Source organism: Megascapheus bottae, chromosome 16 (assembly GCF_031878675.1).
Source record: "Megascapheus bottae isolate mThoBot1 chromosome 16, mThoBot2.hap1, whole genome shotgun sequence".
NCBI classification, from domain to species: domain Eukaryota; kingdom Metazoa; phylum Chordata; class Mammalia; order Rodentia; family Geomyidae; genus Megascapheus; species Megascapheus bottae.
Genome location: NC_143524.1, coordinates 34,155,635 through 34,299,813, shown reverse-complemented (window position 1 = coordinate 34,299,813; position 144,179 = coordinate 34,155,635). Strand labels below are relative to the sequence as shown.

Genomic DNA, 144,179 nt, shown 5'->3' with positions numbered 1-144,179 from the left:
GTATCTACTAGGAAGGGTACAGATTAAAGTTCAAGGCTTGTGTGAGGATTTCTTATCACTCAGCTCCCAGAACTGTGAACCAAGGGCCTACACTTTTTTTCAGGGATTCATGAAAATGTTTGAGCTTATAAAACATGGTTTATTGGTTACAAAATACGAATATGGTAAAACAGATACTTTATTTCCATATCCTTTGGTACTATGTAGCTGCATTCAAAAGTAAGTGAGGTGTAGATGCATTTAAAAATGATGTGCAGTGAGCATTTAAGAAGTTCTGGGACTTGACAGCTCCTTCAAAGAAATCCTTCCCCACCCGTTCTGGTTGGTTGTTGAGCAGCACTTTGTCCACCAGGTGGCACAACCAGAGCTTCAGCAAGCTTTACCAGGAATCCTTTCCCCATAGGGTTACCAGGCAGGTCTCTCACATTCAATTCTGTCTTTTCCCTGTACCTTGGTTTTATGGTTTGTATATTAGGAATAATCTTCCCTCTATCACAGAGGTGAGGCGGTTTCTTCCCCCAAAGCACTCGGGATTTGAGAATGGGACTGGGGTAGATGGTAATCCTTAGGACAAAAGGCTTATCTGAAAGGCCTTGGCTGAGATGGCCAGGGACTGAAAAAAGAAAGGGCAGCCACAATGAGATCCATTTATGTTTCAGCCTTGATTTCCCTCAAAGGATAAAGGCTAGGGCAAAGAGAGTGGAGCATGAAGAGCATGAATGAATACCTGTATTTTAATACAAGATTCCTCTTCTTCCTGTTTTTCTTAAGACTTATTATTTCAAAGTGCTGTCCGAACTCAGGAAAATCTTATAGACCTCATGACTGGAGTTGGGGGATGAGTAAAGACAAAAAGAATGTTCGCTATTATTGGTGGAAATGTAGATGACTCCAGCCACTGAGCTTATCAGTATGGGTGTTCTTAAAGACTCAAAATAGAATCTTTATATGATCTTATGGCACTATGAATTAGAGATGCCTACACGACCATGTTCATTGTGGAATTATACAGTAGTAAAGTTATGGAATCAACCTACGTGCCAATCTATTAGGAGTAAAGAAAATGTGATGATTATATATCATATTAAGCAATGTAAAATAACAAAGTTATGTCCTTTGTGGGCAAGTGGACAGAACTAGAGATCATATGTTAAATATAATAAGCCAGACTCACAAAGATAAGAATGACATTTTTTTCCATGTGTAGACTTTAGATTAAAAATATATGAAAGTGGGGCTGGGAGTTTGGCCTAGCAATAGAGTGCTTGCCCAGCATGCGTGAAGACCCAGGTTCGATTCCTTGGTACCATATATGTAGAAAAGCCGGAAGTGGTGCTGTGGCTCAAATGTGAGTAGCAAAATACATCACACCAAAATTACTTCTTTGAAATCTACATTCTCAGTGTACATTTTTCTATTCCATTCCTTGTATTTCTATTGTGTTATTTTTCACATCCCATTGAATTAATGTACCAAAATTTATTTAATCAATCCCATACATGCATGCAAGTTGTTTCTAGATTTTATCACCACAAAATACTGCAATAATTATATTTGGATCCAAATTCTATAAAATATTCATATTTACTTCCTTAGGTGAAATTAAAATGAGCCCAATCAGTGATCATCTTAATTTTGTCACATGTGGTAATACTTTTTAACCTTTCTGGGAATGGGTTTGTGTAGCCAAAGGGTAAATAGCAAATGTTTCAGATTTTGCATTTCTATCTGCCTAATATAAGAGTCTATTTCTTGAAACATTATTGTCAAATTTCTGGAGAACTTTCTGGATGAGCAGGTGTAGAAGGAAATAAGGCAACATACACAACAAATAACAGAAACAGACCCTCGGGTTCAAATTACAGGCAGCACCAGTAGAAAGGAATGTCAGCTCATCATAAACACTTTCCCAGTCATGTCTACTTAGAGGTAGCATGGGGTCGTTTTACTTTTTAGATCTGAAACCATGACTCACATGTGGTATCTGCTGTTTTTGCTCATTGGCTTGTTCTCTACCAGCTGAACTATTCCTGTAACCTTAACATGGGGTCTTAGTGGTGATAGTCTGGCTGTCACTGGAAGTGTCCCAAGAGAACATAAGTGACTGCTTTCAGGATATAGGAGAGAATGTTTTAACACTAGTTTGGCATCTGCATCAGACACCTTCAAGACTGAGACAAACACATAATCATATTGATTGTCTCATTTAAAAAAAAATTCTGGATCCATGACTATGGACTATAATTAGGCTTTTATTGCTGCTGGGAAATCATGTTTTCATATTTTATCACCCCTTTCATTCATTCTCCCATTTACTTGCAGACTGTTAATCATTCTTTCCTTGGATGACCACCCTACCTCTGTCAACATCAGTATTCTTAGTTTTTACTTCATTGAGACAATGGTGTCCGTTAGGAGGGAGTCACGTCAAATTTTCTCTAAACATCACTATTTTTTCTGGCATATGAATACTGCTTTTTCTCTCACTGGTGGGCATTATTGATTTCCCATGCTTTGGGCTACAGCCATTGCTTTCATTTCTGCACCAGATTCCATTCCCTTCCACTCAGAGACATGGTTCCAGCTATCTTTCTCTGTCTTCATCTCCTCCCTCTCCCTTCACTGCCTTATTCTCTCTGCTGCACCTTATTGATCTTTCTGCCCTTGCTCACAAAGCCAGAGAGCCTTTACTTTCTTTCACTGCTTGCCTGTATGAGGGTGGTAGTGGAGTACTTTAATCACATACAACTGTTGCATAAACATAATTCTCTCATGTCCAATTATTTGGATTGAGTTTTTAAAATTTCTTTGATGTAGACTTTTCAAAATCTATATAAAACACAGAAATACAGATAGGACAACAAATAAAGAATGCAAATCAATGTAACATGAAAACAACAACCAGATGGTAATATAATTAAAGTCAATTTTATTTAAAATTAATGTAAGCAAAAAGCGAAAATGAAACATTGTGATCACATTTTAAGAATTCCAAATGTATTTGCACCTAATAACACAGCTTCATAATACGTACAGCAGAAATTCAGAACTGTAGTGTTAACCTCTCTTGTTGGGTGCTCTTTATGTGGAGTGGAGTGTGTTTTGTTTCTCTCCACTTCTAGGCAGTGAGCATCCCAAGGAATACTATCTTAATTATAGTTGTATCCTAAGTGATGTGCATGACAGATATGGGATGACCTTCATTTATTAATGTTTGCTGAACTGAACTTCCTCTAGTAATGGTGAGGTCATCACTTTCTGCCATGGTACATTCTTTGGACATGGTCTTACTCATAGGTTTAAGTGTTTATTCTGTATTTAAACGTATCCCTCTCCACCTTATATCCCTTACCCTCCATCCTAATGGAGTTTGGGCATGAATGCATTCTGGAAGCCAGAACTTTAAAACAATGGTAGTGTTAGTAGCAGGGAATTTAAAACAAATCAATATCTTTTTTTCATACCATGTCCTCAATTAGATATGGTTTCTGTTACAAAGATCTGTTCTAAACAATTGCCCATCCATTCTCAATAGTGTATTCTGGGGTAGCATTAAAGCTTTTCAATTGTTCAGATTGTAAGAGTTCTCTGTCTTTCAGTGAAACTTTTCTGGGTATTCATACTGTACCTGTTATGAATGTTTGATAGAGCCAAAGCTCTTGTTTCCATCTTGGGCAAACCCTTAACCAAGGACTGGAAGTCTAGGTCTATCATTATGGAAATCTGAGAGCTTTCTAAAGAGTTCAGTGATTCTGTAGGCAGATTAAAGTGGGAAGAAGCCTTTGGGAATTTAATTAGTAGCTCTTGCACTTTCTCTGGGTACTGCTTATTATCCACTTGCACACCTGTCCTTGTAGTTTCTCTGCATACTGCAGAGACCACATCACCTGAACTCCCTGGTTTCTGATTAGGTTCAGATTCCCTTGTTCAGATTAGATTTGGAGTTCAATGGCTGGAGAACAAAGAGAGAAACAGCACATTTAGGGAATTTCTTCCCCAATTCCTTCCTTTAGGGCAGGAAAGTCTGAGAGACTTATCACTGGAAGTGGAGCTGTGGCTCAAGTGGTAGAGTGGTAGGCTTGAGCAAAAGAGCTCATGGACAGCACCCAGGCCCACAGCCCAGAGTCCAATCTCAGCACCACAAAAAACAAAACAAAAACAAAAAAAAAAGAAAAAGAAAGAAAGAAAGAAAGGAAAAAAGGAAAGAATAAGGAAGAAAGAAGTGAATAGTCTTGGGAGGGGAGGGCAGGCCCTCTGCCTTGAGTTTATCAGTCAGGTGACCCAGATTCTAAATGCTGATGAGAGATCATGTGACTTGCCCACAAGATTGTTCTCCAGTTAGCACAGCCCTGGTGTAATGGAGTGGATACAGGAAAGGGTCATGTAAGCAGTCATGTCTGCACCCACCCACTATAGCCCTGAATTGAGCATCCTCCATTGCTCCAGAGGGCCCACTGAAGTGACCTTAACCAGAGAAACAACAAGGAGAGGTATGTAAGTGGATAATATCTAGCACCCAGAGAAAACTCAAGAGCTACTAACTCTCTAAATGAAGAGTCTTAACCAAGACTCTTCAGCTTGCTGAGCCTTAATTGTCTTATCAGTAAAATAAAGAGCTTGAGTTAAAACTTCATTATGAGGGCTGAGAGTTTGACCTAGTGGTGCTTGCCTAGCATTCACAAAGACCCAGGTTTGATTCCTCGGTACCACATACAGAGAAAAAGCCAGAAATGCTACTGTGGCTCAAGTGGTAGAGCTCTAGCTTTAGAAAGCCCAAGGATAGTGCTCAGAGCCTGAGCCCCAGGACTGACAAAAAAAAAAAAAAACAGAAAAAAAACCACCCTTTACAAGATTAGCCTTTTTATTTTTTATGTTATTAGGGTGATGTACAGAGGGGTTACAGTTACATTCATCAAGTAGTGGGTATATTACTATTTGAACATTGTTACCCCTTCTCATGTTTTTCTCCCACTTCCCCCCCCCCACTCCTTTCTATTCATCTGGTTTTTCCCTTACCTTCTCATTTTCAAGTGTATTCTCTCTTAAGGTAGGCTTGGCTCAGAATTGTTTGGGATGCTTGACAGTAGAGAACCATATGTCTCTAGCTGTGCTATTAACTGGTTAATAACAGAAAAGAACTGAGTGAAACAAATCCTCTGATAAATAGTGTTTGCCCAGTATAAACAAATCCTCCCATCCTGGCTTAATGAGAAGCTACTGAATTTTGCCTTGGAAAAAGAGGTGCCCATGGAATCCAGTAAATCACCCACTTGCTGATTCCTAGCCTCTGGGGAGGGGGGTAGCCTGGGACTCTGCATTTCCCCCTAAGTGATTCTATTCAGTAATCCAATAACATTTCAGAATGTCAGCACCCTGCAATCTCTGAGAGACTTTTCATTTATCCATTCTAATTTTATTACAGGTTTTCTTACAGGATCTGGGAATTGCAGAAAATTTCTGCTCTTAAGAGAATTACAGAACAAGACTCAAATGCAAGGACTATGGTCCAAGTGAGTCAATGATGTGCCTATATTAGCATGTGGATAGATTCACATCTTTGTATCCTCCCCAGGACCCTCTCCCTCCATCACTCCTAGAGGCAGGGCAGCATCTCAATGCACTTATCTCTGGGATACAGGATAGATGAGGACATGAAGTTGCAGCTCAGGGCCTGGGATTCTTGCCCATCTCGCATCATTCTGGGTGGGGCTGGCATTATGGCTTCAATTATCATGACTTTATGATCTGTTATCTCTACCCTTAGAACTGAGTCTGTGTGGTCCCCAGCTATTTTGTGCAGGTCTCTTATCTTGCTCATTTTCTCTGTATAAGTGAAAGGAAGATGTTACTTCTACTTTGAGGTCTGCTGGGGCAGAAGTCACTACGGAGGTTATAGGAGACCCATGGGCACACAGTAAAGATCAGTGGGTAGGTAGCATAAGGCTAAGAAGATGGCTGGGCAAAGGAAATCTGAGATTGCTAACATGACTAGAATTTCTTATTTTATTTTTTTGCCAGACCTGGGCTTGAGCTCAGGGCCTGAGCACTGTTCTTGGACTTTCTCAAGGCTGGAGCTCTAACACTTGAGCCTCAGCACCACTTCTGGCTTTTTTCTCTATGTATGTGGTACTGAGGAATTGTGCATGCTAGGCAAGCACTCTACCACTGAGCCAAACTCCTGGCCCTAGAATTTCTTTCTTTATTGAACTTTTAGGAGAAACTATTTCTATTGGAAAGTTAGATTGGAAAGTTTGTTTTGAACTGGACTGACTCTTGACATTTCCTTATTCTTGAAGGTGGTAAATCTCCAGTATATGATCTCCAGATCACTGGTATCATGTGGAGACTTCTTAGAAACGTAATTTACCAGGCTGAACGGGCTGTTTCAGGTTTCTACCACTTCCAGCCATTGTTGGAACCGTCAAGATTCCAGGTTCAACTGGGAGAAAAGAGGATGGGGGGTTATGTACTTCTCTCCCAAACTTCTTTTCCATGTTGGTGCCTTCCTGGCTGCCATGCTGAGCTGTCCTCGGGCTTTCCTGAGCAGTATTCTTTTGGAAGGTGAATGGAAGGATGTCTGGAATACAGTGTATTGACTATCACTGCTTGGAGATGCTTAATGTAGTGTGGACACTTTAAGCCTAAGTTTCTAAACTGCTAATCCCTCCTGATCTTGCCTTATGTGTGTCACTTCTCTCAAATTCATATGTGTTTATTTATGTATTTATTTATTGTGGTATTAGGGCTTGAATTCAGAACTTTATACTTTTTGTTTTTGCCAGTCCTGGACTTGAGCTCAGGGCCTGAGCACTGTCCTTGGACTTTCTCAAGGCTAGAGCTCTACCTCTTGAGCCTCAGCACCACTTCCAGCTTTTTTCTAGGTATGTGATACTGAGGAATTGAACCTGAGTCTTCATGCATGCTAGGCAAGCACTCCACCACTAGGCTAAACTCCTGGCCCCCAGAACTTTATACTTTTCATGTGAATGCTCTACTTAGGTGTCTATGCCTTGTTCACTCTTCTGATGTATATTTTAGATAAGATCTCATGTTCTCCGCCCCCCCCCCAGGGTTGCCTTTGAGTGTAATATTCCTACCTACACCTCTTGCAAAATTGGGATTGTAGACATGACCTTACATCGTGGCTTATTCTTTGAAATAGATATAGACTCTTGGTACTTTTTCTCCTTAGCTGATCCTCCAACTGAGTTCTTCCCATCCCTGCCCATGATAGAACTGGCATGTTCTATCATGCCTTGTTTCTCTCCATATTTCCAGGTCAGCTTATGCTATGTTATTAGAAGAATCCAGAAGCTACTGGCCCCAAAGTGCTCATTACTATATGACTAGAATGTTGATTATCTTTCATTGTCTGGGTACACGAGCATGGATGTGTGATTATATGGCCAGGCAGGCATCTTCTGTCTGCATGGAGTTTGTTGTTGGCCCATGCCTGGACTTCCTGAGCCAGCTAGGCCCTGTGCTGAGGATGGAATTTCCATTAAGAATTAAGCAGGACAACACTAGGGAAACCAGGCAGGGGGGCGGGGTGGGAGCAGCATGAGGGGATGATGCTTCAACTCTGAGCAACTTGGGTTGCCTCAGTTCTGAACTGTCTTGAAAGACTGGCAGCTTTGCCCTGAATTACAGGCTTTTCTGAAGCCATGGCCCAGAAGGATGGGCAGGGAGAGAGGAGCTGCTCACAACAGTCTCTGTAAGGAGACCTGGAATTGTCCTAAGCAAGACAGGAGCCATGAGGCAGTACCCAGGAGAGGATGCCAGTGATGGTCCATGTGGCTGGGACCTATGGAGGGTCCAGGAGTCCAGGAGGCTATGCTGTGCTGTAGGTATCTGTAGGTGTGTGTGTGTGTGTGTGTGTGTGTGTGTGTGTGTGTGTGTGTGTAAGTATGTCTGGGAAGGTGTGTGGGCATGTGTTTATTGTGTATGTGTATATTGAGAGAAGGGAATTAATGATGAGAGCTTCAAGGGAACATGCAGTACACCAAGTAGTTCTCTTATACTGAAATCCACACACAGAATTTTGACCTAGACATAAAAAACCCTTGGACATTCTTTTGCTAATATTGGTACTGTTTATGACCTAAGCCTCATTCATTCCATTTCTGGCACACTAAAAAGTTCCTTGGCTTTTCTGTTAAAATTTTATATTCCTGATTTGATTTCATATTTTCTTTTCCTGTCTTGGGGTTTTGGAGCTCTGAATCTGGGTACTGTCTCTGTGCCTTTGTGATTAAGGTTAGTTTCATACCACTTGAGTCACAGCTCCACTTCCAGCTTTTTTTTTTTTTTTTTTTTTGCCTAGGCTGGGTTCCAGTCTTCAGGTCTCAATCCTCAGATCTCAGCCTTTGAGTAGCTAGGGGTTATAGATATGAGCCACTAGCACTCAGCTATTTCATACTTTTAAAGCCTTATGAGCAGGCAAAGATTAGTATGATAGTTGTTGTATATGGGGGACCCTGAAGCTCAGAGAGATTAAGTAACTTGTCCAGGTTGCACAGCTTTCAAGTTCTAGAGGTAGGATATAAAACCAGGTCCCTTGGAGGACATAATCTAGACTATTTTTAATTAGACCATTGGACTAACAGGAAACAGACTAAGAGAAGGTTCTACAAACTTTGTTCCTTTGAGAAAGGTGATGGCTCCAGTTTTTAACACCTATTACTAGTCCCTGTGGCAGCCCAGTCAACACAGGACTTGAGCCCTGTTTCAATTGCCTGGGGGAAGAAGAATATAAAATCCAGCTGTCTGGATGGATGGAAGCGGAAGTCAAAGGTGTCAGGGAATGACTTAGCTGCCAGCACCTGGGAAAAGGAATCAGGAACTGTATCATCAAGGAAGAGAATGCTTGCAGTGGACATAGTACCATAGCAATGACATTGATCTATCTCCTGAGCACGTAATGAGAACAAATGGACATATTTTGCCTATAAGGGCTTTAGGTTAGATGCTAGAGAGTTGTTGGCCACTGAGTGGGTTCAGGTTTTGGAGCAGAGTCTGAAGGAGTCCAGGGCTGTTTTTTCTTGGAAATCTCCATGAGTAGGTTCCATCCTGCAGAGGTTGGTACAGCTTTGGAGGGTTTGGAGGGAGTAGACTCCAAGCTTCCTTTCAGTTAAAGAATGCAACATTCCTTAGCTTTTGGGTGGAAATCTGGCTTCTCTAGACTTAACTATTTGACATACAGTCTGAGGCTGGGGATGAGTGTGTCTGTTGTGCCTGTGACTAGAGTTGGTGACACCAGCCCCCTGTCTGTTTGGCAGGTCTGTGATGTGGAGAGTGACTTCAATGGGTAACTTGGATTCTAAAGGAAAGCACCTGCAGCCAGTGAGCCCAGTTACATTCCTGGCATTTGGGGGCAGCTACTTCCTTCTGCAGAGCCTGTGAACTGCACCCACATCCCTCCTTGTTTTGTTTTTGCTCCAAGTGAAAGGATCATAGTACATTCCCTGCCCCTCTCCAGATGCTGGCACACAAGGCCACATGTGGGGGCGCCCCGGGCCGGCTGGCTGGCTCCAGGGATCCTGGCGACTGCCAGCCCTGCCTGACTCTTGCGCAGCCCAGGGGTGAGCCAGGTCTCTAATTCGGCCTGACCAAGTAACCATTCCAGCTCTCCCACAGATGACAGCGCGCTGTTTCCAGGGCCAGACGCACACGAAAATAGTTCTCTGGGCCCAGCTGAGATTCAGGCAGCCGTGCCTGACGCGGGACAGCGGTTTGGCCAGGAACTGCTGTGGGACTCTGCAGCAGGCGGGAGGGGGGGAGGACGGGCCGGGGCGGGGGAGGGGCAGGGGCTGTGCCGGCCTCAAAGGCCACTTTGCGCCCAGCCTCTGGAGCTCCAGCTGCGCTGCCCTGCCACAGCTGGCACATCAGCTCATTCCTTCACAGAGTAGGTAAGCAGACTCGCTCCCTCCTCTGCCTGGACCCATGGGCGGGTGCTGGATCTACTAGCCTACATGAGGCCACGACAGGTTTGTGCCTACTTGGATAGTATAGTGTCAGTATGTCAGTGTGTGTGCTTGTGAGTGACAGTGTGAGCCTGTGGCAGGAAGAGTGTCCATCCTGGGACAGGGTGGTTATAGAATGTTCTAACATGTACTCCAGGGTAGATGAGTGTATCTGTGTGAGCACGCCCACAGGTGGCTGTATCTGTGTGACACCTAATCGAATTGCCTTTGTGTTTGTCTCAGCCTGCGAGTGAGCCCTAGAGCACAGAAGCTGGGAGACACTGTGATACCTGAATTTATGCTGTCTCTCAGAGTATGACCTGACTTGTCCCCAGCTGGGGTGTCTTGTCTGTGGGTCAGACAGCTTTGGTTTCTCAGGGCTTGGAGCAAAAGAAGAGCTCAGGTTCTCAGCCAACCCTGGGGCAAATGGCGTTCTGACTGACTGCATATGGTTGGACCACAGTGTTGGGGACAGCTTGAGAAAGTCCACTTTGTAGCCAGGAAAAGAGGCAAGAGGAGAGGGCACTCATATACCCTCAAAATACTCCTATCCCTGGGCTTGCAGCTGCTCTGGTGTATATCCTCCTGCCACATGTGTCTGTCTTGCATACATGTCCTCATAGGCAAGCCATTTCACATGCCACGCTTGCCCTGTACTATAGGGATAGGAAATGACATGTCCACAGAGATATCACCTAGAGTACAAAATGTGTATGCAAAAACCACATAGCCTTGGCTTATTCTTAACTTCAGCCTCTAATTGCTTTCTAACCCCTTAAAACTCCCTGTAGCCTATATATGGCTCTTCTAACAATGGGTCCAAGAAAGTAACCTCAGTAGGGGGTAAGTGAGGGGCTATAGCTAGGGGTCAGGTGGTAGAAGTGGTGGCTTGAAGGCTTTGGGATGTCTCATTTTATCTACATTGAGGCAGTTCACAGAGCCCAACAATACAGCATTCTTTTGGTCCTTAAAATCTGGGTCTTGGAAGCAGTGTATTCTCTTTTAGGGATACAAGGTTGGCTCATAAGGCTAGTTAGTTTAGAAAAGGATGTGGAGCAGATTCTATAATTTATTCCAGGGTGTAGTTTATACCTTAGACTCTCCCTGTTGCACAGAATCAGTGAGCCCTGGAACAGGGAGCATCAGTGAATGTTACTTTTCTTCTTTGGTTTCCATGGACCCTGTCTGAGTCTTCTATCTGCAGCAGATGGAGGGTCAGCCTGCCATCCATTCCTCTTTCTCTCTCAGTGGTTTGAGGTCTTCTTCTTTATGACTTTCTTCTCCAGGAGACTGCTGGAGACACTGCAAAGAGTGTTTTGAAGATTAGGTACCCCAAGATATCAATTGTTGATGATTATTATTTTGTTGTTCCTATTTTATTATGATTTCCAGATCTCTCCAATCCTGGCCACTCTTTTTTTTTTTTTTTTTTTTGCCAGTCCTGGGCTTGAGCTCAGGGCCTGAGCACTGTCCTTGGACTTTCTCAAGGCTAGAGCTCTACCACTTGAGCCTCAGCACCACTTCCGGCTTTTTTCTATGTATGTGGTACCGAGGAATCGAACCCGGGTCTTCATGCATGCTAGGCAAGCACTTTAACCACTAGGCCAAACTCCCGGCCCTCCTGGCCACTCTTTTCTGGACAGATTTATGTGAGCTTCCTGCAGGGTGAAGGTGAAGGGGACGAAAGTATTTCTTATTGTGTTTTATTTCTCATTCTGGCTGCTAGGAATTTTAGTGTATCAAAGTTCTCCATTGTAGTAATTTTCGGAACCATGACTTTGACCTTTAATTTCTGCTGAAACAACTTTATAGACTATACATTTTTCATTGCAGGTCCCCTCATCCCTTATTGAGGGAGATCAGAGCAAAGAAATGAGCAACCAGTAGGTAGGCATTCTCTTAGCCTTTGAGCATAGTAACTACATTGGATGGATTTTTTTTGTTGTTTAGGCATCCCCAATTTCAAACATTTCATCTAATTTTCAAACCATATGTCACCATTGTAACTCTTGTATGTTTGGTGACCCTGCTTGGTGACCATGTCTTGGAGCTTTTCTTCTTAGTGGTCTGACAGATAATGTCTATCTGTGCTAACTAGACAATAGCGATTGTTGAGAATGAATGGGGCCTTTGATCAACAACCCCAGCTCTGAATGCTTCAGCTGCTAGCTGTCCTCTGTCTCAAAAGCTCATGTGTCTGGATACCCAAAAGAGCTTGACCCCTGCCCTAAAACTTGCCTCACCCCCAGTGCCACCCTTTGCTCATGTGACCCCAGCCTAGCCAAGGGCCCTGTTTATAGGTCTGTGTCTCTTGGGCCTGAGCCCTGTCTCCTTTAACATGGACAACATTGTCTCTGGTTAGGACCTTGAGATATCAAGCGTGGAATGAGGAGCTTGGAGTTTGGGCCCATGAGGGGGTGGTTCTGACTCCCTCTAATGATGATGAGTCACAATTCCATTTGTCAGTTCTTTGAAGGAGAGGTGCATGGCAGGATTCTAGCCATATTGCAAAGTTGGTGAAACTTGTAACTAATTCATTCCAAAATGTTATTCTACCTTACCAAAATCTGCCAGTGCTTGAAAAGAGGTTTGTAGGAGAACAATGCTTAGCACTAAGAGTGATTAGAAGGCACTCAGGAGAGACTCCCAGGCGTTGTATTGGAAGTCTGCTTCTCAGTATGTGCTAAGTCAACCCTAGCTGGTGGCTGTCAATTACCATCAAGACTAATCCTTCCAGAATCATTTGACCACAAGAGGAAATACCTGGGGCTTGTTATAGGCAATGTGGTGTCTTGGTGTGAGTTAGGAGTTAGTTTGGTCCTTCCTAGATAAATGTCATCTCAAAAAGGGGACTCTATAAGATTTGAGTCAGTACTGCTGAGAATTCATTCTGTTTTCAGTCTGGTTGTTTCCTGAACTTCTGATCTCATCACAGTGAAAATAGGCTTAATGTCTAGTAAGAAATTTGCTAGTAAAAGCATCTACTGGATATTGGAATCCCACAGGGGAAAAGGCAGCTAATACTCTTCACATTTATTTTTGTATCTGCTAATGTCTCCCTCCACATTGTCCTTTGTTCTATCTTTTTCTCATGAAACATCTATAATGACTCCCTGAAATGGGTAATTATTTTAAACTCAAGGAAACTGAAGCACAGTAAGGCCAAATATTAAATGCAATGTCAGCCCTGGTGACCTTCTTTCCCAGGTCTGACCCCAGCATTCATGGTGGATGATGGTCTTTGGCACTGAAGGGAACTGGGGACTTCTCCAGTTTGAAGGCCTAAGAAGCAGGTTAAACCTACTCCTTTAGCAAACCAGGGACAAGGCTGAGAGCTCAACTTCTCTATCTGATTCCAGAACTTTAACCTTTTGGGCCTCATTGGCTGGAAAGGCCACATTGGCCTGGCCACTGTCTTATGGGGATCATTGTTCAACAGAAAATAGGGATGGGCTGGGGGCTGGAGGATAGGGCAAGGAATGCCTACTGGGCAGGGTAGGGATCCTTCACCCAGCAATATAAGCTGGGCAGCATTGCACTTCTGTGGCTTCACACTTCCCTGCAGCAATCTCTGTTCTAGAAACCCAGTTTCCACCATCCAGGTTCTGTGATCCAGCCAGGATAGGCTCTCCTCCCCCTGCTTGAGCGGTCCCCTCAGTGCCAAGCTTTGGGGGAGTCCTGGATCCTTTGAGGACATCTCTGGGCAGACCAGACTCTGTTCAGCATGATGCAGTGTCTGTGGGTGTCAGCAGTTTGGCTAGATAATTGTGTATAGTATTCAGTCAGTGCTGGAAGAGTGGAGGTTTTCTCTTACAAACCAAATATACTGGTTTGGAAACCATGTGAAATGTGGCCTGTGGTCTGAGAGAGTGAGTTGCATTGTGGGCTGGTGTGTTATGTCGGTTTAAAGGACACTGTTGTGGGATGGAACATTCCATAAGACCTCCTACTTCTAATGGAGGGTCACTGCATTCTGGTCCTGTGCAGAGGACTGACATGGGCATTGCAAATGGACAGATGTAACTTGGAAACCTCCGCTTCCTCATTTACAAATGACAATACAGTGATAATGCTAGACACAGGCAATTTATTAAAAGTACAGTTTCTGGCACAGAACAGACAAATCATGAAAGGACACATCTTTCCTTCCTTTCCCACTCACTTTCTTTGTATGTAAGTTTTCTTTCCAAGTTTCTTTCTTTTTCCTTCATTCTCCTTTCTTCTTACTAAAGCCTGATATGTCTAATTAGTTGAGTTATATCAATTAATCTCCTTATTTTATTTGATGTTTATGCTGTCCTAGATTCAGTCAGTAGGAAGCTTTGCTGCTTGGCTTCTGTGGCTTTAAGCTGACTTGTCTTCATGACTCTCTGAGTTTGTCCTTCTTAGCTGTTAGAGCAAGAGGTTACAGGCTCACTTTATTCTTTCCTTGCTGGAGCAAGGAAAGCTCTGGATGTTCTGAGGAGAATGGCATTTTGAAACCAAGATCTACAGGCTTTTTGTTATTGATCTGCCTTATATCTATGTCCCTTTAGCAAAGCTAGGACACATTGTTATTTTTTTAAGAAGAAACAGCCCAAATATCTGAAGGGAGAGGGGCAGGATATGTCATATGGGAGTAAAGTGTTAGGATCTATTTCAGGAGATGATATTTAGACAGATTTGAAGTGGGAGATTATTTTAGTTTCACACGTAATAATTAAAAAGACCCAAACTGAGCCAGGATGGAGAAGGGGGTAGAGTCAATGAGACACAGTGACTGAACAGTGCAGAAAACTGGGGTAGCAGGGTTAAGTCAACTCCCAGGCTGATATCTCAGAGGCCTGTCTAACTTAACTTATTAACAAGAGGATTCTTGGCTCTCTTTCTTTGCACTTTCCAACTCCATAGCTGGTTCTCATCAGAGATATCAGATTTCACTGGGTGGCTTTTCATCTGGGCACAAGTCAGAGAGGTCTGGTAATCATCCTCAGGATCTCTATCCTCAATGCCCAGGTCCAACTATCTCCATGTCTTGTGGTTGGATGTTAGTGTGTGCTCTTAGGTCCTCCACTTCTCTCCATTTTTGTCCTCCTAGTCCCAGGCACCATTTTCTCCTTCTAGAATATATAGGTCTTCTAGGTGGACCCATATGTCCATAATGGATGCTCTCTAGTTTGTGCTCCATTTATCAGCCAGGGTACATTCTAAAATCTCACTCTGTTTATGTTGTTTTCCTCCTTGAAAATACTTTAGTGGCTCCCAATTGATCTTATTTAAATAATTCAACAATTTCAAATAATTATCATTAAATAGTTGTACAAAGGAGTTTCCATTTTAAAAAGCCATTTGTGAACACAGTGTATCTTGATCAATGTCAACTCCTTTCAACATTTTCACTCATCAACTTTCCCTTCCCGTCCCTGCCCTCACTCATCTTAATTTTGTAGGCTATACTTTGGATCCTTGTCTGCATTTCCCCCTCTTATTATCTGTCAACCCCTTTCCTCTTGAGCTCACCCTATGCCTTTTGAGTACCTGCTTCCTGGTGTTTTATTGTACTAAGAAATTACTCTCCCTGGAGTTTACTTAATGTATTTCAGTTAATACATTTCTAAACACCATCCAATGTATTTACTTACGAGTTTATAAGCTAAATCTAGCTTCCACATATAAGGGGAAACATCAACATGAATCCTTCATTTCTCTCTGCCTTACTTCACATGACACAATTTTTCCCCAAGGAACTGCAAAACCAAAACAACATTGAGATTCCACCTCACCCTAATTAGAATGGCCACTATCAAGAAAACAAAACAATAACAGCTGCTGGCATGGATGTGGTCAAAAGGGAATCCTAATATACTACACTGTTGGCGACAATGTAAGCTTGTTGACCACTCTGGAAAGCAGTTTGGAGGTCCCCTCCCAAATTAAACATACAGCTATCCTGTGATTCAGTGACTTCATTCCTGGGCATTTAATAACAACAACAAAAATACAAACCAGAATGTAGTAAAGCTACCAGTACAACCATGTTTATTACAGCCAATCAATACCAGATGCCCCTCAATGCCCATGGATAAAAATGATATTGTACCATTTGTAACGAAATAGAAAGATTTCTAATTGATTTTAAGATAAAGATCACACTTTTGAATAAGTCCTGTGAGGTCTTGCTTGTCTGCCATGTCATTCCACCTTCTATCTTCCCATGCAGCTTTCCCTCTTCCATCCCTCAGGCTTATTAGACTGCGTGCTACCACAGGCCTTTGCATCCCTCTTTCCTATGGTCTTTACAGATTAGATGCCTGGATGAGGAACCACCAAAGCTGGGGAGGTGCTCCTGTTCTGGTTAAGGCCTGGGCCATATGTGATTGTAGAGTTTTAAGAGGAAAATTGTTCAGCCACAAGTGGCCACATTGATCACCCAATTGTCCTCTCTTCTTTCTCAGTCTTTTTTCGTTGAGAAAAGCATTTGACTCCCCAGTCAGACAGGCAGAAGGTGGTAGCTGGAGGGGAAGCATCGAGGAGCGTGGGGGGTGGGGGGGAGAGGGAGAGATTGAGAGAGATTCTGCTCCCTTTGGAGAATAAGATGCTTTCTTCTTCGGTTTTGGCCACAATTACCTTTTAACCTTGTGGAATTTGCAGAGAGGCTGGAGGGAGGATGGGAGAGCAAGGTTTCTAAATGTGGCATTTAGAAAGCATGCAGTAGGCTACTCTATCCCCACCCTGCAAAAGCTGCCCTTTAGTTTTCTGAGAGCTGTCATTTACAAAGAGCTTCAGAAGTTGTGCTGTCCATCTGCTGTGGCAGCAGACAGGGCTGGAACTGAGCAGACACAAGACAATGGCAGCCACATCAGATAAGCGCATCTTGGAAAAATGCCGGAAGGTGCTAAGGGCCTCTGTTATATAGACTTATTTGTGCACTTGACAAGTATCTCCTCAGCACCTACTAAGTGCTGTGTATTCATACTTTGCCTACATCAGTAGGCAAAGCTGAACTCTATGTTTCTTGTGGCATTTGGTTTTTGATTTGAGAAGACAAGAAAAGCAGTATCATGTACAGTATGCAAAACTATGCTGAGTGCTTTGGAAGAATATAAAGAATCCTAAGGAGGCTTCAAGAGGAAGAGGGGTTTGCCTGCTTACACAGGAATCTCTCAGATATGTAGGTATGTAGGAGAGGCCAGGAGGGAGTGAAGCAGCAAGCTACGTGGGCATTTGGAGAAAGAGAAGTTAACTAGAAGGAGTCAAGGCCCTGGTATGTGTTTGAATCTTATGATTGGAATGAAGGGAGAGATGGGAAAAGCTAAATGAGTTGAAGTCAACACAGGAGAAAAATCCTGAGGGCTCTGGTATGTTATTTGAAGACCTTTGGCCTTAAATCCGAATGATATGGGTGGATATTGAAAGATTTTTTTAAAAGTAGTATTGTGATTTGAACTCAGGGCCTCACGCTTGTTACGTAGTCACTCAACCATTTGAACAATGGACTAAAGTCTGGTTCTAAAGCCAGACTTGTATATGCTGAAAGTGCCCTCCAGCTGCTGGGAAATGAAGGAACAGAAAAGTAGTTCTAGGGAAGTCCCCAGGGGCCCAGCCTCTCCAGCTCTCCCTTTAGCTGGTCAAAGGCTATTGTCTGTTTTCCTGGCCTGGGGTGCAGGATATACCAGCCCTTCATGGCTGCCTTCTGCCATTCATGACTTCATGCCATTGTCTTCTTCCTCTTTCCCAGAAGTATCTTCCTGGCAGCAGGAAGCCACCTGAGTTCATGATCATTACTAAGATCTTGCCAAAGGCTGTGAGTATAACCGAGGTGGACTTGGTCACAGGTGACCATGAGTGCATAAGGACCCATATCCATGTGTAGTCTCCATCCACAGATGTCTTTTCTCATCTTACATCCTACCTCAATCAAGATCAAGAGGAAGAATAGCATAGCCTTGTGGGTTAGCCAAAGCAACTGCTCTGCTTCAAGCCAGATGATCAAGAGGGAGATGGGTAAAACAGTTCTCTGTATAGTTTCCCTTCCAGAGACAGAGATGTGTAAATGTGTAATTAAATAAAGCATAGTGATTCCTCAGCATGAGTTCACTAAAATGCTTGACCTTCCTCTGCTACAAGCAATTGTTCTATATGGTCTTAGGGAATTTATCCCTCGCTTGGGCCTCCAATTTCCCATCTGGCTGGATTAAGCGGAGCTCCTGTCCTGGATACCATGTTCCTACAATCCGATGAGCCCCTCCTCTATAGGCTTCTGAAAGAATCAGTCATGACCAGTGACCAGACCTAAACCTTTCTCCAGCCTGGTTTTCCAGAACCCAGGCTGCCCTGTGTCTTTTGCTCAATGGCAGCCTTGAGTTGCAGGAGACATCTGGGTCTTGTATCAGTGACAACCCCTTACATCTGCTAACAGTGGCAGCTTCCCTCCTGTATCACTGCATCCTTGGCTACCATGCATCTAAAGGTCACCCCAACTGTATTCTTGTCTCAAGTCCAGGAGGGCTCTCCATTTCTATCCTTCTTCTAGTTTATGTCAGTTTCAGCCTTTTAAAGCAAAATTCTCATTGAGACATCCTTTTAGAAACCTGTCTAGTCTCACTACCAGTCCAAGCAACTCAGCTTTAGAGTGATCCTCTGTACTCTTTTTCCCAGCACATGGGTCTCTTCTGCTCACGAGCATGCTCTGCTATCCTCATAACTCACTTGTCCTCCTCTCCTCTTCATCTTTCTCCTCACAGTGTTTTATCTCATAGTAAGCAGAACATTCTGTGTTTCTGCTCAAAATCTTCTAATAAAGCCAGCCACACATTAGCTAATACCTGTAATCATAGCTACTTAGATGGCAGACATTGGGAAAATTTCAGTTCAAGGCCAGCCCAATCAAAAAGCAAGTTTTCACCTCAATAAGATTTCACTGCTGTAATCCCAGCTACATGGAAGGTATACCTGGGAAGACTGTATCTGAGGCTAGTGAGGCTAGTCTCAGGCAAAATATGAGAACCTACATGGAAAAAGAAAAAATACGAACCAACAGCAGATAAAGGGCTGAGAACATTGTTCAAGTGGTAGTGTGCCTACCTAGCAAGAATGAGGCCCTGAGTTCAAATTTCAATTCCACCTATAAAACATTTCAAAGCCTTCTCAAGATTCACACATATTACTTAGCTTAAAGGCAAGATCCTAAATTTTATTCCAGATGTTGATGCACTAGTTTTGCACTTGAGTTGGATTTATTCATTTTTAGTCAACTTTCTAAGCTTTATTATTAAAATAATTTATTTGTAAATATTTCCGGCTTTTCTTTTTTCATATATTTTTATTATAATTAATAGAAGAGTTACATTATATTTACCAGATAGAAGGTGCATTACTTCACATACATTGATACCTTTTCTCATGTCTTGGTCCCCATTTCCCTCTCCCTACCCCCACCCCTCATCTTATTTTCCTCCCTTCCCTATCCAACTTCAAAGGGGTGAATTTCTTGTTTATACTGAATTCTTGTCTGGATTAGGGAAAGGTACCATACCAGGGAGGATCAAACGCATGGACACTTAATGTAATCAATGGAGGATAGGCCTGTACCTGGCAGACCCAGCCCTGCGCAGGTATGTGGCTGAGTGAACTTAGCAGAGACTGCTTTCAGCCTTTACCCATTCCCTTAACCATATGCTAGCTTGCATAGCTAGAAGAATAATGACAATTTAGATTATTCCATTCTGACATAGTTTTTCTCTCTACTCTATCCAGAATGTCTAATTGAATAATGTATAGAAAGAAATTGATAAAAATAAGGCATGGTGTTCTGATCTCCCAGGAAATACTTTAAATATTTCATTGAGTATGTTGTCTATGGTAATTGTATAGTAGATTTTGTATACTTGTATAGTAGATTGTATACTTGTTTAGTATAGTAGATTTTGTATACTTGTTTAATACATTTAAGTAGTTCTTTAATTGGTCTGTTCCACTCCTAGTTTTCTCAAAGGTTTTATTGTGAATAACTAGAATTTTATTGAATTTTTATTGATACAGTAATAATACTTTTCTAGTTATTAGTTGTTAATGTTGTGGGTTTAATTAATTTACTTACTAATGTTAATATAAAATTATATGTTTTTAGTTCAAACCCAATAAGGCCACGCTGTATTATATTGATTGATTGATTGCTGGTTCTGGGGCTTGAATTCAGGAGCTCTCCTTCTTTGCCTCTTTGTGCTGAAGACTAGTGCTCTTCCACTTGAGTCACAGCTCCACTTCTGGCTTTTTCTGAGTAGTTTATTGGAGATAAGAGTCTCTTGGACTTTCCTGCTCAGACTACCTTTGAACTATGATTCTCAGGTCTCAGACTCCTGAATAGCTAGGATTATAGTCGTGAGCCACTGGTACCCAACTACCAAGCTATATTATTATCCCTTCCATATGTAGCTGGGTTTTGTTGCTCATATTTTGCATAATGTATTTTCCTTTATGTTCATATATATGATCAGTCTATATATTTCTGCTCTTGTGTTTTTCTTGTCTGGTTTGAATATTGAAGTTATGATAGCCTCATAAAAGTTAAAGTAGACTTTTTTCCCTTATTCCCTGGAAGAATTTGGGTAACTCTATAATATCTTTGAATAACATAAATTCCTCTATGAACTTCTCTTGGCCTGGCAGTTCCCTTATAGGAAAATTTCCAGTACTGATTAGTGAGTCATCTTTGTTAAATTGTAATTTTCTGGGAACTTACTGAGTTCATTTATGTTTTCAATGACATTCTCCTATTTGTTTTTTCAATAATATTCTTATCTACCTCATCTATAGCAATAAACTTCTTTCTTTGTGAATATTGTTTGTGTTTTCTCTGTTTTTTTCTTAATCTTACAAATGCATATCTGACTTATTTGTATTTTCAGAACCCAGCTTTAACTCTGTTGATGATTTTTGTGGGTTTGTATCTTGTTCTGTTTATTTCTCTCATAATTATCTTTCTTTGTTGTATGGAAATTATTTTCTTCTTTTTAAACTTTCTTTTATTAGATGTTAGAAATACTTGTAATTTTCAGAAGCTATAGAAGTATAGCTTTTGCTCCAAATTCTACTTTATTGTGATATTTTACATATATATTATTTAATAATTTATAGTCAGTTCATTTCGCTCTCATTTCTGATATGATTTCTTCTTTGACCTATGACTTGTATGTGTAAAAATATCTCAATGTATGGAAATGTTTATGTGGAGATTACAATCTGTAGAATCTATAGAATGTCTGTTTTTTTTTCCTTTCTTTTTGTTCTTTAGTAGTTTGCACTCAGGACTTGGTCATTTTTAGGCTATTTGATTTATTTCTTTATAACTCATTTACTTTCCCTTTGGAGCAGGCATTTCTTTCTCTATACTTATGCTTTTACTTAATTGTCTTAGATATTATAACATAAATAAAAACCCAATGAAGCTTAAAGTTAATTCACATCTCTGTTTTTCTCCCCATACAATACAATAAACTTTTCACAGTTACATTTGTTTTAATCATGCCCCTCTGGATTTATATGCAATATTTTAAATTATCTTTTTATCACAAATGAAATACTATAATTGTTTCTCATAGTCTAAATTTATTTTAATTTATAGTTTTGCTTCAAATAAGTGATTTGTTCGTGTGTGTGTGTGTGTGTGTGTGTGTGTGTGTGTGTGTGTGTGTGCCAGTCCTAGGGATTGAACTCAGGGCCCAGGAGCTGTCCCTGCTATTTTTGCCCAAGGCTAGTGCTATATTATGTGAGCTACAGCTTCATTTCTAGTTTTCTGGTGGTTCATTGGAGCTAAGAGTCTCATAGAGTCTTCTGCCCTGTCAAGCCTTGTACCTTAATCCTCAGATCTCAGACTCCTGAGTAGCAAGGATTATAGGTATGAGCCACAAGTACCTGACTATTATAGGCATGAGCCACCAGTACCTGACTATTATTTATTTTTCTGTATCAAATATTTTGCTTAATATTACATTCTTTTCTACTTAATTTTTCCAGAATTGCTTCTAGTATGATACTTTTGTCTTTCTAAAAATGTCTTATTTCATCTGTATCCTCACAAGAGACGTTCTCTGGAAACAGAATTTCAGGACAATTATTTACAGCAATCAGTTTTTTTCCAGCTATTTGCTGAATTTCACAATTGTTATTTGGTAGTTATTACTCAATTTAGTTTGCTTTATATTTTGGATGGTTTAAATTTTTCTGTTGTCTTCAGTATTCTTCAGTCTTAGGAATTGTCTAGTATGTGTATGTGTTTTGTCCTTATCTTGATGGGACTCATTGATTTCTGAATTTTAAAGGTGTTCGGATTGAATCTCATTTTCTCTACTATATTTTCTATCTCCATTGGAAATATAATATTTATTAGATTAATACTATTCTATATTTGTTGGTATTAATTTTTTTCATATATTTTTATTGTAATTAATAGAAGGGTTACATTATATTCACCAGATAGAGGGTGCATTACTTCACATACATTGATACCCTTTCTCATGTCTTGGTCCCCATTTCCTTTCCCCCCACCCCCACCCCTCGTCTTGTTTCCCCCCGTCCCTATCTAATTTCAAATAACCAAATACGTATTTATCCAATATATCAGATAACAAAGTGAAATACTATAACAATATGAGATATTGGTATTAATTTTTTCCACGTTTTGTCTCTTTGTCAGAGGGAAGGCTAAATTTTAGGTGATTGCTTTTGTTCTGTCTTATACCAATCCATCTTTGAACTGTGATTAATTTGCCCAATGAGTTTTTCTAAATTTTAATTATTGTATTTTGATTTATAGAAATTCTATTTAGTCCTTTCTCAAATTTTACAGTGTGGCTATATTTTACAGTCTTTGTTCAGTGACAGCATTTCCAAGACTCTCTTGAATTTCTTGACACTTAATTCTGTAACTGAGCCCCTCCAACAGAAAGTATAAATTCAAGCCAGGGCTTCTATGAGAGTAATGATCAATTCTCAGCTTTCCTTGGTGATACTTCAGATACAAAGGTTCATTTGCTATTCACTTTACACTGAGTTTCTGGTCTTCTGGAGTCCTATTTGATTCATTACTTTTGGAGGCCCCTAAGTTTTATCTCTGGTTTCCTTTCATTTAAAATTTCAATAAAAGCACATTCTACTTGTTTCATACTCTAAAATAATACTGAACTTCTCTGGGAAACTATTTCCACGTGTTTAAAATGAGGATTTGTTAGAACTTATTGTTTTAAACTTTTTTTTAAATATATTTTTTATTGTAATTAATAGAAGGGTTACATGATATTTGCCAGATAAATGGTGCCTTAATTCCCACACAATGATACCCTTTCACATGTCATGGTCCCCATTTCCCTTCCCCCCTCCCCCACCCCTCATCTTGTTCCCCCCCCCCCGTTCCCTATCCAATTTCAGATAACCCAATACAAATATATCTGATATTGTTTTAAACTTTTAGAAAGAGAACTTCATTCAGGTATGTGAAATGTTGCACATAATTAAGTGACTAATACTTTATTTCAATGACTTAAAGATGCAATATATTGTAAGATGCCTTGCTACTTCATAGAAAGAAAATGTTATTCTGTTTAAGCTAACACACAATGCCAAGATGTCATTGGTTGAAACACAATCCATGTTCAAATATACAACACACATCTTAGAATGAGATGACTATGGCAATTTTTATGAATTATTTCCTAACAGTAAATAAGGTAGTGGCATAGAAACAGAATCTTAATCTCCAAAGTAATAGGACTTTAAGTCCTTATAGGTATTTATGCCAGCCCACAATCATATTTATTAAGCTCCTATATTGAATTTCTGATTTTATTGAACTATTTTATTCCTTTCCTGGACTTCATGTTCTGTCTTCCCTGTTTATGATACAGAACTCACAAATTACAATTCTGTGATACTCTTAGGGAGGGAATCTAGTCTGTGGTAGGCACTGTTCACATGCTACTATAACACACTGACATACTAGATAAAGATAAGTTTTAGTATTGCGGTATTCTGTGAATGGACTATTATTCATGTATGATCCATTCCCAAATAGCTCATCAACAGCAAGATGTAGACCATGTAGTCTGACATCATTTCTGTGTCAACTTAAAGAATTCTTTAGCTGAGTGTGTTATGACAATTATAATATTTGTTGAGAATTATTGTGCTGTGCTTCTATTCTGGATTACCCTGTGTATAATTCCAGAATGATGGGGTCCCAGCTTGTGTGCTGGCTTTGGTTCTTTTCACTAGTAAGCTGAGAGCCCATCTGTGCTATAACTGAGATGAGATTCTGATTCCATTTGGATATTCTTTTGTATGCCCCAAATTCTTTGCCACACAGAACTTGTGCTCGAATTTCAGTTATTTTTTGATATTGTTACTAATCATAGGAAATGTATTAGCTTTTTGGTCTCGAGTTATTCAAAGCATGCTTTTAGTCTTCATGTGTTTTGTGCTGATATAACAATATTCTATAGTGTCTATAATGAATAGAAAGTTTACTGTTAGGAAGCCCAATATCAAGGTACCAGCAAGTTTTGTGTTTGGGAAGGTCCTTCCCTTCTTCTAAGTTGATGTCTATATGCCGAATCCTCTGATGGGCAAGAACACTGGATCCTCTCATGGTAGGGAAAGTGAAAAGGGAAAATGTAAACCTTATATCCATCCTTTGTATGATGGAATTCATCATAGTCTCTAAGTTCAGAGTTCTATTTTTAAAATTGTATATCATATATGGAAGACATTGCCTCTTTTTAGTTTATTCAATCTATTCTGCTTTATTTCTTTCCAATATATTCTACTTTTTTTTCTCTGATGACCAACAGCTCTTTGAACCTGATATCTGTGTAAGAAATAGATCCCCTATTGGATACAAAGAGGAATATCATGAAACTTATGTAGCATCGTTAACTCACTTCCTGAGCTTCACATATAATTATTTGACTGCTTTGAAGATTTATAAGACTACATGGCCTTAGATGATTCTCACAATGCAAAATAAATTCTATTCCAATTTTACCAAGAAGCTGAAGGTCAGAGATGTCTAGTAAGAGGTGGAATTGTGACTGACCATGGGTTTTGGTGACCTCATTTGCTGAGCTACCTTCTGAATGTTACTGAGTATACTCTAGTTTGGAGAATCTAGAGAGGAAATAAAATCAGAAAAGTTTAGATTGTCATGGTTGTTGATGTAGCACTGTCATCTGCTCTTGGCTTTAGAAGTAAAAAAAATTATACTTGTGAAATATAAGATATTTTATATTCTCTCTCCTGTGTTCTTCAGCCTGGGTTCTTGTCATGACTTAGAAGGAAATAGCTTGCTCAGAGTGACCTCTGGGTGTGATTTATGAAATAAGATGTATCCAAATTCTCACCACATTGGAGCTATTCAATTTTCTCTAATGGCCTTTATCTGAGAGTTATGTCTATTCAAGGCAGTCACAACCAGTAAGTCATTAGCTTAAAGTATAATGATTGTTAATTTTAGCCCTGTGGGACCTGGGCCCAGTAAGAAAAGTTTCTTGCTTTTGCAAATTGAAACTATGGAACATTCCAGCAATTGGATAACATTTCCATCAGAGAAATTTAGAAAGTAAGAAGAGATTAAATTTAAAGAGGAAAAATTAGTTGAAGAATTGGCATTGAGAAATACGCAGACTATCCTTTCCCTGGTTCCTCTGCAGAGCTGGATGCCAGCCCTTACCTAAAGAGAAATGGAACCAGTCTATACCATCTACCCAGGGTACAGGCCTCAACATATATGATCTCAGTGATATACACGGAATTCTCAGTTTATTATTATTACATTTATTATATACTCTATTTACAAAGAAACATATGACTAAGTTCACATATTGTAGTAACATATTTGAACCTGGGCAACTTGACTCCTGAATCTATACACCTTTTTTGTCAGTTGGGCTTGAACTCAGAGCCTGGGCACTATCCCTGAGCTCTGTAACACAAGGCTCTACCATTTTGCGTCGCAGCTCCCCTTCAATTTATCTGATGGTTAATTGGAGATAAGAGTCTCACAGATTTTTCTGCCCAGACTGGGTTTAAACTGTGATTCTCAGCTCTCAGCCTCCCAAGTAGGTAGGATTATAGGCGTGAGCCACAAGTGCCTGGTCTGAATCTATACTCTTAAGAAACAGAGTTCTAGTTAAGGGTAATAAAAGAGCCAGCCAGGTTCCTTTTGTAAGGCTATTCAGTCTACCTGTGGTCTTAGAAGTATCTATTACCTACCTTTGGCCTTTAGGTGCCCTTTAGCTCTGGGCTAGCTTCCAGGATGTCAAGGACTACAGCTTCCTGTGTAACTTCCCATGCCCAGGGCATAGGTCCTCTTATAAGCATCTGGACAGTGCACATCTCCTTGTTATGGTGGCCTCCTAAGACACACCAAGGAGGTGGATGAGCATTCTCTGCAAGCCTCCTGAGATAGCTGCTTGGTAGCATAATTGGAGAAGTTGGAGGCTTTTAGAAGACATGTTTCTATAAATCAGGTACTGGGGTGCATGGCCCCAGTAGGAAGAGCCTGATGCTACCTTTTCCCCTCCCCCTGGAGCGTCATAAGCAGTGTTAGTCAACTTGCCCATTTCATTCCTGGGCTGAGTATATCTAACCAGGACTCTGAATTTCCCCATCCTCTCTTTACTTGCATGTACTTTATGAGAACAGTGAAGGAGGAAGAATTTGGCAAGAAATCCCATCTTTACAACTGGAGAAAGAGGTTCCATTGATCCATGAGAAACCACTGGGAGACCCTGATCTGTATTTCTAGGCTTCTCCCAAGCAAAGCTGCCTTGGGCTTTCATGGAGGATAATGAGGAGTTTATGGAAGTAGACAAAGCATGCATGCACATCCCAAGTGTAGCTCAGCTTTCTGTGAGACCTTGGGCAGTCTGTTTGCTTTGAATGTGCATGTTCAAAGTCATTAGTGCATTTTAACTTTCTGGGTTCCACTTCTTCATGTGAGAAATGGGGACAACAATATACCCTACCTTATAGGGTGATTTTGATGACTAAATGTAAAGCATTTAGAACAGTGCCTTATATACAGTAAACATCCAAATACATATTTGTTTTCCTCTTCCTCCTCCTTGTTGCTGCTGATGTTGTTATAAGAAAGATAATCTTCAAGCCTCTTGAAAGTTGAATGCTCTAAAAAGAGGATGTGCGCTCCTGCAAGGAAGCTGTCTGAATTACCCTGGGCACTACAGTATAACCTATGTTAAGGTTGGTGTGCATTTTTATACCTGAGATTTCTATACCTGTCTTCCAGGGCAGGTACAGAAGGTAGATGTACCCAGACACTCAGGCACAGGCTTGAGACCTTATCTGAGCTTTGCTGAGACTAGTTTGGCAAGTGTTTTCACAATACCTTCAATGCCTGAGAGTATTGTGAGCCCTGAGGTCTCTTCTGCCTGTTACCTGGACTCTATCGCTTGGCAGCTGTGAGGGGCTGTCGGGAGGCCTCCTCCAGGGAGCTAGGCCTCTCTATATTTCATGAGGCTCAGTCTATTGGGCAGGGCTTTGTGGCAGCTTGCTTGGTTTCTTGCACCTCCCCTGGGAATGAGAATTCTTAAACGATCTGATTGCCACAGAATGCTAGCTGTCTTGGCTAGCTAGCAACATGGGATATCTCTCTGATGTCTGTTGCCACCTGTATTACACAGGTCAAACAGGCCCAGGTTTATGGATTGGGAGGGAAACTTGGTGTTATTACCTCCAAGAGCTCTTTATGTTCCTTCTTTATCCCACCCCCGCTCCCTGACACACCGTCCTTTACTGCTTCTTCCCCTCAAAGCTCTCATTTACTTTTAAAATCAATTTAACACAATTGTAAACAAACATTATAACATCAGTATTAAGCTCCAAAGGGAGAAATATGGAGGAGGATAGTATAATGAAGGCCTTAATCCATAGGTTAAGAAAAACTGCCCCCACCCCCAAAGAGTGACTTTGTGAAAGCGTTGAAGGATTATAGGGATATTTGGTGAGAAGAGATGGAGGTGAGGATATTATGGAAGAAAGGACCACCGCTGTGAAGATGGTTGTCAGTTAGAGGCGATGATGCTGAGTGAATGTCTGGAGGGCTGAGGGTGATGAGAATAACAGCTAGCAAGGAAGGCAGGGGCCAGACCCCTGTGAATCATGTAGACCATACAGAGTTTTCTCTTTGCCTGGCAATAGGAAGCCTTTGATTGGTTTCGAGCAAGGGAGTATTGTGATTTTCTTTTATTTCTGATCATACTGGTATATTTTCTGGAGAATACTTTGGAGGGGATTAAGTGTTAAAGGGAAGAGATCATGAGGAGGCTCTTGCAGAAAAGGGAGAGATAGCACCATTGACCAGGGAGATGGCAATGAAGATGAAGGAATAGGAGAATGAGGGAGATGGATGACTGGTATACGTCTCAGGACCCACATCCAGAATCAAGCCTTCTAGACCTCATATCCCTGGGTAGTTTGCACACACTGGAAAAGAAAAATGCATCAGAATAGAATGCATAGGAAAAGGCATACATTGTAGGGCTATGCCAAAATGAAGTCTGCATGTGAGGTAAAGAAAAACTAATTGTCCTATAGTCACTTCAGGTCCTAGAAAGAATCTCCATTTTCAAGCCCTAAGCCCTTCGTACCTGATTGGTAAAACCTTGGTCATCTATTTTCATGTCCTGTGTCTGATTAATATTTTGTTACAACTGCATAGCATACAGAGAAGCAAGTATCCAGCCTTCTGTGTTCCAACTGTGGGAGACCAATTTTCCCTTCACTCGGACTCATAAGTACAAGAGTATTTCTTAAATGTAGGAAATAGATTCATATTTTTAAAGGTCAGAAACAAAGATTTAACACATGAATTACCTTAATGCCCATTATAATATTATAAGGTTGTCTGTTCCCCCCCAACCCCCATTTTTGCAGATGAGGAAAAATCCTACATTTTCTCCGGGAAAGCATCACCCCCTAGAGCCCTTTTAGCTCTGAAAGTGGAGTGGAGATTCACAATGATGACTGGATGTCCCTGTCACTCCTAGCACTTACACTCTCTGAAACCTTGGAGAAGATAATTAGAACCATGCCCCTTTGGTTCACTTCCCTCCTCCCAGCTCCTCCTCCTCCTCTAGCACTGCTGTTGTTGCTGAACTACTTTCTACAAAATTTACTGTATCTCCTGTGTTGATAGCCCTAATGGACTCTGAAAATTAAACAATCTCAGACAAGCCTTGAGTGGAACTCATATTGGCCCATTAAACGATAGCAGAGGAGTCCATTGCTGCTAGTTCTAATGGGGAAAAATGGCTGTAAATAGCCTGCATTTCCTGCACATGGCTTGTGTCTTTTGCCAAATGGGAGTGAGCAAGGACTGCCTTTAATAGGATGTGGGAGCAGAACAGAGTTGTTCAAATGGAACTGTTGTTACAACAGGTGTTGAATTAAATATGAAACAGTCAAGGCTTTAAGTCAGTCATAAACTAACAGCTCCTGGTGGAGATACTGCTTACTGTTCTAAAGAGCAAGGCTAAGCATCCATGATGGCATTTTCAATAAATCAAGTCTTCCAGAAAGTAATGAAAGGTTTTTCTCTTTCTTGTTCATTTCTCCCTGTATCCCTTTTTACCTCTCCTACTGAGCAGAACAGCAGCTCTGCTCTAAAATATATTTCCCAATTCCTCCCAAAAGGAGGCAAATGCCGTTTTAGAAATGTCTTTGAGTACTGTTGTCTAATTCTTGTGAAATTCCTGTATGGTAAACAAAATTTAGGGAGACACTTTCACAGAGAGATGGTGATTTCCCTATGGTTGTATGCTAATCAGACAGTTAGGATTTCAATGTCTTATACTCTCAAGTTTAAGCTTATTTGCCCATCAGTGAGGACACAGGGTATAGTCTTGAATGAATTCTTGGCTTCCTGACATGCTGTGTAGCTTTGGAAGGGTTTCTCTCTCTGCTCAACTTAGTCAGTTAGACTGAGAAGTGGGTGGGGAGGCTGCAAGGGCATCAAAAGGAAGATGGAGCTTTGCTATAAAACTCCTCTGTGGGTTGTATGTATATAAAAACTGCTGACTCCGAGACTCCAGCTGGGGCTGTGAGTTGCCACTACGGAATGAGATTGAGCTGCTTGTTAGCAAGTGCTGGGAATATCTTGGTCATTCATTGCTTTCATTATGTGTATTTGGTGCTCTCTAATCATAAAATCTGAATCCTTGTGCTCTATCACTAGTACATTTATTTATGTATTTGTTATACATTTCATACTGAATTTTGCAGGTGTCATGTGTATGATCATATTAAATAAGGAGTGATGATCATATTAAATAAGTTAATACTATAAAAAGCATTTAGAACAGTGTCTGACAAATAATACATGCTCCATGAACATTAGCTGATGTCTATCTAGTATATCCTTTGCGGTCTTTGCTGGCCTGTGTAGCGTAATATTTGGTGCATACCAGAGCAAGTAAATATTTGGCAATGGAGTGAAAGGGAGAGATTGCAAGGGGTTAGAGTGTTAGGGATTTAGAACAAAGGTCAAATCTATCTTACCTTATTTGTGTGAGGACAGCAGAGTATACATTGGTTCAAAAAGGAAAACATTGGAGACGTTTCCTGCACATCTGCCTTGGCTCCTTCTGGCCAAAATCTGAGAGCGAAAGCAATGTACCTTCTCTCTCAAGGTCCTCATTGACCCATCTTACCTTGTGCTTTCAGGGTCCTGACCGCTGTGGGCAGGCCTTGCTGCAGATTGGGATCAACATGATGGCATTGCCTGGAGGCCGCCACCTGGACCCCACTCCCCTGCCAGGACAACGGTAAGTCCTACAGCTGTTCTCAAGGATGGCAGAGAATTGAGCACAGAGCTGATACCCAAGTGGCACTTATTGCTCTGAATTTGACAGAGTGGGCAGAGAGAGAGAAGGGAGCTTATATAGTGAACAGAAGGCAACACCCAGAGGATGTCAGGAGAAAGAAGAGAGAGACTTGAGGCTACTAGACATGGCTTCATACAGCTGAAGGTTCACATGGAGAACCACATGCAGATCTGACCCACTGGGTCCTAGAGGCCTGACCAGAGCCAGGGTGGAAGCCCAGGTGCCAGATCCATGTTGTTAGAAACTGTCCTGATTTGACATGAAGATTCTGAACCTTCCTGAGAGCTTCACTGTCATGGGCAAACCTAAACAGTGGGTCACTTTGAGCTGGCTTAATCCTGAGAAGAACTTTGCACGATGAATGCTCAGGCCATTTTCTCTGTTTGGGCTGCGACATTTGGGTGGGGTTTCTTCCAAGTAACCTTTGTTAGATTGTTGTTTCATACATTATCTACATCACTGCTGTTTTGCCTTTATTCTGTTCCTAACCCCTCATCTGAGTTGACATATAAACTTAACTCCATTCGTTTACATACTTTTTTTGTGGTATTGGTGTATGAACTCCAGGTCTTGTATTTGCCAGGTAGGTGTTCTACCACTAGAGCCACCTTTAGCCCTTTTAGATAATTTTTCTTTTTATTCCTAGGCTGGCCTGGACCCTAATCCTCCTATTTAAGACTCATTTATACCCATCTTCTTTATTGGCTGAGATGAGTCTCATGAACTTTCTTTTGCCAGGGTTATCCTTGTACTGTGATACTCCCAATCTCTGCCTTCTGAGTAGCAAGAATTACCGATGTAGATGATGTATCTGGCCTTGTTTTTACTTTTTCTTTTTTTTGGTGTGTGCTTCTTTGCATTTAGATTCAAAAAAATTAGTTATTAGCTACAACTTTACTGAAGGGGGGCTTAAGTTATATGAATGTACCAGTATGTTCCCACAAAGCTATACTTAGAAAGAGGTTTGGGAATGAGACCTATGCTCCTGGATGTTCCTGAGGACTTAACACGCTGTTAGGAATGTGATAAAGAAAGGGGGACAGCATGGGTGGGACCCATTGTCTTTGTACACATTGTGCCTAGGGTAAAACTCAGGGATGATGTGAGATGAGCCTGTCAGGACAGATGTGCCTTCTCAGATAGGGCTTGCCTTGGCCTGTTCTGGCTGGTGGTGACCATTCCTGAGAGGAGCAGGAGTGGTCAGCTTTGGACTCTGCCTGGCTTCCAAGCATTCTACTCCTAGCTGTGTGACGAGTGCAAGTTCCTGAGTTACATGCCCTTATATCTCATGTCTGTGGCTGATGCCAGCTCCTGAGTTCTTGTCCTCCTGTCTAGAACAGGGCTAAAGGTAACACCTGCTACAAAGGGCTTCTGTGAAGTTACATATGCAGAGTCACACCTTGAGAACAAGTGCCTGCTGCATGACAGGATCATTTTATGTAGCTGATCCTAGGGAACTAGGTTCCCTAAGAACATTTCAAGAAGCCCCTTTTCTAGTCATCTCAGCAGTGGCATCACCAAGAGAGTAAGTAATCACAGGCAGACACTTCCAGCCTAATGTTTTAAACTGAGAACAAGTGGAACTGTCTGCACGAGGGTGGAGCCAGCCTGCCTGCCCTTGCCCTGCTCAGGCACTAGTTGGGCAGAACAGCTAGATGGGCATTTGTTCTGGCAGTGGGGTCTAGGGCTGTTTAGACCACAGCCTATTCTAGGCATGAAGAACCAGTTTAGAATAGTGGGCAGGAGTCCATTTTTGTCTCAGTTTGATTCGTGGCTCTGCTACTAGCTGTAACTGGAGGCTTCAATTTCTTTTTTTGTATGAAATGAGAATAATTCAAACTGTTGATGATTATATAGTCATCCCTTGCTATAACCTCAGTTTACTTATTGCTACTTCACAGATTTTCACCTACCTCAGGGATCTCTGGAATATAATTCCTGCGATAGGTGAGGGATTACTCACTATTAATGTAATTTTAAAAAAAGAAAATGCAATACAGTGAAGCTGTAATCTGTGAACTGCAATTCAGCAAGGAACGACTGTAACGAGACCATAGGATGATATGTACAAACCACCTGCCTCACACATAGGGACTGCTTATTGCTAACCTGTTCTCCAGATGGAAGGTTGGAGCTCTGAGTAGAGGGGGTGGATGAAGATTAGATCCTGGCAGTATCGTAGGCTCTCTTGGGAGCTCCTGATCACTTTTCCTCTTCAAGTTCCAATGTTCTTGGAAGTTAGTTTTAAGGGTAGAAGGAAACTAAATGACATGCAAATGATACCAAGGAATTAAAAGATGATTTGGCAGGGAGGGCAGTACTGGGGTTTTAACTCAGGACCTTCCATTTCCTAGGCAGTCATTCAAGCATTTAAGCCAAGCCCTAGTCCTTTTTGCCTTTGTTATTTTTTTCCAAATATTTTTTTTTACCCTGGATACTTCTGGTTTATGTCCTCCTACTTATACTTCCTGAATAGTTAGGATAAGGGATGTGTGCCACCTCACTCAGACTTTTATGGTTGAGACGGATGAGATTTTTGACTGGGCTACCCTGGAACTGTGATCTTCTTAAACTTAGCCTTTCTGGGTATCTAGAATTACAAACATAAGCCATAGTACCTGGCTTTCAAATGATAATTCTTTAAAGGCAGGATAGAATGTTTAATTTATCTTGTCTAGCAAATACCTTGGAAAGGAGAACTTCCAAGGAGATTCTGGCTGACCATAAAAGTTTGCAGTCCATGATAGATGAGACATAAAATGTCTCAGTCTTCCAATTCTGGTGGATCAAGTGGGCTTCTGAGAAAGGAAGAGTTTGTCTTTCTTATGGAAACTAAGCTATAAGGTCTAATCAGAATGCTGGGTAAGTATAAGATCTGGGCCTACTGACCTGTCCATTATATGCATTCTAAATCATGTATACAGATAATGTTCTCAGAATTGTCTAATAGGTATTTACAAGTTAGCAAATTTACAGAAAAGTTAAGTTGAACAGTTCATTACCAGACTGTAGCAGCCCCCTCTTCTTTCCTTTGTTCCATATTTCAGAAGCTTTTCAAGGGAGAATAACACAACAGTTATTGTCCACACATAAATGATTAATGCTGTGTAATTCACTTATTTCTGTTGTGTCCATTTGAAATGAAATTTTATTTGCAATGCCATTCATCATGTCATTATATAAAATAAATACTATCCATTTACATGGGATCTTATCAAGCAGCCTAGGTAGACCACATAGGATAGACCATTGGTATTTGAATTCCTTAATTAAATTTTTTAAAAAAGGACCATTCTAGGGGCCGGGAGTTTGGCCCAGTGTTAGACTGCTTGCCTAGCATGCATGAAGACCCAGGTTCGATCCCTTGGTACCACATACATAGAAAAAAAAACCAGAAATGGTGCTGAGACTCAAGTGGTAGAGTTCTAGCCTTGAGAAAGTTCAAGGACAGTGCTCAAGCACTGAGCTCAAGCTCAGGATTGGCAAAAAAAGAGAAAGGACTATTCTAGGTGCATTCTCTTGGAACAGAGGAGGACAGGGAGTAGGCCAGGGACTGTGCTAAACTGGCATGGTCCATGACAGATAGTAAGACCTGGTTCTCAATTTCAATTATATATAAATTTCCTGAGATGGTTTTTATCAGTAAAAACAATAAAAAAAAACCCTTTGCCTAGTATCTTTAAGTGGGGCTAAATGGCTGAAAATACCTAGGCCTTAAAATCTGACTTGAATTCAAATTTCAGGTCTGCTTTTTACCAGATGTATGATGCTACTTACCCTATTTGAGCAACTGGATTGCCTTATACACTGCAGTGGCTGTGGTAACAATTTAAAAGTTGTGTAAGCGATTGTATCCAGAAAGGAAAGGCCTCAGTGCTTTTTGGAGCGTCCAGCTCTTCCTTTCCTCAGCCATACCTACAAAATAGCAGTAAAGACAGAAGCACAGACATGTTGGGAGGAAGGGTTTCAGCAGGGAAGCCCACTAGATACTGACGTTGGAAATAAATTATACAACTTGATGGGGATAGACATCAGGAGGGAGAAAACTGGGAGAGAATGAGGGAGGGGGTGACACATTTCATAGGAAATATATTTATTACCTGGCTTATATAACTGTAATCCCCTCTGTACATCACTTTTACAATAATTTTTTTTTTAAGTTCAGGTCTAAGTACTACCCTGGGGGATCAAGGATGAACTGGAGAGAGCAAACAGGGCTGCAGGAGACTGTAGCTGTCATGTTTCTAGTTGATCTTCACATGCTGCTTTGTCTCTGGGCACCCATCCTTGTGTTTAGGGCACTGACTGTCCTGTGAGATCTGAGTATGGTGGTGGGATGGCTGGGGCCAAGCATGGGGTCGTCCATGCTGACCACTGTGCAGGCACCTCATTGTTTTGAAGGACCCTGATGGTCCCAGTTCTTTGATTTAGCCATCTCTGTGGGAAGGTTTGTGGGGGAGTGAATTGGAAGTAAGGGTCCACATAGGGCCAGTTCTACAGGTCTCCTTGCCTCCCACTCCTTTGTAGTTCTTCTCCTGCCCACAGTCAAGCTAGGACATCGTCTTATTTACTTGTCTGGGTTCCTGCTCTTGTGAAGAAACACCCTCTACTACTACCAGAGGGCTGGCCTTTACTATCCCCCAGGATAAAGTTGGCTGATGCTCACGAGCACTTCCTGTGACGTTGGTACTTGGAGACACAGTACTTATGTAGTCTTCACTGTGGCTCATGTATATAATTATCTCTGCCTTGCAAATGAGAGAGTCACAGGGCCGATTCTCTGAGAAGCAGCCTTGGAAGTGGAGTTCAGTATTTAGGGTGGTGATTTGGAGAACCTCTTTGAGATAGTAAGTGGAAGCAGGAAGAAGGAGAATTGCCCAGCAACAACTCAGCTGACCTCACAGGGAAATTTGCAATCAGAGTTGTTATTCATCAGCCAAAATGTTGACAGCTTTTAGGTCTCACTTTCATCCGTTATTGGAAGGTGTTAAAATCATTTTCTAGAAGCCAGTGGGCTGGTGCTGCAGCAACATAAACACACAATGTTAATAAAATGCAAATGGAGACTTTCCCAGTCAAACCCCCAACTACCTTCAAGCTTGAGTCTTTCCACTTTAAGCTGTGAAGAATGATTTTTGTCATCTTCCTGTGTCCCTACAGCACAGTTCTTTGAACCCCTATTTCTTCTCCATGTGGCTAGACTCAGGAGTAGATCTTCACTCACATAAACACATTTATCTATTGATAGTTGGACAGCTCTTGGCAGGGCATGGCTCTAGGCAAAGTAGCTTTGAGACCATATCTGGAGGGCCTGAGATCTGCAGACTATCAGCCAATGAAGGTTCCAGAAGTTGAGTGACAAGTGCTTCTGATACAAGGAATGATCAGAAGTACCTGGAGGACAGTGAAGTGAGTTGCCCAAGAATAGAGGCCAGCTGCTTTCTGTCTTTCCTGTCGTTTTCCTAGGGGCACTACACAGACAAATCATTTCTTCTTTTATTCTTTAGGCCTCACCAAAAGTACTGTACAAGGCCACACATCTTAAATGATATTGTATGCTTGAGGACATGCTGGCCACCTGTTTGGAAATGGGTCTCATCTTCATGGAACTCACGTTGTAGCTGGGTCACTTCTTTCTTGGCCTGAGGAGATCTGGATTGGTGGCAAGCACACAGTTTGGGACTTTAATCTCTGACCTTGTGCTGTGAGTTACTCCCTCTGTCACATGATTTCTGTTTAGCCAGGCTGAGATGAGCCAGAGCTGGGTGCTGTGGTACAGTATGATGAGAGGCCTCCTGGGTTTCCTGGCGTGCCTGGGAGACATCCAGCTTCCCTTAGCTAGTTAGGGGCCATGGCCGGCGAGCCTGTCTCCAAGTCAATAATGACTTACATGTGTGCACCCCTGGTCTGTGGCTGGTTTTCTGCTGCTGGGTCATTTTCTATGTCTGTGGTGAAATGCTCAGACTATAATTGTCAATGGGATAATTGACCATTTTTCTGTTGTTTAAGCCAAAATGCAGGCCAATCAAAGCTAGAATTATACTCCTTCCCTTCTCCTCTTTCCCAGGAGAAATCCACACAAACTGAGTATGACCTTGAGAAGGCAGTTGATGAGTCAATAGCTATTTTTAAGAAGAGAGGTTGAATTTAATTTTCCCTACTGTGCTGAGACCTGGGACGGTAGGGGCATGGAATGCTGCTGCTGGAAGATTCCTCAGAGCTCACCTGTATCAACCCTTCAATTTTAAAGTGGGAAAACTGAGGCCCAGAGAAGAGGATGGAACTGTCACAGTACCCTTCAGGCCCTGTTCCTGCTTTATGGATTTCTCCTACTTGGAGCTGTTTCTTGGGCTCATTCTCTCACTCATCCTCCAGGAATCTTCTGAAGCTAGTGCTCTGTAATAGACAAACAATTTCATTCATTCATTCATTCATTCAAGTAAGATTTATTTTGGACTGAGATTTTACTTTTGACCTAGGCCCCAGGCAGTCCATACTGACTCAATTGTATATGTTATCTTCTCTATTCCATAATGTCCCAAGGACTGAATTTGTATCCGATCCATAGCAGTGTTCCAGTGATTATAATGCACATTATAGGAGCTCAATATGTGATTGTTAAATGAATAAATGTTTAACAAATGTTCGATGAATAAAGACTAGGATCTAGGGAATCTCAGGGAAGTAAGGAAGATTAAAATAGCTTGGAGTTTTGTTTCTTTTATTGAGATATTCTTTTAACTCCAGAAAGCTGTCCCTTCCCTATACTTTCTGACAGAAAACTTCCGTTTAGAGAGAAAAGGTAAGCCAGAAATTTATTTTGATTAAGATTTATCTTGAATGGGTACCAAACATTTAATAGCTTGAAGGAGTAATAGTTGGAGAAACATTTTGTCCTTGAAAAGAGGAGTAAATCAGAAATATTTCTGGTCTTTGCCTTTAAGTTCATTGGGGGAATAAAAGGAAGTATGAAGTTTCATCATGTCTTTTGTGGGAGAGCATAATACAGTGGGGAGCATGGATTAGAAATCAAAGGCTAGCCATCTTCCAACCTGCAATGCATCCTTGGCCAACCCTTCTCCCTCTCTGAGTTTCAATTTTATCATTTGAGGGAGAGGAGGTGAATCAGAGTCCCCAATTACTATTCTAACGAGCATTCTGGGAGTCTGTGAATGAGTTTTGGATGGTCTTGCCCCCTTGCTGAACAAAAATATCCTACTTGAATGCTGTGGTTCTGAGAAAGCAACCCCATTGCCTAGAAGAAGGTCTTCTCATTCCTTATTGTGGGATGCACAAAACCTGTCTAATGCTTGTTCTATCACTTGTACAATAGTATAAGCTGTATGAATTTTGGAGTCCTACCCTCTGGTGTGAGCCTGTTTAGGTCTTATGGATGCCCTGTGGTACAGTTAGAAGTGCTCTAGGATGGGGGTCCTGATTTGATGAAGTACCGTGCAGATAAGTCCATGGAACCCGCATTGCTTCAGGATTTGACTTTGCCAATTTCAACTTCACCTCTACTCACTCTGGATACTATTTCTTCCGTTCCTGATTCCCTGTCTCCACTTTCCTGCGCGTGGTGCTTCTTCCATGTGAAAGTGTCCTCTTCTAAAATTGAAGCCATCCTTTAAAAATCAGGCTTACAAGTTTTCTGAGGCTCCTTGGTGTGGGCTGAGAATGCCCTGTTTCTGTGTTCCTGTCATACTCACTGGAAGCTAGGGAGTACCATGAGTAGCACAGTGAGCCACATTTACTTCTTCACTGAATTATTACTCTGTAAATATTTATTGAGTGAGCTACTATAGGTGGAAGGAATTTGTCAATTGTCAGTGAAAGGTCTCTCCTATATGGAAATAGTATCTCAGCACCTCCATTGTATATCAGTATCTCAGCACTTAGACTATTGCCTGACCCATTCGAGTTGTATGTTAAAATGGAAAGGCCATCTCTCAGTGTTTTGGGTACAGCACAGCATTGTTTTACACAAAGTGTATTTCACATGGAAGATGGCAATAAAGTAGTAGAGAAATCCTTATTCCAGAATTTCAATGAAAATCAACCCAAACCATAGTGGGTATAGATTTCTACAAACTGTCAATTGTAGAGTTTATCGGGAAGAGGTGCTGGATGCCTGATCACCAGCAGAAGCTGGGAATGAGGAACTAGTACCACTACCTGGGGGCCAGGCCGATTCCACCGAGCTGAGAAAAGCATTTCCTTTGGCATTTTAAGGGTCATCCATAGTGATCCTTCTCCAGAGGCAGGCTTTGAAGAATGAAGGCGGCAACCCAACAGGCAAGGGAAGAGGCAGAGCAAGGCTAGCAAGGGGATAGGAAGTCCTTCCTAAGTCCCCAGAGAGTTCACTTTCCTCATGTCATTGTCACACGTCTCATTGGTTTCCCTGCTCTGGCAATAGATTTGCTGCAAATTCATCAGCGATCTGTGATGATGACACTAGGTTCAGCAATTCTGCCCTGAGTTTAGCAATGTGCATTCTTTGTTGGACAGAAAACAAGGCAAGGCTTTGAGAATTTACTAGACATACCTGAACTTTAAACAATCACAAGATTCACAGAGGCGGTAATATGCCCCATAGTAGAAATAGCTCCAACTTTGATTTGAGGGTTTGAATATCAATGGAACTTCTGAAGACCAAACATTGAGCATAATAGTTAAGGACAAGACTCTGGAGCTCCACGGTTGTTCATACTTGTAATCCCAGCACCAGGAGGGTGAGATAGGAGAATTGTAAATTGGAGGCTAGCCTGTCCTATGTAGAAAGACTGTGTTTCCCAAAAGCAAAATATGAAAACAAAACAGAGAAGTAAACTAAAATGCTTTTCATTACACAGCACCTGGATTTTTGTTTCTATTATCCACTGTGTGATGTTGGTCAAGTCTCTTAATCTAGCCATTTGCAACTACCTTCTTAGGACTGTTTTGAGGGGGGTCACTGAACAATTAAGATTGAACTAAGGACTTAGCATTGGACTCCGAATGTCTTAAGCACTCAATCAGTTTTAGCTTTCTTCTTCTTATTCCCAGTGAGATATTGGACAAGCTCTGCAATGATACTAAGCCTCAGTTTCTACATCTCTAAAATGGCCAATCACTGACCATAAACCATCAGGAGAGCTGAAGTGGAGAGGGGTTAGGTACACAAAGATTGGTAATCTTTCCCTTTTGATGTGGGCAATTAATTCCCTCTGACTTCAGAGCAGTCCATTGTACACTGTGATTCCTTGTAAAGAGACTGTGTTACTCCTTTCCCCTTTTCCAACTCCACCCTGGATAATTCTAGTTCAAACAAATAAAAGCCAGCCCTTAGTTTAGAGTGCAGAGATAATTGTGGTTACCCCTGGATTCGTGTTTACAGTCTGCCAGATTCCAGAATGCCTGGATCTGAAGGATTGACCATCTCATTCCAGATCTCTAGGAAAGTCTCCACAGGAGGGTAACTAAGCAGGGAAACTTGGAGAGCAGGCTTCTGCTGGAACCTGGCTGCATTCTGGAGGCCCCCATCACTGTGGAATCCTCTCCTTCTTCTTCAGGTACAGGGTCACTTTTCTAACAACAGGTTTCTGTCCTAGATCACCATGGAGAATGGGTAAGCAAACCCTAGTCCTGTCCTGGTGCTCCTAGCTCCTTAGCCAGAGATCCTATAGGATCTTCTTGGTGATGGTCCAGCATGAAGGGACTGTGATTCATTGCCATTCCATCAATCTTGACCTCAATTTTCAATTCCCCTCCTCCTCTGTGTGAGTAATAATATCTGCTGTCTGTACTTGCAAAGGACAGATCTCATGCTTAGTAAGATGGCAGCTCCAAGTTCAAGGCTGGGGACAGTTGAATTCCTAGGAGTTGGGCAGGGCAGGGACAACAAGAGCCCCTGCCACATAGTTCAAGCTGCACTGTTTAATTAGACTTTTTTTATGTTGGGGTCAGTCAGCAAATCCAATAGGGTGGAGCTCAGAGAAGCAGAGAGCTAATGACAGAGAGTCAGGCGAACTATGCAATTATGGGAAGTTTAGTACTAACACAGTCCAAACCTTAATGAGCCACACTCCCTAGACTCCAAAACTGAGAAGAGCAGTTCATTATGTGGTAACATAGTGACCAAGGGTGGGCCTATTGTGGGGCCTCATGAGGCCCACCAGCTTTCTCTTCTTCTTGGGAAATCCTAGAACTACTTTGATGTTCCTCTCAGCAGAGCCTGGACTTCATTTCTTTGGTGGCCTGGATACCTCATGTGTCATAGTGCATCACTCAAACAAAATGAAGACAAGCTCCTCCCTGGATGTCTTTCTTATCTCAGCAAGAGCAATTGCAATCTTTCAGACCTGATACACAGAGGTTAATTTGCATTTTTCTTTCTCAGTACACCTTTCCCTTCCTCCAAGTGCTTTATTTCTTTCCTTCCCATCTCACTTCCTTATCTCTCTATTTGATCATTATCATCTTCCAAGAAGCCCCCTTTGACTGGTATTTAAACCCTGCTTAGCATTTCTCTCTCCCTACTGACTCACTGTACCATTATGTCACTGCTGATCTTGAAAATGCTTTCAGTGGCTCCAAATTGACTTCAGGATTTACTCCAAGTTCCCCTACGTGGAATCAAGATTTATGATCAGCCAACCTGTCTGTCTTTTCAGACCCCTACCTTTTCATCATCTCCTGTGCCCCTGATGTTTCAGTCTATGTTGAAATATGAAACTTCCTGTCATATTACTATGTGCATCACAGGAGCGGGGCACTTCTGGCCCACTGGTTAGAAAGACCTGCAAAAATCATATGGAATATGAGAAATGTGTAATGTATTTATTGGTTGTCTGCTGCTCTTCTGCCTGTATGGATAATTTTGGATGGCCCTCATGAAGAAAGATTTCTTCTTCCTGACAAAGTTTGTACATGGTGTCCATTCTATGAAATTTTCTTGTCCTTGTCATCTGGTCTAGCTCTTTTCTTCTGAGAAGCAGGGCAAATGTCATTTACTTTATGTAAATATTCCCAGGCAGTCAGGCTTCATCTTCTGTGATCCTGCACTTCCTCACTTACAGCTTCTTGATGGCAGTGTGGTATTTGGTAAACTCAGCCTTTGGACTTCTTGAGACCTGCGTTTGACTGGTAGATTAACCATGTACCCACCAGGAGACTCTTTTAGGCAGAAGTTTCCTTGTCTATAAATGGACATAATAACAGCAATTCTTTTCCAGCTCTGGGGAGCCAATGAATATAGAGGGCTTAGAACCTTACTTGGCTTTCTGCTAAAGCTCAGCACAGTAGCTACTTTTTAAATTCTTACCTGACTGGATTGTTGATGCTTTCTGGCCTCTTTGGGGGTCTTGATGAACTTTGTAAGGAATGATATTATCTCCTGTTCAACGTTGTAACCTCAACTCCTAGAACGTAGTTGGGGTTGGGCAGACCCACAGAAAACACCAGTTTTACTTGTCCCAGCCATGGTGGGGCAACAACTTGTGGTAGCTGTACCTCGTAGACCTTTTGGAGAAGAGAGATGGCCGAGTAGCCCACTGTGGAGGGTATTTTCTATCTCTGGAGTCTACCTACACCCGAAGAGAGAGAGAGATTGTCTGTGGCTGGCACCTGAAGCTTTTACCATAGAGGAAAAGAGTGTATATGGGTGTATATGGTAGACTGGAATCTGATGAGGTTTCTGGATTCTGCAGATAGTGCCATGATGGGCTTGGGCAGCCACTCTACTGATGATTTCTATACTGTAAGTCCCCATAAATGTTCCATGCTGACAAGTAGAAAGCCAGGGGGAGGAACAGGGCAGGAAAGACTCAGCTAATCCCTTTTTAGTATGCACATCAAGTTGCATGCGCTATCATGAAGGCTGAGCACAAACTCAGGAATGGCTAAATTTGTACATGTGAAAACACAAGTAGTTTTACCTGACAGTGCTAAACTTGATCTTGGACAGACTATAGCCTTTCATAATGTAGTCTAGGCAGCATTTAAGAACAGAGTATAAAGTCTGAAGAAATGGTCTCAGAGACAAACTAGACCATTTATAAGTTGTACAGTGGGCTATTTAACCTGGCTAAAATTTCAATTTCTTCATCTGTACAAGTAAGAACTGAGATACATTTGGATCAGTCTATGTGATCATTGACACAGGGCCTCCCCTCAGGAAATGTTTCTATAATGAATATGGATGGTTCTTTCTGGACTCTGACACTTCAAGGAGACCCACTGTACAACAGCACACAGGCTATTGTCATTCCCATCTGGAATACTTTAAAATGTAATTCCATTTCATTGGGTATTTCAGCATGTCACCTCTAGTATTTGAGGTGCATGTCAGAGACACAAAGCAGGTCCTGCAGATGGTCTAATGGATAAAACAGAGGTTATGGGTGGTTATATCACTGAGTCCAGGACATGACAGTGAACGTAGAAGATGCTTCGGGCACACAGGATATATGAGACATAACTAGAGCTAGAGATGATTCCTTTAGAGGTGACCTTTAGGTCAAGACTTGAAGTGTGTGTGGCAGTCAGCTAGATGAGGAGGAAGTGGGTGAGAGAGGGATCAGTGTCTCTCACTGGGAGGCTGAGTCTCACAGTGGAGGAACTAAAAGAATTCAGTACAGTTGAGTCAGGGTTGAAAATGAGGAGCTGGTGAAGGGGGCAAAGCTCAGAGAGGGCAAGTGTCATATGCGAGGACACATAGCTATTGGGAAGAGGGAGAGGAAAGTGCGCACAGATGATGGTGTCTAATCAGACAGTTGTGCTGCTGGCATTCATGGTTAGTCTGACAGTGCCTATACTTATGTTCTGTTATAACAGGTTAAGAAATAAGTTGCACATGAGTTAATGAAAGGCCATGAAAGTGTTATGTTATGTCTTCTTTATGTCAGAGGGCAACAAAAATGCCAGAGTTTGACAGAGTCAACAAGATGGGGTTCTTTGTGACCAAAAGAAGGCAGCTGTCAGGTGTCTGTATTATCTCATTAGATTTGAAATAGATATCTGAAGCCAGACTCAGGCTCCTTGGCTTTCTGAACCACAAAACTGCAAGGCTCCAGGTGGGTGCTGGACCAACTGGAGAGGAAGGTGGTGGTAAGAGAGTTCAGGCTTTTGAGTCAGATAGACCTGGACTTACATGTTGGCATTATCATGGAGCAGCCATAGAAGCCTCTCTGAGCCTGGTTGTTTTCTTTTCTATGAAGCAACAATAAATAGCTACTGTAGCTTGGAGCAGAGGATCAATACATGGGACAAGGAGACAACATAGGAGTGCAAAGGATGTGAAGCCATTTACCCCATAATAGGTACATGAGGAGGCCTTGTGCCCAGTCCATGGAAATAGAGTCTCCACATTTCTGCTCCTGCACAGTTACATCCACAACATATCAGAAGCAAAGCTGCTCTAGCATTTCAGTATTTGTTTACTGGAAAATGCTCTCTTTATGCTAATGAACTTGTAGTTGCTAGAAATGCAGAGATGGGGAGTTGTTTGCCATTCACACAAAGGCCTCAGTGCAGCTCAGCCTAGGATTCAGAAGCAGATCAGAAGTAGGACTATGGAAACACTGGAAAACCTGAATAAGATTAAGTACTATTATTTGTTATAAGGTCACTTGGCTTGGACTTTCCCAGTGCTTTAGAGTGGAAGAGTTAAGAATTATAGCCCTGACCACACTGTAAATTATTTATAGCTTGCTACATAAATAGTTATACCTACATACATGGCTTAGTAAACAGAATATAGCTCCCTGCACCACAGAGGTCATGTCATTCCAAATTAATCTATGTGTTGTTTTTATAAAACCCTGAGAAAGAGGCTTCCATGATGGGTTATAGAGAGGTTATAGACATCCATGACAAAATTCCTTGGACGACTAGGGCTTTCTCCCATTTACTTAGAGAAATCCAAATTGCTTAAAGTGTCTGCCAAGGTCTCCTGTGATCTGGCTCAATCCATTTTTCTATGGTCCATTGTGGGAGTTGTTGATGTTCCTAAGATTTTTGTGCTTGAGACTAGTGCTTTACCACTTTGAACCACAGGGACACTTCTGGTTTTCTGGTGGCCATTTGGCGATAAGAATCTCATGAGTTTTCCTGCCCTGGCTGGCTTCAATCCTTGATCCTTATTTCTCAGCCTCTGGAGTAACTAGGATTATAGGTATGAGCCACCAGCTCTCTGTTCTATCTTGCTTTTTAAAACATTTTTGTATCTTTTATTTTCATTTTTAAGCAGTTGTAAAAAGATGTTGTCATTGGGCAAAGCAGTGCATGAATACAATCTTTTTTCTTTTCTTTTCTTTTCTTTTCTCCTCTTTCTTTTTCTTTGGTGGGTTGTGGGGCTTGAACACTGGGCCTACACGGCCCCTGAGCTCTTACACTCAAGGCTAGCAATCTACCACTTGGGCCATAGAATCACTTCCAGTTTTCTGGTGGTTAATTGGAGATAATAGTCTCCCAGACATTCATGCACTGGCTGGCTTTGAAATGTGATCCTTAGATTTCAGCCTCCTGAGTAGCTGGGATTATAGGATTCATAGCCACCACCTGGTTATGAATAGAATCTTGATCAGTGTCACCCCTTTCATCATTCACCCTTTTGCCTCCCAACCTCACCCCTTCCCTCAGTTTTCTTAATTTTGTATAGTATGTGTGCCCCCAGTTCTCTCTTCATTCACCTGCCTTTCTCCCCTTCATCCCACTTCCTTATGTTTGAGTATCTGATTCTTTTTTATTGTAATTAAGAGGGGCTACAGTTATATTCACCCGATAGAAGGTTAATTACTTCACACACATTGATACCCCTTAGTTTGGGTTTACCTCATCATGTGATTGAGAGTCTGCATTTTTGAAGCAGGAAGTTGCTCTTCTTCTTATATCATATCAGCAGCACATGCTGTCAACATAACTTACCATTGTTAATGTTAACTTTGATCACTTGGTTAAGGTAGTGCCAGCTTTCTCTTCTCCAAGGTTGCTTTTTCTTCACCTTTCTCTGTCTTTTCATTGGCATTGAGTTACTGACACTCCACACCCAAGATCCACCTCTTCCTTTTTTAATTGTTAAGTTGATGTAATGTCATACCTGTAAACATGCACTGGCTCATCTGAGTATTTATGCTGGCAGGGAAGCAAACCCACAACCAGACAACACACAGATGCAAGTGTCTAGATAATATAGAGTTCATCTCCACAAACACAGACACTCATAGGCCCAAACACGCAGATCCTGGAGAAATCAATAGTTTTGTTATTCTATTTTTCCTCCTAGCATAGCATGAATAGATCAGGATTTAATTAATACTCCCTGAAATCTCACTCTCTAATTCATACAAATCTTTAAGAGCAAGAACTGAGTATGATTCTTGAGGAAAATGAGAGTGAAGAACTAGATTAAATAAGTGATAGCATGTCAGCAGGCCTCCCAGGGTGGGCCTGAGCCATTTGGTGGCCTTGAAAACCATTTTTTCCTTTCTTGGCTCTTTCATGAAGGCTGGGTTGGGTGGCCTTTATCTCTTGTTATGGATTGGAGGTTAAATATCCTCTGAAGGCTCAGAGGTTGAAGGCTTGGTTCTGAGCTTGTGCTGCTAGAATGTGGTAGAATCTTTAGGAAATCGGTGCCTAGTAGTAAAAAGATAGCTCTTCGGGGCTGTGCCCTTCAAGGGGATATTTGGACGATGACCCTGTTCTCACACTTTTCTTTCCTGGTTATCATGAGATGCACATGTTTCTCCTGCCATTGGTACTGTGGTCTGCTGCTTCACCGTAGGCTCCAAAGCCACAAGACCAAGCAGCCATGGACAAATACCATGAACCAAAATAAACCTCCCCTCATAAGTTGATTATCTCAGATTTTTTGTTTACAAGCACAGAAAACTCCTCTAGGCCAAACGTAAGGAATATGAACGTATTTACTTGCAAACTCCTATACCTTGTCTTCAGGAAGATGTGCTGAGGGCTTTCCCCAGCACATGGTTTCCTTTGTGCTAGATACTGTCATTCAGCTGTCTTACACACCTATCAGTCCTTACTCCTATTGTATTGCTCTGTTCCCCTTAAATAGCTTCTTGAAGCATTTACTCTAAGTATCAGACTCCAGTTTGATGCTCTTGACTTTTCATGAGTAGGAACACTGGTCATCACTCTGCTGTTTCTCCTTACTGCTGTCTCCTTCAGGTTGTATAGCTCAACTTCAGAAACGGATTTAGTAAATCATTATCCCTTTGATGTGCACCATCTTTCCATGACATGTCTAAATGGTAGCTGGCTCCTACAAACACCTTCTCGACCTCTGTTGGATGGAACCATTCCCTCTCATGAATTTTCAGAAGATCTATACTAGAAAGGGGTGGCACCAACTAATGCTACAGACCTATTTGTGTGCTTGTGTTTTAGAACAAGTCATTTGTGTCTACAATGAATAGATACTAACTCTTGGATTATTTCTCTCTCCTTCAAATGATCCTCGAGTTTCTTTCTTATGGAGCAACAGAATTTGCCATCATTAACATGGCCTATGGAGAGCAACTCCAGTCTCTATGAATCTTGCTTCTAAGTTTTGTTGTTGGGGGAGGAAATAAGATTCCTGTAGTTTGATCCATGAGTTTTCCTCTGAAACAACCTCCACTGTGGCCGTGGTTACTTTCATTGAGCCCAGAAATGATTCTTGGCAGATCACCGTTAAATCTGGCTGAAGGATCTTGTCCTAAAAAGAGAGAGAAGCAGAAATAGTATGCAGCCACCACAAGAGGTCACTAATAAAAGAAGGAAGAAAGAATGCTAGAAGATAAAGCAACAGATGTCTATTGCAAAGTGTTTATGGCATAAATGAGTCATTGCATGAGTGATTAATTCATTTTGTTGACTCTTAAAAGCCCCTACATTAGTTTGTCTCCCTGTTCTATATGTCTAGACCGCAATGATTGTGTTTTTCCATGCTCTATGTCTCTTTCCTTATCATTTCAGTCGTGGGGCACTCTGGGATTCCTATGTGGGGGAGGCACAGTAAGTCCTCTGCCTCAGTAGCATGTATTGGTAATAAGTGCCTGACCTTCTGCCACTGAGTTGTTACCATACATGAACTGAGTAACTGGTATAGTCTGGGTACTAGTAATAAATCAGATGCAAGGGGTTGTCCCTTTCATGACCTGGAGAGTTTAGACAGACAACAATGATAGTAGATTGTCATTTGTGCTCCGGTGGAGGATTCGGCAGCACTGGGGAGGGACCCATTATGAGCTCTGGCTGAGAGTTGGTTTTTCTTTTTCTCTTTCTTTCTCTCTTTCTCTCTTTCTTTCTTTCCTTCTTTCTTTCTTTCTTTCTTTCTTTCTTTCTTTCTTTCTTTCTTTCTTTCTTTCTTTCTTTCTTATTTTAAGGAAATAACATTAGAGGTATGTCTTGTGGGATGAATAGGACTTTACCAAGTAGGGAAGAAGGAAAGGGGAGATAACTGTATATTTAAGAGTGGGGGGTTAAAATAGAGGATGTGTAGGGGAAATAGGGAGAACACGCATGCTGATGGTATGTCTATGTGAGGAGTACCAGGAGCTGAGGGAAGTTGGTAAAGGAAGATGAGAATGAGGAGGGAAGTGAGTGGGGGAGACCCTGGAAGGCTCTTTTCCTATCCACACAAGTTTTGAATCACTAGAGAGCATGAGTCTGGGGCACAAAAAGGATTTAAGTACAGAGTAACACATCTTAACATATATGCAGAAAGATTTAATACATTGTTGAGAGAACATGAAGCACTGTGACTTTGGACACAATGATAATATCTATTGAATATAATTCTGCTTCCTGGACCTTGTTCCTTAAAAATTAGAGCATATAAATGCAGATATTTATATTGTTTATGGCAGTTAGGAACTAGAAATAAAGTGAGTGTCCAGAGTTAGTGTACAACATAGAAGAATTTTCAGACTTTGAAAAGAATGTTTCCAGACTGAATTGAAACACTTGAGGGAATTTCAATGCTAAATAAAATAACAGTGCAGTAAGAGGCATATATTTATAGTCATATTTAGAAAACAAACCATGTCAATAAACTGGATGATATAGGTAGATATATACTGGTGTAGATATAGATATAGATCTGGGTAGGATGTATGAATGTTATGAATGTGACGACAAATATGGAATGCTCCCTATGAGGTCGTCTTGTATTGGCCAAGATGGGAGTGAGACAGGTTTAATAAAGTGTAGATTAGACATGTCTATAAATAATATATGAGACATGTCTATAATATATATAATATATGTCTATAATATATAATCTATATAATATATGTCTATAACATATATAATATATAGACATATCTATAGATAATATATAAATTAAAGGAGTTTAAGAAACAGAATAGAGCACTTTGACTTCAAATACTGGGACAGTCACATACATATACATATATGCAATTAGGTGCATATTCATATTCTTGGCAAAATATGTCTATTTTCATGAAGAGAAGGGGAGAAAGAAAGGTCATCGCATTTGTGATTTATGTTTGTTTCTGCAATTTGAAAGGTAATTTCCTATAGAAAACCACAAGTATGATTTCTCTGGTTTCACATGATAAGCTTGTGGTTTTAAAAGTACATTTAAAAGCTTTAAGTCAAACAAATGCATCTCTCATCTTGCTCTTCTCATGAAAGAACTGTAAATATAAAAATGATTTTAACTTTGATACCTGGAATGTGTCCTTGTTGTCCTATTGTGTCATCTGATATCTTTGCATGCACAATCTGACTCTACTGGTGTTTTTTATTTCCTAATATGAAAAAAATCAAAAGCCAGGAACTTACCGACCCCCCCAATGATATTTCATCCCTCACCTCCTCATTACTGTCACTCCATCCTCACTGACTCTTCTCTGCTACTCTGACATTCTTGCTACTCCTCACGCATCTCAAGGTATTTCTAATCCAGAACCTTTTTCCTTACTATTCTCTTGCTTTTGAACTATTTGTTTTCAGATGTCCATATGGCTTTCTCCCTTACGACCTTCAAGTCATTGACCAAATGTGTCTTGTCTGATCCACTTATTTTAATACCAGTCCTCTACCCGCTAGCCCCCTCAGCACTCTCAAATGTCTTTTCTCCTCTTTCCCTCCTAGCATCTACTACCTCCAACATAATTTATACATTATCCATTTATTTTGCAAATAGACTGTCCTGTTACTTAGATAAGAAAATTGATTATTATTTGTAGTTATAGTCCTATCATTTGCAGTTATAGCCCCATTCTTACCACATTGCTTGCCACACTGAAGCACCCAAATACGTATTTGTAGAATGGGTTAGTGGATTCAGGCAAGTAGAGAATGGTCTCAGAGACCAACAGAAGACTTTTAGAAGGCAGAGGGCTTTGAGCTCAGTGTTGGTGCTCAAATGTGCACGTCTCTGTGCACTGATGGTGAAACTGGTCATTGTTTCATTCCCCTTGCTTCTTAGGGTACATCCAAAGCTCCTTGAGCATGGAGTCTTAGGTATCTTCACGTTAACTCCCACCACATAGGGCCTAGAGTTAAATATAGAACACATATTTAATGTTTCATTAATTATCTTATATTACTGACTTTATGACTAGGTAAATTCTAGTGAGAATTATATTTGATTAAGGTCTTAGGATGCTGTTGTACTAGAGTGTAATTTGTTTCATCACAAGAATGAGACTCAGGCTCACCACATAAAATTTAGAAATTGCCTAGACACAATCCTGTAATTCTGTCTACTTGGAAGATGGAGTCAGGAAGATCTCTGTTCAAGGGCAGCGTAGGCCCCCTCCAAAAGAGTTCCAAGACTCCATGTCCACTAATGGCTTGATATGGAGGCCAGGAATTCCTGTCCATCTCCCAGTGACCCAGGGGAAAACCAAAGAGGGGTTACAGTCCAGGCCTGCCTGGGGAAAAAGCAAGACCTTATCTTGAAAATAACCAATGCAAAATTGGGCTGGTGGAGCCGCTCAAAAGGTAGAGCATCTGCCTAGTAAGTATGAGTGCTGAGTTCAAACCCTAGGGCAACAACAATGAAAAAAATAGAAAAAAAGTGGAATAAAGGAGAAAAAAGAAACTTTTTAGTTTCCTAACCCATAAAGCTCTTTCAGTTAAAAATTTTCCCTTAGGTATATTTTCTAGATATATTATTTTAACATTATTGTGAGGCTTTTAGATGTATTTGCATCTTTGCATGTTGTCTTCCCTATTTTATAAGTTCATAGTTTTCCTTGTCACGGAGTCTCAGCACGACATGAAGTGCATACTACATTGCCTTATGAATTAGTACCCTGGCTCACTTAACATCACAGTATTTGACATTAAGACTAACTACATCATCCCTTTCCTTGATTGGAAAGATCATCAGGCATCATTGCTTGTTGCTTGTTAGTCTGGTCACTTGCCATCACACTTCACGTCTTGGTCCATTAGCTGGAGATAGTGAAGAATAACAGAGGAATTAGAAAAGACATTGCTAAGCATCTAGTAGTTGTTTAGTAAATGTCCAGTAGCCTAGGGTTAAACTCTGTGTTTCCGGGTTGCAGGCTGTGCCTAATGCAGGTAGACTCAGTCCAGCGCTGGATGGAGGACCTGAAGCTCATGACCGAGTGTGAATGCATGTGTATCCTGCAGGCTAAGCCCATCAGCCTGGAGGAGGATGCGCAGAGTGATCTCATTCTGGCAGGGGGTCCACGCCCTGGGGACCCTCTGCAGCTGCTGCTCAAGCGGGGCTGGGTCATCAGCACAGAGCTACGCCGGATGGGGCAGAAGCTGGCACAGGACCGCTGGGCACGTGTGCACAGCATGAGTGTGCGGCTCACTTGTCATGCCCGCTCCATGGTCAGCGAGTACAGCGCCCTGAGCAGGAGCTCCTCGCAGGAAATGGGCCAGGTCAGTTGAGCTGGGGTGGAGATGAGTGGGAGTTGGGAGTGGGTCTTTCTAAAGAATACGTCTGAATGGTGTGGAGTCTGAAATTTTGGGTCAGCAGTGTCCCTCCTCTTCTAATACAGCAGGGGAGGATAAGAAAGAGCTTAATGTATAGGTAGTGTATAATAGATCAAGCATATTGTTTAACCTGCACAACTGTTGAGGTAGACACACATGGTGAACAGTACAGTACACTGTACAGTAGTTTATGTATCAATTTTAATGCCAGGCTGCCTGAATTCAAATGTTCACTTTGCTCTGACCTAACTTCTTGGTGTACCATTCCTGCATGCAACTAGGCATAGAAACATTTATTTCACAGACTTCCTAAGAGTTATTACACATAAAACAGTTAAGTATTTAGTTGAAATATTAGAATTACTATCTTCACTTTATAGTTGAGGGAACTGAAAATCTAAAAGTTAAGCCATGGGCGTAGTAAATGGTGCTCAACCCCAGCTTTTCTGATTTCATAGCCCATTTGCAACTTCTTCCCACAGCCCAAAGGGAACCACTGAAAAGTCCCCAAAGTGACTTCTCTCTTTCCTCACACTACTTAGGCTAGTGCTTTACTCTTTGTCTCAAACCTTTCCTTTCTCCACTGTGTAGACAGCAGGCTTCCATTCATCCCCTGATGAATAGAACTATGCCCCTTCCTCTTGTGCTTCTAGAGCTCCCAGCGTAACTAGCCACTCAGTTGTACTTTCTTGTGCTCTCAAAGCAGCAGCAGGCATGATCACCTTTGGCACATACAGTACAGTGTATTGAGGTTTATGGGATGGATTCCTTCAGTCTTTACCTTTGTGCCTCTGAATGCGTGATAGAGGAGCGGGTCTTCAATCATTGCTGGTTGAATCCAGTAGCGTTCTCTTTTCTCTAGGTGGAGAAGTTGCTAATGGAGAAGTGCTCAGAGCTCTCTGCAGTCACTGAGAGGTTAGTCTGCTCTGGACTGGGTGGAAGGGGAGGAGGGGAGGGAGCGGAGGGGAGGGGGGAGAGGGGAGGGAAGGGAAGGGAAGGGTCTGGTGGGAAAGAGGACTGCAGAACCCTGAGGTCTAGATGAGTTCTTTTTCTGGCTTACATCAGAAATTTCAAAAAGAGTTCCTTGGATTTTTCTACCCTTAGGAACAGAGAGCAGGTAGAAAAGAGACCTTGACATTGGAATAAAATTGATTATCAAAGTGCCAGGAACAAGGAAAAGCTCCTCTTGATGCTCCCCGAAGTGAAAGCAGACATGCACACTATACACACACACACACACACACACACACAATCACTTGCTATCTATAGAAATAAACACACTTGCACAATTATTGTGCAAAACCACATGCATACCCTCTTGCCTCCATTTCACATTCCTAAATATGTGTCCATTCTTAGAAGTCCACGCACACTCAGCCTCATCAGCACACACTTCTGAGTGTGTTGACAGTCCTTTCCCTGCGCAGCCTAGCGTTTCCTGGCTCTTGGCACCCTGGGACTCAGTGAAATTTTTTACTCTCTCTGGGTGAACAGGAACTGGATTCTGTTCTGCTCTTCCTGGTCTAGAAGAAAATCCTCCAGGCTGCTTTCTGCATGCTACAGGAAGCCATTTCTGCTGGCGCCACAGGCATTGCCTCATGCCCTCAGATGGCTTTTGGCATGCCGGTGACACTCTTCACAGCTTCCTACCCTCCATCATCACCCTGGATATCACTGAGACCCTAGACTTTGGTTGTAGTGATAACTTGCTCTCTACAAGACAAGCCCCAAGAGCTGGGTTTGCCCAGATCTGATGGCCTTACTTCCTAGTGACAAGAGCTTTTGATGAATCCAGCTATTGAAATTTCATCTCTGACTTCCTTGAGTTTAATGTCTTCCCTTCCTCTTTTCTTATCATGTACCTGGCCTCATGCAGGCCATATCGGACTCCAGTAATGGTTCTGGGGAACCCTGGGCTCCATTTCACAGTGTTTTCCATGATTATTCTTCTCAGGTGCCTGCAAGTGGAGAATGAGCATGTTTTGAAGTCAATGAAGGCCTGTGTGAGCGAGACTCTGAGCACACTAGGGCAGCACTTTGGCCAGCTGCTGGAGCTGGCACTGACACGGGAGGTACAGGTTAGTGCACACTGGTCTGTGGAGGATGCCTCTGAGTGACGGGAAGAAAGGCTGAAGCAGACTGGGGAAAGCTGCCACACATTCCTCTCTTGGGAGACATACTCTTCCTATCACTAAAGTTAACTTCATCATCGGTGAGACAGGACTGTCTGAGCTTCACAGAGCCTTCCAGAGCACTTAACCCAATTTTCCACTTATGCAAACTAGAATCCAGAGAGAGGAGACTTATCCTGGGTTGCATAACAGGATGATGGCAAAACCTGGCGTCTCCCAATTACGCTTTCAGCTTCATTTCCTCCACTCTGTACCTATTGAGTTAGTCTTCATGGGTCACGTAAAGGAGCTTTCCTATCATGACAGGCTGAAGCACCTTCTAGGATTAAGGCAATCTGGAAGTCTTGGTCATAAAGAAGACTTGAGAAAGTCTAGCAATGTAGTCTAGCCCACCCCTCCCCCCGCACCACCACTTTAAGGCACACTCATGCTTGGTTCTAGAAAGAGGGAGGGCTCTTGGAGTCTGACAGATCTCCTTCAAAAGGGTGGTTCACCATAAGATATATTTGTCAAGTTCCTTAACCTCTCCCAGCTTTCATTTCCTCACCTGTGAGGTGAGAAGCCTTTCTCAGAAGAAACATGAGAGGACTAGGCATAAGACCGGTGGAAACCTAACACAGGGGCTAAAGATATGTGACTTCCCTTACTTTGGTATTTTAAAAGACTCCAAATCCAGCAGATTCCATGAGGTTTTCATTATGAAAGGTATTTACATGTTATTTATAGTTACAGAAATATTATGTTACATATTTGTCATTCTTTTCCCACCACCAAATAAATGCTTCCTATAAATAACGAATCTCTTTCCAGGTGCCCCTTCTCTTTATACCCGGCTTCTCTCCTGAGCCCAGAGCTCAGAGTTCCTCTTTATTTCTTTACTATTCTGTGTGGGGCCCAGGCTCCTCTGGCGTCAGTCACCTGCTGGTCTTGCCTAAGCCCATACTTCTTGGTCTCACCAGGCCCACACTCTTATCAATGTGGCTGGTCCCCTATATCTTTGAATTCTTGAGTCAGATCTATGTGCATAGATGTTACATTTATTCATTAAATCATTTAGTTTAAAATATTACCTTTTCTTTAATAAAACTGATTGGGGAACTTAGCTCTGACACTGAGAATGACTCGTTAAAACTCTATATCCCAACTAAATGTCCCCTTTCTTGTCCCAGTGCAGAGGTAGAAAGACCTCAACTGAGGAACCAGTCCTATGACCAAGGTCAGACCAGGGGATCTTTCTAAAGGGAAGAGGGGTGAATGCTAAGCTGAACATACTCAGTTCTTTCTTCCGTACTCATCAATCAGGTGACACATCCCTTCCCCCTCAGCAAAGTAACTTGGAGATGGTAGGAAGCCAGGTAGAAGTGGTATTGCCTAGAGGAGAGGGGAAAGAGGAGAAGGGAAGGGAGGGTGTTGGGGGCCAAGTAACGCCATGTCTAATAACCTTCTGCTGAGACAAGGCAAGGCACAAGAGGCAGGGTGCAAGACTTAATTACCATTGGTTACAAATGTGTTATTGTTTATCACTCTCTGCTGGGACCTAGAGTGAGGGTATATTAGCTGGAGGGACTTCCTCAGGAAGGGGTTTTTATTGGAGAGAGAGATTTTCCTGCCTTGATGAAGCCGCATGCCATCTCTGTTCGTGCTCCAGGGAAGGAAGGCTGAGTGCAGGAGGACAGTGGGCCCTCTCCTCTCGCGGCTTGGACTGGGCAGGGTGTATTTTTCCCCATCCCTCCTAATAGTTGAGAGGGACCGGGGACAAAGGACCCCGACAGAGGGGAGGGGAAAGGAAGGGAGAAGTAGAAAGAAGGTAACTGCTGTCCAAACAACCCACATCACCCATTTGTGCTTCAGCTTTAGAATTTCTGCAAGAGGCTTGTTTCCTTGTAGCAAGAAAAGGAATCAAGACCTCAATGTTCTTGTCACACACCAGGAAGCCAAGTCCAATCTATACCACAGGCTGTTCTTAGTCTGGTGTTTAGTGTTTGAAGTTTTGTTTTGCTTTCTATCACTTACTGAATGCTACCTGAGAGGGTAGCAAGCTTTTCTAGCCGGGCTGCTCTTGAACTGAGACCTTCCACATCTCAGCCTCTTGAGTAGACTATAGGTGACATGAGTGCAGATAGACGGATGTGATGCAGAACACTTGGAGATGTTGGGATTGTTCTTGCCCACTGTCATGAAGCTGTTACTGCTGACTAAAATAATATTTCTCCTTTGTGGCTCCTTTCAGAATCATGGCAGTCATATAGATTTTGCTCCAGAAGTTTAGAAATAGTCCCTAATTAACTCTAAGGTTGCCCTGAAACTCAAGCTCAGTCATTCATCTTGTTCAGGGCCAAAGTTATATTCCTCAATCAATTTTGATAAAGTAAGAATGATATTGTAACAAAATAAAATATCATGGGCATTTCATACATTTTCATCTTCCTGTAGAGTCAGACATTTGTAATAGCTTCACAGGGTCTTACTTGATCATCACGATCACATTTGTCTGCTTCCCCCTAAATGCTGTACTTCAACTATCCCTACATGGATTTGGATTTCTTGAAATGACTTAGGTCCATGATCTTCAAACTACTTTGAATACATTGCATTTCTTAGGTTCCCATAGTAATAGCCTGAGTTTTTTGTTAGGCCTTCTATTATTGCTCAGAAGAAAGGTATACTTGTCACATGCCCCATAGTACAGTGTTCTACCCTGATATTCAGAAAACTAGGTTAGGAGTGGGGAATCAGGTAAAGCAGAAGCCATCATTCAGGAAGCAAAAACACATAGGCCACCATAAATTGTTTCTTTTGTTTTCTTTTCTCTTTTAAGTCAATTTTTGTTGAGCAGGGAATTAGGAAGTCTGTATCTTCCCCATTGAAGAGATTTTCTGAATCCAAATATATGGTAGACTAGGAGGGTATGTTTGGAAAGTGGTATGGAAGTTTCCAGTTATTGTATCTCTTCCAGTCATTTATTCTCATAGTATGTAGCTCTTAAGGGACAATCTTGTTGGATTAGAGCAAAGAAAGGACTAGCAGAATACAAGTCCTAAAATAGCTTGTTTTAGACACACATTTAAATGAAAGCAATTCCTTCCAACTATATTCATATTCATCCCTAGACTGTGGCATTAGCTGGAAAGAAAAGTATCTTTGAAGAGCCAAAGACTCTAAAGGTTAATGATACTTATTATTCTAAATGTAACTGGAAATGTATTAAGGACACACGTTTTCAAGATATATTGGATAAAATGCACATTTATTATGTTTTTTAGAGTTGGCTCACATTTATTTAAGAAAGAAATTCAAATCTCTTGTCAAAATACTTTTTAAAATATTTATATTGATTTTATTTCATATCTTAAGAAATTAATTGTGAAAAGCTAGGCTAAAGAGATTTATTAAATAGAATATAAATTTTCCTTCTTAAACAGGAAAATTTGAACTGAGGACTACTAAAATTAACTAAATTACTTGTTTTTAAAATTCTTAGTTATTGGGGCCGGGAGTTTGGCCTAGTGGTTAAAGTGCTTGCCTAGCATGCACGAAGACCTGGGTTCAACTCCTCGGTACCACATAATAGAAAAAAGCTGGATGTGGTGCTGAGGCTCAAATGGTAGAGCTCTAGCCTTGAGAAAGTCCAAGGACAGTGCTCAGGCCCTGAGCTCAAGCCCAGGACTGGCAAAAAAATTCTTAGTTATTATTTTATTTTTCCCAAAGATGAAAACCAATAGTTCAATATTTATATACCCATTTACTGAGAAACTACTATGCTTTTTATTATATGCCTAGACTGTAGCTGAGTGTGTTAGCTATGCATTACTTTGTATTATCACAAATTAAGTAAGATGTTTTAATATGACTTATAATACACACAGGCAAATCATTTTATTTTAGATATACATTATTTTAATATTGAAAGATATACATTATTTTAATATCGAAAGATATTTATAAACACTTCCCTTGGAGAATTATCTTCATAATTACTTGAAAGTAATTTTTTTCACTTATTTTTTATTGTAATTAATAGAAGGGTTACATTATATTCACCAGATAGAAGGTTCATTACTTCACAAATATTGATACCCTTTCTCATGTCATGGTCCCCATTTCCCTCCCCTCCTCCACCCACTCATCTTGATTTCCCCCCTTCCCTATCCTATTTCAAATAACCAATTAAACATATATAAAATATATCAGATAACAAGGTGAAATATTATAACAATATGAGATAACCAAGGGACAGCAAAAGAGATGAGAGATAACACAGTACCTTAAGAACAACAATCACTCATTATATGGCTTTTGTTTCTATATCCTGGAGGTCCTTACATTTAGTGTCATACTATATGGCCTTATGTATCTAGGTTATGCTCTGTTGTAAATCTCTGCTAGGTTTCTACTGATTATGACAAATGAGGGAAACCATTGAGCCTATGTTCTCTTGAGTCTGGCTTAGTGATTTTTTCTAAGTCTTTCTATTTCCTTACAAATGGGGCAATATTGTTCTTTCTGACAGCAGCATAGAATTCCATTGTGTATAGATACCACATCTTGTTGATCCACTCATCAACTGAAGGACAACTGGGTTGGTTCCATATCTTTGCTATGGTAAATAGTGCTGCAATGAACATCGTTGTGCTAGTGGATTTAGTATGCCCTTGCTTCTGGACGATTGGGTAAATGCCAAGTAGTGGAATTGCTGGGTCATAGGGGAGCTCTATGTTTAGTCTTTTGAGGAACTGCCATACTGCTTTCCATAGGGGTTGAACGAGTTTGCACTCCCACCAACAGTGTAGTAGTGATCCCTCCTGGCCACATCCCCTCCAGCATCTGTTGTTATTAGATTTCTTGATCCTGGCCATTCTGCCTGGAGTGAGGTGGAATCTTAAGAGTTGTTTTGATTTGCATTTCTTTTTGGCCAGAGATGTCAAGCATTTCTTCATGTGTCTATAGGCCATTCTTATTTCTTCTTCAGAGAAGACTCTCTTTAAGTCTTTGGCCCATCTTTTAATGGGATGGTTGTTTCTTTGGAGATTAGTTTGGGAGTGATTCAATCTTTTGAGCTGTTGATATATTTTAGATATGAGGCCTCTTTGTCCATTGTTTGGTTGGTGAAGATCTTCTCCCACTCTGTAGGATTTCTAGTTAATTTATTAGCTATGTCCTTTGCCATACAGAAGCTCTGCAGTTTAATGTAGTCCCACTTATCCAACTTTTCTCTGATTTGTTGTGTTTCTTGGTCCTTATTGAGAAAGTGGTAGAGGCGCAAGTGGTAGAGCTCTAGCCTTGAGAAAGTCCAAGGACAGTGTTCAGGCCCTGAGCTCAAGCCCAGGACTGGCAAAAAAAAATCCATTTGGTTATGCAGGAATTAATTCAAGAAGGCACTCATTTTTTATTAAAGAATTTATTAACGTTGATTTTTACATCATATTTTAAATGACAAGTTTAACAAACAAGTGTTCAAGAAGGGAATCTATATCATTTGGACTTAGTATTTAGAACTTAATCAAAATTAGGCTAAGGGTTTGTATGTCATAGAAACATATTAATTTATGAAATAAAACATTATGTCTATAGAGTCATAGGTGTTTATGTCTATATAGTTATGTTTATATTTCCATTACCATGTCCATAGCATAGGATATGCAGATATTGAGTCCTCGCTCTTGCATTCTTTGGATTTAATAGCCACATATTAAGGATACCATGCGCCTTTTGTTCCTTAGGTCTTGACTTGTCTCACTTAACATGATTTGCTCTAGATTCATCCACTTCCCTGCAAATGACATTATTTTATCTTGTCTGTTGGCTATGTAGAATTCCATTGTGTATATATACAACATTTTCTGTATCCATTCATCTGCAGTAGGGCATCTGGATTGTTTCCATCGCCTGGCTATTGTGAATGGTGCAGAGATGAACATAGCTGAGCAGGAGTCCTTATCATATCCTGGGTTATTATGTTCAGGGTAGATGCGCAGAAGTGGTATGGCGGGATTGTAGGAAAGGTCTATTTTCAGTTCTTTATGAAACCTCCACACTACTTTCCACAGTGGCTGAACTAGTTTACATTCCCACCAGCAGTGTAGTAGGGTTCCTTTTTCTCCACAACCCAGCCAGCAACTGTCATTGTCTGAGTTCAAAATCTTGGCCATTCTTGTTGGGGTAAGGTGGTATCTTAGGGTTGTTTTTATTTGCATTTCCTTTATGGCCATGGATGACGAACATTTTCTCATATGCTTTTCTGCCATTTTAATCTCTTTTTCTGATAAGTCTCTCTTTAGTTCCCTTGCCCATTTAGTGAATGGTTTATTGGGTTTGGGGGGGATTAGTTTCTTGAGTTCCCTGTAGATACTGGATATTAAGCATTTGTCAGATGTATTATTGGTGAATATCTTTTCCCAGTTGATTGGCTATCTCTCTACTTTTGCAACTATGTTTTTATCTGTACAGAAACTTTTTATTTTTAGGTAGTCCCATTTATTGAGTCTCTCTCCAATCTGCTGTGACCGTGGGATTCTGTTCAGGAATCTGTTGCCTGTGCCTATGAGTTCCAGTGCTCTCCTACTTTATCATGTAGTAGTTTCACTGTTTCCGGTCTGACGTTGAGGTCTTTGATCCACTTTGAGTTAATGCTTGTGCATGGTGAAAGGCTAGGGTCAATTTTTAGTTTTCTGCATGTGGCTTCCCAGTTTTGCCAGCACCAATAATTGAATAGACTGTGTTTGTTCCATTGTATATCTTTGGCTCCTTTGTCAAATACAAGTTGCTTATAGGTATATGGTTCTATATCTTGGTCTTCTATTCTGTTCCACTGATCTTCTGGTCTGTTTTTGTGCCAATACCAAGCAGTTTTTGCTATTATGGCTCTATAGAAGAGTTTGAAGTCTGGTATTATAATAACACCAGAGTTGCTCTTTTTGCCTAGAATTGTTTTGGCTATTTTAGGTCTTTTCTTGTTCCATATGAACCTTTGGATTATATCTTCTATTTCAGTAAAGAATGTCTTTGGGATTTTGATGGGGATTGCATTGAATCTGTATATCAATTTTGGCAGTATAGCCATTTTCACTATGTTGGTTCTCTCTAGCCATGAGCATGGGATGTTTTTCCATTTTCTAGTGTCCTCTTTAATTTCTTTCATTAAGCTTTTATAGTTTTCATTGAATAATTTCTTTACATCTTTGGGTAAGTATATTCCTAAGTATTTTATTCTTTTGGGGGCTATTGCAAATGGGATCATTTTCTTGATTTGGCCTTCTGTTTGTATATTGTTGGTGTACAAGAAGGCTACTGACTTCTGAAGGTTAATTTTGTATCCTGCCACTTTGCTAAAATAGTTTATTAATTCTAGAAGTTTGGGAGTGGAGTTTGTTGGGTCACTCAAGTAGAGGATCATGTCATCTACAAATAGAGATAGTTTAATTTCTTCTTTCCCTATGTGGATCCCTTTGATGTCCTTTTCTTGTCTTATTGCTCTAGCTAAGAGTTCCAGCACTATATTGAAGAGAAGTGGAGAGAGTGGGCATCCCTGTCTAGTTCCTGATTTTAAGGTGAATGGTTCCAGTCTTTCACCATTTAGTATAATACTGGCTGTAGGTTTTTCATATATGGCTTTCACTATTTTGAGGACTGTACCTCTTATTCATATTTTTTCTAGTGCTTTCAACATGAATGGATATTATATTTTGTCAAATGCCTTCTCTGTATCCAGAGAAATTATCATATGATTCTGATCCTTAGCTCTATTGATGTGATGTATTACATTGATTTGCAAATGTTAAACCAGCCTTGCATCTGTGGGATGAAGCCTACTTGATCATAATGTATGATTTTTTTAATTTGTTTCTGGATTCTGTTGGCTAATATTTTATTGAGGAGTTTTGCGTCTGTGTTCATTAGAGAGATAGGTCTGTAGTTTTCTTTTTTTGTTGGATCTTTCCCTGGTTTGGGGATGAGAGTAATATTAGTTTCATAAAATGAGTTTGGTATTGCTCCTTCTGTTTCTATTTCTCAGAAGAGTTTCAAGAGTATAGGTGTTATTTCATCTTTAAACGTCTCGTAGAATTTTGCAGTGAATCCATCTGGACCTGGGCTCCTTTTGGTTGGCATTTCCGATTGCTTCCAAAATTTCGTTGTAAGAGATTGGTTTGTTCAATTTGTTTACCTCATCGTTGCTCAGTGTGGGTAGTCTATATTTATTTAAGAAATCATCCATTTCTACTAGATTTTCTTGTTTCTTTGAATATAGGTCCTGGTAGTACTTATCCATTATGGACTGAATTTCTTGGAAATCAGTTGTGATTGTTCCCGTGGGGTCTCTAATCTTGTTTATTTGAGTCTTCCTCTCTCCTTTTTTTGATTAATCTTGCCAGGGGTCTGTCTATTTTGTTGACTCTTTCAAAGAACCAACTTTTTGATTTATCAATTTTGTGTATAGTAGATCTTATTTCAATCTCTGATATTTCTGATTTTATTTTTGTTATTTCTGTCCTTCTAGTTGTTTCAGAATTAACTTTTTCTTGCTCCTCTAGGTGTTTCAGGTTTTTTTTTAGGTTATTTACGTGCTCTTCTTCTGTCTTTTTAATATGCGCTCCTAGTGCGATAAATTTGCCTCTTAGAACTGCCTTTGCTGTGTCCCATAAGATCCTTTGTGATGTTTCTTGATTGTCATTACATTCAAGGAAGTTTTTAATTTCTTTTCTGATCTCATCTGTTACCCAGGAGTTATTCAGAAGTGTGTTGTTCACCTTCCAAGCAATTGAACGTTTCTTGACTTTGACTGCATTGTTCAGAATTAGTCTGTCTCCACTGTGGTCTGATAGAATGCATGGGATTATATCAGTCCTCTTGTATCTGCTTAAATTTTCTGTATGAACTATTAGATGATCTATTTTGGAGTGTGTTCCATGTGCTGCTGAGAAAAATGTAAAAAGTTTCTCAGTTGGGTGGAAGACTCTGTATATCTGTTAAGCCCAGCTGGGCTATGGTGTCGGTGGTGTCTTAACTTTTGTTGAGTTGACCTGTCGTTTGTTGAGAGTGGTGTATTGAGGTCTCCCACTATGATTGTGTTTGAGTCTATCTTGTTCTGTAATTCTAAGAGAGTTTGTTTGACAAATTTGGGTGCTCCCATGTTGGGGGAGTAATGTTTATAAGTGTAATATTATGGGCATGGATTGTACCCTTTACTAATATGTAATGGCTGTCTCTATCTTTATGTACTGATTTTACTGAGAAGTTAATTTTGTCGGAGATTAAGATTGCTACTCCTGCTTTTTTGCATGGTGCATTGGAGTGGAAAATTCATTTCCATCCTTTCACTTGGAATTTGTTTCTGTCTTTGGGGGTGAGGTGGGTCTCTTGGAGGCAACATATGGATGTGTGGTGTTTCTTAATCCAGTCTGCTGCTCTGTGTCTTTTGATTGGATTGTTCAGCCCATTCATATTTAGGGAAATTATAGAGAAGTGGTCAGTGTCCATTGTCATTATTTATTTATTTTTACTTCTAAATTTCTTTCTTTCTCTTTTTTTCCTCCTTTTGTGTTTAGTGAATTATAGATATTTGCTTCTTGATGGGGGTTCTTGATGTTCTACAATTTGTTCTCAATTAATTAATATTTTTTGTAACACTGGTTTAGTGTGCATGTATTCATAAAGCTTCTCTTTGGAGTGAAATATTCTTGTTTCTCCCTCAAATGTAAATGTTAGTTTTGCTGGATATATCAGTCTGGGTTGGCAGTTGTTGGTCTTCAGGACATCAATGATGTTTTTCCAAGCTTTTCTAGCATTTAGGGTTCGCGTGGAGATCTGCTGTAATTCAAATTTTTTTCCCACTGTAGTATAGCTCTTTCTTTGTTCTTGCAGCATTTACGATCAATTCCTTGGTATTCGGGTCTAGTGTCTTTAGTATGATATGTCTTGATGAGTTCCTTCTAGGATCTTGCCTATTTGGAGTCCTGAAACCTTCAATAATGTGAGTATTTTCCCTTTTGAGGTTGGGGAAGTTCTCTGCTATGATGTTGGTGAATAAGGGTTGCATTCCTTTGTCCTGAAATTTGATGTCTTCATCAATCCCTATTATACGAAGATTAGACTTCTTTGCTGCATCTGCCAAGTCCTGGAGTTCTCTCTGGTGGATTCTGACTAAACTTTCCAAGGTGGTGATTCTCTGTTCCAGCTCTTGTGATTTATCTTCCGTTTTTGATGTTCTATTCTCCATCTCAGTCAATCTGCTGCTTAATGCCTCCATTTTTGCTTGAAGTGTGGACACTTAGCTGATCATGTCTGCTGAGAGGGTATTGAACTTTTCTTTCACTTCTCTTTTGAATTCGAAGAGTTCCTTGGAAATTTCTTGCTTTTGTTTTTGGAATTCAGCCTTAATTTCATTAGTCATTTCCAAAATCATCTCCTTGATTTGAGTCATATTTCGTGTCTCTTCAGGTGTCATTTCTTGGGATGGTGACATCAGCTTGGTACTGGTCTGCCCTTTAGTTTCCTACTGTGTTTCCACCACTTTGTCAGAGTCTGTGACTGTGGGGGGCGCCTTGGTGCTGTCTCACTGGGGATTCCCAGGTTGAGGGTGCCTGGCTCAAGATTTGAGTGGGACAGATGCTGGCTCCTAGACTCCCGCACACCCCACCCGCTGTTGGAAGGCAAGGTCTCAGCGCCCTCCACTCTCCAGACCCAGTGACCTGCTGGGCGGGTGAGCTGGGATACCTCTGCCCCCTTTGGTGGAGTTTTGGGTCTTAGCGCCCGCCCGTCTGTCAGTCTCTGGTCAATGGCCTGGGAGAGGAACCTATTGGGCGGGTGGTAGCAGGGACACCTTTGCCCCCATTGGTGGGGTGCTGGGTTTTAGCACCCGCCTGCCTGTCAGTCTCCAGTCAATGGCCTGGGGGAGGAGGCTGTTGAAGGAAGGGACAGGATTGTAAATTCCTTGCCCCCCTGCCCTTGCCAGTCTTTCTCAGGCGGGTTGGAGTGGTCTGAGTTAAGTTTTATAGCTCACCACCAGCTCTGCTTTCCCGATGGGGCTGGGGACCCACTGGGCTACCTGCTGGGCTACTCACTCCTCTGCGTTTGGCTGTGAGCTGCTTTGTGTTGTTGGAGAATCATTCACTCCCCTCGGATCTCAGCCGCTGCCTGAGCTCCAGGTCTAGGTTCTGCTGCTTGCTGGTCTGGTCTGCCCTGATTCCTGCATCTGCCTTCTGCTGCTTGCTGGCCTGGTCTATGCTAGTTTCTGCGGTGGTAGGGGCTGCCTGGCCCTGCTTGGAGCCTGCAGCAAGGGGTGGGGGAGGGGTCCTCGCATTTTGAATTCTTTGAGAAAGTTGGATGTAAGCTTTATCTGGATTTCTTTTCCAGTTTGAATCCTTCTCCGTTGCTTCTTGAGTTTGTTGTGGATTTCTTAAGGTAGTTGGCTCGTGGGATTCCCTGGTTCTTTCTTTTTGTGGGAGAGAACTAGGCAGCATCCCTATTGTCTCGGCGCCATCTTCCTCCCCTTCTCATGTGTGTTTTTTTTTTTTTAGTCTAAATTCTGCATAAGGGAGAAAATGTGGTATTTGTCTTTCTGAGCCTGGCTTTTTGCTTAATTGCATGCATTTTCTTGAAAATAAAATGATTTCATTTTTCTTTATGGCCAAATAAAACTTCATTACATATATTATATGTAATATTTTCTAATCTTATAACTTGCTATTAACAATTTTATTTTGCTTTCATGTGCCCAGTACCTTTAGAAATACTCAGCAAATTTAAAGAGATGGACAAAATTACCAAAAGAGACTGACTGTTGCTTCCAACATTTTACACACAAGGAAACTAAGACAAAGAGAATGCTTTGAATTGTGTACATTTGGGCCCATAGACAGAAGTGGAACAGTGAGGGTTCAAATCCAGACAGAAGCCATCCTCCTTCCTCCCCACACCTCTCACCCTGCCCTCACTATGCTTTTAATGTGCACTTCAGCATTGTGTATGAAAGGTAAGCCTGGACTAGAGCTCAGATTTTTTAATTCTTTTCCAAGTGTCTCTTCCATAACATAGGATTTATAGAAACAAACCCATTGTATTAATTAAAAATAAAAATGGTCATTGAAACCTACACAGAGCTTCCAGATCTGGAAGTCTCGTTCTCTTTATGAGATCCTTAAAGGAAACATTCCCTGATCTCCATTTCCACTTCTCCCTGGAGAAACTTGAGCAACTGGCATTAATTAGCAGGTAGAAATCATTTATAATCAATGAATCACATGCTACAAGTCTAATGGCTGATTATGAAGTGGTTTTAAGATTTATGAAAAGCTTTTTCCCAGAAATTATCTCCATTCTTCTAGGCATGATCTTCATATATTATTTGCATATGATCCTTCCATTCTCTTTCTTGCTTGGCCTTTTTTTAAAAATATTTTTTATTGTATTTAATAAAAGGTCACATGATATTTGCCAGATAGAAGGTGCATTAATTCACATACATTGATACCCTTCCACATGTCTTGCTTGGCCTTTTATTTGGTTATTTCCAGCCTTTTTTTTTTTTTTAGCAGTAGTCTAGAATACTTCAGCCTGAGTGATCAGTATGTATAACTTACTGAGTTATCCACCTGTCGACAGCTTGGGAAATGTAGCTATGACCTCACCTAAGGATAAAACCTTGTTTTTCCAACAGTAGGGAAGTAGGTAGATCAAGATTATGGATTCCCTAGAGGCTCTTAGCATTGGTATTCCTTAAATGGAATACAAGTAAAGGGAAATGAATGGATCAGCTGACTTTTCTCTCTCTTCTTAGGCACTGGTGAGAAAAATTGATGCCTCAGACAATATCTACACCACTGAGTCCACCACAGGAAACCTGTTCAGCCTGACCCAGGAGGGAGCTCCATTGTGTCGCATCATAGCCAAGGTGAGGATCATCATTACAGACCAGAATGGCAGGCCTAAGGGGAGAAAGAAGCAGCTCAGTTGTTCAGTGGGTGGAATAGCTGGCCCAGGAGTTCTGCCCTGCTTGCTGTGTGTCTGTGGAAGAAACATCTCTTCTAGCCGGCTCTTGATCTTTAATAAGTGGCTAGCCTCAGTTACCACTAGAGACACAAAGGCAGTGTCCCCAGAATCTCCACCCTCTTTCTTTATGCCATGTCTTTTCTAAACATCAACCTTCCTTTTCCATTTCATCCCTCCCTCCTCGTGTCCACAGGAAGATGTAGTGAATACAAAGACAATATGGCATGCTGCATATGGGAAGATCAATTGACTTTCTAGGATTTCCTGGCATCATAAATGTAAGAAATGTAGTGTGTCCAGCCCACAAAAGGAAAGGTTTTAATATCTTGTCTATAGGTTAAACTCATCTATGTCTTACTCCTCCCATTGAAACAATTTTTACTCCATCATAATTAGCAACAACGTTATCAGGATAAGTAGGAGAACCAGGTTTCCAAACAAGATCTTTACTCAAATTCATGTGTCCCATCTAAACATTACTCAGCTTCTTGGCTGGCTCCCAGAATTGCTTATAAACAATCCAGTACTATATGAGGGGACAAGGAAATAAAAAAGAACAGTGGTTTAATTAGTTCTATAGAAGTTGCAATTCATGAGCTTCATGGCTGATTTGCCCTTGATTATGGACCATGAAAACTTAGAGCAAATGTAGGCAATTGATAGCCCTAGAACTGTTTCACTCTTCCTTTTCATTTTAAAAATTGTTTACTTTAACTGTCATTCATTAGTTTTGAAATAGCATACATGGGTAGCAGCATGGGGCCTAAAGGTGTTTTAGGTTTTAGAAAGAACGGGCCATAGAGTTTCCTGGGAAAGAGACTTTGCTGTGCCTAGGCTCTGAATGGATGTTCTGTTTCAGAGCCTGCACACTCAAAGCCTATGTGTGGCTTGAATGTCAACAGCTCCTCCTTACTTCTTTTTTCAGAAAAGCAAAGAGAGGACATACATGGGGTATGAGCCAAAGATGGTGTCTAGCCTCCTGTAGAGTTAATTTTTCTTGAAGAACTGGAACTCACCTCTGGTTAGATATTGGACACAAACACTTCCAGTGGTAGAAAGTTGGGGACAAAGACCTGGGTGGCATCGGTGGTAGCACTTGCATAGTATTGCCATTAGCACAGCCCAGGAAGCTGGCCAGGCCTCCGCTGCATTAGCTCTCCTTTGGTGGACGATACAGTATTTTACAGGCTTTCCAAATCTACCATGCTAAACTACAGCCTGATATTTTTTTAAATTTTTTTTTACATGTGCATGTGTGCGCGCGTGCATGCGTGCCATTCCTGGGGTTTGAACTTAAGGTTTGGATACTGTTCATGATTTTTTTCCCCTTTTAACTAAAGGCTAGCACTGTACCACAGCTCCACTTCCTCCTGCTTTTATGTTGGTAATTGAAGATAAAAGTCTCTTAGACTTTCCGGTCCCAGGCTGACTTTAAATCTTGATCATCAGATCTCAGTCTCCTAGGTAGCTAGGATTACGGGTGTGAGCCTATGGCGCCCAGTAAATGTTTTTATTTATTTATTTTGCCAGTTCTGGGAATTGAACTCAGGGCCTGAACACTGTCCTTGGCTTTCCTCAAGGCTAGAGCTCTACCAGTTGAGCCACAGCACCACTTCCAGCTTTTTTCTGTGTATGTGGTACCAATGAATTGAACCCTGGTCTTTGTGCATGCTAGGCAAGCACACTACCACTAGGACAAACACTTGGCCCCATATTTTTAAACAGAAGTCTGAGGTGAGTTATCTCCTACATTTAGTTGTCACTTTTTTCATTTCTTTTTACAGGCTTCTTATCTATTCTACCCCTTCTCAGTGACTCAGATATCCCCAATGTGTGCAATTCTAGCCCTGAACAAGAGCCATTTTTAGTACTCAGATTTTTAATGAAGCCTAGGCCTGGCAGTACCTGCCTATAACTCCATCTAAGTAGGAGACAGAGGTAGGAGGCTGAGGTCCAGGCCAGCCTGGGCAAAATCAACAAGATCCTAGCCAAAAAGCAACTACAAGAAAAAGAATTGCTAGTGGACACTTAGCACAGGGCCTGATTAGCAAATGCAAAAAGCTGAGTTCAAAACCCTATTACCTTGAAAACAAACAAGTCCAACAGCAGTTTCCAAAGATCCTTTGAGTGTTACATGGGCCATGCCCCACCAAAGCCTGACTAAGGGAAAATAAGTCCTGTCAGAGTTGAATAATAATACTTATAACTATATGCTGATTATTTCCCAAACAACAGGCTCTGTGTTGGCACCTTTTTTTCTTTCTTTTAGTTATGCAGAGGATTGAATCCAGGGTCTTCCATGTGCTAGACAGGTCCTCTCTCATTGAGTTATATCCCCAATCCTTGTACTGGTACTGTTTGCTTAGTTATGGTATCTTGTTGTGAGATGGATATTAATGACCTTGTTGTACAGATAAAGTCTCCAGGACTCACAGTGGTTGAATATCTTATGTTGGAGACACTTGAAACCAGATTTGCCTCAGCAGCCAATACTCTCTGCATTTCACCAGCTCAATTGGTTAAAATTTGGAGTCCTCCCTTTTCCATGCAAACCCCTACATAGTCCAACAACTCTGCTTCTGTCTTAATCAAGATTCCCTCTTTCTTGACTTCTGGTTCACTGCAGAGTGATTGATCTACCTACTCCAGGTGGGAGGCTAGCAAAGGCTAGGGCCGAGTGATATTGGTAGGAGTAGGGAGAGATAGGGGAGCTTGAGACTTCTAAAGGTGGGAGTGGTGCACTTTGATGAGGGTGGTAATGATACACTGACAGTAAGAGTAGAAAGAAACCGCAGTACTCTTGGGATGCTTAACTAAGTGCAAGATGACCTTCTAAAGGATTTATACATAATTTGTTTAAACCTCCTAGTCATTCTGTATAGTAGAGACCACTTGCCCCTGCATTGTGAGCTCCAAATTAAGGAGAAAATCCTCCTTCATCTGGTTCCAGGGAGCTAAGACAGAGCGATCACACAGCTAGTAAATGACAGCTAGTAGATGGATCTAGCTACATGACAGTAAATGTGGTGATTTGGTTTGCTGTTCTAAACTGCCCTTCTGTAGTCCTTCCCTTCCCCCTCACCTTCCTTCCTTCTCACCCTCTTCTTCACTTTGCTCTCCTTCCACATGCCTTCCATGTGTGTGCAAGCCCTGCTACCTTTTCCATTCAGTAGCTCATCCAGCAGTGTTTACATGTGAGATGATGAGAATTCTCATCTGTAAGGTTAGATATCAGCTGAGCACCAGTGGCTCATGTCTGTAATCCTAGCTACTCAGGAAGAGGAGATAGGAGGATTTTAGTTCAAATCCAGGTTGGGCACACAAATCTGAGATTCTTTTTTATTTAGAAATAACGTGCAAATTGCATTTTATTGGAAATACTGAAAAATAAAATGTGCTTTTTCTTTTTTTATGTATTTTATTGTAATTAATAGAAGGGTTACATAATATTCACCACATAGAAGATGCATTACTTCACATACATTGATACCCTTTCTCATGTCTTGGTCCCCATTTCCCTCCCTCCACCCCCACCCCTCATCTTGTTTTCCTCCCTTCCCTATCTGACTTCAAATAACCAGATACACATATGTACAATATATCAGATAATCAGGTGAAATACTGTAACACTCCGAGATAACCAAGGGACAGCAAAAGAGATGAGAGATAACGTACTACATTAAGGACAACAATCACTCATATGGCTTTTGTTTCTATATCCTGGAGGTCCTTTCATTTTGCATCATACTACATGGCCTTATGGATCTAGGTTTTGTTCTATTGTAAATCTCTGCTAGGAAAGCCCAAGGTTTCTATTGATTATGTCAAATGAGGGAAACCATTGAGCCTATGTTCCTTTGAGTCTGGCTTACTTCACTTAATATGATTTTTTCTAAGTCAAATCAGAGAGATTCTTATCACCAATTAACCACCAAAGACTGGGAAGTGGGGATGTAGTTGAAGTGGCAGAGCAGCAGCCTTGAGTGAAAAAGCTAAGGGATGCCATGAGGCCCTGAGTTCAAGCTCTCCTCCACACAAGAGGGCACATATGTTCAGAAAGAAGATAAGTACCTTGTTCACAAATATGTATAGTGATACAGAGCTAGATTTTTAACCAAATGCACTCATTTTAGTCTCCTTGAGGTAGAGCAGACAGGGGTGAAGCAGAGTAAAGAGTCAGTGGTGGCTCCCATCTTTCCAACATGGAAGGATGCAAAATAAATTCTTTCAGCTGAATCTATGTGGGGCTTTCCAGCGTGGGAATGCTGAAGGTGCTGGGATCCTCAACATTCCCTGCCAGCCTCCACACCTCAGATGTTCAGTAAATGTGCCCAGCATTGTCTGTGGCTCCTTCCCATAGACTTCCTCATCCATGTCTTTGAGGCCCACTGTGGTCTTTTATTGGGCTCTGCATCTATCTGAGCTGTCCCCAGAAAAGAACTTGGCAGTCTATCTGAGGTCTGATTTCCTAATCTCTTGGGATTCTCTGAAGACCAAGCGATGAGCCCAGTCTTCCCTATAATGATGTGACAAACTCCATCCCTTCCCTAGAGCAGAGCACACAAAACTCCCCTGTGATGTTTAATTGCCTTCAGTTCCTCTGTTATTCCTCCCACCACCAGCCTACACACCCGCAGTGGCCTCTGCCAGCGTTATGACAGCTCATCCCAATCCTCTCTGAATAATTCATGCTGTTATATGGCTGGGCGTGGAGCCCAGAGCTTTCTATAAAATTAAACAAGCTCCAGCCAACAGTGTGATCTGCTAACTCAAGCAGTCCCGTTTTACTCCTGGATGAGCACTACTCTCCTATCCTGAATGGAGGCTTTAGCGAGGTCCATGAGATGATCCATCAAAATTTCTCCAGGTCCTCCTTCCTCATCTCCTAGACCTTGGTACAACTGTCATGTGGGTATAAAGTAAGCTTCCAACCAAGAGGCCTTTTGTAGTCTGAACTTCAAACTAATGTCCAGAAAGGGAACATCAAGTCCTCTGACACATATTAACTCAGTTGCTCCCCCTACTGCTCACACATGGCTTACTACTCAGCTGTCATGGCCAAAGCTAGGATCAGCTGAGCTGGGATTTTGGAGAAAATTCTCCTTAATCTGGTTCCAGGAGTTTCCTCTTTCCTCTCCAAGTAACTAAAAAATGCTAGGAAGGACATTTTTCATAGGTTTGGGAGAGATGTAATGAGAATGCAAGCAAATCCATGCAGAGGCTTAAATATAGTTGTGCTGGGCTCAATGCCTTCTGCGCCAAACTAAGGCTGCCACATTCCTCCTGGTTTTGGCCTCATTTTCTTTGGCATCATATTATCATGACCTGCTCCAGAATTAAGTATTTTCTATCAATCATCTATCTACTGAAATAATATTTACACAATTGAGACGATTAAATACATATAAATATGCATTCCTATGTAATACCTATTTGTGTACATACATTTACATCTGGAGTGGTCTATTAGTGACCCAACAGGGATTGTTGAAGAAAGCTTGGGTCCACTGTTTGTCATTTGGGGATTTTTTTTCTCACTTTAAAAAGTAACTTGGTTTTGCTTCATTGACTCTTTGAGTAGTCTTTATATAAAACATATAAAGATGTCCCATGAGAAACCAGAAAGGCAGGCGTGTAAAGGATTATGGGATAAGGAATCAGAAGAGTAGACATCTTGTCTCATGCCTGCCTTATTTTTATTAGAATAATGATGTACATTTAAAGTCAGAGTGCTTCTGTCCTGACCCTTTTACAAATCCTATCCCGACTGAGTGACTCCTGAACTCTGTCTTCTTAGCCCTTCCTCGATTCATTGAACCTCTGTCCAGCTTTGAAATGCTTTTAGAATTGCCTTTCCTCCCTGCCAGGCCACAAAGTTAGTATGAGTGGGACAATCTTGCTCAGTGTTCAATAGAGTGTTTAGCATCTAATAAGCTGTTACTATCTTTTGGATGCATGAATTGTCTTACCAGCCCTAAGGTATATATATATATTCCTGTCCTAGCAAGTCAACGACTCCAGAAGGAAATAGAGATGACAAAGTTTGTGATTGGTCAACTGATTACAACTGTCAGATTTTATCAACTCTCCATCACTGTACACCTTTATCTTAGTCTCTGTAGTGAGCAGTGGCAAAATTGTCAGAGTTAAAAGAGCTCATAAGCCTATCTTTATCAAATGGACAGGAAGGAAGATCCAGGATTGAGTTATTTCAATGTGCCTGCCATGGCTAGAGTGATCATTGCTTTTTCTGCCTGTTCATTCCTTTCTGCCATCTACTGCTTCACACTTACCGTATGGAACAGGGCTTGGAACACAGTAGGTACTCTATAGATTTTTGATGGCCAGACTTCCTCCAAAACCTGCCAGTGCACTTTGCTAAATCAATCTTATATTTTATATTCATTTGGGGGAGCTGGAGCAAAGCGCTTAGTTAGACCCAGGAGTGATGAGGTTCAAGGGAGTGTCCTGAGGGCTCAGATCAGTTACTTATTTGTTTCTGCAACTCCTAGGCCTCTTCTAGTCCTTGAGAACATAAAGAGGGAGGAACAAAGACAGATGAGGGCATCCGGGTGCCAGGCCACTATACCAGAGATGGGCTGACTTAGGGGTGCCAATGCTTTGCTGGATACTAGGCTGACTCTCCTCTGCTCTGGTGCTCTTAGGATCAAGGGTCTCCAGAGACATCTGCAGACAAAGTGTGATCAGCTGGCAAGGCAGCATGACAATGAACGTTTTATGCCCAGACATTTGCCTGGAGGTGCCCACAATATTGGGCAATCTCCAGGAGATGTAAAAAAGGACATACTCCTAGGCGAGCAGTAGATGATTGTGACTAAAGGATTTTTTTTCTTTTATGAATAGGAGAACAAAGATTGTGAATAAAGATGCTATGGACTTAGCATGGATTACTGAAATTCTATGCTTTCCATTTGGGTGGAAATGCGTTATAACAATAATAGACACAAAACTCCATTTCTGTCCACCTTTCACTGTAGTCAGAAGGATCTGAGGAGTACATATTTCTAGGATACATTTCTGATGACTTCAGTTCAATCCCCAAGAGCTTCTCAGTGGGTATTGCAGGGTATTGGGGAAAGTGTTAAATGGTGTTGATCCTTGGCTCTAGAAAAACTCCCACCCCAGCTTCTTTCCCCAGTTCCAGAACCATTTGAGGAACCCCATGCCCAACTTGCCAAACAAGAGCCAGCCCTTCACTGTGCATGTGTGTGAGTGATACATACGTGCTGGGTAAAAGACCAAAAGGCTCATGTGACATTTTCTTCTTCCTGGCAGGAAGGTGGGGTTGTAGCACTCTTCAAGGTCTGCCGACAGGACAATTTCCGGTCCTTGTACCCTCAGGCCCTCCGCACGCTGGCCTCCATCTGCTGCGTGGAAGAGGGTGTACACCAGCTGGAGAAAGTAAGAATGGCTAGCTGGGGTGGGGCCGGGGTTCTTGATTCTCCCGAGCCCTGCCTTTTCTCAGGAACCACTCAGATGAAACTGTTGGGGGACACTATGATGTTTAATATGGAGGGAAAGGGGAGAAGACATTTAACACTTCATAGGTGGCTGAAAGTGGATGGGACCAGCGGGAGGCAGGTGAGTGGTATAGAGGTTTGGAGGGGCTGGCTCTTCACGCACAGCAGGACCACAGCCAGATGAAAGGGATCTAGGCCCTGGGTACTGCTTTAGGCCTTAGCCAGCTTTCTCCTGCTGTACGTAGTGAAATACCTGAGCAACTCAGTGTAAAGATGGGAAGATGTATTTGGGCTCATGGTTTCAAAGGTTTTAGTTCAAGGTTGGCTGTGGTGAGGTAGAACATCATGATGGTAGAAACGTGTGGTAGAGGAGATCTCTCAACTCAGGATAAACAGGAACCAAAGAGAAAAATAGAGGAAGTGGGGAAGGGAAGGGGAAAGAGAGAAAGAAAAAGCCAGAGGGAGAAAAAGAGAGCAAGAACAAAAGAGAGAGAGAGAGAGAGAGAGAGAGAGAGAGAGAGAGAGAGAGAGAGAGAGAGAGAGAGAGCAACAAGTAATCTAAACTTTAGCCTATTGGCCCACATTCAGGATTCAGGGTAGGTCTTCCCTCCTCAGTTGCTGTCAATATGCCAGAAATATGCTTTACTAATGTCATAGGTTTCTCTCAATCCAATCAAGTTGTCAGTCAAGGTAAGCTATCATAGGTACCTAGACAAGCAAGTGAGGCTCCTTTCCACAGAGGACTGTAAGGCTTGGATAGGGGTCAATGTAACACAGGGCAGGAGATGGTCATAGAAGGAATATGGTTCTCTGTAGGGCCAAAGAGACCTCTGCTGGCTGAGTGGATCTGGGTCAGCAGATAGGCCCTCAGAGAGGATTCTTCTAGTCAGGAAGATTCTGTAGGCTGGCTAATGTTGGGGACTTTTTGCCAACAGAATTTGAAGATACTAAATGCTTTTATGAAGGAGAAGTGAAGGGCCCAAAATATCTCAGGACAGTTGTGAGGCTGCAAGATTCAGGGCAGGTGCTCTGCATGTGTTCCTGTGGTTAGGTCAAAATGGATAGAGTGTGAGCAGCTTTTGCTTTGTGTGCAAAATAATTCCCTCTCTTCTCCCATAAATCTTCTTTCTTAGATACTGGGCAAATGGCCAAACGAGTTGTGTTTCTCATCTAATTTCATGTCTGGTTGGCAGGGAGGATGGGAAGGAAAAGTAGAAGGGATTGGCACCGCCAGACCTCCAAAAGCAGTGGGTTGCTTAGCTTTGATAAGTCTGCAGGACAGCACGTTTTTCATAGTATGGAAGAAAAGCTGCAAAGATGTCTTGTTCAGAGCTGAAACCTATGCAGCTGGGAGGTCTGGAGGCAATTCTTCATCCATAGGATGCTTGCTCGAATCTAGGAGGTTTCAGTAACCAAGCTGGTCTAGCCAGGGGTGTCACATCCCACTTGCTGAAGGAAAGAAGGGATGAAACTAAAGGACCTGGGAGGAGGCTTATTCTGTGCTGGGTGCTAGGCTGATACCTTACACACCTCACCAGGAACACCAGGAACCAGAGCCTTGTGAAGTAAGCACTATTAGCATCTCTATCTTAAAGACGAGGAAGTGGTATCTCATGTCATTTGTCTAAAATCACATAACTAATAAGTAAGGGAGGCAGATTGGAGCCTTGTGTGCCTGAGTTTGCCACCCAGAACTGTGTTCTCTTTGCCTTCCTAGTTTAACAGACAATATTCTGAGAGCATCAGAAAGTCCCCAAGGCTTAAATCCCAGTCACCTTACTGCTCTGGCCTGTGTCCTAGCCCATTCCCAGTGGCAGGGGCCTCCTATTCCTCCATGTCAGAGACACACCTGAGACAGTGCGTCTGGGCCAAGCTCTGAGTGAGCTGATCCTTACTTAAGAGACCATTTAGGTTAGAAGCTTCCACAGCAGCTGCAGAGCTTGCAAAGTGGCTCCATATGGATTCGAATTTCATTTGATGCTTGCCTCACATTTAAAGCATCCAGTGTGCACAGGAAGACACAGAGGCCCAGGCAGATGAGATGACATCTTGCCCCAAATCACACTGTACAACTTGTTTGAACAACAAGTATTTGTTGAGGATCTACAATTGTTTTGGTGCCAGCAATACAGCAGTTTACAACAGATTAAGCTTCTGGTACCCACAGGGGTAATGTTCTAGTTCAGTAAGAAGTGCTTGGTCTGTGATCCAAATTCAGCCTTTTCTCTGTCTGTGTGCACGCATGGGCTTGGAGTTTGGATGCTGTCTCTGAGTTCTTTTGCTCAAGGCCAGTGCTCTACCACTTGAGCCACAGATCCACTTCCAGCATTCGTAGTTAACTGGAGATAAGAGTCTCCAGGATTTTCCTTCCTGTGCTGGCTTTGAACTGAAATGCTTAGATCTCATCCTCCTGAGTAGCTAGGATTATAAATGTGAGTTACTGGTACCAGGCTATTGTCTGTTTGAATAGGATCCAGAAGCTAGGAACATGGCATTTCTCCTTACTTTTAAATAGTTGAAAAAACTCAGGAGAACCTTTCATGTCACATGAAAAAGTATGTAAAATTCAACTTGTAGTCTATCCAATTTGTGTTATGTTTTTTTTGTGTCCATATGCATGTGTGTGGGACTATGATTTGAACTCAGAGCCTTGTGATTACTAAACAGTGCTTGACCACTTGCACCGTGCATACCCAGACCTTTTGGTTTTAGTTGGTTTTCAGGTAAGGTCTTACCTCTTTTGCCTGGGGCTAGCATTGTACCTTGATGCTTCCCATGTAGCAGGCAGGAACTATAACCATGAACCACTGTGTCTGACTTATTGGTTGAGATGGAGTCTAGCCAACTTTTTATTTAGGTTGGACTCCCAATTTCTACCTCCCCAGTATCTGCAATTATAATTGTGAGATGGTCCATCAACTTCCTTGAGCACAGCCATGCTCACTTGCTTATGGCTGCCAAGGCTCTGTGTGTGTGCGTGAGTGCGTGTGTGCATGTTTCCATCTGTGCCTTGTGCAGTATCTGCTGGCACCTACAACAACAGAGCGGAGTCACTGCAGCAGAGACGTTGGGGTCTGCCAAACCAAGAACATTTGCTCTCTTGCCATCCACAGCAAACATTTACCAAGCCTTGTGCTGGCAGGTGATGGGCTGCCGTGCCAATGGTGATGAAGATGACAGCACGCATGCAGTCCTTGAAGCAAGTGTTTTGCTTCCTCTTACTAAATCCCTGCCATAACCACATCCTTTGGGGGCTGCCATTGTCCTCACTGCTTAGAGAAGAAGGAAAGGAAACTCAAATGAGGCAACTCACTTGACAGCATATAGTTGCTCAGTGCCTGGGTAGTAATTGAATCCCAGCTCTGCTGGGCCAGAGCCAGCCTGGGCTGTTAACCATTATGCAAAGCCTGCTATGACAGTGCCAAAGTCTGCATTCTTTCCTATCATACTATGTTGTTGACAAAGTTGTAGAGATACCCATAAGGCCTTCGACCAGATCCCCTCTCTGGGTCCTGCCCACACCTTCCATCCCCTGTGATCAGTACCTCTCAGTCCTGGCCTCTGAGGCTCCCATAAGGTCTGCAGTACAGTGTTTGGGCTGAAAGATGAAGAAGCCGGTGACAAGCAGCACTGTGGAAGCTACAGCCTGGCAGGTATGTGGAGAAGGGTGTGCTGGGGCATGCACCAGTCACAGTAGATACTGTCATAGTTCCACCCTTCCCCTCTGGACTTACTGGTCTGTTGATAAAGACCAGTAAGTTCACTTGCTTGTTTCTTATTAGAAACATGGTAGACTTAGTGAAATCCATGTCTGTCATGTGGCTTTCCTGTCTATTCTCTCTAAACTTGAAGAGATGTCTGAGGTCCTGCACAGTCCCAGAGAAGTTATAGGGCCAGCGAGAATCCAAGACTCCTCCAGCCCTCGTGAATGGGAGCGAGGCCTGCGCCTTGTCAGGTGGCAGGATTGATGTGACCATACATTTAGTCATGGTCTCCTTCATTCATTCACTGGAAGTTGATTCATCTGTGTCTCTTCATTTCTTCTGGGGTCAAACACTTTGATACCCACTCGCTGAATCTCTCATGTGGTTTTTCCTTGACAAGGTCTATAGATTCATTCTTTCTTCACATGTTTCTTGAAGAGCCATCACGCCAGCACAATGACCAGGCACTCCAAGGTTTGAACCTAATTCTCTGTACCTGTGAGCTTGGAGAAATCACAAGTTACTTGGGGGTGAGGGACAGAAGCATTTTTTTTGTCTGTCATGGGGCTTGAACTCTGGCCTGGGAACTGTCCCTGAGCTCTTCAGCTCAAGACTACCTCCCTGCCCCTTGAGTCACAGCACCACTTACAGTTTTCTACTGGTTAATTGGAGATAAGAATCTCAAGGTCCCCGGGCTGGCTTTGAATCGAGGTCTTCAGATCTCAGCCTCCTAAGTAGCTAGGATTACAGACATGAGCCACCGTACCTGGCCCAGGGACATTTGTTGAGCTTCTCAGAAAGCATATTTTCTTGATCAAATGGATATAATAAAATCTATCTCACAGGACTGTTTGTGGATTATAGATCTACAATGATGTGGCATTTGACACACAGTAGGCACTGAATAACTGCTACTATCATTGCAGAGGGGATAGTGGTAATGGCTGGGTTCTGAAAGTCAGTGGTTTGGTAAGGTTATTTTCTAATGGACAGGGGGTCCTGGCCAGTTTGGAGGGGAGCTAGCCTGGTGGAAGAGGCAGAGGAGCGAGAGGCACAACACAGAGCAGCTGGATGAGGCTGGAGCTACGGTCCTCACAACCTTTCCTCCTTTGTACAGATGAGGGAAGAGTTGTCCTTCTGACCTGGAGACCACAAGGGTTAGGTTCCTGGAAACCAGGTTCTGGGTGTAAACTTGGTCTGGAAGTAGATCTGGATGCTTGCAAGGCAGGGCTGGACAAGACATGTTATAAACACACATAACCTTTTAGAAATGTACAAAGGGCCTTCCAAGCCTCCATTCTTTCTTTTTACAGCAGCCCTTTGGAAGTCTGGTTCAGGGTAGAGCTAGTGGTATGGGGGTGGGAGGTGTCCTGTGTCCATCAGAGAACAGGGGATAGAGGCCCACCTTGTCTGGGGTTACTGACATAGGAGCTGGGCCCAGAACCAAAGCTTACCTGAAAGGAAGCAGGGGGAAGTGGCATGGCCAAGGACAGGGGCCTTATTTGGCTAGTTAGCCTGTGAGGTGCTGCGTCTCTAAAAGAGCTCTGGACTTGGTGCATTGGCAAAGTCCTGGAGTTGATGATATTCTATATACTACATTTGGAAAAAGACTGAAGGAAGAGGGCCAAGGATGGAGAGTAAGGTCCAGAACCAGATTGTCAGGGGGAGCACACAGGTCTGGTCACTGATAAGGTGGGGTGGCATTACTAAGGGGAGGGCACTGTAGGGTTGGGGAGCAAGCCACTTCTCTCTAACATGTGGCTACCCTATCAGGGGTAGTGCCTGTCCTGTAGGGTTGCTGTGGTGACAGAGGAACAATGTGGTGAGTTTTCTAAGGATGGTCCCTGCATGGAGGACATACTCTGATTGTGCCTCCATCTTTTCAGGATGGATAGATTGCATTCCACCTAACGAGCCTGAGTGTAAGGGAGTATTCAGTTGCCCTGGTAGACTTCAGGCGTGGATTAAGGAAGGTTGGATGCTGGTTCAGTGAGTGGGGCTGAGGGGGCTGAGACTAGAGGTGGGCTGAGAACTGTGGCCCAGATGAAGGGGTAGGGGTCTGAGGGTGGCAGAAAGGACTATAAGAGGTTGGTTGGAGGCAGGGGAATTTAAAGTCTAATGCTCAGACAGTCCCAGATGGCTACCCAGACAGCTCTAGAAATTCTTTTTCTAGCTTTAGACCAGAGGGAAAAACTCAATTTAAAACAGTACCTTTTATCCTATCCCCTCCCTTTTGCTTTATTTGATTTTATTTCAAGTAAGGAGTTAATTTACCGTGTGCTGTAGCCAAAGGGAGAGTTCAATGAAAATCAATGGAGAAATTAAAAAATGAGCAGAAGAGAGGGGGAGGATTTCAAGTCCAAGGAGAAAAGCCTGGTGGTGAGTAACAGATGGGAGGAATTGCTAGTCCTGTCCCGGAAGTTCCCTCACCACTCACTCTCCTAGAATGACTGAGACACTGAGACCGGGAGGCCTGGTCCAGCTATCAAAACTTCAGCAGCGCTGGGCAGGAGGGAGTGGGGCCTTAAGGGAGCAATAGAAAGGCTACACCATTTGGCTGGGATTTGACAGGACTCACCACTGAGTCCTCTCATTTCTACTCCATCCCCAAACCTTTTGCCCACACTCTCTCATTCCTTCGCCTGTTTAACCCTTCCAGTCCTTCTGCAACGAAGGCAGGGCTGCTCATCACCTCCATCCCATTTTATAGATTAACTAACAGAGGCTAGAAAGGACGGACATCGGAAGCCCCAGAGTCCTCAAGGAATCCCATGCTTTTACTCCCATTCATAGGTTTTCTCCTCTCTTCCATTGGCCAAGAGGGACCATCCAGTGTCGCCCCTAGGGCAAGGGAGCCTGGATCTTGTCAGTGTCAGTTCTCATATTTAGGTGAGGTTAAGTGGGGAGAGCCACAGGATAAGTATCAAGTGAGAAAGCAGCTGATTTTGACTTGTAGCTCTTCTTTTCCTTGAAGTAACTCGCAGAGCGGAAGAAAAAATGCTCTGGATGGAAGTCTCATTTGCCATTTCACCTCTCTGGAGTTCAACCTAAGCTTCTTTTCCACCTCATACCCCTCTCGCTGGCCTTTAACTCCTCTGAGAATAGGCTGAGGATGTCTAGGGAGCCTCAGGACCCCAGGTCAGCAATCTGTCCCATTAATGGCTGACAGACAGGGAGAAATACAGACTGACAATGTCACCTTTCGTGAACTCTCACTGAGCCATCCCACAAGGAATATGGAAATATTCCCAGTTTCTCGTCTGTCTGTCTCAAGGCTAGGGGGTAAAGTGCTTATGAAAACCAGGATGTGAAAAGGCAGGAGCAAATTTTGGCACAAAGATTATAGGCCACTATTGTCTGATGGGAAGAGCGGAGCTGCATGCTTCCTGCTGAGTTTGGAGGAAGGATGGAGCTGCTAAGCAATTTGGCTAAGTACAACAGTGTTTACAAGGGCAGGCTCCATCCTCCCTGACTCTGCAGGACCCATGCTCTGTACAAGACTGCCCCCTGGTGGGCAAGAATACTAGTGACAGCCCCATCACACAGTCTAAGGCTGCCTTCTCTTAAAACTGCTGAAGCTGGTGGGCTCTGGACCAGAAGTTGGTTCCAAAGCATATCTTGGAGAGAGGAAAGAGGGGAAAGAATTTTTCAAGTTCATGGAAAGGGAACATCTTCCCACAGAGTCAGCCTTGTATAGCATGATGTAGACAGATACTACATGCAGTCTAATTTGGCCCCAACGTCCTGCCTTCTTCAGAATTTGCCCCATTCCTTCTTGGAGAAAAAACGTGGACACTCAGTTCTCACCTGATAAAATCCAAACTCTTCAACCTAGCACCTAGGTGCTTATACCATGCTTCAGGTCTGAGTTGCTGCCAAGCACCTCCACTTACCATGTGATCTTGTGCTCTTCTGAGCCCATTTTCATTGGGTGAATGTGACGATAGATTTCTGCTTGGCAGACTGAATCAGTACTCCATAGAAGTAAGTTACTTTCTTCTGGCTGTTCCACTGTGGGCCCTGTGGCCCTCTGCCTTTGCTAAGGTATCCTGACCAGAAGACATCTGCTCTCTCCTCTTCCCTGACTGCTCTGTACCTTTGGTGCTCACCCTGTATCATTCCTGGACATATTCCACAATGCCTGCTCCAGAGCTCTGCCTCATTCCTCCCCGACTCCCACTGTGAGACACTGTCTTGCTCCCATTCTAGTTGATGTTTGGTGCATGGTAGAATAAATGTCCTTTGCAACTGAGAGGGTAGAGTCTTGGAGTTGCAGGTGGCATACATACCCACAGTGCTTCTGCTGCCAGCCACAGAGCTGAGACCAGAACAGAAGATGGCCAACTCCACTCACAACAGTCTAGCAGGCCTTCACCTGCAGCTCCAGGCCCCTGTGTGAAGTAAAAGTGGTGGCAGCAGTGGGTAAAGAGAACACAAGCCTTGTGAGGTAGGCTGCATGATTTAAAAGCTTTTTGTTGAGTTTTCTCTGATCCTCCTGTGTCACTACCTAGCCACATTTTTCTCTCTCCATCTGAATCCCATATCTCTGAGTGCAAATCCTCAGATTTCAAAGCTGACTTCAAAGGCTAATGGGCCATAATAACTTGGTGGCTCAGCCTGGATAGGTGAGGTGGATAAAAGCAGCAGAGTCTGGTCTTGCCTCCTCGGTGCAGGTTGGAAGTTAGTGGAGAGGCTCTGCAGCCCTTTCTCTCTTTGCTACTGATTGTCGATAGGCCAGAGGAAGTTTCCTAATCCCAAGGAGCCTTGCTTTTTCTCACATGGTAGAAGTTCTTCTGGTATCATATGACATGTGTAAGATGGAATGTTGTAAGATGGAGTGTAGAATTCTGGTGCCTGCCTGTTCCTGATGAAGAAGACATTTATAATTTTAGAGTCTTTGAAGAGAACTGAGTACTTTTCTCCCCCTCCAAACTCATAAATGGAACCCTCTATTTGAAAGTTCTGTGTGTGGCGGTGGGAGGGTTGAGAAACTGTAGATTTGTAGAGTGAAATGTTAGTGTGTGTTTTCTGGCTGGACCCCAAATAATCTTGTGAGAACTAAAATTAAAAGTCACATGGAAACATGTCAAGGAGAAGGGAACCTGTAACCCTGGGGAAGCCGGGGTCATGCAAGGGACCAGAGAGGTAGCCCTTCTACCTATCCCTTCCTTTTGTGTTTCTAGAGGGAAGCAGAGACAGGTTTCTGGGCACAGTAAGAAGAACTAGGGTGCCAGGAGTGTGGCCTAGTGGTAAGGTGCTTGCCTTGCATGCACAAAGCTCTGGGTTTGATTCCTTAGCACCACATACACAGAAAAGGCTAGAAGTGGCACTGTGGTGCAAGTGGTAGAGTGCTAACCTTGAGAAAGCTCAAGGACAGTGCTCAGGCCCTGAGATCAAGCCCCGGGACTAACAAAAAAGAAATAAGATGTTGAAAAGACTCATGAGGATCCAGGTTTGGGGCAGGATGTGCTAGGGAAGATCCCAGGAATAGTCTGTCATGGACAGTGGCATTGGGGTAAAGAGTCAACTCTCAAATCATGGAGCAGGAATCAGCATTGCCAGTCGCTGTGGTGCATCCTCTGGTCACCCAGAGAGATAAAGACAGACAGGGAGAGGGAAAGGCTATGAGAAAAAGGACAAGATTTACAGGGAAAGAGGAATAGGTGATAGAAACACACACACACACACACACACACACACACACACACACACACACACAGATGGGAGAGAGATGAGAGACAAGAGATGAGGGAGATGAAAAAGGAGAAAGAACACATACAATTTCTAAAAGAGCATTTTAGTCTCTTGTTGGAATGCATAAAATGCAAATCAAGTTATTTGCACATTCCTAACAGCAAGACATGAAGTCACTTGCCTATGAACCTTATGGTATATTGCCACCTGTGATTATTTTCCAGATGAGATCTGACTTGGAGCACTTTTTGATATCCCTCTTGTCGATCTGTCTTCTTTCATGAAATTTCTGAGATTTTTATTCATTTTTAAATATTGGTGTTTGTCTTTGCTTTATTGATTTATAAATTTAAAATGTACTCTCAATAAAAATGCTTTGTCAAGGGCCGGGAGTTTGGCCTAGTGGTAGAGTGCTTGCCTAGCATGCACGAGGACCCTGGTTTGATTCCTTGGTACCACATACTTAGAAAAAGCCAGAAGTGGTGCTGAGCTCAAGTGGTAGAGCTCTAGCCTTGAGAAAGTCCAAGGACAGTGCTCAGGCCCTGAGCTTAAGCCCAGGACTGGCAAAACAAAACAAAACAAAAGACAAACAAAAAAAATTTAAAAAAATGCTTTGTCAAGATATATATATATATATATATATATATATAGTGACAATACATTGTCAGCCTGTGGTTTGCCTTTTTATCTCTTAATATTGTCTTTTGATAAATGGAAATTCTTAATTTTATTAAAGTCAGATGAATTGATTTTTGTCTCTTAAAGTTAGTGCTTCTTGCATCCACTTAAGATATCTTTTTATTCTCCCAAATGATAAAGTTTTACTTTTGTATTTTATTTGAGGGACATTATTGTTTTGCCTTTCACATTTGGCTTGCCAATTCATTTCAAATGAATTTATAAATGGTTTCCAGGCCCAGGTTTTTCCACCTGGGAAAGCTCAGTTGAGCTAAGGCCGTCAAAAAGACTGTCCTTACTGGGTGCTGGAAGCTCATGCCTGTAGTCCTAGAAACTGAGGAGGATGAGATCTGAGAAGCACAGCTCAAAGTCAGCCAGGGTGGTCCCATTAGAGTAATCTTCAGTTATCCACCAAAAAGCCAGAAATGGAGCTGTGGCTCGAGTGGTAGAAAGCTAACTTTGAGCAAAAAAAGTTCATAGACAGCATCCAGCTGTGAGTTAAAGCTCCAGGATTGGGACAAATATTTTAAAAAGTAAAATTACAAGTAAACCAATAATTATCCCTTTACATAAATTGAAATAATGTTTCATGTCTGTTTCTGGACTTTTAATTTTTGTTCCGTTCATTTTTATTGTCCATCCAAATCCTTCAACTTTTGTTCCTTAGGATCATAAAAGTCTTGATAATTGTTCATTTCTTTGTGGTTCTATGTGCATTTCATAATCATCTTATTAATGTCCATGAAAATACCTGCTAATGTTTAGATGAGGCTTTATTTAAATTCTCTCTCTCTCTCTCTCTCTCTCTCTCTCTCTCTCTCTCTCTCTCTCTCTCTCTCTCTCTCTCCCTCCCTCCCTCCCTCCCTCTCTCTCTCTCTCTCTCTCTCTCTCTCTCTTTCTCTCTCTCTCTCCCTCCTCTGTCTCTTAAGGTGAATTCAGGCACCCTACTGCTGAGTGATGCCTTCAACCCTTTTATGCACTGGTTCTATTTGAGATAGAGACTCACTTCTTTTTTTTTTTTTTTTTTTTTTGCCAGTCCTGGGCTTGAGCTCAGGGCCTGAGCACTGTCCTTGGACTTTCTCAAGGCCAGAGCTCTACCACTTGAGCCTCAGCACCACTTCCGGCTTTTTTCTATGTATGTGGTACCAAGGAATTGAACCCGGGTCTTCATGCATGCTAGGCAAGCACTTTAACCACTAGGCCAAACTCCTGGCCCCTAGAGACTCACTTCTGTGTGAGACCACTGGACTGGTCTGTGATCTGTCTGCTTTAGTTTTCTTGTCATTGCTGGGATGACAGGCACATGCCATTGAGATAGAGTCATGGGAACTTTTCTCCCTGTAGGGCTGGACTAGAAGCACAGTCTTCCCAGTATCACCTCCCATGAAGGAAGGGTGACAGGTGTATGTCACAATGCACAACTATGGGTGGGAGAACGTTCTTGTGAATTTGGCTGCTTGTCTGGCTTCAAACCATAACCTTTTCATTTTCAGCCTCCTCCAGGTAGCTAGAATTACAGGCTTGGGCATCTCAGTACCTGGACCAGGATTTCTTTAAGTTTCTCAATAATGTTTGGGCAATTGACATCTTAAACAATACAGTATTGATCATAATATATCCTTTTACTTTATATAGAGTGTCTTTTATTTCAGCAATGCTTTGACTTTTCAGTGTTGATATCTTTTAAAGGCATTTTCTATAAATAGTTACACAAATAAGTTGCCATTCAACAGAGAAGTTTATAAATTCACTGCCTTATGATTACAATGTTGCTACTCCTTCTAACATTCTCAGCCACTCCTCCCATCCTACACCTTGTGTCATTTTTCTTAATTTTAGGTTATATATGGAATTTTTGTCACTTAACAAGGCAATTTACATATATAATGCATCTTGAGCTGGTCATCTCTTCAACATTTCCCTGCCCTTCTATCTACCCCTTCCCTTATTTTTTTTTTTTTGCCAGTCCTGGGCTTGAGCTCAGGGCCTGAGCACTGTCCTTGGGTTTTCTCAAGGCTAGAGCTCTACCACTTGAGCCTCAGCACCACTTCCGGCTTTTTTCTATGTATGTGGTAGTGAGGAATCGAACCCGGGTCTTCATGCATGCAGGCAAGCACTTTAACCACTAGGCCAAACTCCCGGCCCCCCCTTCCCTTATTTTTAAATTATTTAAATCTATTTGAACTTTAATTTGTGCATTTGTGGTAATTTATGACCACAAAACACTTTTTTCTTAGAATGACATAAAGGCACATTTTGGACACATAGTGTTCCAATCTAAAATATTCTAATACCCTTACAAAGTGTATGTGATTACATACACATATAGTAATAACAAAATGTATTTGCATTCTTAAAATTTTCAGTATCACTAATATATGTATATATATATATTAAAAGCTACAGAAAAATAGTGCTTTCTTTAGAAATTGTGTGAATATATCCCACCTACTAATTTTTTTTTTAGGGATTGACTTTAATTTAAAACTTTCTGTACATTGTGTAGTTATAAAATGCTGTTAGTTTTTAATGCTAAAAGTCTACTTTAGACATTGCTTTGTATGCATATTTCAGAACCAGCAAAGTTGAGCAGACTAAACCTCAAAATCATTTAGTGTTTCATTTTAATTTGTATTTACACTTTAAATTAAAGCCAGACAACTACACTAAATTCCTCCTGTGCTTATTATATGTTACAGTCATTATACCTCACAAATATCAAGTTGGTAACTATACTGAATTAGTAAATTACAGTGAGCTCATCTCTTAAGAACTGTTTAAAACTTATGAAAAACCTGAAAATATACTGATTTATAAAGAACTGAGCTTAAAATATTTTTATGTATTTAAGCCTTTCTAGGTTATATTGGCAATTTTTTTACTCTTCTCTGAGAACAATTAAAATTGCTCAGGGATATTGCCTTCTAAATTATTACCTAAGTTCCTTTGTGGAACAAGTTTATAAAAAATAATATGTTGTTCAAAGTTATTTTAAAATCCCAGCTAATTTCATTGAAATAGATAATAAGGAATTTAGTGTAAGTGTCTGGCTTTAGTTTAAACAATGTTAATACAAATTAAAATGAAACCTTTCCCGTATTTTCCTCAGTTCTGTGGCATATGCAATGATGCGTTCTTGCCTGCATTAATTTTTTCCATATATTTTTATTGTAATTAATAGAAGTGTTACATTATATTCACCAGATAGAGGGTGCATTACTTCACATACATTGATATCCTTTCACATGTCTTGGTCCCCATTTCCCTCCCCCACCCCCACTCCTCATCTTGTTTTCCCCCCTTCCCTATCTGATTTCAAATAACCAAATACTCATATATCCAATATATCAGATAACAAGGTTAAATACTGTAACAATATGAGATAACCAAGGGACAGCAAAAGAGATGAGAGATAACATAGTACATTAAGGACAACAATTATGGCTTTTGTTTCTATATCCTGGAGGTCCTTTCATTTAGAGTCCGTATCTAGGTTTTGTTCTATTGTAAATCTCTTCTAGGAGAGCCCAAGGTTTTTACTGATTGTGACAAATGAGGGAAACCATTGAGCCTATGTTCCTTTGAGTCTGTCTTGCCTGCATTAATTTTTTTATTAAAGAATTTATTAACATTGATTTTTACATTGTATTTCAAATGGCATATTTAACAAACAAATATTCAAGAAGGGAATCTCTATATATAATCACTGGCACTTAGATTTTAGACCATAATTAAAATTAGGCTGAGGGTTTGTATGTCATATATACATATTAATCTATGTAATAAAACATTATGTTTAAAGAGTCATAAATTTTTATGTCTATGTAGTTGTGTTTATATTTTCAGTACCATGTCCATAGCATTGGTTATGCAAATATTGAGTCCTCGCTCTTGTACTCTTTGGATTTAATAGCCACATATTAAGGATACCATGTGCCTTTTGTTCCTCAGGTCTTGACTTGTCTCACTCAACATGATTCACTCTTGATTCATCCACTTCCCTGCAAATGCCATTATTTTATCTTGTCTCTTAGCTATGTAGAATTCCATTGTATATACATACCACATTTTCTGTATCCATTCATCTGCAGTAGGGCATCTGGATTGTTTCCATCGCCTGGCTATTGTGAATAGTGCAGAGATGAACATAGCTGAGCAGGTGTCCTTATCATATCTTGGGTTATGATGTTCAGGGTAGATGCCTAGGAGTGATATGGCGGGATTGTAGGGAAGATCCATTTTCAGTTCTTTACGAAACCTCCATCCATACTGCTTTCCACAGTGGCTGAACTTGCTTACATTCCCACCAGCAGTGTAGTAGGGTTCCTTTTTCTCCACAACCCCGCCAGCAACTGTCATTGTCTGAGTTCAAAATCTTGGCCATTCTTGTTGGGGTAAGGTGGTATCTTAGGGTTGTTTTTATTTGCATTTCCTTTATGGCCATGGATGATGAACATTTCTCATATGCTTTTCTGCCATTTTAACCTCTTCTTTTGATAAGTCTCCCTTTAGTTCTCTTGCCCATTTAGTGAATGGTTTGTTGGGTTTGGGGGGGATTGGTTTCTTGAGTTCCCTGTAGATACTGGATATTAAGCATTTGTCAGATGTATTATTGGTAAATATCTTTTCCCAGTTGGTTGGCAGTCTCTCTATTTTTGTAGCTTTTCTTTTATCTGTGCAGAAACTTTTTATTTTATTTTTTATTTATTTACTTTTCGCCAATCCTGGGCTTGAAAACTTTGTATTTTTTATTGCCTGCATTAATTGAATAAAGTTTTGCTTTTCCAAATATACAGCTGTTTGGACCTGGTCATACATCTTCACCAGCAGTGTGGGCATCTCCACCTTTAGTATTTTTCATGTAAATTATTTGAGATCTGTGCTTTGAAACTAATATGATTAGTTCTCTACTAAAGAGCTCCTGAAGTGCTTCCCTGATGAGGGAGTTGTGAATCTTCCCTTCTTAGAAGTCACAAGGAAGTTAGGTGTTTACAGTTAGGAACTTCCTTATAGAGTTACACATTCAAAATGTGCCTTTGTCAGAGAGGACTGGGTGATTGAGCTTGCCTCAAATTTTGCCTTTCATTCTCTCCTCCTTCTCCTCCTCCTCCTTCTCCTTCTCCTCCTCTTCTTCCTCCTCCTTCTCCTCCTCCTCCTCTTCTTCTTACTCTTCCTCCTCCTCCTCCTCTTCTTCTTCTCCTCCTCTTCTTATTCCTCCTTCTCCTCCTCCTCCTCTTCTTCTTACTCTTCCTCCTCCTCCTTTTCCTCCTCCTCCTCCTCTTCTTCCTCCTCCTCCTCTTCTTCCTCCTCTTCCTCTTCCTCCTCCTCCTCCTCTTCTTCTTCTCCTCCTCTTCTTATTCCTCCTTCTCCTCCTCCTCCTCTTCTTCTTACTCTTCCTCCTCCTCCTCTTCCTCCTCCTCCTCCTCTTCTTCCTCCTCCTCCTCTTCTTCCTCCTCTTCCTCTTCCTCCTCCTCCTCCTCTTCTTCTTCTTTTTCTTCTTCTTCTTCTTCTTCTTCTTCTTCTTCTTCTTCTTCTTCTTCTTCTTCTTCTTCTTCTTCTTCTTCTTCCTTTTCCTCTTCTTCCTCTTTTCCTCCTCTTCCTCCTCTTCCTTCACCTTGCACACCTAGACTTATTTTCTGGATCCTTGTCTTGCCAAATTTTCAACATCATTCTTCTCCTCATCCTTTGGTGGATGGCATCACAAAGCCTGGAGAGCAGTAGTGACCGACCACTGTGGCCTCATGAAGATGTCAAACAGGCCAACACCTGTGGTTCACACCTGTAATTCCAGCTACTCAGGAAGCTGAGATCTGAAGATCACAATTCAAAGCCAGCCTGGGCACAAAAGTCCATTATGCCCTTACCTCCAATTTACCACCAGAAAATAGGAAGTGGCACTATGGTGCAAAGTGGTAAAGCACTAGCTTTGAGTTAAAGAGCTCAGGGACAGTGTCCAGGTCCAGAGTTCAAACCTCCACAACCGACAAACGAACAAGCAAAAAAAGATGTCAGACAGAAAGAGTGTTGCTATCTTAACTTTCTTTTAGCTTTATTTCTAGCTATGTTTGATGGTAATGTCACTTGCAAATCTTTTTGTTGTTAAAACATAGAAAATATAGTTTTAATGTGGTATTATCAAATTCATTTACACATTTTAATGATACATCATTTTTTTGGGGTTTCCATAGATACAATCATGCCATCTATAAGGACTGACAGTTTTGTCTCTTTTCTCATAATGATATATCATCATTTCTTCTCTGTGCATGATGGCATTGACCACACATGTTAACTAGCAGCCTGATGATACATGTATTTGTTGTGTTTCTGCTCTCATGTAGGATGCTGGAATATCTCACGCTTTCATTGTTGAGCATGATATCATTCCAATGCCTAAAAAACTGAAGCTTAAAGAACATAACTCACAAAGTTGCCAAATAGCCAAGCTCTTTGCAGCCCAGGGATTGTATAACTTCCTTGCACCACAGATATTCCAGGTATACCAATGCTAAGCTCCAAATGTCCATTAGACTTATATGAATGATGGTTAGAAATGAAGAAATGCTAAGAGTCCATTATACACTACTTTAATTCAGCTTTCTGGTAGGAAAGCTCAGATATTTATGTAGTAAAATCTTTCCCAGATGTCTGAAATCCTCTGAAAGCCAATGATCTAGAAGCACTGTGGGCACAATTCAGATCCCAGCATTGCTTTGCTGAAATTTGATGTTCTTATATCAGTATGTTTAGAAATCCTGACCCAAAGGAAATCTTTCCCAGTGCTTTCTGAACATCTGCTTGAAGTCTTCTCCAAGGAAAATTGTCTGCTCACAGAGGAATTACTTTCTATCTATACTCAAGTAATCCAAGGAGTGATTTCTTTCCACCTTAATAACTCAACTCTGCTTTCACTGTCTCTGCACCTTCCTCTCTTCTGCTTTACTTACTTCACTACATAATCATTTTCTCTCATTGTTCCATCCCCTATTACACACCAATATTTATACCTATCCACTTTATTGCTTATATGTTAACCTAAAGTTCTTATTAGAAATAACAAATCGAGGTTGAGTGGAGTCTGGGTTATATTGTGTTCACGAAAGCTACTATTATCTTCTGAAGGCCTGTTTAATTTCTGTAGCTTTCTATTGAAATGCCAGCTCTACTACCATTCCATAAAACAAACACTTCCTATAATTTTACCATTTTATTTATTTATTTAATTATTTTGTACCAGAACTGGGCTTGGACTTAGGGTCATGCATTCTTGTTTGGCTTTTTTACTCAAAGTATACATTCCCTCACTTGAGCTCTGCCTCCACTTCCTTCTTTTTGCTTGTTAAATTAGAAATTAAAGTCTCATAAACTTTCTGCTCAAGCTGGCTTTAAACCATGATTCTTAGATCTCATTCTCCTGAATAGCTAAGATTAAAAAATCTGATCTTATAAGGAGCCATGTCACTACCTAGTTCAAATTCTTCCTTCAGTTTCTGCTTCTGGGGCTCATTGTCCCATCAAAGGCTGTGCTCTATCCCTTGAGCACTCACTAGTTCTTAATTCCCTTTCTGATCACAACTGATTCTGACTCTGGACAACCTGGCCTATGTTGCCTGGTCCTATAAGCAGGATTCCAATTGCTTTACAATTTACATGTGTGTGTGTGTGTGTGTGTGTGTGAAAGAGAGAGGGGGGAGGGAGACTTAGTGGATAGAAAGATAAAAGAAAAATTTAGGAGTCTGTAGGTCATTTTCTGTTTCCTCTGGATGGACTTTTACTACAGTTACTTACTTTTGTTTGCTATAAATTAGCAACCAAGTTCTCTATCTTTCCCTAAAAACTAAACAAATACACCAAAACGAATAAATGGCAGATCAGTTCTAGTGATGTATAATGAGCCTTTGTAGACTAGATTGTGGCCCTCTTATATTTGCATAAAAGCCACCACTGACACTTTTACTGTGCTCATAAATCTGACAAGATATTAATATTGGGCTCCTTAGTGGCATGGGTTCTAGGTGTCTCTCACTCCCTGCGGAGAGTCTCAGCACTTGCCAGCTTTTCCCTGTGTCCAGATTCCAGCTGTATTTGCCCTGCTGTCCAGGTAATGACCAGACACACCATCCTCCTTGCCCCTTGCATACTCACCCATGAGGAAAGCCTGGCCTCCCTCCCAGGCCCATCCCATTCCATGTGAAAGCTAATTATCTATAAGTGCTTCTAGCAGCAATTTCTTTATAAGGATGTGAAAGTACTTTGATTAGATTGCTCTCTTGGCATCAAGTTTATGACTAGGGATGGGAAAAGGATGGTTTGGAGATGGGGAATGTCCTGAAATGGGACTACTGGTTGAGGGAGCTGGCCTCAGGCTGGGCTACTCCTAGGTCAGTCATAGTGAGCATTACTGGCTTAACTGGCCTCACCAGTGACTCCCTTTCTTCCTTAAAGTCCCCACTGAGGGAGGCACAGGATGAGGAGTTGTAAAGCCAGGCTTAGATTCCCAACCTGATCCTTGAATTCATCTTCCATGGGGCCTGAGCACTCTCCTTGCCTCTCTGGGCACTTCAGTCCACTGCTGTATGTTGGGTCTCAGCTGGATGCTGAAGACGAAGACTGACATAAAAGCTGTTTGGAGGGAGGGGGTGCAATCTCATGGAGAGATGATCATGCAACCTGATCACATCAATGCAGGGAATATTTTTATAGCTGAGGTTTTATTTTATTTAATTAATTAATTTATTTATTTTTAAAATTTTAAGTTATTTTTTATTGTGATTAATTGAAGGGTTACATTATATTCACCAGATAAAGGGTGCATAACTTCACAAACATTGATACTCTTTATCGTGACATGGTCCCCATTTCCCTCACACCCTCCCCCACTTATCGTGATTCCCCCCTTCCCTATCCAATTTCAAATAACCATTTAAGCACATATAAAATATATCAGATAACAAGGTGAAATATTGTAACAATATGAGATAACCAAGGGACAGTAAAAGTGATGAGAGATAACATAGTACATTAAGAACAACAGTCATTCATTTTTTGGCTTTTGTTTCCTTCTCCTAGAGGTCCTTACATTCAGTGTCATACTATTTGGCTTAATGTCTCTAGATTTTTGTTCTATTGTAAATCTCTGCTAGGAGAGCCCAAGGTTTCTACTGATTATGACAAATGAGGGAGACTTTTGGGCCTATGTTTCTTTGAGTCTGGCTTACTTCACTTAATAGGATTTTTTCTAAGTCTTTCCATTTCCTTACAAATGGGGTGATGTCGTTCTTTCTGACTGCAGCATACAATTCCATTGTGTATAAATACCACATCTTGATCCACTCATCAACTGAGGGACATCTGGGTTGGTTCCATATCTTTGCTATGGTAAATAGTGCTGCAATGAACATTGTTGTGCTAGTGGATTTAGTATGTCCTTGTTTCTGGATGATTGGGTAAATGCCAAGTAGTGGAATTTATAGCTGAGGTTTTAAAACCATGGTGATATGGCAACTGGAGAGACAAAGTTTATTTTATTATTTTTTTTAAAACGAACTTTGCTAGGTGCTGGTGGCTCTCTTTTGTAATCTTCTCTAATCAGGTGGCTGAGATCTGAGAATGGAGGTTTGGAGCTGGCTCAGGGACAGGAAAGTCAGCTATCAAAGAAACTGGAAATGGAGGTGACTTAAGTGCTAGAACATTAGGCTGGGGCAGGAGGGGAACCAAGGATAGCTATCAGGGATAGTTCCCAGGATGAGGTCAAGCCCCAGGACTTGCACTAAATAAATAAATAAATGAACTTTCTCTGAAAAGGACTGAACAATCATTGATATTTATGCACCACATTTCAGAGTACTCAACTTGATTAAATAAACACAGCTGGTCTTAACACAATAGTAGTAGAAAACTTCAACATCCATTCTGAAGATTACATAGATCATCCATGCCAAAAGTAAGCAAGCAAACTTTAGACTTAAATGACACTATAAACTATTTGGAAGTAACAGACATTTGTAGACTAGTTCATCTAGCATCTGTATAATACACATTCTTCTAGCAGTCCATGAAACTTTCTGTACAATGGGTCATTTCCCAGGACAGAAAGCAAGTCTCAAAGAGTATAAGAAAACAAATAATTCCCTGTGTCCTGTCAGACTGCAATGAAATAAAACTAAAGGTTAATAGTAAAATAAACTACATAAAATACTCAAATAATCAAAACTGAATAACATATTGCCAAAAGACCAGTCGGTCATAGAAGAAATGAGAGGAAATAAAGAAATCTCTATAATCTATCTATCTATCTATCTATCTATCTATCTATCTATCTATCTATCTATCTATCTATCTTTCTCTGTCATAGGCAGTTCCAAAAGGCAAGTTCATAGCCATGAGCATATATAGCAAATTAATCCCTAATGAGATGGATTCTAGTAGGAGGAACTTAGATCACTGGGGAGTGTCCTTGAAGGAGACTGGGGGACGTTACTCCCTCATCAAGCAGTACTCTTTAGCTTCAGTGAGGTGAACAGGGCTTCTCTGCCACGTTTCCATCATAATACACTGTGTTGCAACAGGCCTAAAGCAAGAAGGCCAAGTAACCATGGACCATGAAACTTCTGAAACAATGAGCCAAAGTAAACTTTTTCTCCTCAAGACTCAGATACTCAGCCACAGTGATAGAAGGCTGACTAATATGGTATCCAAAGGCCTGAATTCTCAGTTGGATCTCAGTTCAAGAGAAATCTGCAATGCAGATGGAAGAGAAGAGAGCTAAGATTAGGAACCTGAAGCCTAGTAGCTTAATGCAAGCTACATGTGGATGGAATGATGGTGCCATCTTGTGGCAGGCCTTGTACACGCAGTCTCTCATTGAATGATTTTAGTCATCATCTGATGTTGCTAGCATAAAAGCCCCATTTTATAAGAAAAAGTATCTATGAGATTGATATTGTTATTCTCTTTTTAAAATAGAATTTCAGTGTAGGTAAATTTTGTTCAGCTTGTGAGAGACAGAAATAGAATTCAGAGGTGGACAGGTCTGACTTCAAGATCCATGTATGTTCTTCTCCAGGAGCTGCCTTGGGTGCTGTAAATCCACAGCCTATTAGTGTGTGGCACTCTGCTGTCTCCCACTATGGTGAGGTGGGGTGAGATGGGCGAAACTAGAGCTGCTGAGAAGGTTAGTACAGAGATCAGCTTGGGCTTATGAGAGCCTGGTGATAGCAGGCTAAAGGCCAGGTCAACAGCATCAGAATCAAGACCCATGGAAAAATAACTCCTGTGAACAGCCACTAAATTATAAAGAATGAATAAATGAAACAAGCAAGTAATTCATAGTAGAGGGAATCTACCTTGCTAAAAAGAAAAGTCCAAACTAAAGAAAACCAGACTATATGTTATAACTCAATCTCATTGGCATGTGAATATATACATGAAAATTAAAATACAATTTTCACACCCATCAAATTGATTAAAAATTGGTTAAAATATAACAATACCCGAAATTAATAAGGATATGAAGTGATCTGGTTTTTAAAAATATCAATACCAGGACCTTGAACTTGCTCCTTCTGCTGGTGGTCTACCTCTGAGACACACCTTCAGTCAAATTATTCCTTCCTTCCTTCCTTTCTTCCTTTCTTTCTTTCTTTCTTTCTTTCTTTCTTTCTTTCTTTCTTTCTTTCTTTCTTTCTTTCTCTCTCTCTCTCTCTCTTTCTTTCTTTCCCCCTTCCTTCCTTCCTTCCTTCCTTCCTTCCTTCCTTCCTTCCTTCCTTCCTTCCTTCCTTCCTTCCTCCCTTCCTTCCTCCCTTCCTTCCTTCCTTCTTTCTCTTTCTTTCTTTCCCCTTTCTCCTCACCCTCCCTCCCTTCCTTCCTCCCCTGCCCCCCTCAGGTCCTGGGGTTGGACACTGTGCTTGGGCACTGTCCCTGAGCTCCTTTTTGCTCAGTGTTAGTACTCCACCACTTGAGCCACAGTACTACTTCCTGTTTGTCTCTGTGATTAATTGGAGATAAGAGTCTTACAGGCTTTCCTTACCGGTCTGGCTTCAAACCACGGACTTCAGATCTCAGCCTCCTGAGTAGCTAGGATTGTAAGTGTGAGCTACTGGTGCCCAGTATACTGGTTTTGTTGTTGTCGTTGTTGCTTGGTTTTGGTTTTGTTTTTTGTTGAGTAGTTCCTAGGACTTTTCTGCTTGGGTTAACCTCAAACCACAATCTTCTGGATGGCTTTCTGAGTAGCTAGCTAGGATTACAGCTGTGAACCATTATTACCCATCTCTGGAATTAATCATATATTTCTAGAGAATGTGTAAACTGCTGCAACTGTGTTACAAAACAATTTAGCTACACCAACAAAGCTAAATATGTGCAAATCCTATTCCGGAATAATTTTCTTTCTATATTAAGGCCCCTAGGGAAGCTAACACACAATCCTCAGAAGAAGAACATTAATAGAACATTTATAGTAGCACTGTCCAGTACAGCAAAAACTGGTCAACCACTCAAATGCTCATTGATAAGAGAATGCATAAATTAATTGCCATTGATTTATACTTTGAGACACTATAATAACAGTGAAAAATAAAATGACCATAGCCACATGCAACAACAGGAAGCGTTTCATAAATATAAGGCTGCCTGGAGAAGGAAGCAAATTGCTATGTACACATTTGCCATTTATATCAATTAGAAATTCTCATAAAACCAAATAGCATGTAGATGAAATAACTTTAATGGAAACAAAGTATGAACACAAAACAAGATAATGGCCCACCGAACAGAGAAAATCATGTGTATTAAGGAAAGCATGTAGGGAATTATTTTGGTTTAATTTTATTTCTAAGATTAGAATTTCTGAATATTTGACCTATAAATATATACAAGTAGGTGTTCATTTTTTCCTGTATACATATTATCTTTGGAAGTGATAGCATTTTTCACAAGCAGCCCACTTACAGAAGAGATCTGCAGCATAGTTAGCAAATTAGAAGAAAGTCAAGACAGTAGGAAGCAAGTAATTGTGTAGTGAAAGCTGCATAGATCCTTTAAGAAACCAGAAAAGGAATCCTGATCCACATTAGGCTGGAGTCACTTTCCTGGGGTCAAGAATTTGTGGAATTTATGTTCTTGTGCTTGCTGTTTCTTTAAATTTTTTGTTATTATAAATATGATGTACAGAGACATTTCAGTTACAGAAGTCCTATAAAGAGTACTTTTCTTTTTGGACAATGTCACCCCTCCCTTGCTCCTATGCCGGTTTCTTGTTTTTTCTGTGTTGTATTTTCCCATATCTGCCTTTGCTCACAGTGGCTTTCTATTTACCATATTATTCCTCTTCTTTTACTAGTCTTCAGGAGCACCTCAAATTGGTATATGACCCTGAGGCTTAGGTCCAATTCTACTTTCTTGCACTTATTATTTATTTACCAAAAGCCCAATATATGCCAGCTCTGAAACAGCCAAAGTGAAAAAGCTATGGTTCCAGGCTTACAGAGCAGCCCGTGAAGTGAGAAGCCAGTCACAGGGAAAAGGGACAGAGAATCACATCATGGTAGAGCTTCTCAAAATAGTTGGAGAATAAATGTCAGCTATACACCTGTTAAGAAAGATTCTTGCCGGGAGTTTGGCCAACTGGTAGAGTGCTTGCCTAGTATGCACAAAGACCCGGGTTCAATTCCTCAGTACCACGTACATACAAAAAAGCCAGAAGTGGTTCTGTGGCTCAAGTGGTAGAGTTCTAGTCTTGAGAAAGCCCAAGGGTAGTGCTCAGGCTCTGAGCACAAGGCCCAGAACTGACAAAAAAAAAAAAAAAGCAGATTCTTAGGCCTCCTGAGATTCTGATAGAATGGATTACAGTTAAGATGAGATGCCATGAAAGGAAGTAGATCAAGTGTGGTGTTTTCTCCTTAGAGAACCTGAGTTACTTAGCAACAGGCTTGATTCATGCACAAAGGAGGAAAAGGGACAAGGGCCAAATGATTAAGAGGTTTCTTATGTTGGCAACCAGACTGCTTCCTATTTCTAGGCTCAGAGAAGCCCCCCTTTGCTTCCTTGGGCCCAGTGAGGCCTTTCTCTAAGGACCTGTTAGTTAAACATCTGGCGAGAATCCAGTTCTGCCAGGGGCAGGCTGGCTGCTGTTTGTTCCCTTTTATTAAGCACATCTAGGTGAGTTTTATTGCAGACAGTTCCCTGGGCTCCTGTTTTCACATTTGTCTCCTTTGAGTCGGAGATTGCCAAAGGCTTTCACAGCTAATGGACCTTACAGCTCCCAAGAGCCATTTAGAGAAGGTACAGAGATCAGGAGTAGTAATTAGTCAAAGGAAATGAAGGCCTCAGTACACACATTGGAGTCAAGTGGCAAAATGTAAAGGTGTAGGGATAGGAGGCTTAGGCCTGTGGCAGGTGTAGAGAGCTTTAGCTCAGTCTTCTTCCTGTTCCATCCCCCATTCTCCTGTTCTTAACCAGGGAAGGGTTCTTTGGTGCTCGGTGGTGGGTACTAAAGCTTGTGCTCTGGAGAATCTGAAAGGCTACAGGAACACTGCCAAGCTGTTGTAACAAGCTACTGCTTCCGTTTATCCAAGTCATACTTGTTTATTCCTTTTTATTAAAAAATTATCTTTACATCGTTATACAAAGCGTTTTGATTCAATATATGAATTTATCTAGATCAATATCAATCTAGCTCAATATCACCCATTTCATCATCTCTCTTATCTCTCCCAACTAAACTCATCCCCTCAAATTACCTAATTGTAGATATGTATATGTATGTATATACACATATATATATATAATGATTGTATTTCCCCACTCTTTCTTCTTCCATTCATCTACCCCAATATCCTTTACCTCCCCCTTCCTGACCACATGTTTCTGTTTCTTAGTATTCATTTTGTTAAATTTTAAGTTAGTTGTTTAAAGAAGTTACACTATGGAAAAATCTCCTGCATATACTATGCTTTAGACAGTATGTTTATATATTTTTATATGTGTTTATAATTTAGACCTAACTTCCACATAAGAGTGAAAATATGTGCCCTTTGCCACTTTGAGTCTGACTTAATATCATTTTTAGGTCTATCTATTTTCTGTGACAATATTATTCTTGTTGATAAAAGAGTAAACTTCATGTATATGTATATATGTGTATATTCATATGCACACCTATCAGTTTCGTTGATCCATTCACCTGTTGAAGGAGATCTAGGCTCTTTCTATATCTTGGCTGCACTGACTAGTATAACAACAAATCTGACTATGTAAATGTAAAAATATTAGAATTTATTGACAGAGACAGAAACTTGCTGAGTAGAATTCCAGGGGTTCAGCAAATAGGAGAGAATTATCAAATGGGGCTGCATAAACAAAAACAATTCTGCATAATAAAAGACATAGTTATTAGAGTAAAAAAGGCAGCCTACAAATGAGAGAGACGTTTTGCCAGCTATACATCTGACAAAGGCCGGATATTCAGAATATAAAAGGGGCTCAAGAAACTAAATTTTCCAAAAATTATTAGCCCAGTTAATATTAGAGATTTCTCAGAAGAAATAAAAATGGCCAAAATTACACATGAAGAAATGCAGAATTACACATGAAAACATGCAAATCAAAACAACAGTGGAGTCCATCTCACCACAGTAAGGATGACCCATCATCCAGAATTAAAACAGCGAATGCTGCTGGGCATATGGGGAAAAGGAACTCAATTGGTGAGAATATAAGTTAGTGCAACCACTGTGGAAGGCAGTTTGGAGATATCCCAAAAAAATTAAAAATAAGAGAGTGAGGGAAGGGGTGACATATACTCTTTGCTTATGCAACTGTAACTATATATTACCTTTGTAATAATAATAAAAATATCTGAAATAAAAATAACAAAACAGAACTAATCGATGATCTAATGAGGTATCTTGGCCATTTATCCAAAAGTTACAAGTCAAGACACAATAAAGACATTTGCACAACCTGTTGATTCTTCATGCATTCTGAGCTCATGTTCCACATCTCAAGAGGAAGTAAGATGTTCTATTCAAAACTTGTGCCTTGAAGTAAGATAGACCGATTGGGACAGATTCCAAATCCAAGACTTTTAGAGCTACTAATCTAAGGCAAGTCAACAAACATTTATGTTTCTGTTTTCCTTTTTGGAGAATGAAGATACTACTACTGACCTCAGAAAGTGATTGTGAGGGAGCAGTGGTACCGTTGTATATATGCCCTTCATAGTTTGGAACTGGCACCCTATAAACAAACATTCACTAAGGAGAAGCTATTAGTAGTAGATCAAAAAGGGTCTGACAGGGGCAGAGCTGGAAGATGGCAGAGCTGGAAGATGGCAGAGCTGGAAGATGGCGGAGCTGGAAGTCTTTGTTGGGCATTTGTGTACCACAAGCTTGAATGTCTCTGGATGGTTAGAGAAGCCAGATTTCTGTGGTAACAATTCCTTGCTTTTGGAGGAGATGATGGAGGATAAGATGGGGAAAGAGTAAACATGGAGCTGAGCTTGCTGTTAGAACCAGAGATGGGAGGAGGAAGTCAACGTTTGGGGGCATGTTTTCTAGATGAGGCATTACCTGCTCTACCTCCTTTACTTCCCTCAACATCCTGCTGCTGTGTGAGTGAGTCATCTCAGAGAAGCTAAGGGACTAATACCAGAATTGGAGGTCAGGTTGTGATAACTCTGAAAGATTGTTCTTCATATTACATCTGGCTGTGGTGGGTAAGTAAGGTTAGACTCTGGACACTTGGTTTGGTATCTGCTATGTAGATCTCTTCTGGAGTCAAAAGCAAGGCTTCTACTTGCCAGAATGTAGGTAATTTGGGGGGATGGGGATTCATTATCAAATTGTCCCTGACTCCACAAGGAACCTGAGGTACTCCGAGAAGCCAGGACTGGCTGTGTGGGGTGGGAGGGGGCTGCTAGGATCTATCTTATTCCTGTCATAAACAGTGCGGCCTTCCCAGGGTATACAAAGAAACTCCTTCTCTCCCTCTGCAGGTGGATGGTGTTCTGTGCTTAGCCGACATTCTGACTGATGACAGCCACTCAGAGGCCACTCGGGCTGAGGCTGCAGCTGTGGTAGCCCAAGTCACCTCCCCACACTTGGCTTTTACTCAGCACCTCAGTAGCTTCCTGGAGAGCATGGAGGAAATCGTGACAGCCCTTGTCAGTGAGTCATCCTGGGTGGGTGGGACTCTTGATTGAGAGGGCTGCCAAATAGTTAAAGGTCCCAAAGGCCTTCCTTCACCAGACCCATAATCTATGTAAGTGATCACACCAGCTGAGACACTACCACTATTGGATCAGACTCAGGAGTTAGAGATTTCATGTCAAGAAATTCCTATTAAAATGCAGGGAGCCATCTGAAAAGCAACTTGAGTTGGGTTTGGATTGAGATTAAATGACCTGTCAGAAGGAGTTTAGGATAGGGGAGTCTATTATAGGATTGAATGACCTTTCCAAAAGAGACTAAGATAGGAGAGTCTAAGGAGGAATGAAACCTCAAGATTCTAAGGTCTCAACTAATGTTCTCAAGAATTAGCACACTAATGACTAGAGATGATGATTTCACAGCTCATCACAACCTCCTGTGCAAAATCCCATGATTGACATATTATCATAAAATCATTGATTCTTCTAGGGTCCTTCTGTTCCATCCAAAAAAATCATGGTTTGATGTCTGGAATATACTCTTCTTCTGGGTATTTGTGTGTTGTGTGTGTGTGTGTGTGTGTGTGTGTGTGTGTGTGTGTGTGTGTGTGATAAGTAGCAGAAACTAGAAGGATTTGACTTCAAAGGATTTAACAATCCTTAGGAAACTTATTTTTCAAAACTTTTCCTTTCTTTAAAAATACCATTTGTAATCTGCTGGACGTTGGTGCTTCATACCTGTAATCCTAGATAGTCAGGAAGCTGAAGTCTGAGGACTGTAGTTCAAAGCTAGCCTGGATGAGAAATTCCACAGTACTCTTCCCTCCAGTTAGCTACCAAAAAGCCAGAAGTGGAGCTGTGGCTCAAGGGATAGAGCACTAGATTGGAGCAAAAAAAAAAAGCTCAGGGACAGTACCCAAGTTCTGAGTTTAAGAGTGAGGATGTGCATACATACACACAAACAATACTATAGTAAACTGCTTCTACTTCTATTTCTATCTCTATCACCATCTCTACATCTACATCTTAACAAAACTGAATGAAGGAAAACTTAGAGTTAGCTCTTAGAGTCACCAAGCCAGTGTTGGACATATTAGGAACAGCATGCACTGAAGGGTAGCTGAAGGGTAGGAGCGAGCACACCTGAGTTTAGGTCCTGACTTGTGCTCATCCATTCAGCAAATGCCTATTGATTAGCAACTCCAGTTGGACCTTGTTTGAGATTTAGTCCTGTACAAAAGTCTGACTTGACAATTTTCCTGATATATAAAATAAGAGATCGCGACCACTTTTCTCAAGGGGCTTTTTGTTCTTGGATTTTCCGTCTGCTCATACTTTACACATGGGAGATGCTAGTTGAATTAACTTTGTGGATGATTCTGGCCACAGAGACAGTGGCGTTCACTGGATAAGCTAGGATAGATTGACTTGACTAAACCAAGATTCCATAGAATCCAGTTGTAGAGAGTGTTGGCTGGAGGGAGCTTGGGGGACTTAGGCTATAAGAGAAACTTAGGCCAAGAGAGGTAGAGGAACTTTCTTAAGATTCCACAGTAGTTTTAAGATTCACCATGCCAGGAGTCTTGTACTGTAGAGCCTGGCAGGAAACAAATGAGTTGAAGAAAGCCCAGTGGAAGACCACAGTAAGGGAATTTGTGTCCTATATTCAATTGACAAGCAATTGTTCTGATGAAAGGAACATAGTCACTAGTAAATCCCAGTTGGTTACTGCTATGTAAGAAATGTCTAGAACACAAATTCTAGATTATACTGAAAAATCTCTCAAATTAAAATTACTGTCAACTAAAATGCAGGTGAACCCAAATCTATATAGTACAAATCATCCTTCTCTTTTGCCATATGTCCATCCATGCATCCTTAACCAAGCTGGCTCTCTCTCTGGAAAAGGAACTCTTTATGTTTAGTTAACACTAGTGAAGAATCACTGTAGAGTCCACTATGAGCTTCAGCAAATGGAATATATCTTCTGGGCAGGAAGCCAGAGCTCTGCTCTTTGGTGGGAAATAGCCCTCCAATTTCTTGCCATTCCCTGGAAACATTTATAAATGAGTCACTGGAATCCTTAATTTAATCTTCCTAACACATCCCAGGTGACTCAGACCATAGTTCAAATAAATGTACAGCAAAATTAAAAGGCACTTAGATGCTTGTACTAATAATTGCTGTGTCGGCAGCAATGGCAACTGCATGAGAATGAGGAGGGATGTTTGGACCTGGAAGGCTTGCAACGAAGGGGGCCATTGAATTCTACAGTCCATACCAAGGCCTGATTGTAGAGAAGATCCCTGGGAGAAGTTGGGTGAAGGTGGTGGTTCTCTCTAAATTAGTAGTTGGGGTGATCATTGGATGAGAGGAATCATAAAACTTTTTGGGGGGGAGTGGTCATGAGGCTTGGACTTCGGGCGTGGGCACTGTCCCTGAGTTCTTCAGCTCAAGGATATCACCTTATCACTTGAGCCACCTCCTGCATAACTAGGATTACCTTACAGGTATGAGCCACCAAGCCCAGCAGAATCATAAGATTCTTAATTCCTTGGCTATTCTATTGTCCCAGCCCTAAGTGGTTAGATCAAAGTTCTGAGTTGATTACTGGTCACATCTGAGCTGTGGAAAACATCACTGTCCCGTGGTAAACATTGCTTTCTTGATAGATCTGAAGCTAAATCTGTGGGAAAATAACTAAGGAGTGTGAATGGCCTGGAACAGAAAAGAACAGGGACTTAGGAGTCAGGCAATTCTGGTTTGGATCCTAGCCTCCAGAAATTTCCTACTGAACAGAAGACCTCATCAAATAGCTTATCATTTAAACTCTCAGTTATTTTTCATTTGTAAAAATTTTGTAAATGCTGGATTATTTTAAGGTTTAAAACATATATAGCAGTATCTGGCAAGAGTGAAAGACACTCAACAAATGCTACCTGCTTCTGCCCCTGCTAGCTTCTCTACTCCACATCTGTAAACAGCAGCAATCATTATCTACTTTGAGGATGTTCAGAATTTAATGTCTCAGTGTAAGATGTACTGCAAGTGTTTAACCAATGTTGTTGTCTTACTATTATTAGATAGTGACCAAAATAATTGCATTCATTAAAAGATGTCAGGGAGTGCCAGTTGCAGTATTAGGATCTTAAATCAGACTCTTTCTGGAGACCAGAACTTGATATAGGATAAACACAGCTCAACTCTCTCTCTTGAGCTTTCTTCCTCTCCTGAGGGCTACTTTCTGTTGCATGGATTTTATTCCTGTGATTTAGTAGATTTGTCAGGAGGAGAGTCCTGGACTGACGCACATTGATGGGTGATCAAGTCTGAGGTGACCCATCATTTGGGATGGGTCAGATCCATTGCAAGTTTGGAGGCTCATGGAGATGAGATCATGGAGGAATAGGAATTATCTCCCTCAAAGATCATAGTACAAATAAAATTGTAAATGGGAACATTTGATTAGAACTAAGCTAGTTCCAGCTAGGATCAGAGAGAAAGACCCTACCATTTGGAGAGTGGATGTAAGACTTTCTTGACCAAACAGAAATGCTCAGGCTCTACAGATAGAAGCTGGAAGGACAGAGTCTTTGTTTTAATTTCAGCCTCTTCATTGAGGCAGATTTAGCAACAAGATAGTACACATTATTGGGAAACAAATGAACTGAAAGCTCTTACCTGCCTCACAGCTTTTGTACATGTTGTTCTTTTGGCTTAGAACATTCCTTCCTTCAAATATTTCCTGACAGGGCTCTCTCCTCCCTTAAGATCCCAGCTGTAGTGTTGTATTATTAGGGAGACATTAAGTATATGCCCCATTAGCTCCTTACTCATTCTATGTATACTTCTTGTAATTTGTTAGTCATGGGGCTTGAACTTAGGGCCCTTAGGTTGTCCCTGAGCTCTAGAGTGCTCAAGGCTAGTGCTTGACCATTTTGAGCTACAGCACTACATCCAGTTTTCTAGTGCTTAATTGGAGACAAGAGTCTCACAGACTTTCCTGCCTGGTCTGGCTTTGGCTTTGAATCATGTTCCTCAGATCTCAGCTTCCTGAGTAGCTAGGGGGGATGTGTAAATATATATATATATATATATATATATATATATATATGATTTTAAGGTTCTTTTTCTCTTCCTCACTAATAGAGTATAAATCTAACATGGTCAAGGATATGATCTAGTGTGTTCAGCATCCCATCCCAATATAGCAGGGGTACATGTGATGTTGTGTTCAGTAATACTTGTTGGTGGAAGAGTGAGTAGGAGTCACACAGCAGGTTTCCTCTTTCAGCTCTGCCACCTGTGTAGACAGATACAATTCCCTCGCTAGGCACATTTTTTCATATCTATAAAATTGATATTAGAATACCCACCCAAATTAACACCCAGGGCTATGGTGGGATGCAAACAGAATCAATGATATGAAAGCCCTTGACCTTGAAGCTTTTTTCTTTTCCTCTGCCATCCAGAATTGTGCCAAGAGGCCTCATCTGGAGAAGTCTTCCTGCTGGCCTCTGCGGCCCTTGCCAACATCACCTTCTTTGACACAATGGCCTGTGAGGTGCTTCTGCAGCTGAATGCCATTCGCATCCTCTTGGAAGCCTGCAGTGACAAGCAGAGAGTGGATACACCCTATACCCGGGATCAGGTAAGAAGCTCAAGAGGGCCCACACCACCCGCCTGTACAATGAGGATGGTGAGTAGGAAGCTAGAACTCAGTTTCTTGGGCAGAGGGTTGGTTGCATGGTCTGGCAATCACATGGTCAGTCCTATTGGTCAGTTCTGGCACATTGAGCTTTGCATTTTATAGGAAGGTAAAGGAATGATCTTGTAACATCTCATATTGACCTTGCTGTCTCTTTATGACTTCCCAGACTGCTTTGTTCGGCTCAGTCATTACGAGTTTTCCTCTGTCTCTATTCATATTACCCGTCTCAGAGGCAGAAAAACCTGTGAAATGTCCCTGAAAGCCTGTACTTCAGCCATGTTGGTGCCCATATGACATTGCATCAAAAGTTCTAGTTTTACTACAAAAAGTGCATGAAGACATTGAATGAGGAATGTTGAAGTTTGTACTCTGACATTCTGGGATTTTATCCCATCCTGCTTCTACCCACCCTTAGCCTTTGCTTTCCCTGTCAAGGGTATGGAGGTATTAGACCAGTTTGTATTTAAAGTCTCTGTGAATTTTGCCAGATACCTAAGTTCCAAGTTATATGATCTCTCCTCTTAACCCAGCTCATCCCTGCCAGGATATAATGTCCCAGCCCCATCTTAGCTGAAGTTGTCTAGCTGCTTTGCCAGCAGCTTCAGGAAAGCCTTCTCTGGTGATTTCAGCTCTCTGGAATTGTCTCCTTCTCTGAGTCCATACATTCTAATTCAGTCCTGACTTATCTAAGATACTTACTTCTCTTTAACTATGTCTTGTGTGAAATTTTCCCTGAAGGCTGGAACCACATTCTGTGTTCTGTGTTCTGTACTTGTCCAGGCTTTCTTAAGTACTCTAGTCACGTCCTGGACATGCCCTTGAGGTAGGCTCTAATTCTCATCTCCAGGTATTTTTGAGATCTCTTCCCAGAAACTCAGAAATCCTTTCAAGCTTTCCTAATCATGGCCATGCTTTGGTCTTTAGGCAGTACTTTTATTAGCATCATCTTAACCTCTGTCTATTTGAGCTGATCACCTTGGTGAAATACCCTGAACACTCACTTGGAATACGAAGGGAAGAAGTGGGATTGTACTTCATCTGTTGTTTCTTACTCTTAGAATTAATTGGGGAAAGACAAATTGGGTATGAGTCCAAATTCAGTAATAAAATTCTAGCACTACTTATAGATAGGAATCTTATAGATAGGAATATTGAAGCTTAAGAGGATGGCCCTCCAATGATACGTTTGTCAAATAATATTTCAATCCTAGCTTAACTTAGACCTTGATCTTGGACTCTTAAGTAGCAGCCATCTTTGGAAATGATATGAATGAGACAGCACAGCTGTGGAATCAGAGTATTTTTTTGTTCTGGATGTACTATTTATTCATTTCATGATTTTAAGTCCACAGCCTCTTGGGTGATGCTTTTTCATCTATTTTTATTACTTTAATGATAACTACTTTTCTAGATTTTTATGAAAGTGAGTTAATACATGTCAGGATTTAGTACAATGTTTAGCTCCTAATAAGTTCTCAATAACTGATGAATAGCATTCTTTTTCAAGCTTGATGCTCTAAGAAAGATAAAGAAGAATTAATTGTCCAAGATCCTCAACTTGGACTACCAATCCATGCATAATATGCTTCTTTTTAATCTCATTGGTCACATAGAGTTAATAGGGCTCCAGAACAAATTATGACAGTATGAACAGATAAAGAGGAACCACTGGTCTGGCTGATTTCCAAGGTAGTAGAAGCTCACGGTGTGTTGCAGTCACAGCCCTTGGTCAAGGGGGCTGATCTAGGAGCTCATTCTGTCATCTTCCTTACTCTCACTGCTATTCTGTGGATCTCACCTATCTAACATGATTTCAAGTCCCTTTGCCTCACATGCCTCTCCTGTGGCTGAGTCTGGCCATATGGCTATATGATATCCAGTGGTGAGTTTAGAGCAAAAGAGATTTGGGAGCCAGATGATCTGAGCTCAAAGCTACAATAAATCATGCCATTTAGGACAACTTATACCAAGTCTTTCTTCACTTGTGAAATGGGAATGAACAATGCATTCTTTACAAAGTAGAAATAAGAACTAGATAAGCTAATGAATAGAGATTCTTGGTACCAATCTTGCCATATAGAAGCTATGCAGTGAATGGAAGCAATGTTGCTTACATTGTTACTGCACAACCATCCTAAGTGGGAACCTGCCCAGCCCATATCTGGGCAGGTCCCCTGGTTCTACAGACTCCTCACCTACTTATGCTCATGAGGACTGACTGGCCCTTTCTTAAAGCCTCACTGATTCCTGGGAAGAAGAGTACCCAGGTAGGGGGAAAAAAAGTAGTAAGGCTGTAAGCAGATAGCAATTCTGTCTGCATTTAGAACCAGGAGCTTTTCCTATCCCTCTATCTGAGCCATGCACATCGTCACTGTCCTCAGGATGGCTTCACCTTCTGCCCTGGCTCTGTGCAACCACTTAGCTAGTGAGAGCAATGCCCATTAAAGAAACAAATGGCTCTTCCTATGGCAGAGGAAGGATTAAAGTGATCAGAGGGCTCTCTGTAATGAAGACAAAGAAGATGAATTAGGCTTTGAAGTGCTCTCCACCCCATGAAATACTTAGGAGATTAAAAGCCCCATGAGGCTTCCAGTAATGAATCTGCCAGTGACGCCAATGCTACACTGAGCCTTTTGGGCTTGGATCTGTACTTTGTCCGCTTCTGTTTGGACAGTGAGAACCTTTCCATCATCTCAGCAAACAGTATCTACTTAAATTGTCCAACCGAAGTCTCTCTGGACAGGTCTATCCGGTACTTACCCTTTGGGCAAAGACACACAGTGGCAAACACAGCTTTGGCGTGGGCCCTTCCTTCCTCTTTTGCTGATCTAGGAGTAGGATTGATGTGGGCTGCAGCTGATGTGGTAACATGTCGTATCAGCCTGTCTTACAAGTCAAATGACTTGTATGATCCCATTTTCATGTCCAGGAAGTATTTCCAAGGGGCTGTGCTGCCTGGGAATCTAGCTATAGGCGGATGAAAAAGAGGCTGCCTCTAGACCCTGTGTGTCCATCAGGGCTCACTCGGGATTGAAAGACCTGGTTATCTGTGTAACTCACAACAGTGCCCTTCCGAGCATAACTTTTAGTGACTTTCTGAAATTGTTTTCAGTAAGGTGCTGTATATGCTTTTCCCAGGGAAGCTCATTGCTTGTTTCATGTTTTAGAATGACCAGATTTTTGTGACATTTCTGGGACTTCACTGTGGATACCATTTAACTAGAGTCCATTTATCAGAAATGCTACTTATTAGCAATTGTAATTTGGCTGGTATTTCCCAAACTCTGTATAGTTTATAGAGGCCTTGTAGATATATATAAAATAATACAAATAGCATAGCTGCTTTCCTCTACTAGTTTTAAAATTTCAGATCTCCCATTTAGGTCTTTTACTCATTAATTATTGCATAGAACAAGAGATAGGGATTTGCAATGTTTCCAGCATCATTTGCTCTTACCTTAAGGTCTTTCATCCATTTGGAGTTGATTCATGTGCAGATTCAACCTCAGTTTTCTACATGTGTATAGCCAATTCTGTCAATTCTGCCAGCAACATTTGTTGAAGAGGCAGTCTTTTTCCATTTGATGTTTTTGGCTCCATTATCAAAGATTAGGTGGCTAAAGGTCTGTGAGATCATTTCTGGGTTTTCAGTTCTATTTCATTGGTCCTCAGGACTGTCTGTGTGCTATGTTTATAACTACAGCTTTATAGTAGAGTTTGAAGTTTGATATTGATATTCCTCTAACACTGTTCTTCCTGCTAAGGACTGTTTTCACTATTTGGTGTCATCTATTATTACACGTGAATTTTTGGAATGCTTCTTTGCAACTCATTTTTATTAACCCAGGTTAGGTAAATAAGAATAGCTAGGCTGGGCCTGGCATGGTGGATCACGCCTGTAGTCCTAGCTAGGTGGCTGAGATCTGAGGATTGCAGTGCAAAGCCAGCCTGGGCACTAAAGTCCTTGAGACTCATCTCCAGTTAACCACTAGAAAACCAGAAGTGGCATTATGGCTCAAGGGGTAGTGTGGTAGCCTTGAGCTGAAGAGCACAGGGACAACACCCAGGTCCAGAGCTCAAGCCCCACAACATCTCCCCTCCCCCCCCACACACACAAAGAATTGCTAGGCTGATCCACACATTTTGTCACAACTCACATTGCCTTTCACATAGAGGATCTCAGTACGAATATCCTCTGTGTTCACCATTCAGCATATGGGAAACAGAAGAAAGACTTAAGAGAGGCAGAACTTAATTGAATATTGTGAGATAGGACTGAATGAGCCTGGGCCAGAGCAAACTTTAGCTAGACCTTCATTCTGTCCTCTGACAGGATTATTGTATCAATTCAGGTAAACCAGTTGTCCCTAAAATCCCAGCTGTGGGCATGAATGCAAGGAAAAATGTTGACCCCTTTCCCCTCTCCATCACAGTGCGCACAAGCCTGTTTCAAAAAAGAGACTCAAAGCAGGGTATAATTGGCATTTATTCAAATTGTGCTTAATTGACTACTTCATCTGCACCTCAGAAAACCACATGGGGTACAGGCTCTGTAAAGAGGAAGTAATTTTCATTAACAGGATCTAAATTAGTCTGACACAAAGACCTACCTGGTGCCTGTGACACAGCTAGTAATTGCCATGTAATGAACCTGCAGACAAAGGTTTTCTTTTCTTCCTTCCCTCTCACTCTTCCTTCCTCCCTTCCTTCCTCTTTTCTCTTCCTTCCTTTATGAACCAGCATATCAAGCAAACATTTCTTCAGAGAGGACAGGCTGGTGTTTGGAGTGTAGTTGCAAACAGCATAGAAAACCCCAAAGAACTATAATCTGACATTGTCTTATCCTTATGTCTTTCCCTCTTAAGACCACACACTTTATGCATCTTAGGGAACCTTCAGTATATCTGAGATATCTTTTCCCTTCTATTTCTTCTACTCAGCCCACAAACATAATCCAACATTGGGGATTAGGGAGTGGCAAAGAACTCTCTAAAAACTAAAATTCCATTTGTTCAATTAACTTTCTAAAATGCTACTCCCTTCATAGAGCATTCACTGTTGCAAACTTGACTTCAGGATAATGTCCAGATCTTCCCCATTCCCTGTCCTGACAGTGAACTCCAGTTATACCTACCAACCTTAATGGGGCTGAGTGGGAAGAGGCTGAGTGGAAAGGAGCTGGTGCACAGAGATGCTGCAACATCTGAAAACAATGTATCCCTCTTCCCCTGTCAAAGGGAAGAGTGATAAATGTTCTATTAATATGACAGCCATTCCTTTCCATTTAAAAGAAAAAAATTGAATACTTTTTATCCAGAATGATATGCCAATCTTAAACCAGTTATAATCAAGACTCATTCTTTCATGGGAAACATTTTCAGTGCTATCCAGCTTCAAAATAGTCCTCTTGGAGACTTTCTTGCTAGCTCAGTGGTGGAAGCATGGCTTTTACTTGTACTATTCCACCATCTTGGAAGTAAGTTTTCAGGAGTATAGGTCTGCACCAGGGACAAATGATTTTGTTTTATTATTTTAATGACAATCATGCATAACATCTGCTTCTGTGAAGGTGAGTAGTTTTCACATTGAAGTTTGCTTCAGGGAAAGTGTCATGAGTGGTGTCTCTTAACAACTATCACAATTTTTATATATGCCAGTGGTGTTTGGAAACACTTTAGAGTTTTGATCCCTTGTTCCATCCTTTAGTCCCCATTTGTACTGTGAGTTTGCTGAGCTTCCTTGGCCTTTCTATAATTGGCTATGAGATTATAGCAGAGGCTGACTGTCCAGTATCCCACTGCTAAAGACCCAGTATTTCAGTGATAACTGACAAATAATGTGCTTCTAGATCACAAGCATAGCAGAGTAGGAACTTTCTCATCAGATTCCTTAGGATACCTGATTCCTGGGGTGCAAATATGACTCACATGCATTTTTTTCTACTATGACTTTAGCATGCATCAATTTCAAGTTGAAAGTAGGTATGTGACAGTATGTAGGGGGACGGGAGGGGTTAGTGTCATAGAGTAAAGCTATAATGATGAGTCCTAATCCAAAACTGGGACAAACTTCCCAGTGATTAAGTTGGCACAGAGGATATGGAGAGCCCAGGGTTCTGTTAATTCTCTCTGCATTTAAGAGCGAGGGACCTGGTGAGAAGTATCATATACACAAAGATAGCTACACTTTCAACTTCACCTGAGTGATATTGATTTCCCTAGGAAAATCTTGGGACCAGAAGGGGTCCACATCCTAGAGCCATGTGCTGATGGATGGGCTGCAGTCTTTGGGAACTTCTGGGAAGCAGGAACCTGTGAGGATGCAAGAAAACATCATGAAAGGCAGGGGGACAGTAAGGGATCAGGTAGCCCTTGGCTGGCCTGTCTGTAGAGAATAACATATGGGCTGCTTATGCTCATTTTCTGAGTTTCTCACTTCTCTTTTTCCAGATTGTGACTATATTAGCAAACATGTCTGTTCTGGAGCAGTGTGCCTCAGATATCATACAGGAGAACGGTATGTCTTGACGGCAGCTCACCATATGGAATATCATAGTTTGGGGGGGGTCTGTGACCTAGTGTTTATGGGAATACCCACATGTGCATGTATGTCTCCATGTTTTCATGAGAATATCTGCATGTGTGCATATGCATGCATGCACATGCTTCTTTGTACAACTGAGTCAAAGGTAAATGTTTGGTTTCCTGGGTTTAAATTCTTGTGGGAGATAGCCTATGAAGAAGATAAAGAAGATCAGATGGGGAAAATAAAACCGGGGAAGAGGTAAGTTCGTCCAAGAGTATGTGTATGTGTGTGTGTGTGTGTGTGTGCGCGCACGTGTGTGTGTGCTATTTTAACTAGGGTGATAAAAAAAGAAGGCCAATATTTCATTATGATCCAATAACTAATCATCTATCCCTACTAAGGCATGCATTCCAACTTTAAAGCATTCCATTCTTTGTCAGCTGGGACTCAGTAGAAAGCTAAAGTATGTGGAAAAGGGTGAGGGAGAAAGCAGAGCAAGGAAGCCTGAGTACCCCATCCCCTTGCTGACAGCATCTCTCCTTTCTTTTCCCTTTGTGGTGGAAGTGTTACCAAGGTCTAGGGGAGGTAGGGACAGGGTTTGTTGTCCTGGAAGCTGATCTGAAGGGTCTTAGTCAGAGGACAAGGTAGCTGCCAGGCAGCTGGGAATAGACCTGGTGTGGTGAGGGCTTCCTGTGATTGGGAAATAAGGGAGCAATTAGCAACCGGTTGGAGACCAGGGACGCTAATGAGGCAGAGTGAGGTGGGAGGCTGCCTCTGCTCCTATGATCCCTCTTCTCTCAGGCTGCCCTGCAATCTTAACACACATGCACTTCCCCAGCCCCCATTGCTCCACTAATTGAAAGACATCATTTTGTGTTAATTTCATGTGATTGAACTAATAATGAGAAACTGCACTGAGCCAGCTGAGGCCAAGTGGAGAGGCTGTGTGGTGCCATTTGTGTGCTCCTTCTTCAGCACTTGGAGTCTGTGTTTGAGTGGCTGATGGGAGTAGCTCTCCACAAGCCTGTGCATTTGATGGTGGAATGTCTGGCATCTGTAGAGGACTTTATGGTTGCAAAGGGCTATTGAATGATTCACTCAGTCTACAGACACGTAGTCTGTGCCTGCCATGGCTCTAGACAGTAAGGACATAGAACTAAATAAGGTCCTGCCTTTGCTCTAGAGGCTTTCCTGGCCTAAACAGGGAGATATAATGTGAGGTTTAAAAAAGGGAAAACATATCTTTGGGTTATAGTTTAAGTTTTAAGCTGGTAGGTGTCACTGAGTCCGTAAAATGGCTCACACAGAACTGGGCTGTTGCTATAAACCCACAGGAATGGAGCAACTTAGACCAAAGAGGGAAAAGGGTATCCCTTGAAGAAAGGAAGGGTGGCCAGAGGATGCCCTTGGCTATGGTTTGAAGAATAATTGTAGAATAGATCTGGTTTGGGGAGGGAGGATGATGGTCAGCTTCTCAGAAAACTGATTTCAAACCTCACTCTCACTCTACTACAACTAGTCCTTGAGTCACACCAAAGCATTTGGTTTAGTCATTTTCCATCTTGGTTATTTGTGATGCCTTCATCTGTGGGATGCATCATCTCTGGACTGTAACAGAGACAGCAAGCATCAGAGGCAAAGAGGTGATGGGTGGTACTCAATTGTCTGAGTTCCAGTACCAGCTCCCACCCATTGTAGCTTGGGCCAAAATGCATCCCTTCTCCCTGGATGCGTCCCTCCTCACCATGGATTTATAACAGCAGTGCCTAGCTCTCGACACTATTAGGAGGTTTGAGGAATCATTCATTTATTGGGCATTTAGCGCAGCAACCACCACACGTATAAAATAAATAACAGCATTAGAAAAATGAGGCGATGTTTCCAGATGTCCATTGCAAGTATAGTAACATTGGTATATGAAATCAGACACACTAACATGGAGTAGAACAAAAGAGGTGGCCTTATTCAGCTTACACCTCCAGCTAGCCCTGGAAGTAAGTCTCATTGCTTTCTACCCAGGGATCCAACTTGTTATGGATATGCTCTCTGAGAAGCCAAGGTCTGGAACCCCTGCTGAAGTAGCAGCTTGTGAGAGAGTCCAGCAGAAAGCTGCAGTGACCCTGGCTCGTCTCAGCCGAGATCCAGATGTGGCCCGCGAAGCCGTGCGCCTCAGCTGTAAGTGACGTGTGCTGTGTGAGAGTGGAGTAAGAAGCTGGTGGACAGTGGACACAGGGCTCGCACTACATTGTGAGTGCTGAGAAATTCCGACGTGGAGGGCTAGGATCGCAGTGTCAGGGCGTCTGTAACCAGGGGCTGAAACAAGAGATAGGAAAGGCCTAGCAAGGTGAAAGTTGGCCAGAACAATGATGCATTTTCAGACACCCTGTTAATTTGGACCCCCTTCTTTCTTCCCCTCATTTTACTTATTTATTCACTTATGCAGTGAATTTATTTCCTCAGTCATTCACTTATTCACTCATTTTTCATTTACTATTATTTTATTCACTAATTCAATCATTAGCTATTAGTCACTTTTTACCCCATAAATAATTTCAGAGTTCTCACTTTTATGCTAAAGTTTCTTTATAGTATCAGGTATGTAACAGATTCATTGGGATTATGATATGGAAAAACAATATCTGCACTTTAGTATCATAGAAATGATGCCCAAAGTATATTTGGCAGACAAGAAAAGTAGATCATGTAACTCAGGGTGGGTCAGAGCATATTTTAACAAGCAGGCAATTCTTCACTGTGGTTTGTGGTAACCTTTTCTCAGCAAAGCCCTAGAAAACATTAGTGGAATCTGTCATTTTCTATAATTTTAGCTCCAATATATTTCTGACTGAAATAGTCAATCACACACATATGTGTGCATATGCACACACACACAGTTGTCATGTGCTGGTAAAACCAAAATATGAAACCAGCAGATCCTTTTCAGAGAGCCTGTATGTCGGCTGTGATATATCAAAGTTTTTGTCAGTGCCACTTGTGAATTTGGCTTTGGTGCTCTAGCTTTTCTTGCCCTTAATCAGTTTTGCAGAGCTGAAGAAGTAGGAAATCCCTACCACATACTCTTCAGAAAAATTGGGGGCGGGAAGGACAATGCAAGTTCTGTGTGTTAGCTTGGTTCTGGGCCTCCCAAACCTGGGCATGAAGCTCTTGCTGTGTGTCCTACAGGTATGTCCCGTCTCATTGAGCTCTGCAGATCCCCGTCAGAGAGAAACAGCAGTGATGCCGTGCTTGTGGCCTGCCTGGTGAGTTTCTCAGTTAGCCCCCAGCCTTCCATTGGCCTTTGAGATTACAGACCAGAGGCTGGAAGAGCTGGCTATGCTCCAACTGGCTTTGGTAAGCTTTAGCTGTGCTCTGAATGTTTTAGTTTTTATCTTTAGCATGGTGATTATTACAGTGCTCTTTCTCCTAATTAATAAACTTGTGGGGAAATATAAGGTAATATATGAGAAAGATGGGATTGAATTCACTATCCCACAGCCACAATTTTAGTAACCCTTTGGCTTCTGGGGTCTTATCAACAACAGATCAAAGCCAGAGTAGTGAGTTAGCTTGAGGTGCTGCAGGATGATGAACTGGCACTGTGGACACTACAGAACATGAAAACAGGAGAACACAGGAACCAGAATATAGCTGTCTCCTGCCTATCCCAAAATGGACATTGTAAGAAAGATCTCCCTTTCCTCCTAGCAGAAACCTCTCTACTCTTCTCTTCCAGCATTGTAGAACTCCATCAGCTTTTGTGGGCTACAAGGGGAAGGAATTTGACAAAATGTGGAGGATTTTTCAACTACTCACTGGGATCTTTACCTTGAACTTAAGCAAATGCTTGCTGGAGATTTCCCACTGAGTCTCCTAATGGTAGGAGTCTCCCAGAAAGTAAGCAAAAGTATGCTCTGTCTATATACTTCCCCTTATGAGACTGGAATGAGTCCCAGAGCAGAGCGCCTGAGTTGCTTCTATGAAGTAGCAAGGAATCCATTGGATAAATAGGACTGTTGAACTTTCAGAAGCGAGAACCAGATACTAGCCCTCAAAGGACACAAGAAAGAAGTGGTAAATCTCAAGATTTTTCCAGCTGTGTCACAGTAACGTCTTCTTTTCATCTTACATTTTAATTGAGCTCATCTCATTTGTGGGAGTTCCTGATGACACTTGTACAAACAACAGGGCATTGCAAGCACACAGACTTGTCCTGGTTTTACAGTAATGAGCTGTGTGACACTGAGCAAGGCAAAGTGTTACACGCTTTATTCAGTAAACATTTACTTGATGATTTTATTCACCAATTATGCTTCTGAGCTATGGGGACATGGCTGTGGGAAAAAAAAAGTCAGGCTAGTTGGTTAGTGGCTTTCATTCTGAGACATATAGGCTAAACTTAACACTTTCTGTGTCTTTGGATCTCTGGCGAAGTTGATGGGCCTCTTTTTAAAGTATTTTTTTCACCTTTCTGTATTTTTAATTCTGTACCTATTACAAAGCTTCTGCTCAATTCTAGCATGCTTCTGTTCATATAGCCAATTATTTGTTCTTTAGTTATGTTACAAATATTGGCATAAACATAAAGAACATTTGTACTCAAGTGATTCTTAACTGCCTCCAAATTTAAAGATACATTCTTTTATTCTCAAAATATTTTTTAATGCATGGAATAAAATATGTAGAACTAAAAAGAGGAATCTGGTTATGTTAAGACAATTCTTTGAATATTAAACACATGACATTTTGACATATAATCTTTTTAATGGCTATCAGTGGCATTGAATATATGTTCAGTATATGTGATGGGACATGAAAGTATTTGTTGCTACATTCACAGTGGAAGGAAATGCTAAGTTTCAGTTAAAAGAGAATGAAGAGGATGGAATTTCTTCTCATCCAAGTTCAATGAAATACGGTGAAATCTATAGCTGGCAAAAATGCAATGATTTGTTCCAACTGTCATTATTTTCACTCCTCTGGCAGCCACAGATGCTTCCAGGATAGACCCTGAGGAGTATCAGTCACTTGGAAAGTTCTTGGAAAACTCAAACTTCTGTTTAGATGTGAGGGTGTCTGATTCTTGTGCTGGTCATTTACAATTAGTTTGCAGGTGAGCACACAGTGAGTTTCAGCACCTAATTTAAATCACTGGAGGAACTTCCAAATGAAACAGGGTATCATTTATTCTAGCAGATGAGTTGGCAGATGCTGAAGAGAACCCCTTCTTTTCTAATGCATCCTCCATGTGGCTGCTAAACTTATTTTCCTAATGACAGATGATTCCATAGAATCTTCCATGTTCCCCACGATCTTCAGGTTCCTGTCTACCCACTCAGTCCTTGCCACAGTGTGGCTTGGATCTTTTCCTGAGGTCGGAAGGCCTCACCAATATGCCAGGCTCCTTTTCAACTAGGTCAGACTTCATGCTTTCTACAACGTAAAACCCTGTTCATTCTTCATGGATGAGACCTAAATCTCTTCCTCCAGGAAAGAGTTTTCCAGAATTCCTGTATGGTACAGACAGGGAGTTCAGAGTACCTACCTGGGCCTCCCTTTCTAGATTTTGTCTTATCCATCTATGGCAGTTTGTGTTATGCATCTTTAAGGCTCTTAGAATTCAAACAGGCCTGTTTGACTCAGAGACCTCAGACTATTGTTTCCAGCCATAGTCTGTCTTTCTTATTTTCTCATTGCCCCTGTCTCATATATCTCCTTTCAAATTTTACCTTGGAAACATCTGAGATTCTAAGGGGTTCATTCCTGGGTTCCCTCTTTCAAACTCTAGCTTGGAAACTTCCTAGCTTTCTGTTTAGTCACTGTCTACTGTCTGACCTTGGGATTCACAGAGTTGGTTCCTGCTTCTAGCTACCAGTGCACTATGAGTGTGTGTGATGGTGGTGGTGGTGGTGGTGGTGATGGTGGTGTGTGTGTTTGGGGGGGGGGTATGGCCTAACCCTAAAGGAATCTGACACTGGCAAGTGGAGAAGGGTGTTACTTGGGGCCTGGCAGATGTAGTTGGGAGCTGCCTTTTGTGCTCTTTCTGGGTCTTTGCAATCTCAAAGGCTGTCTTCAGGTGGGGGTAGGGCATTTCAATTATTGTCTCCTGTGTCTGGGAAAGTGGCAGTGCAGATTGCCTCTTGCAAACAGAATTGATTTTTCCTTAATGAAGCAGCTGTCAGTGTAGCTGCTACTAAGCTGTTTAATACTTGTGTGTTTTGGACTGTCTTAGGAAAGAGATTCTGAGATGACTGTCTAGTAACTGTCCCAGTAAAGTAGAGGGAGAGAGAGCAAGGCTTTGAAAGAGCACAGAGTTAGGACACTGAATCTGGGTTCTTTGAATTGGTTGGGGTTCATTTTGTGAAGACTTTCTGGGGATCCTGGGAAGATGCAAACAACTACTCCTTTTCTGTCTCTGTGTTTTAGTTTTTGCTTTACATTCTTTCCGTCTTTCTTTCCCCTTCCTTCTCTCCTGTTCTCCCTCACTCCCTTCCTTCTTTCCATCCTTTCTTCTTGGATTATTTCCTAAGTTGCTCTTGTTTTCTTCCTCTGCTTTTTATGCTTCTCACTGGTTTCTCCTCACCTCTTCTTCTTCCTTTTCTCACTTCCCCTTCTCCCTTTCTTCTAGTACCCATCCTCCCAAAGTCCTGTTCTTTCTTTCCTTATCAGTACATCTCTTTTGGTCTCCATCTCCCTTTAATGCCTAGGTTCATCTTTCCTTAGGTTCGTCTCTGTCTCTATTTTAATATCTCCTTTCTGTTTTGTTCCTATGTTTTGTTCTTTTTTCTGTGTATTCTCTGTCGGCTTTTTTTTTGTCTGTCTTTGTCTCTCCTCCATCTCTCTCTGTCTCTGTTTTTCTCTCTCTCAGCAGTTCTACAGTATCTCAGAGCCTCACATTTTCTTGGTAGATACTCCACCCTTGCCCACACATCCATTTCCTTTTTTCATTTTATTTACTGTTTAGCCAGGGTCTGTGTTTTTACTAGAGGCTGGCTTCAGACAGTAATATACTTCTGCCTCCTATGTACCTGGGATGGAAGGTACATAGGAGGCTTCATTTGCTCTCTTGATGGACCTAGTTTCTATTTTTAAGCTTTCTTTGACCTTCTCCACTTTTATTTTACCCATGATTATGCAAAATACACGGACAGCCTTGTCGTCTTATGTTGAAAGTGCTAGCTGATTCCATTTGCACTTTGACCTCTCAGGGGAAATGGAGTTATTATCTCCAACTGGAGCCCAGAAAAATTAGAAAGTTCTATGCAGTTCAGCCTCTTCTGGCCTTGGTATAGGTCAGACCCTGGGAGAAGCAAGGCATACTAGTCCAACATTCAGGGGACTCTAATTCTTGTCATGAGTATCTCATACCTGTTCATATACACAGAGACACATAACCTTTCTCCTTGATTTAGGTGGACATGATATCTGTGATCCCCAAACCACCTCAAATAATCCTTCTTTCACTTCATTGGCCTGATTTCTCTTGATTTGTTCTCAATAGAGCATTAGCTCGATGTTCTGGGGGTTGGGATGGTGTCCTAGGTAGGGATGGTTGCTCTGGAGTTAAATGAAGTGTGCTGTTGAGGGGACTACTTTCTCCTTTCTGAGCCTGTTTTCTTATCTCCAAAGTAGAGATCATGATAACCTTTAGCATCAAGTAGGGATTGAAATGAGACACTATGTGGAGATAGTGAGTAAGATCAGGCATTCTCCTCTTTGTTCTGCCACTCTAGATAGTCCCCAAGACACTCTTTTTGTTGCTACAAGGGGTGTGGAGGGAGTTACCCATCTTCTACTGTGTGTTTCAGGAAGAAAGAAGGAATTCATGTTCATCCAGTGCTTCCTATGCTGTGCCCTCACTTAACTGCTGTATAGTTCTAGTGACCTGGCAGGTACCACTTTTAGTTTCAGATACTTTTAATCAGTTGACTTCAGGTTTAAAGAACTACATTTGTTCATTTCTTTTTAGAAAATGGGTTGATACCTGTGCTTCCTGATATAGATATAGAGGCATAAGTAATAAGATTTCTACCTTTGAGGAGCTCAAAATCCAATCTGAGAAATACCTAACAGCTAGTTACAACAAATTATGAAGTTGAGGTGAGTCCAATGACTCTGCACCTACAGAAGGCTTTTCAGGGTAAATGACAGCGAGTGGATGCATCTGCTAGCTAGAAAAGAGTAGGAGGTGCTTCTTTGTCCCTGGGAAGAACGTGAGTCAGGGTACCTGGGCAATAACCATTGGGGTTCATCTTGCCCTCACCTTTCTTTGCCGTTTAGCCTCCTTTGTTGGACTTGAATTTCTCAGTGACAGAATCCTTACCTACCTGTCTCTGTGTTCTCCATTTCTTCTTTCCTTCATATCCCATAGTACTCTGCTCAAAGCCTTGCTATAAATGTAATTATGAATAAATATAATAAATAAAAATAAGAAATGGATGAATCATTGAAAAAAATCCCTAGTGCTACAAATTTACTTCAGAGACTAGGAAACAATAATGTAATTTTGTAGATGTTTCTGGAAGTTCCAGGTCCAGGAAGAATGCATTTTTAACTTACGTATGTCCTTAAGTTGATGAGATGCTTAAATGATAGATCTTTAAAATTATCAGTTTCCTGAAATGATTGACAAACCAAGGTGACAAGACAGTTATTAAGAACCTTTAGATGGCATTTGTCATAGTGACCAAATTGCAGATAAAACCAGGTGACCAGGTGACTAAAATGATCATTTAGATGTCTTGTGGCCAAGATGATTAATCAGCTCAAATTGTCTGATTAATGTATGACTTTCTAAAATGTCTCTTGGGGTAGCTGAAGGAAACACATGCATCTCAATCAGTAGAACCCGTATCATCTCTTGTGTTTTCTCTCTAGGCTGCTCTGCGGCGATTGGCTGGGGTCTGCCCTGAAGGCCTCCAGGACTCTGATTTCCAGCAGTTGGTCCAGCCTCGGCTTGTGGACTCCTTCTTACTCTGCAGCAACATGGAGGAGAGTTTTGTGTAGTGAGTGTGGGATAGGAAAAGCACTCAGCCCTCTGTACTCGGGTCTTCTCTGAACATATACCTGTGCACACCTTTGAGCTCACACCAGCTCCTTATTTATATGTAACTTATTTTTATACAAGAAGAGAAATCTTCTATCAACATCATGAAATAGTAGGTGGTCCTTTGGGACTCGTTTCTTTTTCTTTCTTTTTTTGACTTCTGTGGCTTTTCAGTTGCAGATGTTGAAATGCATAATGGCTAATATGACAGATTGTCATGGGTGATTTCATTTCATCTTGTTTTCTCTGCTCTCACTATATAATCTTGCCTGATTTAAAAAAAAAAACTTTTCCACCAGAGTATTTTAACAGCCCAGCATTATTTTTTAAAGTTAGACTTGTTTTTTTACCCCAAAGTATTTAAAATGAATTTCACAGCTGGAGAGAATATACTCAAAGGAAAGATGTTTTGTTTTGTTTTTCTTTAATAAAGGGAATAATGCAAAATATGTCTGGGTTCTTTCTAATTAACTTGTATCTTTAACTTCTTGCTTCCCAAAGTTTCGTGCATCAAACACGCTTCCATTTATTAAAAGTGCATAGAGAATTATCTTGTTTTTATGATTGTGTAAATGGAACAAGTTATATTGAGAAATCAAGATGAGTGCAAAGACTGTTTCCAGAAACTCAGCTTCTTTTGGCTTCTTTGACTTGTGTAGAATCTTAAGATGAGGCTTTATTGAATGATTGCTCTGCAGCAGGTACGCTTGAAAGCTGGCATATGCTGGATGGATCTGGCTCATGCGGGATAAGCTCTTACTCCACCTCTGTCTAGCAATATTAATGTTGGTAGCTTAAACTTGGTGCTAGTGGGAATATTTACACTATATTAATAGGCAGACACTACAATCAAGCCTTTATAAAATTTCTTCAGAAAGCTGGTTTATAGTATCACAAAGATCAATGAACCCTTCTAAGAGTTTTAATGCCATTGCACTAAGATGGATATGTTTCTTTCTTTCTTTTGTGGGTCATGGGGCTTAAACTTGGCCAAGCGCTGTCCCCATCTTTCATACTACAACCATGTTAGCCCCCAGGTATTGGCAAAGCAGTGTCCTTAGTGATTACAAGTGCTAGGAGCTGAAGGTTGAAAGGACAATTATCACTAAATTTTAACTTCCAAAATGGAGCATTCAAAAGGGAAACTAAGGGGAAAATATAAATGCAGAAGAAGAGATCATACTTTTTGCTTAAAATTCTACGCCCTTTGAGGTTTCTGCATAGGTTAAGGAGAGCTTAGAATACTAGTTCTAAAAACTAATTTTCTGATAAGTTTTCAATAAAGAATGGACAAGGAATATCTAAGTCTGTTGGACCCAAGAGTCTAATCAAAAAGCACTGGGACATTAAAAGATGTCACCTCAGCTTCCATTGTCAGATCCTCTGGGAGATGGCCCTGTCCTCTGAGGACCTGAAGCTTCCTCTTGTCTTGTCTCTGCCTATGTTAGATGTCAGGATAATGACCGTCCCCTCAACGATGTCTTTTTATAATACCCATAAATGCATAGCACAAAGAGATGATGTTACACATAAAGGAAAACCTATTAATAAGGAAAAGAAAAGGAGCAAGAAAAGGAAACGACACACAATGGATATAGGGAAAGGCTTAAAGGTCCTTTGAAATAATAAAATATTTTCAGAAAAGCAGAAGTTATGAGTCAGTTTAAGGAATGAATGAAAGGATGATGTCAGGCTCTGGATAGCCTTTACAGTTACAGTCCATAAAAAATGGGAACGTGTCCCCTTTCCTGTGATAAATAGAGCCTGGTGGGATTGTATAAGTCAGCCTTCATTGGTGAGACTGTCAGAGTTCCACTAATTTATGTGGCCTTGGAGCATAGAGTGCAAGTGTGTAGATGAGAGGCCCTCTGGGCTTCTGAGATGCCTAGGCCAGCCGTTAAAACAGAGAGCCTCTCCTCTGGGATGCAGAACAAGGGAGAGCTGAAGCAGTGTCCTGAGTTCAGTGGCTCTGAATGGAACCAATGCTGTTGTTTACGGAATGGCTCTTACACTGCCATTTTTCATTGGGTAACATTCCCATCAACACTCAACTTACAGATGTGGAAATTGAGGCTTTGCAAAGTTACGTAATGTTTAATTGAGTGAATGGTTAATTTGGATTAGGGATTACACTGACGCCTATGTCATTACTGGCTAATTAGAAAGAAAGCAAGAACTTAGCATCAGACACTTATTAGTAGGTAGATAGAGCTCAAGGCTTTTTTAGAGCCAGCATCCTCCAGAACACATAGCTATTTGCTGTTTGCTTGAGAAAGAAAAGTAAAAAAAAAATGAGTGGGCACCGGGATTATCGATGATTTTAGACTGGAAGGTGATGAGTTAGTGTTGCAATGCATAAAGACTATATGTCATAGTAAGGAAAGCTGCAAATTGATTCCTGGCTTACCACTTACTGTGTGATCTTTAGCAAGGTACTTATCTCACTGTGCCTTAGTTGTCTGGTCCCCAACATGGCACGATGATAGTATTTTTGTCACAGAGTTGCTAAAAGACTTAAATGTGTTAATGCCTGGAAAAGGCTTCGAGTTGTGTTTAATGGCAAGTGCTCCATGAACATAGCTTCAATTCATATCCAACAAATGATGCCTTTGCATCATTCCACTAAGCAGGGCTTCAGCTGTGGACCCAAAGTTGGCAATGGAGAATGTTAGTTGTGTGAGGAATTTTCAAAGCATCTTTACTTGTCTGTACATCCTATACCCAGGAGTAGAGAAGCAGGCTTAACATTCATGAGCAGGGCAACTTTTTTTCAAGAATAAAAAGCTACTATCAGTTTAGCTTCCATATTTGAGTCCTCACTCTGTGCCAGGTCTTGTATGTGCACTATTTCACCAGGTTCTTAAAGCAATGCCACCAAGAGGTTATTACTTGTCTCTTTTGGGAAAATAAACAGATTCATAGAGACTATATCTTGCCCCAAATCACATAATTAGTAGTAGAAGACAGCATTGGGCCAGAGCCCATGCTCTTGCTGCTTTGACATTCTACTGGATTTGTATGCAGTTAACCCTAACTCCATGTGTCATATTTTACAAGCTCTTTAAGTGGTTGTACCAAAGGACGTCAATCCAACATTTCAGTGTCTTGAGTACAACGCATTTTGATCAATGCCCTTCCATCATTCTTTTCATTAGGTTAATATTTCATTCCCAGAGAAATTCCATGTAATTCCTCATCAACACCAGTAAAGTGTCTAAGGTAGGTATATGTTATTCTAGTTTCAGAGTAAATCATCAAAAAAAAATCAAAGTCATGTTATACAAGGTTGGTTCCATTTTAAAGGCACAAATAGCCTGGCAGAGCAATCATGCTAAAATGTCTCCTTTGTAGAGGTCCTACTTATGTTCATCATTTGTTTGTTACTTTCACTGTGGTTTATATTCAGATTTCTTATGTATATTGGGGGGTTCTGTATGATGAGAGAGACAGACTGAAATTTGAAAAACAATGGAATTCAATAGAAACCCACAGAAATGTCCATTAAAAAATGTAATTCTTTATTTCTCATTTTGGGCATCAGAATCTTGCCATTTTTCCTACGCAGCTACCATGGCATTTTCTTTAGGCCACATGGTATCTCTTTTCTGTTGTCATAGCTCACCATTAACAATTGAAATAGACACAGTTCTCTTTTTGATACAGACCATGGCACCTATGGCTAGCAGCTGGAAGTCGCTTTGCTGGTAGATTCGGCTCTAGATTTCTGTCCTTAGGGAAGGCTGTGAAAAGAGCCCCACTCTGCAGCTATGTCTGCTTCCACTGTTGTCATCTTGCTGGGGCTGTCATGGCTTGAAGAACAGAATAGGAAGGGAATGCTAATTTTAAAGGATTTTTTTTTCTTTCCTTGCTTGCTTACTTGGTTTTTTTTTTTTTTTGCTAGTCCTGGGGCTTGAACTCAGAGCTTGACCACTGTCCTTGGACTTTTTGCTTAAGGCTAGCACTCTGCCACTTGAGCCACAGCTCCACTTCTGGCTTTTCTATATATGTGATACTGAGGAATCGAACCTAGGGCTTTGTGCATGCTAGGCAAACACTCTACTATTAGGCCAAACTCCCAGCCTTTTCTTTTTTCTTTTTAAGACCTCAACAGATTACAATTTAGCAATGAATATACCTGTACCCTTGAAGTACTTCTGAAGTTCCAAGGCCATTTGTGGCATTCCACTTAGATGATGTAGCTGGAGAACACATCAGAGCATCCCTCAGTTTAGCACTTCCATGTGACTGCTTCAGGGAGAATTCCTAAATTTTGAATAAGAAGTTTTAAAGTTTTACAAAGCAGGCAAAGAAAGGTCTCCCCCTAAAAGTCACATCCAACTTCCTTTTCCTTCTTCTGGAAGTCAAATCTCTGACTCTACAATGTAGTGGTCAGCATGTCTTTCTCCAGGATTATTCCTGAGGAAGTCTCATTGCATTCTCCATGCTGAGAGTGCTGTCAGTCTTTACTTCCTCTGAGAACTTGCCTGGGGAGGCCATTTCCTTGTCTCTTTTTTGGCACCTGAGTTTGATGCCTTGCGGGGTCTTTGAATGTGTTGCCTCTGAGCCTTCCTCTCTTTTCCACATGAGTCCATTTCAGGCTTGTCATACCTCTGCCTTAAAGATCAAGACTTCCATCGCGTTGCCAACCATCAGGGTGATCATGGGTAAAATTCTGCACAGTGGATTCTCTAGATGAGCAGATGAGGCTGCTGGCTGCTCACTGTGGGAGGTACTGAGAACCTTCCAGCAGCTCTTGGGTTATTCTTTAGCTCTCATTTGCAGATTGGCGGCTCACTGTGAATCAGGAACAAAGGACAGTGGGCTCAGTCTCCTCAAAGATGAGTCCAGGAGAGCCAGAGAGCCAGTCTCAGACCTGCTTCCTAAATGTTTTTCACTTCAGCTTAGCATATTCAGCTGTCATCCCTTAAGCCAAACTCGAATTTTAAAACTTACTCACTAGTTTAAACATCTTCCTGTCTTTGTTGTTTAACAACATCTTGTAATAGTTAAGTGTTTCTTTTCTTGCTTCCTCGAATGTCCAAAACAATGAACTTGCTAAGGCCTAAAATCATGAAACTGCAAATCAGAAAATGTAGTTAGAAATTTAACCTTGACAAAAATGCAACCAGAGATTTTATGTAGTCAAAGCCTAAGGCATGTGCTATCTGTTGCTATTTGCTGATTAGGTAGCATTTTGAAGCTTGTAGATAATTTAAATTTACTACAGAGAAGAGTCATATTGGTAACTTCCTATAGTAAACTACTATGAATAAACTAAAAATTTGTCATTATGGAAGTCCCAGAAAATGAATACAGGTAGGACACCCACAAACTTTGTAATAATGTCTACTCCTGGGGAAAGCCCAAGAAAATGGGAATGAAACTAATAATAATAATAATTATAATAATAATAAAGGACTTGCAGTTTACAAGGTTAAAATGTCAAATGTTAACTATAAGTGATAGATATATGAGTATTCGCTACATTTTTCTCTATATTTTTCTTAATATACAAAGAGAAAATTTATTCCCAAAATGAATCAGAAAGATATCCAGAGGAGTGTATCTGCATATCTAAAAGTGGCATGTTGTTTGAGCACTGGTGGCTCATGTCTGTAATTCTAGCTTCTGAGGAGGTTGAAATCTGAGGATCATGATTAGAAGCTAACCTAGGCAGGAAAATTCATAAGACTTTTATCTCCAGTTAACCACTGGATAACCGAAAGTGGCACTGTGGCTCAAAGTGGCAGAGAATTAGCCTTGGGCAAAAAGAGCTCAGGGGCAGTGCCCAGGCCTGGAGTTCAAGCCCAATGGCCCACAATAAGTAAGTAAGTAAGTAAATAAATAAATTTTAAAAGCGCCATGGTAATGCCATCTCTGTTTCTATAATCATTCTAAAGTATTGCTTGTTTGCAGGTAAGAAGACAAGAGCTTCCTGGGCTTAGCCTAAATTGTGAACATCATTCCAGATGGGCTATGCAGAGGAAATCAGAGAGTGGGCATAGATAGAGTTATTTTTAGAATTACCTTATTCATTTGTCACATTCCTTGAAGTTTCTTTGTAATTGCAACTGGATTACTCATCCTGCTTTGTGAGTGAGCTGTATGGTTGGGCTTTAAACCAATTAGAATAGGTCTCAATGGAAAATAATGGTCTGAAGCTAATGATCATATAGTCTAAAGACAGCTGTCCACAGCAATGGGTGATGTAATTTGATCCATTAATACTCAGCCCGATGAGGCTCTAGATTTCATACTGACATCTGCTGGACCCCTTGGATACTTCTGAGTCTACATGAGAAGCAAGGATTCTGGGGCAAAACTTCCAGCAGCCCTTTAGGAGCTCTCTGACCTGGGGCGGATCTGGCAGCATGCTGAGATATGCAACTTGAAATCAAATTTAAGATCTTTTGCTCACTGCACACATTTAGCATAATACATCCATGGCGGAATGAGGCAGGACATCTAGGGTATAATTAACAATCACTATTCTATGACAGTCTCAGCAACACAAATGCCAATTTGCTTGTCAAATTCCAAAGAGAGAGGAAGGGACCATGTGGTAACCATACAAAACAAAGCTCTTGTTTTCAGGCCCCGTCGCAGCAATTGCTCTGTCTTTTGTATAGCAGAAAAGAAAAATCTTTCAGGTCCTAGTCCACTGAGCCCTTGTTGCAAGTTTGCTGTCTGAACATCTCACCAGAATCAAATTCCAATTCTACAGGGCTCTTTGTTATGATGTAAATACAGCATACAGCACAAGGAGCCAGGAGGAAGCAGTTTGGATAACTAGGACATCAAATTCCTTTGCTTGGGATGTACTGCATACACATTGCCAATACCTCAAGAACTCCAGCAGTCATTAGATCTGTTGGTGCTTAAGAAATAAAGTGAATTGTTTCTTAGTAACTGCATGTGATTATCTTTAAAATAATTCAAAATATTTCTGTGATATAAACCTTGGGATGTTTTAGAGATAATAAAATGTATTTTCTTAAGGTAATGCAATGAAGTTGTTATCTTGTCTATCTTATATTCCTCCAATACATGTCAGAATTGTATGATGTGGATTGAAAGTGGGTTTTTTTTTACACCCACCCCGGAAAGTGGGTTCTTTAAAGCAACTTATACTGTATATTGTCTGTGATTAGTGAAAATTCCATTCTCAGATTCTTCCTGTTCTGGAAACAGGATGAGGAAAGGAGATAAACATATAACGTAAGTACTAGATGATCTACTTGTGTCATTATATTTCATTCTCACAGATACTGTTCTACTTATTTTATAAAAAAAAGAAACTTTGCCTTAAAGTGGTTAAGCATTTTGCCCCAAATTTCAGATAAGGGTCTAGCATTTTCTGACTCCAAAACCAATTATTTTCCTCTCATTCAGTTCACCTACAACTGATTAGAATGACAGGATGAGAGAAAAGACCAGATCTCACTTCAGTCTCTTTTATATGCCTACATCCATGTATTTCTGGTGTTTAGTCCTGAACCACCTCTCTGTACTCTGATGTGATGCAAAATCCACAAGAGGGAAATGACAGAATCATCAGTGGGCAAAAAGTAAAGGCCAACTAGATGGTGCTTTGCTTTTAGATAAGGTATGCATAATCCAATAGCCACGGAGCAGTAGAGAGAAATCCTCCCAGCTCAGCCTGACTGAGGAAAGCCAACTCAAAGTCCAAAAGCTTGGTTTCTATTAGATGCCTAAGGGGAGCTCCAAGTAGCTGTACCATCCATAGACACAGAAGAATGGCTATAAGTGTCATCTGAGTCTATCTAACTACTCTGTTCTTGGCTAGGTTCTTTAAAAGATAGGAACAAAACTTGGGCCGGGAGTTTGGCCTAGTGGTAGAGTGCTTGCCTAGCATGCACAAAGACCCGGGTTCGATTCCTCGGTTACCACATACATTGAAAAAAGCTGGAAGTGGTGCTGAGGCTCAAGTGGTAGAGTGCTAAGCCTTGAGAAAGTCCAAAGACAGTGTTCGGGCCCTGAGCCCAAGCCCAGGACTGGCAAAAAAAAATAGCAGCAAAACTCAGGTGAAAGGTACTCTCATGAACTACATGACCTAACTTATTTATGATACAAATATTTAGTGTCTTTTCTTGCTGGCCTAAGACAGAGTACAAGAACACAACCATATAGATTTGGATGGAAATACTAGCAAACCATTTTCTATTTAGCCTAAAACTATTATTTGACCCTTTGTACCTTACTGATAAAAATGAGTAAAAAAAAAAACAGTTTAAGTGGCTGATATAAGAATTAGAAATAGTTCATGGTATACAGCTATTGCAGACATTCAAAATAGATAACAAATTTATAGTTTTGATTGCTTTAATTGTTTTTGTATGTTTAAGTGATTATTATGGGATAGAACTGAGGATAGATAAATAGAAGAATAGGAAATTTTCTCTGCCTTGGCAAGTGTATATCTCATCTCAAAGCCAGATATATGAGGAGGAAAGAATGAGTGAGGGCCGATGACTGAAGGGAGAGAAAACAGCTCCTGGAGTACCTTACAGTTTATTATTCATTGGATTTAAACATAATTACAGATAGCAGCTACCAGAAACATAGGCTTTAAAGTCACGGTGTGTTTTTTGCCTTCACCAATACTTCACAGAGAAAGAAGACCCTGAGCTAAGACCCTCTGGGCCAAAGATGGAAATTAGATTCCATTTAATATGACAACTCTTAGGATTGATTGTGGCTTCCTGTAAGGCTCTGTTTTGGGGAATTCTGATGGGAACTGGAGGCTCACTCTTGGAAATAATATGGCAAAGAGACTAAGGGATTGGCTTACAGAATCAGATTGCTTGCTTACTCTTAAACAAGTTTCTTAACTCCTTTATGTTTGCATAGCATCATCTGTAGAATCCTAATAACAGCAATATCTATATCATGATGTTATTCGTAGGGTATGTAAGTTAATTTATTAAAGAACTTAAAACAGCATCAAACTTACCTTTTACTATTATTTTTATAATTCTGTACACACACACACACACACACACACACACACACACACACACACACACACACACACACGTAGGTCCTTGGACTTAAACTCAAGGCCTGGGTGCTGTCTATGAACTTTTATGTTTAAGGATAGTTTTCTGTCACTTGAACTACAATTCTAATTTGGATTTTTTGGTGGTTACTTGGAGATAAGAGTCTCACAGTCTTTAGTGCCTGGGCTGGCTTTGAACCTCAATTCTCAGATCTCAGCGTCCTGAGTAGCTAGGATTACAGGCATGAGCCACTGCCTCTGGCTTCTTAATTTTCTATTTTTATTATAATAAATAGTAATTTACATCATTCATAAACAGGGAAAAGAAGTATAAAAATAAACATTCACTATTTTTTCCTACAGAAGTGTTTGTCTAGTTCTTATCCAAGCACTTTTCTTTTGTACTTCAAGGTTCCACATCCTAATCTGTGCCAGGACAAGTGCTGGCAGCAATGGTTCCAGAAGGCAGTATTTTGCATCAACCAGTATTGGGAGCCATGAGGAATATAACAAGAAAATAGGGTAGGACTCCCAGAAAGAAAATGGCCAATTCATAAATCAAGTGCAGTCAGGGACACATGATCTAGTCCATATTTGTTCTTTGCAGTTAGGGGATTCATGAACTGATGTATGGGATGAGGAAAATTAGGTACTTCAGGATAAAGCTGAAAGGGTTTAGCATGGTGGCAACAGTGTGGCTGGGCAGGAGATAGGGGCAAGTAGGAATGGCTGGCCTAAAACAAATGAGCCTATCTATTTATTAAATACTGAGCAGAGCTTTGGGATTTGGAGGAAAGTGGCAAGTGGTAGCTAGGCCTTCCTCAGAGGATTCATCTTACCGAAGAACAAGACGACTAGTTTCCATCCTAGCGGGATGACAGCTACCAGATATCCTGATTGATTCCCACTGAAAACTGAATAAATTACAGGCAACATTTTATTAAAGGCTTTAATGAACTGGCAAAAGAATAAGAAGCCATGAGCCAAATGAAAGTAGAAATGAAAAACTTAAGAAAAAAGGCCTTTTGCCATAAGGACATTGGCTAAATTAGATGAAAAATAGCTGTGTTTTTTTAGGTTCTTGTTAACAACTGCTGCTGATTAACACAAAGTCCAAAGCTTCAAGGATGTGGAGGAGTCTAAAAAGACATCCTCACCCTCACCCTGCCAGGTGCTAGTGGTTCTTGACTGTAAGGTACTCAAGAAGCCGAGATCTGACAAATGCGGTTCAAAGCCAGCCGAAGCAGGAAAATCTGTTAGATTCTAATCTCCAATAAATCATAGAAAATGCAGAAGTAGTGCAGTGGCTTAAGCGGTAGAGTGCTTAGCCTTGAGCAAAGAGGAGCCCAGGGTCAGCACCCAAACCCTGAGTTCAAGCCCCACAACTGGAAAAAAAAATAATAAAAAAAGAAGCCCCCACAAAAAAGTTGAGACTCAGAAGAATTTTATCCATCACAGGGTAAGGATACCCTAGAATAAATCCAACATCTGACCAGACGGTTGGAAGGAAAACTGCCTAGCTTGATTCTTGGCATTATTAGAAAAGGGTCCTTATGCCACAAGATGTCTTTCACATGGTTTTCAGCATGCATTCATGTTATCTGAGTGAGAAAAAAAATTCCAGGCCCAGATTTTTTGATTAAAGTGATACTTTAATCAGATGAAAGCATAATTCTCTCTGGACAGAACAATTTCAAAAGCCTCAAATATGTTCACAGAGAAAGTTCCAGTATATGTAAACTCAATCCAAAAAAAAATCCATGAAAAAATAGAGGGATATAAAGTCTCTAAGAATAAAACAATATCAGAACTACACTAACACTGAATATAGATATCCAGTTCATCAAATTCAAATATAAATAAAATCATTGTATTTCTTTGAGAAATAAAAGTGGGACTTATGGCATTTGAGAAAAGCAAGAGTATTTAAAAAACCAAATAGATTTAACATAAAGCAATAGAACTTCTAAAATTAATTTTGAAAAAGCCAAAATGAGAATTTGTTAGATGGCTTTAAGAGTGGACTCACCAAATGGTGAGCTGATAAAGTGGGCAGTGTATCTGAATCAAGTATTCATCTGTAGGCCTGGATGAGTAATATAAAAGAGAGTTAACGAAAAAATGAACATAGAATAAGTTCTATGAAGAGAAACCTGGGATTTCAGAAGTGGGAAGAAAGAGTTGGGAAACGCTTACTTTTGCAGATGTTAAAGGTTCAACAATTTCCTGCATTGGTGAAGGATGCCATTTCCATACACAAGAACATCGAAGCAGAAGAAATGCATCTCCATGCAGATATAGAACGTATCTACACACACACATACGCACACACACACGCACATTCTATACACAGTATAGATATATAAAACAAACCGCAGGACACTGAAGACAAAGGCACAAACTTTAAAGAACCATTAACTGAAAAGAAATGACCTTTCAGCTAACAATAATGTAAGTCAAATGATGCTGTTACTATTTGCTCTCTCCCCCCGCCCCCTCCCTCTCTCCAGAGATAGCAACATAATCCCAAATTCTCATGATTAAAATCTTTCAGACTTTCCCCTTGATACAGCTCTCCTCCTCTCTTGCACTGTCTCTGACAGAAGGCAGGAACCCTTTTCTGGTTTTAAGGGCTTGTGTGATTTAATTGGATCCACCAGGCTGTCCTAGGACACTTCCCCCATTTGAAAAATCAAAGACCTTTAGTAAATCTACAAACTTCTTTTTGCCATATAATATAAAAAAGTTTGTCTCATGTTCCCAGCATTAGTGTGAACATCTTTGGGGTGTGAAGTTTTGTTTTCTTTTCCTTCCCTAACGGCAAGAAAGTAATTTTATTTGGAAAATACTTTCAAGTGAAGAATGATGAAGAGAATTTGCTGTCTACTAATTTCAGTAAAGAAAATTGAAGACAGTTTAAGAAATGTGATCTGAGAAAGAGGTGAGAAATAAGAAGAAATGAAAGGTAAACACCATGGCAAAATCTGAGTAAATCTTAGTTATCACTAAGTAAAACAGTAGAAAGAATGTTTTGTGGATCATCAAGCAGTACCTAATGCCATTTACTGTACTATTTATACCTCAATAAAAGATGGTTTTTAAGAAATCCTTAGAAACAAAAGAAAACTAAGATTAAAATATCTGACAATAAAGGAAAAGTTAGGTGAAAAGAATACCTACTACATCACTACACATGTTCTTGGAGTATAAGCTAACTTCATGTAAAGGCTTCATTTTCAGACAAGACATCTATAGGGTTCTTTCTGTGCTACCTACGGAATCAAATTGATACCGTCTTCTTAATGAAAGTTGTATAGATATTTTCTGGATTAATTTTTGTGATGCAATATTTTAATCATTATTAATCATTATTAATTCACTGAAAAGTACTGAAATTACTTACTTAATTATTATTATTATTATTTGCATCCCATAGTACTCCACCAATGAGAAGTCAGGGGAGGGGGCTATTCACCAGGAGAGTGCTGTGGGTGCTATAGGCATGTCTCTGCCCACCCAGTCTTTCAAGGAAAATCATCATGTCTCCTTTTCACTACTCGAATCCATTTTTTGAGCTTGGATGGGTAAGTATGTTTCTCATGCTTTCTCACAGTATTTCTCAACATTATTCTTTTTTTCATGTATTTTTATTGTAATTAATATAAGGGTTACAGTATATTCACCAGATAGAAGGTACATTACTTCACAAATATTGATACCCTTTCTCATGACATGGTCCCCATTTCCCTCCCCCCACCCACTGTGCTCATGTTGTTTTCCCCCTTCCCTATCTTATTTCAAATACCCAATTAAGCATATATAAAATATATCAGATAACAAGGTGAAATATTGTAACAATATGAGATAACCAAGGGACAGCAAAAGAGATGAGAGATAACACAGTACATTAAGGACAACAATCACTCATTATATGGCTTTTGTTTCTATATCCTGGAGGTCCTTACATTTACCTGGTAAACAAAACCGCTTGTGAAATTAGTTAATTATTAACATTGATTCTATTACTAAAATTAATCCATTAATTTTCATTGATGTATATTAATTGTATAAAATCATAGGTTTTGTTATAGCATCTTTACATTGCAGTGTTCTCTACAGGCAAAGTCTTCAACTGTCAATTCAAGTTACTTAGGGATTATTGCCCTTTGTTTTTTCTAGAGTCAATTTTCATAAACTGTCACTTTGGAGGATGTTATAATTTATTTTTCAATTAGTCATTGGCCTAAAAATGTCAGAATAATCCTTACTCATCTTTTAAACTCTGCTGGATCAAAATTATGATCCATTTCTATTTCTAGTAATTTTGGCTTTTGTCTTTTGCATTGACCAAATTTACCAGAAGTTTGCTAATATTGTTAGTCTATTCAAAGAATTAACTCATGGTTTTATGTGTACTATCTATTTTATGGTTTCTTATATTTTATTTAAGATGCTTATTATACATTTGGTATAGTAATGTTTTAGGCACATGTATCCTTTTGTTTTCATTTTGTTGTTGTCAGTTGTGGGGCTTGAAGTCTGCGCCTTAGTGCTGTTCCTGAGTTTTGTGGTTTAAAGCTAATTCCACCACACTGAACCACAGCACCACTTCCAATTTTCTAGTGGTTAATTGGGGAAAAGAATCTCATGGACTTTTCTGCCTAGGATGGCTTTGAAATGAGATCCTCAGATCCTGTGTTGCTAGTATTACAGGCACAAGCCACCAGTGCCCAGCTTGTTTTTACTTTTAATCTTTCTATATTCTTATATATTTTAGTAATATTTTTTCAGTCATTATAGTGAAATCAACTTACATCTTAAAACTGTATGAAATCATTTGCATAAATGAAAGCTTTAAGAGTCAGGGGTTCTGTAAAGCTAGAGTATCTGTAGGTACTCATAGAAAAAAAGTCTAACAGACTTAGATATTGCTCAAGTTCTGACATGATTTCCATGAAAGAGAATGTTCAACAAAATATGGGGAATAAGTTTTAAAGTCCTTTTTAGATGTTGAGAAGAAGAACTACCCAAGAGCTAGTTTTATCTTTGTGGAAAATTATTTGAATTTTTGTTTATATTTGTATTTTATTGTCAGGGTTACAGTTACATTCTTCAAGGGAATCAAATATATTAAAAGACTTTTCTAGAATGAAACCAAAAACAGAGCAAATTTTTGTAAAGGTTCTAAAGTTATTTTTCTATAAATAAGTTGAGCCCAATCCATACTTGCTGATAAATACAGATATTCATTTTTTATTCAGAAGAAAAGAGAAAATCCCACAGCTGCACATAATTAATGAGTGACTGAGATAGTCCAAGATTAAGAGAAAATGCGATAAAAGAAATATTAAGACTATTGTTCCTTAATGAAGCACCCTTTGATGTCCTTCAAATCTCAGTTTGATGTTCTTAAGGCTGTATGAAAGCATTTCTAGAGACATTTATGTTAATAGCAAAAGAGGGAAATATATCACAGCCAAATAAGACCCAAAGAAGTATCTCACCAACTTCTCATCAAAGAAGTGTTATCAGAGCTGAGTCAAAGATGTTCAGTCGGTTCATCTGTTTAACAGGATTGAGGGACAATCCATCCAATCAATATCATGTGTCCCGATAATTCCTTCATGTTTTTTAGCAGTAGAAATACAAGACCCCTCCATGTTTACATCAGTGATAAGGAATTAAGGAACACGTAGGATACACATCATTAATGAGGCAACACTAGGACAGATAAGAGATAGACTTATTTTTTTTCAAGTCCTAGTTTTATGCCTGTGTGTGTGTGTGTGTGTGTGTGTGTGTAGGTCATGGGGCTGGGAGTCTGGGCCTGGGAGTTGTCCCTTAACTCTTCAGCTCAAGGATGTCGCCCTACCCCCAGGAACCTCAGCTCCACTTTCCATTTCCTGGTCATTAATTGGAGATAAGTGTCTCATGTTCTTTAGTGCCCAGGCTGTCTTTGAACCATAATCCTCAGATCTCAGCCTCCTGAGTGGCTAAGATTACAGGCATGAGCCATGGCGCCCAGCTCAAGTCCCAGTTTTAAAAGGGAAGTTCAGGGTCAGATCCAGCTTCAATGAGAGCAACAAGAGATGATGAAGTCACTCATACACAGCACGTCAAAGACTGGCTGCAGATAAGCATGGTTAAGAAACCTGGTGCAGGAACAGCCAACAGCAGTGGATTCATAGGCCCCAGAGGCTCCTTAAGAAGAGGTGGAAGCGTTTCCATTCTCCAGATTGGTTATTGACGCATATTTAAACAACACATCAAAGAGATACCTCACACTTGTGCTCCTCTTTAGTCAGGAATGCCATTCTTCCAATGGATGACAAGATGTGATTCCCCTGAAAACCCTCTTGCTGCATTGTTTCGTATTTGAATCCCAGAATACAAACTTCCCTGGACGAGATAGGAACTGCATTACCCCTTATAAGGAATCTGTACACACTTTTCAGATCACTTTTTATAATACATATTTAATTAAATATAGACTTTCTAAGTAATATTATCCTCCGTGAGTTATAGATCACTAAAGTCTTCAGGGAGCAAGGTAAGAAAGACAAGTAGGATTTTTCTTGAATAGATAGATTCAGCTAATACTTTCTTTACAGGTTCCGATGCTTCTTCATAGATTATAGAAATCCCATGTTGCAACTAGCAGTTGTCTTAATAAATATATTATTTTTGGATAAGAGTGTATTACTATACTTATACACAGGATTACTAAGATGTTGCAGCAAAAACAGAAAATGGGAAGCTGTTTCCATGCTGCAAAAGGTATGAAAAGGCATATTTAAATTTGTTATCTTGTATTTTTCATGTGTATTCTTATTTATAATATACAAGAATATAGGTTATATTTTCATGTATTTCAGAATTTCCTATTTTAACTCTCAGTCATTTCGCATTTCATTTTCAGATTTTGTGATCTGATTAGAAAGTGGAGAATGGGACGATACTCCATACTGATTAATTTTATGCTGTTTATCAATCAGTGTCTCTGTTAATTGATGAAGCAAAAAGTATACACTGTTGTCTGCAGTTTTCATTACTCATGTGTTTTCAAAATGTCATCTAGTATCAGTTTATTTCTATCTTAAGAACATTTGTTCACATTTCTTGTAATATATATCAGCCAGTATTGCATTCTTCCAACTTCTGAATGTCTGAAAAAAAGTTTTTATATGATATAGCACTTGAAAGTTTTGGTGATTTTTCTCATATTCCACTTTTGCTTCATTGTGTTTTTTAGTAGCTCTGCCATCATTATTATCTTTCATCTTTTACTTATATTAATATTTTATATACAAAGTAAAGTCTTTTCATAGTAGTAGCTTAATTTTTTCTATCACTTTTCCTGAGCAATCATATTATGATATGCCTTGATGTATTTTCTCCTGATGGTTGTGATTTTGGTTCTGTCAGCTCCTTGGATCTGTTTATTTTCATCAGATTTGAAAAGATTTAGGACAGTATATGTCTGAATTGTTTTCTGAAGCACTTCACCTTTCATTCAATGACTCCAAGCACATGCATATTTAGCTGCTTGACATTTTCTCACAGCTCAGTCATACTCTCTTCATTGTTTCCCAGCTTTTGCTAAAATTTGTGTTTCATTTTGGATAGTTTCTATCACCATATCTTCAACAGAAACTTTATTAATATTTTCTAGTGCAAAATCTAGTCTATTATTGGTGATGTTGGCTATATTTTCATTAGAGCCTGCAGGTTTTATCTCTAGATGTTAAATGTGAGTCTTTAAAAACAAATCTTCCGTGTCTTTCTTTATATTTCCTTTTACATTGTTCTACCTTCTTAGTGTGGTATACCTTCTTGAAAATATGGAACACATTCACAGATCTTGAGTTAGTATTCTATAATAATTCTCTCATCTGTACATGTTGTGATCACTTTCCATGGATGTTTCTCTTCTAGGCCCTCATTTTATGCCTGTGTACTTGGTTGTTACTGATTGTGTGTAATACATTACAGATTTCACTTTTTAGATACTAGGTGTTTTCTATGTTTCTATAAATATTTTAAATTTTGTGATAAGATATAATTAAGTTGTTTGGAAATAATTTTGGTTTTCAAGGATTGCTTATAACATCTGTTATGGGGAATAAGTAGCCTTTAGTTATGAATACATTTTCCCCACAACAACAAATAAAATGCTTTTTTTATTTGAGCACTTTCCACTGCTGCCTTAGGAATTGTAAAACTTTCCTATGAGGGTTGGTGAGACCTGAACATTCCTAGCTGTGTGTAAGCGCTAGGTGTTTTTATTCCACTAGCAGCTATTTTCTCAGTCATGACTACTGTCTTTCTATGCTCAAATGGATTGCTATGAAACTAGAAACTAGAGAGGGGCCTAATGATGCCTCTCTTCTCTGAAAATCTGCCTTTTGAATTCTAGCTGCATTGGTGTCTCTGCTTCTCAACTCCATTTTCTCACTTCAGAATACTCCAGGCTCTGCGTGGATCCCTTCTCCCTGTACTGCAGCTTCAGACACTCATCAGAGACATGGAGCAAGCAAAAGTGCCCCTTCATTTCCAGCACCTCCTCCCATCCACTTACAATCTCACAATGCAATTGACTTATGTTTAGTTCTTTTTAATTATTTCAAGAGAAAGGCAAATCTAGCCCCTGTTACTATACCTTTTCCAAAAGCAAAGTTGTCTTTCTATAAGTGAAAGAATTCAAATATTCACCGACTAGAAAAATCCTTTTGTACTTTTATATAATCTTTCAACACAACATAAAAATTATAATGGAATTTTTTAAGGCAATAACATGAAATAGACTCAGGATGTTCCCTTTAATAGATAAGCTTGATTAGTGAAAATCATTTGTTCTTTTTATGTTGGAAATGGTTTCAGGATTCTCAGAATCTGGGAGAGAATGATGAAAGAAATGATAACAATCAAGATGGATTGTATTTGTAAACTTCTTTACTGAATGACAACCCCTTTCTACAGCTACTTAAAATAATCAAAATATAATTTTAAAAGAATATTAAAATTGGGCTGGGATTTTGGCCTAGTGGTAAAGTGCCTGCCTAGCATTCTTGAAGACCCAGGTTTGATTCCTCCATATCACATGTATAGAAATGCCAGAAGTGATGCTTTGGCTCAAGTGGTGGAGCACTAGTCTTGAGGAAAGCCCAAGGACAGTGCTCAGGTCCTGAGTTCAAGCCCCAGGACTGGCCAAAAAAAAACCCTTAAAAAATGAAAAGTGAGAGTCTGTAAAACATTATTCATAACTTGCCCTAAAAGGAGGGTTTCTCCTTAGCCATGCAGGAAAAAACAATGCCATAGAGATAAGAGCCACAGTGATACCAAGAAATTAAGTATTCTAAGCTTGATATTATTTATTGTTCATATTGAGATTGGCAAGTTAACCTTTATTATTTAGAGTGTGTCCATGTTATATTTTTATCACATAAAACTTGGAAGAGTCCTGACCACAGTCTAACCTTTCTAAATGGTTGTGAGAGCTGAAATTTCATATGATGACCCTGTAAACCTACACACTGTAGCAGCTTTGCTATTAGTGTTAGTTTCTTGCTGTTTGAAAGTAAGGTTTACTGTAAATACCTCCAATACTAACTTCAAATTGATTCAGAAAACATAACATCTGTAATTCATACAGACAGAGGGTAATCTGCAATTTTTATATTTTTGCATTCATTTGAATCTGAATTCCTTGTAATAAAATATCCCAATTAACTAGCAGTCACAGCTTGTGAAACAATGATATTCTAATCATTATGTCAACAATTTTGTCTTCAAAGGTATATATATTTCATTAGCAGTTATTATTTTTTTCTGTGTAGTAATTCCTCTTTTTTTCCAGGTGCTCGGATATTCAGAATACTCTGTAATCCTTTAAGATTAGAGAGTTGGGTTAAATCTTTTTTTAAAATGTCATTATATATGAAGATAGTCTGTTAAATACCCAATTTGTCACAGTTATAAACCAACACGGCTTTTCCTTCATGTTTTGTGCCTCTTTTAGAGGCATTTAAGATCTCTTTTTATGAGTAATCATAAAGTATCTGTAATCAAATGGCCAAAATCTCTTCATTATAGTGAAGCACTTAGAGTGATATGATTTCAACGTCTCCATTCCTGGATATCTTCTATCCTTTCTTTGCAATGATACCACACTTTTTGTACCCATCTGTGTTGATTGCAATTCCTGGTTTCTTTAGGATTTTATTTCTTTTTTTTTTAAAGATTCTCATAAAAATGACCTGAGAAGTAGTGAGGAGTACCTCACTGTGCAAAGAGGGTTAGTACTGGATAGATGTCTGTAATTATTCTTTTGGTGGTACTGGGGTTTGAGATCAGAACTTACACTTGCTAGGCAAGTGCTATGTCATGTAAGCCACATCTCTATCACTTTTGTTCTTTTTTAAAAGTTATTTTTACAGGAATGATCTTGCTTTTTGTCTGGGGTCATCCAGGCTTCTAGTCCTCTTTACCTACCTCCAGCCTCTTACTCAGGGAGGGGAAGGTGCTCCCTACCACATCCAGCTTGTTTTTATTGAAATAGGGTTTTACTAATTTTTTTGCCTATTTTTTTGCCTCAGACCCCTTTTGATCTCCCTCTTCTCAGTAGCTAGGATTACAGGCTCATGCCTGTAATCAACTTTCAGTTAATCAATTAATTTTGCCATGAATTGGGGGTATAATTTTATTCATGTCCCTAACTTCAAAGGACCTTTTAGTCACATGCTGTATGACATTTTTTTTGTTTGGGCACTGGGACTTGAACTCAGGGCCTTATACTTGCTAGGCAAGTGCTATACTACTTGATCCATTTCCCCAGTCCTGTTTTTTTAATATTTATTTTTCAGGTGGGCTTTTATTCAAGTTTGTCTCAGTCTATAAATGTTCTACTTGTACTTCCAACATAGCAGGGATTACAGGCATGTGCCCTTAGGCTTAGCTTGGTTTTTTTTGCAATAAGATCTTGCCTACATTTTGCCAACATAGCCTTAAACTGCCATCCCATTGTCTGCCTTCTGTGTAACTGGGATTATAGGTTTGCACCATTAAACCTGACATGGCACCGTCATTTTATTTCTTTTGACTCTATCATTCAGCTATATTACCCATAGTCTAATATTTGTGATTTTCCAGGAATAAAAATGCAACCCTTCTGCATTGTTAATCAGGTTGGCTTTTGCCAACAAGACTTGGTTCCATGGCATTATTAGGCATGGCTTCCAATCCTTTAATAAGTTACAGTACAGGGCAGCTTTTTTTTCCCCCAGGAAGCTTTTCATTTCAAGATACCTCTTCCTGTTCGGGTTCATTCTTCTTTCTAGAACTTTTCCAAAGAGAATTTGATTGGTCAGCTCAGAACTGTGGTGTGGCACCAGGACACCAGTCCCTTGTAGCATAGTTTAAAAGGTGTCCCCTGGGTTTTCCAACACTACGTTCTCCAGACTGAATATTCTCAATTTCCCTGGAGCCATATCCTTGACTATACTCATTAAATACAACAAGCCATCATGGCGAGTTTGTATAATTAATCAGTCTTGAGGTCTTCATCAAGAGAGTTGATGTCTTTGGACTTTCAGTAGTAATTTTTTTTATGTTCCTGAAATTCTTCTCTAATGACTTATCTATAATTATCTTTTCTGAGCTGGAAGTCCGATTGGATGAAAAGACTGTTTTCCTTTCCATGTCTAGAAGTGGCTTGTCCTGTGCTCCTGTGGTTATCTTTATTCCTGATAGTGACATGTCCTTCCCATCTAATTGCTGAAACTGAAAGCTTTGGAGTGACATCTGATGCTTCCTTTCTCTCACAACCCAGGGACAGGTCAAGAGCAAATATGGTTATTTTTGACTTTTAGTTAAATGTCACTGATGGTTTTACTTTACTGAGAAAACTATAAATCAGATGTTTTTTGAGAACTAAATGGAAGCTAATCTTCAAATAAAAAATAGATCCAGTAGCATTGAAGTAATTTCAGTACAGGAACAAACATAGAAAAATGTAATTTATTTCGTGAATAATGTAACATTACTACAGAGGTCCAGGAGCAGTGAGCCTCTACAGCCTGGGGATTAACATCTCAGTTCTCAAGGACCATTCTAGGGAACCCTCTGACAAGATATGGCTAATTTGCAAGTTATCTTTATTCATTTGTTTTCTTTTGATTTCCCTACACATATCAGGCCTGGTTAACATTGTTAAAGTAAAATATTAAACAATGAATTTATCATCCTTCCAAAGAGGGGCTTACAATATCTTAATCAATCCTTTCCAGAGAACTGTCATCATTTTGGTATATTTATCCTTGTTTGGTTTGTAATCCACAAGACATTATTCTTTTGTTTTACATAGTAAGAGTCTGTTGAAACTCACATATTTATTAATTCATTTTCATGCCTACTTTTGTCTCAGATATTTAGTTTTAGACAACTTCCTATACAGAAAGTTCATCTTCATCTTGAGTTCATCTGGAGACACAAATAAACATGTGTATGGTTTAGAATATCTCTATAAAATCTAAGCTTGGAGACTACCCAAGTGTCTGTTCAACAGTAGAATGAATAGTTAATGTTGCTCAGTGGAAATCTATAAAGGAGTGAAAAATAAGTGGATTAAAGCTATGTAGAAGTGCATAAATCACAGCAAGATAACGCTAAAGCTAAGAAAGTCAAGTCATAAAACACAGGCTGCGTGACTACATCTACATGAATTTCACAAGAAATAACACTGAGCAATATTGTTGGTTAAAGAAAAAATGTGGCAAAATAATTTTAAAGAAGTAGGATGATATTGCGTTAAAGAACCATCCTAATATTGTGATAAATAAGGCATTCAGGATGATAATCTTTCCATGGAAGGAGAAAAGAGGCTGGCACCTGAGGCAGCACATCAACCAGCAATAACCTTCCTTTTCTGCTCCTTGAATGAGAAGCTGTTTGAGCGCCCTGGCATACTAAGCCATTGCTAGCAGAACTGTTAACCTAGATAATTGTCCAGCTAGTAGCTGATTTTGCAGAGGGGAGAAATGTGCATTTGTGGTGCTCCTCTGCTGACATTTTGGGATTATTTGTAATATAAACTACTGTTTAAAGAACAGTTACCTACTTTTTAAAGAATATGTACATATTCTTTAAAAATATTGTTATGTATTTTCTCAGTTATTTAATACAATCAACTTCGAAGGTCCACATTCAAAATGTCAATACGTAGGAATAAAGTAGCAATGTGGCTAAGGACTTATGATGAGTTGGTCATGAGTCTTGTCGCACTCTTCTGGCTTAAAAGGTAAATGA

At 40.8% G+C, this 144,179-nt stretch overlaps 1 protein-coding gene across 2 annotated transcripts; it reads left to right on the top strand.

The window, feature by feature from the left end:
- The first annotated feature begins 30,600 nt into the window (after positions 1 to 30,600).
- Positions 30,601 to 122,285, top strand: Insc (INSC spindle orientation adaptor protein). 2 transcript variants are annotated; one of them, XM_090348950.1, is made up of 12 exons: positions 30,601 to 30,775; positions 51,361 to 51,706; positions 52,623 to 52,675; positions 53,715 to 53,838; positions 66,665 to 66,778; positions 74,173 to 74,298; positions 101,427 to 101,598; positions 106,052 to 106,230; positions 112,740 to 112,806; positions 114,835 to 114,990; positions 115,999 to 116,075; positions 121,690 to 122,285. In XM_090348950.1, exons 1-12 carry the CDS (start codon positions 30,720 to 30,722, stop codon positions 121,816 to 121,818), a joined length of 1,599 nt encoding a protein of 532 aa, XP_090205076.1. In that variant the 5' UTR covers positions 30,601 to 30,719; the 3' UTR covers positions 121,819 to 122,285. The 2 variants fall into 2 exon arrangements, with proteins under 2 accessions (XP_090205076.1, XP_090205075.1); XM_090348949.1 differs by lacking the exon at positions 30,601 to 30,775 and adding an exon at positions 40,259 to 40,386.
- Positions 122,286 to 144,179: the final 21,894 nt, after the last annotated feature.

What these genes read in the sequence shown, in the direction of transcription:
- Insc (XM_090348950.1), top strand. Translation starts at nt 30,720, where the DNA reads ATGATGGCATTGCCTGGAGGCCGCCACCTGGACCCCACTCCCCTGCCA. An exon ending in CCTCGCAGGAAATGGGCCAG is followed by an intron (nt 51,707 to 52,622) that starts GTCAGTTGAGCT and finishes TCTTTTCTCTAG; the next exon opens with GTGGAGAAGTTGCTAATGGA. An exon ending in TGTGTCGCATCATAGCCAAG is followed by an intron (nt 66,779 to 74,172) that starts GTGAGGATCATC and finishes TCTTCCTGGCAG; the next exon opens with GAAGGTGGGGTTGTAGCACT.